The sequence below is a fragment of the Equus caballus genome, chromosome 11 (assembly GCF_041296265.1).
Source record: "Equus caballus isolate H_3958 breed thoroughbred chromosome 11, TB-T2T, whole genome shotgun sequence".
In the NCBI taxonomy this organism is placed as follows: domain Eukaryota; kingdom Metazoa; phylum Chordata; class Mammalia; order Perissodactyla; family Equidae; genus Equus; species Equus caballus.
In genome coordinates, this window is record NC_091694.1 from 36,953,984 (window position 1) to 37,095,238 (window position 141,255).

At 46.1% G+C, this 141,255-nt stretch overlaps 1 protein-coding gene and 3 long non-coding RNA genes across 9 annotated transcripts; 2 read left to right on the forward strand and 2 right to left on the reverse strand.

Moving 5' to 3' along the window:
• Positions 1-911: 911 nt before the first annotated feature.
• On the reverse strand, positions 912-53,182 carry HNF1B (HNF1 homeobox B). Of its 6 annotated transcripts, none has more exons than XM_014741701.3 (9): positions 52,191-53,182; positions 47,388-47,587; positions 42,169-42,355; positions 40,491-40,726; positions 21,514-21,674; positions 16,403-16,538; positions 12,510-12,704; positions 9,727-9,845; positions 912-1,864 (listed from the first exon to the last, which is right to left on the reverse strand). In XM_014741701.3, exons 1-9 carry the CDS (start codon positions 52,532-52,534, stop codon positions 1,844-1,846), a joined length of 1,599 nt encoding a protein of 532 aa, XP_014597187.1. In that variant the 5' UTR covers positions 52,535-53,182; the 3' UTR covers positions 912-1,843. The 6 variants fall into 6 exon arrangements, with proteins under 6 accessions (XP_014597187.1, XP_014597178.1, XP_001503921.1 ...); XM_014741692.3 differs by having other exon boundaries at positions 42,169-42,433; positions 52,191-52,953; XM_001503871.6 differs by having other exon boundaries at positions 16,403-16,535; positions 42,169-42,433; positions 52,191-52,925.
• Positions 52,812-57,216, forward strand: LOC138916277 (uncharacterized). The gene is made up of 2 exons (XR_011423312.1): positions 52,812-53,074; positions 53,681-57,216. It is a non-coding gene; the product is annotated as an uncharacterized lncRNA (long non-coding RNA).
• Positions 57,217-84,063: 26,847 nt separating this feature from the next.
• Positions 84,064-105,461, forward strand: LOC138916169 (uncharacterized). The gene is made up of 3 exons (XR_011423034.1): positions 84,064-84,172; positions 93,236-93,304; positions 105,279-105,461. It is a non-coding gene; the product is annotated as an uncharacterized lncRNA (long non-coding RNA).
• On the reverse strand, positions 88,728-104,883 carry LOC138916168 (uncharacterized). Its single transcript, XR_011423033.1, has 4 exons — positions 104,600-104,883; positions 91,099-94,876; positions 90,560-90,729; positions 88,728-90,122 (listed from the first exon to the last, which is right to left on the reverse strand). It is a non-coding gene; the product is annotated as an uncharacterized lncRNA (long non-coding RNA).
• Positions 105,462-141,255: the final 35,794 nt, after the last annotated feature.

Here is a 141,255-nt window from a genome sequence, read left to right on the forward strand (position 1 = left end):
TTGGTCTCTCTTGACACTTGCTTGACCTTGACCCCAACCGTTTTCAACCCAACCATAAGTTTTCTCTTGACCGCTTCAGCCCAAATTACATTGCCCGGGGCGGGGCGGGGAGCCAGGAACCAAAAGAGGTCAGTATCTGCATATCTATCCATCCCTGCCCTGGCAGCAGATACTCTGTGACTTTGTGGGACTCACTGAGAATTACATCTTCTACTACATGGGATTTTGAAAGCCTGTTGCTCGGGGGCCTGGTCAGCACAATTCCCTTGCTTACACTTCACCTGGGAAATGCTCTGTCTAGAAGTGAGAAACCACGTGTTGGCAGTTCTATGTTGTACAAAAGAGGAAACACAGAGGACAGGTCCATCCTTCTTCCTGGAGCCAACACTGGATTATTTGTGGCAAAGTTCCTGCTGTGGAGTGTCCAGGCTTTTGGCTTTTCACCTTTTGAACTATTTGTATTCATTAGCATCCCACCAGCGGGGGAATCCCGAGCAGGGCGACACCCACAAGAGCCCATTCTTCTGGCGATTAACAGCCCCGCAGAAAGGAGAAAAGACTGGAATTCATGCCTACAATGAGGTTAAAAAAGTTATCCATAGGATTTCCATTCTTCCTGCTTTTTATCTGGTCCTATGGCCATAGTCACCAAGAGTTGGCTTTGTCACTTTACTTCTGTGAGTTGCAGGGAAGAAAAAGGTGTTGGTTCCTGCTCTGGCCAGATCCCACAGAGGGACTCGTGGAGTCTGACTAGGGGAATCGACTCTTTACCTTAGCAGTAAAGCTGGCACAAAGACACTGGGACATGGCAGCAGTGAGTCCAGGGGAATAAGTGGAAAATTCCAGGGAGACCGGGGGCCAAGGGTTGGACCGTGGCAGGGCAGCGTCAGAGACAGAAATATGAGACTCTGGGCAGTGACAAAATAAATTGTTTTAATGGGAGGCTTTCTGAAAGAGCAACTTTTTCTTGTGCTATCAAACAGCCAGTTTCCCTGCCTTGGACTCTCTTGGGGGGTGCACTGGCTGAACCCCTAGCCCCACCGGAAGCTAGGATGTTACTCTGACACTATGTTCAGTCCCTCCAGGGATCTGGAAGTGTGTCTTAACATCAGGAAGTTGGAGTTCACTGGCAATCAGTCCAAAATATGCAGTCCCTGTGTGTGTCCAGGCCTGAGGGTAAGGGCTTCATTTCTGACTTAGGATATTTCTCCATGGGGAGAGAGAAAAGAGGCAAATCACGTGGAAAATTCAACTCTGACCTTTACAAAGAAAACTAATAGACACTTTAGTATTATATACAGGGCAGAGGGGAGAGGAAGTGGGGGGAAAATTGCACTTAATTACAGTAGTTTATAGTTTACACCCATTGGACAAATTTACTTCTTTAAAAGAATTCTCAAGATCAGTTAGGATGGGGGTGGGGGAGGGAGTTTGCTGATATTTACACTGTGTTTGGCTCAGTTCAATAGCACGTGTCCTCCTCTCCTCATTTCAGTAACAGATTCAAGTTTTCACATGTTTGTTCGACGAAGGAGCATAATGTAGACACTACAGCTTTCGCTCTTCCTCTTCCGTGGTTTCTTGTCTCCCATCTGCAGGATGGATGGGAATACTTTACATCTTGGGAGAGGCATCGAGACAATACTGCATAGAAGGGAAGCTGGGCTTTGGGCTGCGCCTCCCGAGAGCGGATTGTCCGAGGCGCCAGCAGGATGTCAGGTAAGCAGGGACCTCTTGTAGGTGATGTCAGGTCACTGGGTTTTTCCATGACAGCTGCCCAGAGGGTGATGGTGTGGAAAATAGGGTCCTTGTTGCTGTGCACAAAGTAAGTGATGTGCGGGCATCACCAGGCTTGGAGAGGACACTGCAAAGAGAAAAGAGAGAGAGCTCAGCTGTGTGCATTTGGCAGGGACATGGGCTACTAGTTTGGCTTCTCCAGGGGGAGCCGAGACCCAGCTCAGCTGGGGGGCTGGGGACCTAGCACCTGCTCAGGTCTGCAGTGTTGCTCATGAAGCATATTCGCATTAGCAATACCTGGGAGCTGGCTTTTCCTGCCGCTTCAGAACAGAGAAGCGAATTGCTACAGACCTTGAAATAGTCATAATTTGCCGACCTTTATCCTGAAGTTGGGCTGCTCTTTCTGTGCGTGTGGTGTTTATAAAGTGCTCAGGGAGGCTGCAACGGCAGCTGACGGGAGCTCTTGCCTCCTGTGGAAGTAAGGGTCTCTTCCTAAGACCTCTAAGAGGTGGGGTCCCCTAGACCACTGCTTCCCAAACTTCAATTGACCTATGAGTACCAGAGATCCTGTTAAAATGTAGATTCGGATTCGGTCGGCCTAAGAATCTGCATTTCTAGTCAGCTCCCAGGTTGTGCTGAAGCTGCTGATGGACTTGGAGCCTCAAGGCCACAAAGCACGTGAGAAACCACCACTTACTCAAATGCCGCCTCAGGGAACGCGCTTGGGAACTGCAAAGGGCTTTCTACAGCGGTGTTACTGTTAGGGCAAGACACTCAGAGGACAGGGGAGAAGATCCAAGGGCTGAAGGCCTCTGATGCCAGACTTGCAGGTGGGCCAAGGGCAGGAGACCCCAAAAGGGATGGAGAAACCCTGTGGGAGGAGCCCCACCACCCAGCCCAGAGAGACCTCCCCTTCCAGGGCGCGGGGCCTCGTTCATTTCAGTGTCGTGGAGCATTACTCTACTTTTCCTTCCAGGAGTATCTTTTTGATTCCCTCTGTCTCCTCCCTCCCTCCCTTTTACTTCTGCTGGCATCTCAGGAGAAGGTTCTGCCTTTTGGCTTAATGGCTTATTCTCTCAAGACTCCCCCTCAAGGACACACACACACACACACACACACACACACACAGACACCTACCACTGATACTAAAGCCCTATTATCCCATTACTATTTCCCAAGCATAACTCTATATAAGGTTCCCATTATGTCCATTTTACAGATTAGGGAAACAAGGCTCTAAGAGAGTCAGTGAATTGTCCAAGGTTTCAGAACTAGGAGTGTGTGGAGCCAGAGACTCAAACCAGCTCTGGGGACCTGCCAGCACACATTCTTTCCGTTATGCTCTTAGGTTAAGAGTCTTCTTCCAGCTTTGTACTCTTGGTCGTGTTCTCTCTCTGGGCCTCAGTTTCTCACCTGTAGGATGGAGGCTGTTGAGGGATTAGATGAGCTGATACATTACGCGGTTAGCATGGTGCCTGGCATTATTGTCCTGATGAACACTGGGACACAGCTGCCTCTGTCCCCGCCACCCTCCTGAGCACTCTTCAGAGTGGGATGCAGCTGTGCATTCGTGTGAGGAGACAGGCTTCTGGCCCTTTTAAATTTGTGAGTCCCGGTCAGGGTCCTCTGATACCCTTTGCCTCCTCTTCCTCCCTCCCCCCGCCCCCACTCTGGAGTCTCTTTACTTCCCACTATCAGCCTTTCTCCAATTTTCAGATTTCAGGTGGAAGAGAGAGAAAATGGCTTGTGACCTTGCAGGTTTCAATAGAAGAGCAAACAAGAAGGGCAGATAAGGAGACGCCAGCGGGATCCTATGACCTGTCATTAGGGATGGGCTTCCTAGCTATCAAATGTTTGCTCACATAATAAAATGGTGGCAGAGCCCTAAATGTTGTCAAAGGAACTAGAGTTATTTGCCCCCTCCAGAGTCTAAACACAAACATCTGATAAGGGGTGCACTGTGGCCCCTTAGAACCGAGGCCTGGTGCACCCAGCCACAGGGCCTCGCCCAGAGGATTCCTGCGTGACCACAGGGCCCTCCGTGTGGAAGGGGTGGTAGCTGTGGTGATTGCTAAGGACATCCTCATTCTAAGAGGATTTGTTACATAATGGTCATAGGGAACACTTATTGAGGTCCTCCTGTGTGCCAGGCCCATGCTAACTAAGGGCTTTACACACATGATTGCATCGAATTCTTATATCAGCCCTTTGAGGTAGGTAATTATCATTCATTTATTTAACATATTTTTGAGTGTCTTCTATGTGCTTAGCACTTCTTTAGGCACTGTGGATGTAGCTGCGAGCAAGACCCTGTCCACATCCTGACAGAGTTTATAATTTAGTGAGGGTTTTGAACAATAAATAAGTTTTAAAAAAAAGCATATATATATATATATATATATACACACACACACACACACACATACATATATAATACAATTTTAAGTAGAGATGAATAATCTAGAAAAATAAGCATGGTAAGAGGTTAGGGTGACTTGAGGGTAAAGGGAATCATTTAGGGAGGGGGATCGAGAGGTGATCCCCCACTCTTTGAAGTGGTGACATTTGAGTTGAATGAAGTGAGGGAGCAAGCATGCAAAGATGTGCAGTGAGGAGCGTTCCAGGCGGAAGACACCACAAATGCGGAAGTCCTGAAGTGGGATCACAGCAGCTCTAGTTCGGCTGAAGCCTAGCGCAAGAGGGAAGAGGGGAAGGCGTGAGAATGGTGGGGCCGGCAGTGGTCTGATCACCCGGCGCCTTGGACGTCTCCATTTCAGTTTGGTGAAATGCGGAGCTGTTGGAGAGTTTTGACAGGGGAGTGACATGATTGGTTTCCCTTTTTAAGAGATCACTCTGGCTGCCGAGTGCTGAACAGACCATATACCCACTGTAGTGGGGCAAGAGTGGAAGTGGGGGTGGGAAGGTAGGGGCCACTGCAGGAGATCAGTGAGAGGCGAGGGGCTGGACTGATGGGGTGGTGAGAAGCGGTCAGACTGAGGGTGCATTTTGAAGGACCCCTAGCAGAACTTATCGATGGGCTGGATGTGGGATATGGGGTGTGTAATGATCAAGGGTCCTCTCAGGTGTCTCGCCTGAATAACTGGCCCCATTTTTGGAAGTGGAGAAGCTCAAGGAGGAACCTATTTGGGTAGGGAGATATTGGGGCAAAATGAAGAGTTCCTGTTTAGGCAGGTTCAATTTGAGAGGCTTATCAGGTATATTAGACATGCACATGTACATGCCAAAGATGCACGGGATTTGCAAATGGCACCTTGTGACTGGGGAGAGGTCTGTACTGGAGACATAATTAGAGGATCCATTAGTGTGTACACTTGATCCAAAGCCATGGGATTGGAGGCGATCACCCAGGAGTGAGCACAGAAGAGAATGAGCCCCAGGGCCTCCAACAAGTAAATGTCGGGAAGATGAGTTGCTAGCTAAGGAAATGAGGAGTGGTCAGTGCCATGGGAGGAGAACGAGGATGGGGCAATGTCCTAAAATCCAGATGGAAAAGGGGAGGTGTGATCAGCTGTGTCAGAGAGAGAGATGGAAAAGCAACCATTGCATTTGGCAACATGGAGGTAGAGTGAGCGGGACAAGAAAGGTTTCAGTGGAGTGTGAGGACAAAAACCAGCCTGGAGAGGTCTCCAGAGAGAATTGGGGGTGAGGAAGTGGGAGTATAGATAACCCACTTCTATTATTATTAACTTAAGCTAGACTAATTATAGTTCTATTAATCAAAAGTAATGATTATAATTCCAATTTTACAGATGAGGAAACTGAGGCTAGAGAGATCATAAGTAACTTGCCAGGGTCTCACAACAGAAAAGCCTGTGCTCTTAAACACTATGTAAGATCACTTCTATCCTCTGAATGGGGCAACAGGGGGAAATAAATGAACTTTGCCATCTGAAATCCTCCTTCCCAAGCTCAAGGGACACTCAGGGGTGCCATCAGGGAGAGCCAAGATTGAGCCGGCTGCCATGGCCTGGATGTTTCCAGCCAAGAACTGAGCTGTGTTTTACGAGTCTCAGTGAATTTAGTTCTTTCAACCATCCCACAACAGAGGAATCATTATCTTCATATTACAGGTGAGGAAACTGAAGTTCAGAGAGGCTAAGACTTTTCCCTGAGGTCACACAGGGAGAAAGTGGTAGAACCCTGAGCCCAGGTCTGCCTAACTCCCAAGTCGGTGCTCTTAGTCATCAGACCACACCGCCTCTCCACCAGCGAAGAAGGCAGGGAGGAGGGGAGCAGCTGCAGGGGATTTATGACAAAGCCGCCCACCTCCTTCTTGTCAGCACCCTTGACTAGTGACCGCTCTAGGGGCCCTCTCCTGACCTCTCTATAAACTGGGAAGCGGAGCAGTGGGTAGAGAAGGTGTGGAAATAGCATCAGCTCACAGCCTGCCCACACTTGTTCTAACAGAGGTCAGTGCTAGTGGCACTCTGGTTTCCAGATTGGCAGGCTGTGTTCTGCAGGAGCTCAGGCACAGACCCACTCAGAGGGTAACCGGCCAGCTCCCAAGGTTGATGAGGGGGAGGCACTAGCTCTGGAAACGACAGACGGGAGTGGCTGCAGAAGGATTCCCAACCAGAAAGTCCCATCCTGGGGTCCCTGAAACCTGATCCACAAGCCCCTGGGGCATGTCTGTCTTGACAACCAGAAATGCTGGGATCAGACAGATACAAGTTCAAATCCTGGCTTTCGCCTGATTTAACCTTGGGTCATTTCTATGAGTGTTTAAACATGGATATTAGAAGGTGAGTGTTGTTTAATGAATTTGGAGAAGATCTAAGGCTGGAAATCCAAACCAGATTTGTCATCCGTGTGAACTTGGCCAGATCCCTCCCATCTCTGAACCTCAGTTTTTCGCTCTGTAAATCAGGCATAAAAATATCTACCTTGCTTGCAGGATGGGTGGGAGGGTTAGCCAGGAAAGATAAGATGGAAAAGCACCCTGGAGGGAACGCAGCTTGGCAAATGGGAGGCGCTCAAAACACGTTAGTTCTGAATTCATTCATTCATTCATTCCTATTTACTGACATCTACTATAGCCCAGGCATTTGGCTAGGCACCAAGGGCTTGGGTGCTTTGAGAGGCCGCTGAACTATTTGCTTTTTTCCTGGGAGGTGGGTGAGAGGATGGTTGTGTGTCAGCAGGAGAACGGGAAGCAGTGATCTGGAGCCCAGGCCCAAGAGGCGGGATGCCCTTCAGAATCAGCCCTAATCCTGAGCACTTTTATTGGCAGAACCTCCTTTGACCACGTGCAGACCAAGCACTGAGTTACAGATGGCAGGTGTCGATGGAAGGCGTCTCCTAAAGGATCACAGACAGAGAGGAGAAGGAACAGGGCGGGAGCTCCCACTTTGAGTCCTTGACTGTGCACCAGGCACTCTCTTAGGGACTTTGAATATCCTTTGCAATGGGGTTGGGATTTCCACCCCCACCCCTTCCTGTTTACAGATGAAGAAACTGAGTCTCAGAGCAGCAAATTAATTGTCCAAGGTCACGTAGCAGGGGTGAGGGAGCTGGGATTAGCTCAGGTCTGTTGGCTTTTCCTAGCACTCTACCATGCCTCGAAAGTGGCAAAGGCTCAGGATGGGTCCCTCTGACCCAGTCGTGCACGCTAATGGACCTGTTCAACGCGCATATCAGCATGGGAAAGATTCCAAGAAGCCCTGCCCTGTGGGGTTTTCGTTTAATCCAGTCGTTTTCCCAACACATTTGATCAAGGAATCCGCCTCTCCTCACACCCAGGTGCCCCTGATTCCCAGCAATGGCCTTGAAACTCCTTTTGGAAAATAATACTGTAAAACAAAGAAAAAGCAGAATTGCCACCAGGTCTCTTTCGGAACTCTCTTCTGACCCTATGCCTTCAGAACAGAGTTTGTAAAAATTTTCTTCCCCTTGGGCTCCTTCTGCCATCAGCAGGCAGCACCTTTGCCCTCATTTTACTTCATTCTGCCTCTCCCAGTTGGTAGGAAGAAAGTTTCCTAATGGGAATACAGTATCTGGGCTTAATTTTTACTCTTGTTCCTGACCGTTAAAGACCACAAGATCAGTGATTACATGGGTATTTTAAAGATGGGTGTTGGAAGGCACTGGAAATAGTCCAGGATTTAGAGTCAAAGACCAAAGTCTGGAGGTCCAGCTTTAGAATTTATCATCTGTGTGGCCTTGGGCAGGTCACTCTCCATCTCTGAGTCTCAGTTCATTTCTTTGTATTTCTCGGGAGGTTTCAATAAAAAGGAAATGATGAGATAATGTTCATGAGAAGAATAAACTGTAAAGTGCTACATGGAAATTTTTATCCATACTAAGCGTAATCATCATCCTCATCATCCCAGAAATGAATCTATCGGCAGACTCCTGAAATGTCCAGGGACTTGAGACAACTTCACAGTAGTTCTAGAGTGCCGTTCATGCAGCTTCAAGGTCGGCTGGCCACTCTGTCCAGTGGAGGGGAGCAGCCATCTGGGGGCCAGGGCAGCGTCTCAGAGAGCATCTTGAACTATTTTGATTAAGAGACCATTTCCTGAATTCAGAGGACTTGTTTCAACAAGCAAGCATCAAAGTCAACTTGGGAAAGACAGGAATAATTAATCACAGTCCTGTCTAGGGCTGGCCAAGCGGCAGATGGATTGATAAACCTTTCAAAGGGGAAGGTATTCCCAAGCGGGGCTGCTGCGCCTGGCTGCCCCCCTGATTGAGATTTGTGAGCACAGATAAATGTTTTCCCTCCTCACTACAAAGAATGGGAAATCGCACGGGAGTCGAAGGGCAGGGCAACCAGGGTGCCCTTTCATCTTCCATGGGGTGAGAGAAGAGGAGCAAAGCAGGTCCCACACACCTCTCCCTCTCCCCCAACTCCAGAGCCTGGCCACCTCGGTAGTGTGTGTGTGTGTGTGTCAGAGCCCAAGACGTGCCAGGCACCTAATCTACATGATCTCATCGAATCTTCAGAGCAAGTAGATGTTACAACTCTCACTTTAAAGATGAAGAAATGAAGGCTCAGGGAGGTCAAGGTCACCAAACAAGTGGCAAAACCAGGAAGAGAACCTGCCTGCTTCACAACGCTGCAGGAGTAGAGGAGAGGGGGGCAAAGGAAAGGACAGAGAACCCCAAGCCCATGAAAGACCTTGCTCGGAAGCACATGGCAGGGGGTGAGGTGTGACGAGGTGTGATTTGCAGGGCTCAGGTGGAAAAAAGACAATTAACAAGACCAAACTCTGCTGAGAGCCCCTGACATGAAGTTCAAGGTTGTCGCCTAGTTATCAAGTAATCAATAAAGGCCAAACAGTTCCCACGCTTCACGGACCCCAGCTGCTAAAAGGTCCTATTGTGTTATTCTGTGTGTCACCTGTGTTCAGACATCTTGTCCTGTTTTCTAACTTTTGGTGTCCCATTACAGTCCAGCTGTCCAAGCTCAGCCAGGAGCCTCGCCACTGGTCGTCTTTACTATTCCATCACCTCTGTGTCAAGGTGGGAATTAGTCATCAGCTGAAATGGTGACTAAGCCTCTGGATTCCCCACCTTCAGTGCAGTCAGAAGTTGATTCTAAGTTTCCCAATAAAACACCAAGTGAATGCAGGCCCCTGGAAAGGCCAGGCTGTCTACCGGGGAGTCCCCAAGGGTTGGTAGATTTGGGTCATCCTCTGAAGTTTACAGCGTTTTGGGTCCAGCATGGGTCCTGGACTGGGGTAATCAGCCTCAGGACCCCTGACTCACTACTCACTTTCTCCATTGATTAATTTGTGGAAAATCCTCAGGGGTTCCTCTTGTAAGGCATGAAACTCTGGGACGCTGGGGGAGCAACAAACCTCTTTAGCCTGTGGCCCATGTCCTTTGCCCTGTGACCTCAAGGATTCCTTTATCGAGGAACAGGGTGCCTCACAAGGACCAGACTTATGGCCGAGTCTACACTTGCCACATTCTCCGCACATCAATAGCCTTAGTCATTACCCTCCTCCCTCCTACTGGCATTACCTGTTTACTGGAAGACATGTTGGTGAGCGTACTGATGCTGCTGGTATCTGTGACTACCATCGCAGATGGAAACCGGGAGGTGTGGGAATACTGGGGGGGTTCCTGCTTGTGTGTGTACACTAGAAAGACAGAGTGAAGACAAAATCAAGGCAAGATGACACAGGCATACGCACAGCTACAAACCCCCCACCCACATCATAGCTCCTGTTTCCCTGGGCAGATAAAAGGGGATGGTGAGGGCTGACCCCTTGGCCTAGTGGTTAAATTTGGCACACTCCGCTTTGGTGGCCTGGGTTTGTGGGTTTGGACCCCGGGCACAGATCGACACCACTTGTCAGCCATGCTGTGTCAATGACCCACATAAAAAATTGAGGAAGACTTGCATGGACGTTAGATCAGAGCTAATCTCCCTCAAGCAAAAAAAAGAGGAAGATTGGCAACAGGTGTTAGCTCAGGGTGAATCTTCCTCAGCAAAAAAAAAAAAAAAAAAAAGCATGTTGATGGTTGCACTAATGTTTGGGAAGGTAGTGTGATGTGGTAAAAAGAATGACCATGTGTTTAAATTCTGGCTCCTTAATCAAGTTACTTAACCTCAGTTTTCTCACCTGTAAAATGGGAATGATATCTGCTGTAGGATTAGAAGAGATCATGTTTAAAGCGTTTTGTACCAAATAAATAAACAGCTCTGCACAGTGCCTAGTATGTAGTGGTGGACAGCACTTCTGTTCCCTTGACTTTCAATAAAGTGTTAGATGCCTGGGCATCAATAGGTAACCCTTAGGCATATGTGGTACTTCTGAGATTTTAAGTCAAAAAAAGTTTTAAATAGCTGGCAAATATGAATGAGCTGGCCAGCACATGCTTACCATTTCTGCCATCACTCAAGCACTGGGTCTCATGCTAGCGATTGTAGATTGATTAATAATTGTAATTAGACACAGGTATAATTAATTGTAGCATTCTGAGCTGTTCTGGTTTGCACTAAAATGACATCATAGCCTTATGACATCACAGAAATATGAAGGACAATGGACAAAGGGAGACTAGATTCAAACAGAACCTCCTGGAGTATGTGACTTGTTTTTTAGTTTTTTCCAGTACTTGTCCACCAAGTCTGGAACCTTTTGACTCATGTTATTTATCCATAAGATTCATATAAATTCTCGGTCACATGACCAAGGAATGAAAGCATGTGGATACTTGGTCTTGAGGGAGGGACCAGCCTGTTTGCACCAAGGAGTCCCTGGGGGGGAAGGGGGGTGAAGGTCACGGCCTGCTGCCTCAGCTTGCCCCTCCTGTGTAGGGAGGCTGGTTATTTCCTGGTCTGGGGCCCCGTGGGCCATCTCTTTGTAGCCAGCCAGCCCAGCTGGGCCTCAGCAGTCCACAAGTCTCTGGTGACCACTCTCTGACCGTCCCTCTCAGGCTTGGCCACTGAGGAAGGCTGCCCAGGTGAGGGGGCACATGGGGGGCATATTGTCAGGCCCCAGGAGGAAGGGAAGTGGAGCACATGTGGTCCCTGACTCTGCTACACGCTGTGGCAGATATTTTAGAAGCCACGAAAATGTGATTGGAATGTGAGATGGTGCTTAGAAACCAGCTCTGCAGGCCTGAGAGGGGATAGACAGAGCCCCAGGACAGAAGAAGGCTGAACTTGACTGTTCTCCCTCCTAGCCACAGCTCTGCCCGAGGCAGCCAGGAGAAACCAACATCCTCTTCTCCGTTCCTGCCTCCTCCTGTTAAGGCGTCCCTTAATAAGTAGTCATTAGCCTTTCTATACCTCTTTACCTTACCAGATACAGTTCATACCTATTTTTATCTCATCTCCATAATCACTCTACATGCACATTATTTCCATTTTATAGATGAAGAAATTGAGGCTCAGAGTGGCTAAGGAACTTACCAATGGCTACATAGCTGGTAAGTCTCAGAGCTAGGGTTTAAATCTAGGTCTGTCTGACTCCGAGACTATCATTCTATTCCAGAGACTTCTCTGGTGTTCCTGTAGGACCGTGCCTGAAGTGGGGAAGCCATTCTTTCCATGATTTCTCCCCAAACACGTAGGCCAGGGGCTATAGCCTGACATAGCCAGAAGACTGGGGGCCTGGGGCTCAGGATGGGGATCAGAGATATAGGGGCTGGGGGACAGATGGGCTGTAAGTGGCTGAAAGATAGACTGAAGGTAGGTGTAGAAATTGGACATGAGAAATAGTCTCTGTGTCGGGGGCAGAAACGCTAATATTCCTTATCCAGGATGACGTGCAGGTGGTATTTTCCAGCTTGAAATGTTCATGGTTCTTGATTAGAGATATTTGGGGTGTATAAATTGGAGGGCATGGGGACTCTAGAGGATTCTTCAATTTCAGAGAAGGCAAATAGGATGCAAATTATACACCAGCTCTGATTATTTGGTAATGGCTGCTTGGAATTTTGGACTGAAAAGGCTAAGTTGAGGAGTATTGGGCAAAGGTGCTGTGATTGACTGGTGGAAGGTGGCAGGGGGACTGTGGCATGTGCTCCATCTATATGCTACTCCAGCTTTCTCTGCAAACCCCCTTTCCATGTAGGCCATAACTGTCCTCTTCAAACCTTCCCTGGGGAATCTTGAGGGCAGAGCAGAGGCCTCGAAAAGGCACGGCACTGCACAACAGTTATGTGTGACAGATTGTCTTGGCTGATCAGAGGTAGGGAAAAGCATCCAAACCAATAAACTTCCAAGAAGAGAGGGAAGAGGTTGGCTGCCGAGGGCCCTTCGTGCTCCCTCCCTATCATGCCCGGGTCCTTACTGTGTGAATTCTGCAGCTGAGTCACTGCGGCCATGAAGGGCTGCTGTGCCATGTGGCTGCCCGGGCTCTGCTGCATGAGGGGCTGCTGGTGAGGGCTGTGCAGCGGCTGGGAGAACTGGACGGGCTGCAGGGCTGCCAGGCTGCCGGCCACACTGTTGATGACAGGGACGCTCTGTGCTTGGGAGGTGTTGAGGCCTGTGGGAGCAAGAGGGAAAGATCAGAGATGGCTTCAGGGATGAGGAGAGGTGAATGGATGGCAATGGTCATCGACTGAGCCTCTGCTGTGTGCCAGGCACTGGGCTGAGGCTGTTACGTAAGAGGTTGCACGGGAAGCAACTTTATAGACAAAGACACTGAAGCTCGGAGAGAATAAGTGGCTTGCTCAAGTTCCACAGTGAGTTGTGGATGGAAACAGGCTTTAAATAGATCTGACTGAGGCCTAAGAGTCTCCCAAGGTCATCCTGTGACCTCCTGAAACTTAGCTCCCTTGAGGTTGCCAAGGCCCTGGGAAAGGTGAGGCTGCTTGCCCCCTCCATCCATGCCTGACCATGAGAGAGGCTTGCCCGGTGTCCTCAGCGCAGGGTTAAAGGCGTCCACTCAAAAGTGCAGATTATTGCCTGGATCTGTCTGTCCAGCAGAGGGCAGGAGTGTGCAGGGACCCACATTCTGATAAAAAACCAAACCCCGCTCCACTCTCCTGGGAGTCTGAAGCCTGAAGACCCTCATCTAGCAGACTGTGCAAAGCCCCTGAGGGAGGTCAGGTGCTCATTCTCTTGACAGGAGCAGAGAGGGGAAAAAACACTGGCACTCAGCCAGTCCATGAAGTGGGCATATCTTATCTGGCAGCACGGGGCTTATGACATCAAAAGGACCAGGTATTGGAAGGAGGAAGTAGTAAGTTAAAGGTTGGCAGTTATAGTGGGTCTTGCTATCTTTCTGTTCTGGGGGTATGAGGGCCTCTGTGGATCTGTACTGTGTCTGTATCCTGAGGCCTCTTTAGAACTGGGGCCAGCACTGCAAAGATTAGGTCCCTGATACCCGCCCTCTCTCTGCTCCTTGGGTGGGACTCCGCAGAAGGCAGCGGAGGCAGGGTGGCAGTGGGGACAAGAGGTTCAGGGGGAAGACACCCCAGCCTCTTTCCTGGAGCCCCCAATATTCCTTTGCCTTTGTTGCTGGGAAGTGGCAGGGGGAGGATGAGATGAAGAAGGAAATCCAGAAAAAGGTCTCTTTTAGGCAAATGTAGAGGGGGCACCTAGAGAGCCTTTCCTGAAACGGAGAGGGTTTCATAAGCAGACCCAAGGGAGGTCCTTGATGGAGATAGCGCAATGTCCTCAACAATTGCCTACTTACAGCTTTAGCTGAGACCTTTATCAGAAACCAAAAAGGCAAGATCCCAGGGCAGAAGTGAAGGGAAAGAAGCCCCCTCCTGGGTGGGGTTGGGGGGCGGGGTCCTCTGATCACCCTCAGAATAGCACTATGACCAATTCCCCAGGGGCTCAGGGTTTCCCCAAGCCCATCTGAACCCTGATATCCTGTTTCCCTTTCCTACCTCCTACTTATGGTCTCAGTCTCCTAGGAAGCCTCGTGGATTTGCTATTTTCCCTGGAGCCCATTGAAATTGACCTTTTTGGGAAATCTCTGCCCAGAAAAGCAAATTATCCTGTCTAGAGTGGATGACATTTGAGGACATAGCTCTGAAACCTGCCTGCGCTTTAGAATCATCTAGGGGAGCTCTTTAGGAAATATACATTCCTAGGCCCCACCCAAGACTTAATGAGTCAGACCCTTTAGAGGTGAGGCCCAGGAATCTTATTTTCAACAGTCTGTGACCCTGGTGTGCCTCAATTCCAGGATCAAGAGCCACTGATGTCATTCTAGCTCCCATGGAGTGTGACTCTTGGCCTTTTCATCCATTTTCTGGGCACTGGTTCCTGCTTAAGAAGCATGTTATCCAGTCCAGTAGATGAGTAGAGAATGAGGAATTGGCATGGCCAAATAAGTTGTTATCACATTCTCCATGGGCGCCTGCAGTCCTGAGACAGGGCCCATGGACTTAACAGGACATGAGTCGGCTAAATGAAGATGCCTGCAACCAATTCTTCATCCTGGCCCTCCATAGGGTAGGACCACTGTGTCTCAGCCAAGCTTTCTGGTGATCTTCACCATTCTTCATGCTCCCCCTACTCCAAGTACACATACACGTGCATGCGCACGAACTTACACATGCACACACACAAACACACCCTTCTAAGGTCAATGTACACTCTGGTATTGACCATCTGCAGTAGGAGATTAAGATTATTGTGAGAAGGTAGAGAAATATGGGTGGAAGAAATTAGAAAGAACAAAATTGAAAAATATGGAATAGCCCCAGGGAAAATTTTAGTTCAGATAGTGCCCAAGACAATATACAACTGTGTGTGTCAGCCAAAGCTTGACGTGGGAAGAAAGAAGTTAAGTGGGACAGTTCGTGTGTCATTTTGGTTGTAGAAATAAAGAGGTGGGATATTTTACAAATGGGCCTTTTAATCAAATCTTCTAGAAGGCAAGCAAGCTGCTTTCAGGTATCCTATCTCATTCTCAAACGTTGGGATGACTATGGTTACCATATTCCTGGAGAGGGCCCAGTGAAAAGGCAGTAAATTTAAAATAACTTTTAATTTTGCGAATCCTCTAAAATTTTCTCCATTTCCATTTCCCTCTGCAAAAATAAGTGCGGATTGCATCAATTTCTGAACAGCTAGGGAGAGAGTGAGAGCCACACATACTCGTTCAGTAAACCTTTGTGCCTCTTATGGGCTTAGCCCTATTTTGCCCTCAAAGAGTGCCTAAGTCCTTCTTTTCAGAAGTGATCCAAATTGCTACCCTGGCTAGAGCTGATTTAGGGGGAGAGGGAGGAAGGAGAAGAAAAGGCAGGAACAAAACAAGGAGGCAGTCAACATGGGCACTCAATAGCAGGGAGGCCACGAGGACAATGGGCAATCCCAGCTTGAAAGAAAGATGAGCAACGTGCCACCCTTGGATCTCTCCCGAGACTTCCCAGGAATACTTTCTGGGGCCACAGTGAAGACTTGGCCTGAGCTGTCATGATGAAGCTCAAAATATGCCGAATACTCATCAACATTAAAACTTGGAGAGGGGCATCTACAGACACAGCCCATGCTAGTCTTCCCATGCCCAGAAATGGCCCATCTGTGACGAGGCACAGGCTCGCTGTGGAACACGGACCTCTTGGAGCTGGAAGGACCTGCTCCAGCTCCCCATCTTCAGGCATGGGCATACACAACTTAACTCTCCTTAAAGTTGTCATGACTCAGAGATGCTATGACAGTTTCCTTCAGAGTTCCCTCTTAGTGTGTTTTCACCACTGGCCAGGCAGGTCTCGTATAACCACACAAAACTCCCCCTTTAGAGGGAAGCCCATCATGTCTTGCTCCATCTTCACCAAAGAAACATTAGTGCAACCTCCTGGGAAATCTCCACATACTTAGGGATAGAAATTGAACTCTGGATGAAAGTGTAAGCTACAATATTCTACACGCTCATGCTTCATAGATTTACAAGGATGTCTCTACACAGTCATGTGACCGCCTCAGCAACCCATTTACAGATGAGGAAATTGAACCTCATGAAGGTTCAACGATTTGACCCAGGGTGCACAGTTGGTAAGCGGTGACCTAGATTCAACTCCACTCCACAATTTTCTCTTGTTTTTGGCTAAACCATCCAAATTTGTTGAGGAGAGAGATAAGGAACTAAAAAAGTTGAATCAAATCTACAACTGCTGGGTGAGTTTGAAGGGGGTCTTCTTTAGTCCTTTTTGTGTCATGTTGACTCACTTCCCATTCTTATCCTCCTTGCCCACAAGTTTACTGACCAAGAAGAGAGCTTACTTTGTGCAATGGCCATGACTCCAGAGAGGGGGGTCATGATGAGGTTTTGAGATTGCTGGGGATTATGGTGGGACAGGCTGTGGATATTCGTCAAGGTGCTGACGGGGGGCAAACCTCCTCCTGAGACTGAGATCTGCTGGAGAGAAAACACAAGAGCAGCATGAGCAGAATTGGGGACCACCAAGAGCAGTGTCCAAAATGACATGATTGAGCACCGCTAATTCACAGATTCATTCATTCATTCACTCAGTAACAATTATTAGGCACCTATGTGGGAAAGACACTGTTCTAGTTGGGGAGGATAGAGTAGGAAGTAAAACAGACAATAATCCCTTTCCTCATGGCGCTTCTCTTTGCTGACCATCTGAGTTACTTGCCTGCCTCAGAGGTTCCCTGCTCATGTGTATCATATGATTGTCGCTTGCTCACTTTGGAAGTACCCTCTGTTTTGCCCTGTGCCTTCTATATTATTGGTGCTAAGACAATTGATTGCTAAGAATATTAACGAAACAAATGCCCTGGGATTCCCCAGTGTGGCAGATTAGGGACCAGGCGGAAGCCCAGGGAAGCTCTCCAGCACTCCTCATGCATTAACTCTGCCATTCCCATCTCGCTGATGAAACTACTGCAGCTCAGAGTAGATATGTACATTGCTTGAGATCCCACAACTGAGCCAGCCCTGATGGCCTAGTGGTTAAAGTTCGGCGCTTTCACCACTTCGGTGGCCTGGGTTTGTTTCTTGGTTGTGGAACCATACCACCCATCTGTCAGTTGCCATGCTGTGGCAGCAGCTCACATAGAAGAACTAGAAAGACCTACAACTAAGATACACAACCACGCACTGGGGCTTTGGGGAGAAAAAAAGAGGAAGATTGGCAACAGATGTTAGCTCAGGGTGAACCTTTCCCTGAAAAAAAAAATCCCACAACTAATAAGTGGTACCTCTGGTATTGAAACCCATGTCTGTCCGACCCTAGAACTCAAGTTCTTACCTTTAATAGAGGACTTCTCCCCACTCCAACACTTATTACTGAGAGTTGGGGGAGATCAGCCATTATTGGGCTTCTCTGCTTTTTCCAAATCCCCACTATACACTAAATTTTTGTTGTGGTTGTTAAGGAGCTGATATCATAATGACGAAGCTACTAAATAAGCCTTGGGCCCCAGGTACCCCCATTCCGTTTCACCATTATATTTTAATGTCAGATTAGTAAGAGAATCCTTTTATTGAGGATTGAATTCTTTTATTTCTTCCTAATAGTGTTTTTTCCTTATGGATTTTCTTCATTTTTCTAAGTGTCTAATGGCATCATCAGCAGATTGTGCCGATAGGGTCTTGTCCTTGCTAGTCCTAATTTGTGTACCTGTCATATTGCATGGGTTAGAACTTTCTGAATAGTATTAAACAATAACAGCTGTAATAGATGTGCTTGCTTTGATTCTGATGTTATCAGAAATGCTTCCAGTGTTTCCCCATAAATCCAAAGCAACTATCAGTTTTACACACACACACTTACTTGTTTTCATGACAAAGTGGTTTACTATTTATAGTTTTTAAATAATTTTAAAAATTATTATTAAGAAAGCACATCTCCCTCATTCTGACCTAAGCCAGACCTTCCTGATGGCATCAGGGACCCTGAGAGGTACTTTAGGGTTAGGATACATGCTCTGGATGGCTGAGTAGTCCAGGTTCTCTTCTTCCATTTCTCATAACTCAGAGCTTCTCAGATTGTAGGTCTCACACCAGCACTCAGGTAAGACACTATCTCCCGCCCTGCCCTTCTGGTCAACCCCATAGCTTCCAAGGTTAATTTGAAAAAAAAAAAAAAAAGGAAAGAAAAAACCAAACAGGTTTGTTTGTGTTTTTAAAATGAGCATCAAGAAATGAGTTAGGGGTCACGTGACCAAGAAGGAATTCTGACCACATCAAACAAGAGGGAACCAGCCTGTTTGCCAGACTTGTTTTTCAAAATGTCAGAGTCATAAAAAAAAAAAAATCAGTAACCTGCCTTCAACTTCCCTTGGGTTATGTTGTCCTTTGGAGAAAGTCAAGAAGTGACAGTAATCTCTGCCATTTCAATGTTTGGTTTTAATGGTAAAGTAGAAACGTGGATGCCAATGATAAAAGCAATGTAAATGTGTACAGCTTCGGGTCGGTGAAATGCTTTCACCAACTGTCCTCAATAGATAATGACACAAATAGGGAGGGCATTATTAACATTGCCCCTATGTGACGGATTAAGAAACTGATCCTCAGAAGAGTTGAGAGACTAGCTCCATGCCACTTGACTAGTAAGTGAGGAAGACAGAATTCAAACCCAGTTTTGCTGGAGGTTAAATCTTATCCACTTACCATGTTTGGGTAACCTTGGTCAAGTTCCTTCTCACTCTAAAGTACAACCATTATTTTCTCTTTGCCTCCAGGACTGATGGGAGCCAGGGAGCTGCCAAGGATATCAGTCAGGATTCTGACATGATAATTTGGAGATCTTGACTTATGTGAATGCTGCCATTTGCAGGTCTTTCACTACGCTAAATGCTTTACGTGCCTGGAACCTATGAGGTTAGTATTATTATCCCTACTTTGAAGACAAGGAGACTGACGTTTAGAGAAGTTAAGAAATGTGCCCAGGTCGTAGAGTTGGCATTGAAAGTGGGCTATTTGTCTCCAAAGCCTGAGCTTTCCACCATTAGACCATACTGCTTGATACTGTGGAAGTATCCAGGACAAGCTTTTTTAAAAAACAAGGTTCAACACTCACAGTTTGCAACCCTAAACCTGGCCAGTTCTTTGTCAGTGTGTGCCATTTGGGCATGCGGTAGGGGACAGACAGAGAATGCAAAAGAAGGTTCAAATGGATCAGCATTATTTCTAAAACCAATCCCTGGGGGAAGATTTCAAATGCATGTCCTACTGAAAGTCAGCACACAGAGATTGTCATTCCTTACATGGCCTACCCAAAGAACAGCTGAGCCACAAGCAATCCTCACATCAACTCCATGACGCAGGCATTATTATCCCCTACTTTACAGATGAGGAAACTGAAATTAAGCAATGTCCATCCTATTTGCTGATAAATAACACAGTCCAAGACTTGGACACCCTGGTTCCCTTGCAGGAGTTATTTTTAACCATATTCCACTCTTGCCGTGGTGGACCAAGATCTGTGATGGACTTGTTATATATTAACTGAAAGCAGACTCTTGAATTTGGGCACCCAGTGATAGTGACATAACATATGAGCCAGGGTGTTGGACACTAGTGAAAAGCTGGTGCCTGCAAACGAGCTTCCAGGTGTTTGCTAACGTTGAGGTGTGCTGTCTTGGTCAATCATCAACCCAATAATATACCGCACGTTGGGGCACTGCCGAGCAGAACAGGAATAAAGAAGCATGTCTGCAGGCTGCCTTTGAAGCAGCCCTGGCCTGGGCGAGGCAGCTTGCGTCTTAGGAGGAAGGGCGGGAGGGCTCAAAGGGAAACCCCAAGGACCTTCAAGCAATAGGAGCGGAGACTTGGAGGGTTCCATTCACTGAGAAGTCAAGACCTCTTCCACCAGGCTCCTTTTTCCAGGGAAACCTGGGCAATCCTTAACTCCAACTGGTTTGGGTCTCAAAGTGACCCTTAAGACCTCATAAAGATTTGTCTGTGCCTCTCACAAGGTAGCTAACAGAAACTGTTCTTTACGAAGAAGCTTAAGGGATGAAGGGAGGGCAAGGGGGCTGCAAAATGCTTCCCACAGGGGCCTTCCATCTCAGTTTGAAGAGACCACTCCCAGGTCCCCTGAAACTAGAGTTCGCCGGGCCAGCACTCCCCTCAGAAACTACACTTTGTTTTTCCTCCAGGGAGCTAGGGACTCAATCACCTGTGACTCACCATTCCTGTGTTGTCTACACAGCACATACGTCACACAGCACACAAGGTCTAAAATGGCATCTGCCCCCTGCCCCCCGCCCCTCCCCCCTGGCCCCCATGGGCCTCTGGGTCAGACACCTTGAGGGAACGTGTGCGGCTCCACCTTGAGTGTGGAAGGCAGGAACTGTGGCTCCTCCAACCCCCACCCCAAAACGCAGAGCATGACCCAAAGAATCAAGTGTTCCATTCCCTCCCCTCACTAGTGTTGTGAGGCTTGTGTTCTCTCATAGGCCGCTCTCCCCGCACTTGTGTTGCTAGAGGGTTAGAACCTTGAAAAGTCACATTCAAATAGTCTATTCCTCACCAAGTGTGCTAAACTTACATCTGGGTGTGGGCTGTGGCTATGGATAGAGAAAACCTTATTTAAAGAGAACAACACTGACATTAACATAACAACAACATTGTCATTTATTGAATATTTACTGGCCCGAACACTGTGCTGAGTAAATCATGTGTGATCAGATTTGTTCTCCCCAAAACCCTATTGTTATACTCCCACTTTATAGAGGAGAAAAAAAGAGACCTAGCATAGTTCAGTAACCTGCCCAAGGCTACACAGCTATCAAGGGCTGGAGCTCGGATCTGAACCCCGGGCATTGTAACCTTAAAGTCAGTGTTTCTCACTCACGCTGTAAGCATCACCCCACCTGCCTGCCATTTTGTGCTGAGATCTGCACTGGCGTGCCATCCAATGTCCTTCAAAACCCCAGTTCAAGAATCCTGTCGCCACCTCTCGCCATCCACTAAATCCTGACTTAACTCCTTGCCAGCACCAGGGGTGGTGGCGCAGAGAAAGAGGGGGCTTGTTTCAAAGTGAGGCGCTCTCTGGGTTGAAAAACTGGCTTTGGAGGCCTTGGGGTGGGGGGGATGAATGAACATTTTATCAACACAAATGTCATTGGCAGCCCCAAAACAAACAGTGTCCCACCCGGCTTGCTCCTTTATGAGGCATTCAATCAATAAAATGAGAGCAGAGCTCTGTCAGATTTATTGGCTGGGTTCAAACCGAACACCTCTTCCACCCGCCAAAGGCTGGGCCACCAGTTCTACCTTTCCGTTCCGACTCTGGTCAGCCCCCATTTTCCCCTGTGGGGCTACAATGGTTCATTGTTTGAGGCAGGCCTTGTGAGAAGTCCTGTTTGTTTTGCCTCTTATCTTATCAGCTCCAGAGCTACAATGGCCCAGGTGTACTCACCATTTTACCATCAGGTGAGAGGAGATTGTGGCCCGGGTCCAGGCTGGCTGGGGAGACTTGCTGTAAAACCGACTGGCTGGTCACCATGGCGCTGTTGCCATGGTGACTGATTGTTGAGGAGGAAGTGACCTCATTGTTTCCCTGCTGGCTGTAGCGCACTCCTGCAAAACAGGGCAGACCCGACAGCGAACATTAGTGCCACCAGGGCTCTGGAACACTGACTCAGCTCCCCTTGTTTTCAAGGGTGGATGACAAGAAAGCAAAGTTGCCTTCTCCTCCCCTGTCCACCCAGGAGAAATATCGGCCGTCTTTCTCTAGGGTGAAAGTGGCACGGCCTCTCCTTGAATTCTGGAATGTCGGCTCCATGGGGGCAGGACGTTTTTGTCTGTCTTGTATTGTTCACTGCTGTATCCCCAGTGCCTTGGCACTTGGGAGCCACTCAATAAATATCTGTCAAATGAATGAATGAATGAATGAATGAATGGATTCTGCTCATTGCTTCAGCATAATTCTTTCAGGATTTAGGGGATGAGATTGGCTTTCTCTTCCTGGGAAGAACACTTTTTTTTAACTCTTCAGAAGTCTTCTAGAAATGTTTCCCTGGCATCTCCTGGCTATGTGGGGCTCTAAAGTATGAGATGACCCATTTTACAAAGAGGCACTTGCCTGGTGACCCTTTGTAAGAGCCACAGAAAAATGCATCAGTCTCGGGCTGGCCCCGTGGCCGAGTGGTTAAGTTCGCGCGTTCCGCTGCAGGCGGCCCAGTATTTCGTTAGTTCGAATCCTGGGCGCGGACATGGCACTGCTCATCAGACCACGCTGAGGCAGCGTCCCACATGCCACAACTAGAAGAACCCACAACGAAGAATACACAACTATGTACCGGGGGGCTTTGGGGAGAAAAAGGAAAAAATAAAATCTTTAAAAAAAAAAAAAAATGCATCAGTCTCTGTGTCCCACCATTTTGGCTGAGCCTAAGAGGCCAGGGGGACACAGGCAGAGCAGGACAGGGATGGGGCGGCAGCTAGGAGTCTTTGGCTCTGGAACTCACATTCCTTTGATGGGGTCCCATTTGGCTGACTTCCAGGGCACAGGGGAAGGCGGTCTGCCAGGAGGTGGGGCAGGCAGCACACACAGGCGGGATGTGGATGCTTAGTAAACCACTGCAGTTTGGTCTGCAACGAGGGGAGAACCAAGCATGTTTACAACCTCACTGCTCGGACCCTCCCTCCTGCTCAGGAACAAAACGGAGGTCTGTGCTCAGGAAAGGGAAAGTACTGGGCAGAGACCAGGCAACTGAAGGAAGCTGAAGTGGAGCAAAGAACCTGGGTCCAGTTGGCAGAGGCAGAGTCCTGCCTGATGTGCCCACGAAACAGCCAACGACAAGGTTGGAGGTAGCTGGGGGCAGCTTATCCTAAGCTCAAAGCTTAGAAAGATCGTGTTTTTGTTTTTCGCTTTGGATTTGACAAAAAGGTTTTGGGGACCCTGTTCCTACCTGCAAGGGAGGGAGACTGAAAGCTCTAGGCATGGAATCATTTGGAGAGGTAGGCCTGTTATCTGGCTGCACTTCTTTTGCGCTGTTTCCCAAGAAGAGCCATCACTGTATAAAGTATATTGATTCTGTTGCTCTGTGCCCCTCCACCCTGGTCCTGCCTCTTGCCCTCCCAATGGAGCCCCACCTTCCCGAGGAGGCTACAAAGCCCCGCCATGGGCCAGGTGAGCTGCTATAACCAGCAGCCTCCAATTCACTAAGACAAAGCTTGCTAGAGGGAGACCCAAGCCAGTTTTCCTTGGATCCTCTGAAGGATGTTACCCAGGGCTGACATGACCTAGAGCTTAATAGGACTGGGGAGAAAACAAACAAATGCCAAAGCCAGTTGAAACCTTCAAGAGCAACTTGTTTGACTATGAAGTGGCCTGATGCATGCTCTATGGGCTTCTCTGGTTGTTTGGTTTCCTCATCCTTTGATTCAAGGGGCTGCTAGTAAGTGTGGTATTGGCAGTGGGACAGCACTGGAATTTGGTAGTTATTGGTCCAGGGCACTACATTTTCGGGGGAAGAGGAGCCATGAAGTTAAAAGGAGGAAAGGCTTCCACATCTCCAAGCCAATACCCCCGACCAGTCCTGTCCATCTTCCTCTGTGCCTTTCTGCAGCCTGCTAGGCTCCAGGTCTCCTATTTACCAACCCCTACACCATCCCATTGGGTTAAATTAGGTCCTTTTTCTCCACTGACATTTGCCACTGGGTTCCCGGCAGGATGCTCCCAACAGCTCACAGTGTTGTTGAAGAGAAGAAGAAAGAGATCTGAACCTGGTGAGCTCAGAAGGTAGAGCTAGGTCCAGTGGAAAAGAGGGCAGTAGATGTCAAATCAATGAAGAATTTAAAAGAAATTAAAAGAAAGAATTTTCTAACAAGGAGAGAGAGTTGGAAGACTGTGGGCTCTGGAGCCAGACAAACTCAGGTTCAAATCCTGACTTTCTCTTAATTGATGTGTGATCTTAGGAAAATTACTTTTTCTCTCTGTGCCCTGGTTTCCCCTCATCAAATGGAGAGAATGCTTCCTTAATAGGGCCATTTTTGGATTAGAGATAACATCTATAAAGCTCCTAGCGTAATACCAAATAAATGGCAACTACGGTAGGGATGCTGGGAGGAGGGAGCTGGTGTAAAGTATGCAGACCAAGATATTTGCCCTAAGACTCTAAAATTCTAGGCAATTTAGGGCAGATTCTAAGTGCCAAATGGAATTACCTTTCTATGCAGAAGAGTTTCCAAAGAACCCATGTCTGGTGGAACCACTGATGCTTTACCCTGGAAGCAACTTGGGAAGCAGGCCTGGCCCTTGCCCTCTTGTTCTTTCCTTTTGGAGAAACTGGACTTCACCCTGTTTTTCTCCCGCTTTCTCTGACTCCCTGACCAGCTATTTACCTCCCCAAGATGCTCTGCTCCTGAGAGAGTGGTGATAACGCTGGGAGTCAGGTGTGTTTTCACCTCCCAGCCTGTCCCCATCATCGATTCAGTCTCAAGTCAAACAGACTCCGGTTTTAGCCTATTTAATTTGGCTGAAGGAAGAGGGCCAGCCCTAGGATGATCAAATATGGGTCATGGGGAGGCTTCTCCCCTACCACAGGCTACAGAATTATTTATTTAAAGATAATTAACTAAGGATATCCACAGAAAACAAAAGCCCTCTTTACAAGGGAGCCTGGCACGATAGAGTTGAGAGTCATTTGTTAGAATCCAGGCAGCATAGCCCAAGGCTGCTGTGGTTTTCAAACCTTATTTTCTCTCCCAGCAGAACTTCATTGCATGAGAAATAAAACAGTGGAGCTGCTCTGTTTAAAGACAAATGGGCCTAGACTTCTGCACATTCCTTTAAAGACCTCTGGCTGAGGGATGGAGTTCTGGCTGGGATTTAGGGGATCCGTGTTTGATCTCAGCTCTGCCCTCACCCGTATTGGGTGAGCTCCAGCTTCCTCCTCTCTAAGCCAGGGGAGGGGGCTGTTACCACTGCGGTGTGTGGTGGGAGCTAGGTGTGAGGCTGCTCATCAGCTCCAGAGTTCACCTGTAACCTTTCCCACTGATGCTCCTCTCGACAGGAATTTGGCAATCACTAGGGACCCTGAGAGGGTGGTGTAATCAGCCAGTCACCCTAAAGGGGAGTGTGGAGGTGGAGGGCGTATCACAAGGTACCTGCTGGCGATACATCGGAAATAGGTGTTCTTGTTAGAGGAAGGAGAGGCCAGGTCCTTGTGTATTTCACAAACTCAGAAGAGCGCTTGAATTGAGAATGAAAGTGGAGCAGACCCTGGAGCCAGGTGGCCTGGATTCAACTCCCATCTCTACCACGTAATCTCTGTGTGACCTTGGGGAAGTTATTTCACCTCCCTGAGCTTTGGTTTCTTTACTGTTGACAATATCCCCCTCTTATGTCATTGGGAAAAAGACTGAATGAGTTAATGGGTGTGAAAGTACCCAGACCACGTTTGGCACATAACAGTTGCTTGAGATACATCAGTTCCTCCTGTTTTGGGACTGTCTTTGTCTAAAAGACATTTTTAGGCTGAGTTCACAAAATTTTATTAAGCACTCGCATGTGCCGGGCACTGTGCTAGGGAACTTGTGTGAAGAAATGCAATGGCATCTTCCCTTATTCCTGCACCATTGCAAGCTCTGAAAATGAATATATGACAAGGGTTCTGGTTTAATGCTGAGTGGCCAAAGATGCCAGGTTAATGGCCACTGAGGTCCTGTAAGAGAAATGACAATGCCAGAAGGTGGCCATGCACCTTCCACTCACGTCCCCATCACTGGTCCTGTGAACCACAGCAAGTGTGTTCAGCAGCAAAAGCCATCCCCGCTGGAATCTAGAGCCATCCCTGAGGTCCTGGTGAGGAGGTGATCTATCTTCACCTGTTCCCAGGCCTCAGCATCATGGGCCTTGACCTATTTCTGAATTCCAGACAGCTTGTGGGACAGAGACCAATCATTTGGTTTCTATCCAATATGACTGGTCAGAAGTATTAAAACACGAAAGAAGCTTATGGTTCCAAGAAAGCAGCATCTCCACGCACTGCCTTCCTGTGCCAGCATCCATCTCCAGGGCTCTTCACACTGCTATAGCTTGGGATTTTTTTTCTAAAACAAAATCCTACCATGTCACTGCCCTGTTTGGAAACCTATGATGGTTCCTCACTGTTTTCTGGAAATGCTCCAATACTTAAGACTGGCAGAATTGGGCCTCTGTGACTCCAGTCTGCTTTATCTACATCATCTCTCACCACATCCCATACAGTCGTGTCAGAGCACCTGCCAGTCCTCACACAGGCCCTGCCATCTCCTGCCTCTGTGCCTTTGCTTATGCTGTTCTCTCTGCCTAGAAAACTCTTCCCTTTTTCTCCATGTCTTTAAGAGGGTTGAATGTCACCTCCTCTGTGAAGCTCTCCCTGATTCATCCTGGTGGTTAGCTGCTCCATCCTTTGTATTTTACATGCAGTAGAGACTCTTATAGCAGGAGTTGGTCATGCTGCCCTATAATGCTCTGAGGATTTGTTAACTTCTCTCTCTCATAAAGGAAGAGATGGCTTTCTACTCATTGTGCATCCTCAGAACCTAGTAGAATGCCTGAATTGTGAATATTTGTTGAATGAAGGAATGAGCCCTCAGCTGCTTTGAGCATCTGTCCCTCAGAACAACAGAACATCCCTTCTGGCAGAAAGAGAAAATACAGTCAGTTATGCAGTAATGTTTGTACTGAAAGTTCAGACTTGGTCCAATTCTATTGATATATTAGGGGATAATTTGACTGTAACATGAATTCCACATTTGAGGAATTCATAAATCTGCACCCCACGGAGTGGAGCCACACAGAAAAACACTACAACACACTTGTGCACACACATACCTCAAACATCTACCAGCTACCATCTACCGTCAGTTCACTGCATGTGCTATGAGCCACATCTGCCCACATCTGGAGTCATAACTTTCCTTCCGATTTCAGATAACCCCCTTCACCACTTCACAATAACACAAGATGCAGCCTTTCCAACACCCACTTTCATAGGCAAACTTCAGGACTTTTTCAAGGTAAAGCGCCACATTTATTGTCATACAGCATTCATGTATTTCCCTAACCATTTAACAGGTGTAAAACTCTGCTAATGTTTTTATTAGATTCTTATCTTTTTTAAAAGGTGTCATATACGAAGTTTTTTAGTATCGTGCCCTTAACCCCATTTTTTCCCATAAGCCCTGTGGGTTTTATTAGGTGATTTTGCAAAGCACAGTGGGTTTTATGATGCATATGTCAGATTCTATAGAACTGTGCACCTGCGTTCAAAGAGAGACACAAGTCCCATGCAGGAGGACCCCAGAGAAGAGCAGTGTAATTAACCATAGAGACTTTCAGAAACCTCTGCTTCAGGGCCTCAGAACTCCAGCTCATAGTGCCCTGGGTATCCAATCCCGCTCTCTAAGAGCTTCAAAACTGGCTGAGATACCAATTCCACAATTCCAGAAATCAACAGGGCCCCAGCATCTAGACTCTTCAAACTAATACTCTCTCTGTCTCTTGCTTTGACTCTCTGATGGGCTAGTCAACTTTGGAATTTCAACCTGGCATTTCTGTCCATAAAATGGGCATACAGATTTCCTTTCCTCAGAACCCAGAATGATGAATGAACAAAAACGAGGGTAGAGAAGCACTGGGTTTTCCCAGGAGAGAAAATGCTGGGCAAATAGAAGAGCAGTGTCAGCCCAGAAAGCATGAGCAGAATTGCTCTCTGAGTAAGAAGAGAAGAGGAAGGCGGGGCCTCCTGGGCAGAGAGAGGTTCAGCTTGCCCCCAAGTGGGCTTTGGCACAGAAGCTCGGAGGTCCCTTTCACTGGAGTCTCTCAGCTGCCCCCAGAATCTGGTGGGATGCCTTTCACCCTTGACATTTCAAGACCAATCTCCCATCCCTGATAATGCAGGAATGTTCCTCTGGCTGGTGGACCTCTGCCAGCATAAGTGAGCGTCCCAGCCACCGACAGAGTAAACATTACTCAACTGGCCTGGGCTCTGTCACACACATTCTTCCCCTGTGTTCCTAACCTCATGCAGAGCGCAGCCCAACCCAGTTGGGTCTGGAGACTGGGAATTTAAACTCAGGCAGGAGGGAGCAAGCAAAAGAGAAAGCTCTTCCAAAAGGAAAAAACTATGTCCATCAATTATGGGTTGACAGAGCTCTTTCCTATGAAGCCAAAACATAGGATTGGGGAGGGGTCTGGGAGGAATTAGGCCAGTCTTGATGGGCCCAGTACTGTGTCCTTAGAAATCCACTCCCCCTTTTTCCCAAAGAGGAATCATTTTCTTGGGGAGAGAGGTAGAGACACAAATGATTCAGTCTGGTGAACTTCTGAGACACTCATTTGAGATAAAAGAATGTGAACAATTCCCCAGCTTGAAACTGGGAACTCCAGAAATGAAAGCTTTCAAATGAGTGAGCATTGCTGCCTCAGTTTCTTCATTGGTAACATGGGACGCTTAGCAGTTTTTATTAATATTTCCTCCTCTCCGGGGATAAAGATTAATGTTTGCAAAGAGTTTAGGAGATTAAAAATCTGAAAACCTGGGAGGAAAAAGCTGATGCAAGATGAAAGCAATTTAAACATTGGGCTGGTTTCAATTCCAGATCCCTTTCTATCTGAGGTGGCTTAGTTAGGAGCCCAATTCATAAGAGGAGAAACACAGACAGGGCTGCAGGGACGGTAAACATTCTTGAACTCAAGGAGTAAAAGTTGAGTGACACTTAAGGGAAGCCCACAAACTGGTTTTCTTATAAAAATCAAAGCAACTGTAGCCAAGAAAAGAAAAAAAAGTCTTCCATCAAAAGCATCTTGGCTGAGAACAGAAACTAATGTGCATGGTGAACCTGAGAAAACCCCCACGTGGGGAGGTCGAAGGGCAACAGAAACTCCGACTGGCCTCCCCACAATGTCCACCTTGGCCACCACGCCTGGTCCTTACCAGAGAGCCGGGGTCTGCAGGCAAATGTCAGATGGTTTGCACTGAACACCTCAGCCTGGAGACTGCTTTGCAGGTGAGAGAAACCAGGCCGGCACTCGAGAACTTGAGAAGTCCTCACATAGGTGAGTGTTTCACAGTCTGCTTCTCAATGTGTCACGGCTGCTCATTTGACAGAGTGGAAAGCTGAGGTTCGAAGGGGAAGAGGTCATTTTCACTACCTCTTCCTAAGGGCGTCCCAGTAAGTCAGTGGTATTCCAAAGCACACTCTTCTCCCTCTTCCCCACAGGCCCCAAAGTGACTCCAGATATGTTGAGCTTCCCATCACGACACACTAATAGCTTGAAATGGTTTTGTTTGTTTGTTTACTTGTTTCTCGGCTGCATCCCTCACTGGAATGTAAGCCCAGTGAGGGCAGTCTGTCTTCTCCATTGCCTCCTCAGCACATTACACGGAGCCCAGCCCATGCTAGGCACTCAATAAGTGTTTGTTGAATGAGTAACTGATGAATAAAGGAGCTACACTTAACTCTGATCAAGGGCTCCACACTCACCTCACCTTTAGAGTATTGAGTTAAGTGGTAGAGAAGTGACAGCGGTATACTTTAATCCTCCAAATCTCCCAGCTTTTCCGAGGTTAGGGAGAGGCATACATTTTCAAGGAGGAATTGGGGAGAAAGAGAAGGAGAGGAAGAAAAAGAGAGATTAAAATATAATCTAAATGTGGAAATAGTATTGACACATTTGGGCAACTTCACGTTTGAAGGCACAAGATGGGTGAGCTGAGGGGTAAGGAGGATGCAGCAGGACTTCCTTTCCACACCTGAATCTTGGACGGTGCCTTATCTAGAGTAAAAAGGGCCAGTGGGACACCTTTGGGGAGCCCACCCATCCCCTACTTCTTGAGGCCTAAGCATAACACCCATTACCTAGGCTGCTGTAGGGGGATGGAATGGGTGCTTCCATTAGCACAGGCTGACCATTTCTATAGTTTGGGCTGCGAGTGGGAACCCCAAGTTTAGACTCACCAGGTTAGAATCCAGTTTTGGGCCCATTGGGTTGACTTTGGGGTAAGGAGGATCAATTAATGGAGATTCACTATGACAACATATGTAACTTAAATGCCTTTTTCTCAAAAGGAATCTTGGGTAAAACTAAGAAGGGTTAATGGTGAACATCCTTAGGCCTAAAGGCTATGGGGACAGACAGAGGCCTGTTGTAGTCTGGCTCCTGGGGTCTCTTTTCTGAGAGGCTGCTTTTGCAGTCAGGGATAATGTGGCTGCAACAAAGGCCCCTAGGCTTGGCTGACGAGGAGAATGATGATGCTCCTAGTGGGTCTGGGCAATGGGGAAGGCTATAAAGCCATCAACAGACTGAGCCATTGGGTGTCCACACAAAAGTAAGGTCCTATAAACAGACATCTGTATTGTGACTGAAGGGCTAATAAAATTGCCTTAGAAAAGAGAGGTTTTCCACTGTGACCTATTCATAAGCAGGACTCTACCAGGAAGTGATAGCCAGGGAGAAGATCCTTGAGGCCTGGCAAGTGTCAGAGCTGCCTCATTATGGGAGTTTGGCTGGCCAGACTCCAGCCTTTTCATCACTGAGGGCAGCTTCATCAGCATCATCATCAGCATCATCATCATCATCATCATCATCACCATCATCATGACAGATAGCCACTGATCACCTGGCAGGCTCATGGAGGCTGATCCCAGGGAGCCCCAGGTGTTGGGCCCTGAGACCTTGGAAGGTAGATGATTACTTGCTTCCATGGCAGAGGAGCACCAGTGAAGTGTCAGAGAGCACCCCCAGAGAACCGGTGGCTGCCTAGAGTTGAGCAGTTTCCTTTCTGTCTCCCAAGATGACTCTGATTTACACTAAGTCCAATCCCTTTTCTAGACCTCAATTCACTCAATAGAAATTCAGGAAGAGCAGTTCTTATTCTTTTCTTGCCCAAGGGATGCTGGTAAGAGATTATAAAAGGCACTAAATCTAGTAGGACATTAAACTAATAAGTAGAACTAAACTAAACTAGTAGACTAAACTAGTAAACTAAACTAATACGCTTAACCAGTAGAAGCTAAACTAGTAGAACATTAGGGAGAAAGAACAATAACATGTTCTTTGAAAACTTCCTGGTGGTATTTAATGTTGAGTTTGTTTTGTGAACTGTATACTTTAGTTAAGCAGTATTAATGGAGGTGGAACTGGATGACATTGTTCTAGAAAGGGGAAAATATGCTTTAAATCATAATATGTACATACGTTATGTACGACACTGATTCCATGCTCAGTTTAACTCTAAAACTGAATAACAGGCTTGTAAGACAGAGAATTTAGGCATTAAGCTTTTGGACAGGAAATCCTCTGTAATAGATGTCTTCATTCCACAGATATACAGAATGTCTACCACGTGGCAGGCACAGGGCTACGGACTGAAGACACAGCAGTGAAGAAAGCCAACTCAGGCTGAGATGTGGGTACAGCTCACCATCCTACCACTCGGAATACATACACAGGGAGCTAGACTTTCAGAGACTTCAAGAACTACCTTCTTCACAGTGAGAATAAAAGTTACTTGGTTTTTTTTTTCTTTGATAGGTAGGGATGCAAACCCTTACTTCACCTGGAGGTAGTATTCTCAAGAAGAGGAAGGAGAAGGCTGGTTTCTGTTTCCATTTGTAAAACACCCTGAGATAAATCAAGCACCTATTTTGTGCCCAGTGTGCAAAGTGATGGTACACAAACGGGTGATGTTGTTCAGAGGTTTTCCACCCTCGCTGAGCAAGAACTCATTGGATTTCATTGCCAACCCAACAGGTGCCGACCAGGAAGAGGCCCCCTGCAGTGAGGAGGGCCAGAAGGCATGGGCATGTAGGCTGCCACTCAAAGGCCTTGAAAGCGTTAACCTCCAGCAGTTATAGGTGTCTCGTTTATACCCATTATAAATCTGTTTATTGTGACTGGCCCCACCCAATCTGCTGGGGCTGTAAAGCTCTAATGGTCCCTAATAAAGGTGGAAGGCTTCTAACAGCACACAGTTCCTGAAATGCAGAAGGAACGAGGGAGAGGAGGAGGGAGAGCGACAGACGATGAGCTTCACAATAGAATATCACAATGGCAAACCTCCCTCTGCTCCTTCAAGCAGCCGAGTCCTGGGCCCCAAGACTTGACGCTATGCGCAATCTCCAAACGATAACCGTCAGAGCTGAAAGGTCCAACACCCTCATTTGCCAGAATCCCCAAGAAGTGAAGTGATTTGCCCAAGGTCACCTCTGCTCTTTAGTGACTCAGGGGAACCCTAGTCCAGGGCCCCTCACCCCACCCGCCTCATATTTCCTAGTTCAACAAGGGGCCGTCAGATGACCGTCAACCCCTTCAGAGTGCTCCTGCTCCATCTAGCCTGGTGATGTCCAGCCCTGACCGTACATCCAGATCTCTCAGGGAGTTTGTTGAAATTTCCATGACTGACTGCCCAACCCAAATTCTGATCTAAAAGCCATGAGTGGGGGAGCCATGGGTATTTCTGATGAACTTCTCAGATGCCTTTTACGTGGCCTGGGAAGGAGATTTGCGAATCACGCGTCTTGCCAATACTTGGGTTTCATTGTTTCTGATATCTCCAATAACAGGCGGGGTTCATGAAAGGGAAAACTCTTCCAGGGTGAAACTGCAAAACACACCCTCGTCAAGAACCCAGGGAGGTCCAAAGCTCTTCTTCTCTGTCAATGCCCTGAGGGTGCCTGAGTCACCCCAGTAACACCTCCCTTGTCAGGCACTGGGCTTGGTGCCGGTAGTGTTTTATCAGATTGAAGCCTCACAACAATCCTAAGGAGACAGATGTCACGATTTCTATTTTATAGATGAAGAAACTGAGGCTCAAAGAGGTCAAGCAACTTGTTTGAAGCCACAATGCCAGATAATGACAGAACCACAATTCAAGCCCAAGCCTGTTTTGGGTGCTACACCTTGCTACCCAGACACACCTGTCTGAGTGTCGTCCTGACAAGGGACTGCCGGTAGCCAGCTCTCCCCGGGAGATGTAGACTTCCCTTGGGAACATCATTAAATGCTAAAGATCTTCTGCATGGTGTTCCTCCAACTCGGGAAGGACACGTGCAGTACCCGTCCTGAGAAACTTGGTCTTGACTTCCTGAAAGCCCTGGAGAGACGGAGCCTCACTGGTCGACGCCCCAGTGACTGAACGCACACAGATGCCCTTTTGTGGGGTTGCGGAAGCCAGAGCAGAGGGTGATGGGAAGGCATCTTAAGCAGATGCACGCTCATAGGTTGAAGGAAGTGGCTTCCAGAAAATCAGCTCTCTGGAGAGTCTTTCTGTGCTCACTGCAGGGGTTGCATCCACTCTCCCTTGTACCCCTCTTTTGCCTGAAGTTTGGGGGAGCTGGCCTCCCAAGAACAAAGGCCATTAGGCTTCTCAGATTTGCCCTCTGCTAGGAAAGAACCACACCCCCTTTAATGGGCAGGTTCCCAGGGCTAATTACTAACAAGCGGGGTGCTCACGCCTCCTTTAATTAAAGGAGAAAATGCCCTATTAGGTGCAGAAGATTCAGGGTCATCTTATGAACCTGACCTCCTGCTATATGGTCAGGAGGCCCCCATTCTACACCACAATCCTTGGTGCTTCCCAGCTTTCTCTCACTGCTGAGTGTATTTGCACTAAATGCCTGTGGCACTGGATACAGCACTGGAAATGCCATGTGGATGTCACAGAGCTGTCCTTCCCGGAAGACTGTGAAACTGTGTCATATTCCATGTGCTACAAGAAGCCAGCCTGAGTCTGCTACAATCACCAAGATGAGTATCTAGTTGGAAATACTCAAATTCTCTAAAAATTTCTTGAAAGAAATCTCCAAAAGGGACAGAGGAAAGAGGGGGAAAAAAACAACAAAAAAAGGCTCTGCAAGGAATGGTAATAGCTACCACTTATGAGAGCCTGCTACGTCCAGGGTGTTTTTCATATATTATCTCATTTAATCCTTCTAGCAGCTGCATGAGTGGGTGTCCCCATTTTACACATTGAGAAACTGAGGCTCAGAGATCCCAGAGACTTGCCCAGGCTCACAAAGCTTATAAGTGGCCACGTTGAGATTGGAATTCAGGTCTGCCACCATTGCCCATGATTTTGTTGCTATACCCACTGAATTTATAAAAGCATTTCCTCAAAGAGTATCTTCAGTGTGTATTAAATGTCAGGGTTGTTGATGGTTGGGCATCTATGGTACAGCCTGGGCACTGGGCTTTTGCAAAGCTCCCCAGCTGATTCTAAAGTGTGGCAAGGTTTAGGAACCCTTGTCCTAGAGTGGGGGTCAGCAAACTGTGGCCCGCAGGCCAAAGCAGCCTGTTTTTGTATGACCCATGAGCTCAGAACGGTTTTTACATTTTTAAATGGTTGGAAAAAAAATCAAAAGAAGAATATTTTGTGATACGTGAAAATTACAGGAAATTCAAATTTCAGTCCCTTTAAATAAAGTTTTACTGGAAGACAGTGACGTTCATTCATTTACATATGGTCCTGGGCTGCTTTTACTCTACCAAGGCAGAGTTGAGTAGTTGTGAAAAGAGACAGTGTGGCCTGAAAGCCTAAACTATTTACTATCTGGCTCTTTACAGAAAAAGTTTGCCAATCCCTATACTAGGGTTCTTACGAACAGCTGGGATGATAACCACAATTGAATGTTCCATTTGACTTTATTTTTGGGCTATGTTTTATGTGTGTGTGTGTATATCTATCTGTCTATATCTATATCTATATATTTTTCTTTCCCTTCCTCATTTAATGCTAGCACTTCTTGAAAAGTGGGTAGAGGTATAAGGCCAGATCTTGTGCCCGCCCATCAAGCAGTTAGCTTCAAAGACCCTCCTGCAGATTTCTGCCTCTCTCTGCATCTTTGGTACTTAATTCTCTGCAAGTTCCTGTCAGTTCCCATCCAACCTTTAGCAAACAGATTCCAAGGGCACTTCTCCCATAACCTGCAGGTGGGGGCTCTGTGCTTGCGGGCAGCTTCCTTCCTCCTTGGAGCTGTCTGGAGGCAACAAGGAGTCCTTGAAGCCTCTAAGGGTCCTTCAGGAGGATTAGGCATGGCCAATAGGGCTGCTACAGTGATAGGACTCAGGTATCTCCTGGCCCCTTTGTGCAGAGGCCTGGAGCCCCACCAGCCCAGCAGCCAGGTTCCTTTGTATGCAGGCCAGGGTTGGTCCACTATCAGGGGGAGGTTGCCAGCAGAATGCTCTGAAGGCCGGGCTTCTTAATCTCATTAATATCCTGATTGTCTTCCCCAATCTAGTGGCAACTGATGGGGTGGTCCCCACAAGATAAAATGACCTTCAAATTCAACAGATAAAAGAGCCATCAGATAAAGTCCCTACGAAGAAGGAGGATGTTGGAGCCATGTCCGATATTGAACTCCAAGTCAATATATAAGTGTTTCCTAAAATAGCAGACATTTCAAGGCAGGATTTGTTTCTCTTGTTAATTGAAATAATCTGTTACTTAGGCCAATGAGACATATTTACTATGGGACCTTAGCTGTGGAGATGAATATTTTTACAGCTGCCCTCATAAACCCCCTCCCCTTGTCTGCTGCCCAGGGAGGGGGCGGAGCTCCAGAGGTGAGCCGAGGTGCCTGCACTGTCTCAGAAGCCCCATTAAGTTGTTAAGGCATTTAGTGCCCCAGACAGTGCCGACTGCAAGGGCAGTTCAAATCCCCACCCAGATGGGGATGGGACTGTGAAAGGGGGGGCTCTGATTTCTTCCCTGGGTGGGGCACAGAGTCCACCTTGGTCAGGGGCAACAGTTGGAGGGGGAAGCAGTAAACCAGCCAGACTGGGAGACTCCCACCCTCACCTCACCTCCTCGGCCATGTTCTCCCAAAGCCTCTTTGTCATTCAGAGGGGAGCAGGAAGAATGTGGGAGAAGAAGGGACTGTGAGGGGATTCTGTGTGTGTGTGTGTGTGTGTGTGTGTGTGTTGATTTTCATGCCTGAAAAGTTCTTAGCATCTGCATAAAGCAAAGAAAGATGGACAGTGTGTGACAGCTCAAAATGTGTCTCTGCCTCTCACTAACTAGATGAACTAGGGCAAATTACTTACATTCTAAGCATCTCACTCTCCTTAACTGTAAAATGGGGATGAGGACACAGATGGTTTCTAAGTACCAAGGTTGTTGTGAGGATTAAATGACATGATGCTTGTAGGTGCTCAGCCCAGGGCCTGGTATGCAGGAAGCGCTCAATCGACACTAGCTGTGATGGTTATTCACAGTTAGTCAATAAACCCTGCCACTGAGCACTTTGGAGATTTCCTTGGGTCCTGCAGATTTCAGTATCAGGGAAAACAACAGCAACCATCCAGATATCCTGGCCCAGAGTTTGGTTTGTCTAAGACCCAGAGTTAGATTCCTGCAGGTGACTTGGGAAGAGATGTGAAAGGGAATGAGGGGGAAACAGGAGGCAGGATTCTCTGGTTTCCAAGCTCTGATCTGACCATCAGGGTAATCAAGTCCACTAGGTTTGGAGAGAGAGAAATAGAGTTCCAAGGGGGCGAGGAGTAGGCAGTCACAGAAATAAATGTCTCCTCTTAGGCAACAAGGCTGTGGTTCAGGGGGTCTGAAGGTTATCCTGCAAGGGCTTCTCCCCTCTGTGCCTCACTTTCTTGCTGGGAGAATGAGCCCCCATCTCCATCTCCAAAGGTGATATGAGAGGGAGGAGATTATGCGTGGGGTGAATGAAGACCTTCTACCTTTCCCTTGCTGTTGCAAGGTGGCCAGGTGAGTTAGCTGGAGGTGGCCAGGTGAGTTTGCTGCAGACTGGAGCAAAGGGTACAGTGAGCAAGGCCACCACAGATGGTGCAGCCAGATCCCATGGCTTGGGCCAACTCTCGCCCAGCTTCCAACCCACGCCAACTTCCTCCTCCTCTTCCAGCCGATCAATACGAGCACCAGTCTCCAACCAGCCCTTTTCCTTGCCACTGCCCTGCTCTCTGACCTTTTGGGGGCCTTTCTCTTGATTCTACTCCAGAAAGGAGGTAGGGGCCATCACTCCGGGCCTTCTCAATGGCCTCAGAATGGGCTGTCACGGGGCCTATAACCAGGGACAGCTCCTGCTGGCGAGAGCTGGAATGGGGGGGTGCAGATAAAGGCCTTCCAGGCTGAAGATAAATGGCTGCCTGCAGCCTGCTACAGTAACTTCAGGCCCCCAAGAAGAGCAAACAAAGGGTGTCCCTGTGACACTCACTGGAAAGATGAAGGCCCATCAGCGGCAGCCAGGCCGGTTCAAAGCCCCAACTTAATTGTCAATTAAGCATGCATAAGGGAGACAAAGCCATGACAACCCTAGGCTGCATGCTGGTGTGCGATTGTAAAGCCGGGAGGGGCGACGCTGACAACAGCTGATTCTGCTGACGGTGTGCTTGTAGGGCACCTTGTAACCAATCAGCTGCTGACAGAGGCAAAGGGCTCCTCCTGCCACTCCTATTGTGCCGGACATTCCAGGACCAGGGTCACACTGTGGTCATCGTGGGCAAGTGGGCCACAAGGTGCTAAGTGTGGCTGGGAAGGACGGGGCTCAGAGAAGGATGCTCTCCTCTCCAGGAGGAGGGTTTGAGGAAAAGATTTGTCTCTGAGGTGCCTCCAGTCCTCCTGGCTCAGATGCTGGTGTTTGGAGGGGAGAGAGGGAATGGGGTGCAGGGTGAGGCGACTGGGGTGTCCTCTCCCCAGCTCAGCCTAAGGGGTTGCTAGTGCTGTCTCTGGAGGTTGGCTTCCCCTCGACCACCACAGAGCTCTTTTTGTCTTCTGCACCCAGTTATATTTTGGGCTTGGTTAGAGACCACACCTTGGTTGAAGGGACCATGATGGGACATGAACCATGAGGCTCTGCAGAGGCCTTCCCTGAGTGCTGGCCTCCAGCCTGCCATCTGCCCAGCCCCAGGTGTGTTCCCCAGGAGCCCTGTCACAGCTCAGGTGCTGCCTGCCCTGGCAGCCTGAGATGGCGGGGACGCAGGCACCGATCCTCGCATCCTGCACCCCAGGCACCAGCCAGCTTCCAGTCCCAGGGCCAGGACACATCTCACTGCCTCTCAGGAATAACGCCCCTGTGTGTGAAACTGAAAAGGAAATACGTTTCTGCTGCCCATCATTCTTTCTACTGCAGCTTATTTAGTTCTCTGTAATAATAAGAGTAATGATGATAGCAGTTATGGTTTATTGGGAAAGATGTTGCTTACATATTCTCTCATTTAATCCTCCCACGGACCCTGTTAGGTCGGTACTAGTCTCTATTTTACAGACAGGAAACTCAAACTCAGAGAAGTTACGTGAATTTGCCACGCTTCAGTTAAAGGAATTAACCTGGCTGGTTAGAACCAGGATTCAAAACTAAGTCCAGAGAATCCAGTCCCTGGGCGTGGACAAGGATGATCTTGATGAACCTCGAGTAAAATTAAGGTGGAGAGGAAGGCAGCCTCCGAAAATACAGAGTGTCCCATAATTCTTGCTCCATAAACAGCAGTCTCTCCCTAGAAAGACGCACGCAGCCCCCAGAGATAATCTTGATCTCTAGCTGGTCTGGGGACTCCACACCAGCACGATGTCTCCCCAACTAGATGATAAGCCCCCGAGGGCAGGGACGTGTGTCTCACTCATCACTAGCACAGTGCCGGGACTTGTTACACACTCAGTGCACGTCTGTGCTGCGGGAAAGTCCAGAGTGGGAATCAGCAGGCCTGAGTTCTAGCCCCTGTTCTGCTACCATCGCTCTGTGTAACTCTGGGCCTCAGTTTCCTTCTTTGAAGTCCCTCCCAGTTCTAATTTCCATGCTTTTTTAAAAGGCCAACATTTCTGGGGACCCCAGAGACTCCGCTTCCAGGGGGATGTGCCTTCTCAGACTGATGAGAGGGGTCTTGAGGCTGCCTTTCCCACCCACCCTGCCCATCTCTAGTACCTGCTCCTGTCCCTCCTGCCCCAGCTCTCTGTGTCTCCTGTCAGTTGACAGAATGCCTAAGCGAACGACCCCGTGGTGACCTCACCACAGCCCCAGCTTGTCAGAAAGCTGCTGGGCCTTTGTGTGGCCTGCAGGCTCCCTGACTTTGGTGTGGAGATCACAGGTCCCAGCACAATAGCCATTGTCTTCTCAATAATGCCCCTTGCCCCAACCACGCCCCCCGCAGCTCCCAGAGCCAGCTCTGTGGATCACTACCGGCGCAAGGGCTCCAGTCCTGCTCAGGGCCAGCCACATGTCGTTTGCCACCCGCCTCTGAACCCTGCTTCAAATTCCCAAATTTCCAACAAGGGGCTAAGTTACTCTGCAGTCAGGCCACTGTTGCTCTGGAGGCTTCTCTGTCTCTCAAGAGCAACTCAAACTTTCTCCTCGTGTGGCTGAGCCCTTCCCTTCTGAGAGCCAGATCTTGAGAAGCCCTCAGCCCCGGCCCAGCCTTCATGCTGGACTGAAGGCTTCATTCAGGCTCCCAGAGACCCTTGGAGAGGTCATGCTACGGGAGGGCACAGTGTGGAACAAATGCTTGGATACCGCCCAGCTGGTGGCTCTGAGTGGTCCCCCAACACTTAGGCCAGCTCCCGATCTCAGGTCTCTCCCAGCAGAAGGGCAACCAGCAGGTGAGGTGATGAACAGGTTTCAGAATCATCCCCCAGTTAGAAACAGTGCTTGGCTCTGCTTTTGCAAGCTCTTCCCCAGAGCAGGCAGGAGACCATGTCACACTCTGTCTACATGGGAACCAAGTGACCTCAATAAGCATGCCCATTCTGGGAAGCCAGCTTTCCTGGAAGAACTAAGTCCTGGGGCAGAAGTGCTCACCCCCAGCCTAAGCCTGATGCAGTGGTCAGCATATGGGGTGCTTTCCCACAGTGAAGATGGAGGATTCGGTGCTGACAAGCTCACACCGCACGGCAGAGGGTCTGGCACCCAGTAGCACACAGCAGGTACAACTGGTTTTGGCTAACTCATATCTGCAAAGATTTCAAATGACTGACTCCATCCCAACTTGGATGGAGAACAGAAGCCAACAAGCAGAGGCTGCCAAGAGAGGCCCCTGGGCTCCTCCTGCTGGAGCTGGACAGAGCCCTGGGTGGCACATGGATGGGGGTGGAGGAGGTGACCCCTCTGCCTGTAGTTTGGACCTATATACCAGTAAGGCAGGCATCTGGGTCTAATATGATGGTGGCACTGACCTGCTCACTGAGTCAGCAGACGCCCAGGGAGAAGAAAGAAGGACTAGAGAAGAAGGGGGCGAAGGGCTCCCTGAGGCCGAGCAAGGACTCAAAGGAAAACTGACCACAGCCACACATTTTCACGAGGATATTCTGGCAATGGGAGGAGGCCAGGCCTAGGACCAGCCCAAAGCATTTCCAACTCTGCAAAGTCTTGACCCAGATGAGACCCATGGGGAGAAGCAGAACGGTGGGGCTGCCGAGGCCATGGGGCCTGGGCCCTGCTTACCTGTCAGCTTGTTCGGAGGAGAGGTGCTGGGCTGGTGGTGAGGGGAGCCGTGGGAGAGCAGGGGGTTCAGGCTGTGAGTCTGGTTGGAGCTATAGGCGTCCATGGCCAGCTTCTGCCGGAACGCCTCCTCCTTCCTGCGGTTTGCAAACCAGTTGTAGACGCGGACCTCAGTGACCAGGTTGGAGCCCAGCCCATGGGCCTTGGAGGGGGAGACGCCTCGCTGCAAGCATTCTGCCCTGAGAACGGACGGAGGGAGACAGTGAGTGGGGGTGGCCAGCAGGAGGTTTGCTGATGTTTGGCCCCAAACACGCAATCGCACTGGTCTTGTTAGGAGTGCGAAGAGGCCAAGGATAGAGTGGGAGCCTGGGGAAGAGTCTCTCCTGAGAAAAGTCCCGCCCGTGGAGTCCCCTCATGCTGATGGCTGGAGTGGGGCCAAACACAGGTACAGAGCAAGCCCTGCTGCCCTAGGCTGCCGCTGCGGCTCCTGAGTAAAAGTCAGCAAGCCGAGGGCAGGAAACTCCAAGGGGCAGGTGCAGACTGGGCCTCCTGACATCTCCTTATGTTGCTATCCTTCCAACCCTACAAATGGCAAAGTCTGACCCTTCAAAGCACTCTCAAAAGACTTCTGGTCTTTCAGGGTTTGGACGCCCCGAAAGGGAACCAGAGAAACCAGATCCTTTATTGCCACAGTAGGAATCCCCTCCAAAGGGCAGGCTGGGTGAAGTAAAAGGAGGACATGTAGACGTGGCTGGTCTCTAGTTTTAGCATTGCTGAGGAAACCCCAATGCCAGGCGTGAGAGATATTCTTGGGCACCACTGGATGCTGGGGCGCTTCTCGTTAGCAGGCGGACAGAGCACAGCCTGAGGACTCTGTGACACGTACAGGCTGATCGTTTTGCCTCCCCTCTTCTTGCCTGACCTCCCTGGCCTCGTCCTTTCACTGCCAGAGCCAGCCCAGCCCAAGACAGAGAGAGAGCACACAGGTCTTGGCCCGAGCAAGGAGCAGAGTTTTTAGAAAGTCAATGTCGGAGTCAGGGAGGATGGGGCAGGAATGAAGCAAAAAGAGATCTCAAGGATTTCTAATAGTTTTCTTTAAAATTATACGTAGGGTTAAGATACAAAAAGAACTCTAATCAGTGCGGGCAGAGTGAACTGAACAGACCCAAGCAATTCTTATTCTCCTGCCAAGCTTTCTTTTGGACCAATGGGTGTACAGCAATTAGTTGAAGTCAGAGCCAGTCTGTGGCTAAGGGATGGTTTTATATAGAGGTTACACATGATTCAAACTCCACTGGCATCATATTTTAGGCCAGAGCTCTCCCGAGTGTCTCCCCTGGAATAATACAGTTCATGGGAGTGTCATTAAGAATTAGCCAGAAAAAAGACTCCATGGTCAACAACCGATTCAATGGAGCTAAGGCAGTTTCTTGACTGTAAGACTTCTCAGAGCTTTTCGTATATTAACATATGGCGTGACTCCCCAAGAGGAAGCACGCATATGATGTTTCTCAAACTTATTAGTGACTTGAAATTAGGGTTCTGTGGAACACACTTTGGGAAACCCTGCTTTAGTCACACTTATCTGGATAACCAGTGTCTCAATATCCCGGGACTGAGGGGATGGATCCTGGGTCCATATGCTTGCCCGCCTGCTCAAGTGAGCTTCTGGTGGTGTTACCTGTTGCATTCCTCCACTAAGGCCTCCCTCTCTTCCTTGCTGGGGTTCTTTTGCCGGTCGTAGGCCTGGTACAAGATTTGCTGGGACGCGGGCCCCCATTTGAACCGGTTGCGACGCATCTTCTTGTTGGTGGGCTCAGAGCAGGCGTCATCGGACTGCCCAGGCCCCTGGCTCTGTTGACTGAACTCTGGAAAGAGAAATAGCAGCTGATCCTGACTGCTTTTGTCTGTCATATTTCCAGAACTCTGGACTGTCTGGTTGAATTCTGAAAAGAGAAAGGAGTAGATTTGATAGGGTCTGTAGCCTTCACTCGGCAGACAGACAGACAGATAGACAGACAAAAATACCTTTATTCCTCTCCCCTAAGCTGTGTGATCTGCCGTTATTGCATGTGGAAGTGCAAAGGGGGGCCTTTCCTTTCTTTGAAGGAGCTCAGACGTAGCCAACCATTGTTTAAGGGCAATTTATTATTTTTTTTCATTGGCTCACTGGCCCTCAGACATGAAGCAAGGCTCTGACTCCTGAACTCTTGTATTTTGATGTCAAGGGGATGAGCTCAACCCCGTCTCCGGTCCAGAGGGAAAATGCTCTAAGGTACAATTTGTCCTTTGATAAAATATTCAGAGAATGAAAATAGCTCTCCCCACCCATACATGTAGATCTAGCCTAGTACCTGCATTATAATGTCGCGCTCTTAGAAAAAGCCCCAACGCAAAACCTTCTAACTACTGCTTCGAAATAGATATAACCAGAGCTTCGTACTGGGAAGAGAAGAAGCTCTTTAGACCTCAGACAATTTCAAAGACAGCGGTATGAGTGTGCGTGTGTGTCCAGAGGTCCCTTTATGAGGGAAACAGCCCAAGAGGGGAAGGCCTTACAGACTTGCGTACACATTGAAAGATGGCAAATGCAGAGGGCTGCAAACATAGGCCCTTACCAGGAATGGCATTTTTTTTTTTTTTTTCCAGAAAGATCAGCCCTGAGCCAACTACCGCCAATCCTCCTCTTTTTGCTGAAGAAGACTGGCCCTGAGCTAACATCTGTGCCCATATTCCTCTACTTTATATGTGGGACGCCTACCACAGCATGGCTTTTTGCCAAGTGGTGCCATGTCCGCACCCAGGATCCGAACCAGCGAACCCTGGGCCGTCGAGAAGTAGAACATTCGAACTTAACAACTTCACCACCAGGCCGGCCCCCAGGAATGGCATTTAACATGATGGAGAAGGATAAGTGCAGATGAAATGATGCTGTCTGTCTGGTCCAATTCCCAGGGCCAGGCACATAGTGACCCTTAATATATTCTTGTTGAATGAATGACAGAAAGACAGCAGCTCGCCCCCTGGGGATACCCGAGCCTATATGGTTTAAATGAGATTCGATATTCACTTGTGGAAGAAGAGAGCTTTGTTGTTCTCTTCCTCCTGTCTGCATGAAGCAGAGTTCATCAGGGTGATTAGTTCCATTTTACAGATGAATAAGCATAGAGGCCAAGCACCCTGCTGAGCAAGGACACACAACAGATTCATTTCCCAACTCCTGGTCACCCTGCTCTGGACCTTGATGTTTTTCTTTCTTGGTTCCTGGAATCACTCCTGCACGTCTCAGGGACAGCTTGGATCCCAAATCCTCAAGGTTCAAAGTCAGGCTACTATTTAATGTTTGAATCCCCTCTACACCCCTCTACCACGTGGTCTTGTCATCTATATACCTCCAGCAATGGGGAACTTACTACTGGTCTAGGGATCCATGTCCATTTTGGTCTGTCACAAGGAGCAGTGGGCCCCTAACCAGCCTAGACTTAGGACCCCAGCTGGGGTGGATCGGGCTTTGTTTAACCAGCTGCTGATTGGCCACGTTAACGAGCAGTCTCCCCGGTAGACAGACTGAACACAGCACAGGGTCCTTTGATTTGGGCCCCATCCACTTTGGATGATTCTCAGGCCATGAGGGCTCTGTTTTCACTGGTTCTCAACAATTCCTTTAGAACCTGAGAGAGTCTCTCCCAAATTTACCGGCAGGAAGGCACTGACTCAGTGAGCTAATGTAGGGCCCCAGCTAAGCTACTTACTTCCCCGCTCTCTCAGCTTTCCCATCTGTGGAATGGGACAGGGTGAGAACCTAAGGGGTACTAATTAATCTTTTAGAACATCTACCCCTAGTCAGGATGACGACCACAATGACCCAAATTCCTATGTGCTTTCACACCCCCTAAATTATTTGTTCTTCACAGGAGTAATCTAAGTGAGTTATGTCAGGGACAAGCAGAGGGGGAGAAAGGAGTTTCGTGTTCAGTGGGGGTCTGTCTCAGTGTCTTCCCTCCTCCCTGTGGCCCTGTGGCATCCCCATAAATAATAGCCAAAGCCAGTATGGATGATCCCAAGGACCTGGGCTCCATTTGAGGGTCTTTGTTTGTTGTGAACAGATATAATAACGTTTATTGAACCATTTCTATGGTGAGGTATTATACAAAGTCCCCTAACTGTCTCCATCCCATCTAATTCTCACAACCTCTCCATGTGAGAAGTTTTGTTATGTCCAATTTATAGATGGAGAAACTGAGGATCAGGCTGGTTGAGTGACTTGCCCAAAGTTGCATGGACTTGGGGCAGGAGCCAGAATGAGAGTGCAGCCTGTAGACACTAAGCCTCCTAACCAGCAGCCTATGCATCACCTCTTGCTAAAAACTCCACTCAATACACCCACAAAGCCTTCAACTCAGCCTTAGGTGGAGGTAACAAAACCGACTCCTGCAGTTTCGTTTGTGGCAGTTGTGAGACACACTCCCAGCTGCCCACAGTTTGGGGGGCTACCTCTGTGTCTTGGCTGCCTGGTGTTCAGAACCAGTGCGTGCCAGGATCACCTAGGCTGACTTGCCTTCAGGTGCTCAGAAACATCCAGGTTCTACCCACTTCAGGGTCTCGGCCCTAGCCTCTCTCAAGTTTTGAAGAATTAGACTGCCACATGTCCTCCAGCCACCACCAACTCTCCTCCACTTCCGTCCAGCTTAATGTTGGGGTTGGGGGAGACAGAAAATATTCCTTGCTCATAAAAATTAGCTTGGAGAAGTTGGGTTCAGCAGCCTCCTTATAGGCTCAAGAGCCAGCTTGGGCAAGGAGATTCTGTGCGTGTAGATGGGCCCATGAATATTACCATTTATTATTTTTAGTTTTTCAAGGAAATATGAAATCATGTGACATCTTTTCAAAATTCTCCCCCCCCCCCCCGCCGCCTTTCTTCTTCCACCCACTCCACTCACTTGTGTCCTTCTTTTATTTATCTCACTTCCTAATGTTTTCCCCTTGATTTTGTGTATGGTATTCATCCTTCAAGACTTGGCTCAAATGTCACCTCCTCTAGGAAGCCCTCTGTGATGTCTCCAGGCAATTTAGCAGTTCCCTGCTGCCCCTTGTGTATATCTTTATAACAGCCCTTAGCAAGTGGCGTCATCGCTCATTCAAACATCTCATCTTCCTCATTAGCTTGTAAGTCCCTGGAGAAAAGGAGCTGTGTATCCCACAGCCCAGCACTGGGCTTGGCTCCTATTAGGCACTTACATAGTATTTACAGAATGAAGGAATCTTTCTTAAGCTTTGTCTCATGTGACTTTCAAACAATAATAATAACAACAACAATAAGAAATCCTTTGCAGAAACTGTCACAAGCTTTTGTAAAATGTCCCTTCTCGAGCATCTTGAGAAACTTTCTAGGACTTCTGTCTCTTTAGAAGCTTCCAGTTGGCCTTTCCTGCCTCCTTCTCCTTTCAGGGGGAGCTCCCAGTGAATACACGGAGGTAGCTCAAGCTGGAGATGCCACATGGGGCTTGGACAGGGGTGCGGGCAGGTCCAAAGTGTTCTCTGGCCTTTGGAGACTGTGGCTCCTGAGAATTTTCTTGGACTTTCCAGGAATTACAGAGAGTTGCTTCATGTCAGAAACACAAATTCTTACAGACCTAGCCACCATGGATGACAGATCAACCTAGAGTTTGAAAAGGGCCTCCTCCCTATGCAGCAAAGAGCTCTCGCTTCTTCTAATCTATCCTTTAATGCTTCCAACAAAGGACCAAACAACCACAGCATAAGATGAATGCCTGGAACCTTCCTTTCCACCATGAAGGCCTTTCCAGCCCACAGACATTGAGACAATAAATGCTGAAACAATCACTTGAGCAGGGTGTGAGAGAAAACAAGAGTGATTTCAAAAAGTGGCCATCCAGTGAGAGGGAAAAAACCCAACCCAGAAAGTGGTGGAAACTAATATCTTGACAAGAACAGAGAAGGCCACGGCCCAGAGGATAGAGTGTGGGGAAGAGTGAAAACTCCTACAAAATTCTCCTAGGGAAAGGGCTAAATCGAAATAATTAAAGAATAATGTAAAGGTATACTTTCCTAAAAACAAAACAGTATGTTATTCATACTCTTGTCACTCAAATGCAGTTCAAACTTCCCTGGACTTCAAAACAAAAATCTCTCAGAATTATTGAGTGGAAGAGATCTTGGGCCAGAAAGGAAATTTGGGGATGGAAATGAGAATGAGGAGAATTGACTGGTCAGAGTTCCAAAGGCAGACAATTTCCCTGTGTCCTGCCGCAGCCAGAAGCAGCTTCCTCATTAGACAGGCTCACCAGCCTAGGTCCCAAAACTCTACCAATTTTTGTAAATGTAAGTAAGCACTTTTAATTGCTTCAGAACTCAGTTCTACTCCAGACCTTCCCAAATAACAGGATCAGGTTCTGAATAGATCTATGCATACAAACACCTTCTACTTTTTATACTCTTTACAGAGGGCAGGAAAATAACAGTAAAGTGATCAGTATTATTGACTGCTGTGAAATGTCTTTTTTGGAAACTCTGTTCTGTGGTCATGTATCAAGGGGAGCAGCTTGGCTTACTTTGGGGACGATATTCCACTGTTACCTACTTAGTTTCAGAGAGAAAGCTGTTGGGAGAAGGGACCAAAAAAATTCAAGGTACACTGCACCCACCGAAGGACTCGTCAAAGCAACCGGCTGGGTAGTAAGGGATCATGGGAGAAGAAAATGACATAAGCCAACCCATTGTACAGCAACCTGACTGCCAAATCCACCTTCTAGCTTCCCTATATTTGCCAAGTGCTATGCAGGCCTTCCTGATAAAGGAGAAACTGAGGCATCCCACAGGGGTCAGAATTAGGGCAAAGGTCGCTCCAGGTTGAGGCAGAGGCAGGATTAAAGCACTTACGTCGGAGGATCTCCCGTTGCTTTCGGACGTACCAGGTGTACAGGGCGGCCCGCTTCTGGGTCTTCATAGGGGTGCCCTTGTTGAGATGCTGGGAGAGATGTGACTGGTTCAGACCGGTGACATCGACCACCTCCCTCTGGGGGATGTTGTGTTGCTGCATGTAGCCCTTGATCATTTTCGCAGCCCTCCAAGGGTCCTCACTAGACAGATAAGCAGATGGTTAGGACGCTGGTGGAAGATGCCCGGGGAGAAATACTCTCTTTCTAGGGGTTTTACCTAAACTCTGTGCAGAACTCTGCTCCTCACCTATATCTCCGCCTGTCCAAGCTACATCCTTGGCAGAGATTTGAGAAACCATTATAGAACCTAAACGAAAGAGAAGATGAAAGCTCGTACATGGCACACTCCAACCCTCCCTTCCCAGATCAGGAGGGCCAAGATGAAGATTACTTCTCGTCTTCAGGAACGGGAAAGCACTACCAGCACTCTCTGTGGTTAAGCAGAAAGGAAAGTTCTTGTTTTATTTGGCTTTCCTTTATTTTCTTGGAATGTGAGGGACTTAAAAGGCAGGAGACCCACTGGAAAGTGGAGATGTCATTCACCTGGGGTGGGCTGGCTGATCCTACGAGGATAGGAGGTAGCCTCAGTTTCTAAATTCACCTAGACATCTCCCACATTATTTTCCTTCTGAATGGGTGTCTCACTTTTTTGTCTTATAAAATAGGGGCAAAACTTTTGTGTCCACCTCTTGAGAAGAAAGGAGGACTTCTTAGCTGAATGTTGAATGGTTTGCAGAGTTTCAGAAAAGTTTTAAGAAATACAGTGAAACGAGTTTTAAGAAATGCAAGGGAACTTCCTCCCTGGGATGGAAGAATCACTCCGCCGAGGCAGACAAGCACAGTTGAAAAAAAAAAAAAAACAAAAACTCCACAGCCCCGCCTCCCAAATAAAACCTAATGGGGATGAGTAATTTCAATTTCTGAATAAGATATTAAAGACCCCAAATGCCTCGTTTTTGCTCTATTCTTACATTTCTCCTCTGATATGATAAGAGTATCTGGAAGGCAATGTTTCTCATAAATTTCAAGTTTGGAATAAGAATATGGTTATACTTTTCATTCCTCTTAAACACAGGCATGCAAAGAGCTTTAGAACAATGCATTAGTGCTTTTGAATTTTATTTATTGAAAATGTTTTCAACTTTGCCAATATCTTTTCTTGCTTATTGAATAGGTGACTTAAAAACGGAGATATCCTTTAAAACAAGAAATTTAAAAAATAACGCACAGTACAGAATAGAAGTATTAAAGAAACAATACATCCACACAATGTATTTAATGCAGCTACATATTTAACTTAAAAACAGCCTCCTTTTACTGTATGTTGTTGTATATACTATTCTGATACAACACGAAAAAATGAAAGGAGAAATTAGTTTCAGATGAAAAAATAAAAAACAGTATAAAGCTGTGCCAAAACAGATACAGTGTTGCAAATGAAATAACCAACTTATTTCTAAATGGTATCTATAATATGTCAAATAAAATTAATTTTGTTTAATGGATTTAAAAATCTAGTAATTAAACTAAGATATTTTGTAAGCATTTGAATAATTCTGATTATTTTAGCAAATCTTTGATATTAAATTCATGAGAACACAGGCTTTGATAGAGATGTTTTTGAGAAACGTAAACTTTTTAGATGAATTGTATATAAGTTAACGAATTTCTCAAGTATTTATAAAGGTACTTCCAAGTAACACAACATTTTGAAGTAATGACAACAAAAAATGAGAAAACGCGCTACAGTTTCAAATATGGAGAACGCACCTCGACTAAGAGAAAAATAATGTAACATTTTGGACATACCCGTGCAAACATTAGCGGTCATTTAAAAACTTATTACTGGCGAATATTTCCACTGATATTTTCAGGGTGGAAAAACACTTTCGACAGATACGAACAATTGCTTCTAAAGTTAGAAAAAGTATTTGGATTTTCAATATACTTTTAACAGACTCTATTTTTGATTTGTTTCTTTACCTGTGTTCATTTGGTTTCTAAGAAACCTAGCAAAATAGCGTAATGTTCTTAGAGCGAAAGGTTCCGTGGAAAGAGTAAATTAGCTTACCAGCTGGGAAGGTTTAAAAAAAAAAAAAAAGCCCAGGAAAACCTTCTAACTGTAGCAAACCTTTAAGCCCGCATTGAAGGACTAGAGTTGGGGGTAAGATGGCGTAGGTACACCTTTCCAGCCCTCTGATCATAGAATTCACATGTATTCACCGGGAAAAGCCTGGAGAGCAGGTTGCGTTTCTTTATTTGAAAATACAGCTCGTGTTCAGGGGTCCCACCCGCGGTAAACACACGGATCGGGAGAAGCGCGCCGGGCCATTGTGCTCAGAGCGCAGGTGTCAAACGCCCGGCCGCGGCGCCCGCCTCTCGCCGGCCCAGCGCGCTCCTTCTCAAACAATGCCTTTGCTGCCCACGAGCAGAAAAGCCCTGGACCCCGCACAGGTCGCCACGCGGTGGGTGAGAAGCCGCCACTCTGGCTTCTTAGGAAGCAGCCAACTTTGCAAACGCCCCCCCCGCGCCAGCCTAGAGGCCGGCTCCTTCCTGGAGCCCGGGCCCGGGCAGCAGGCGCGCGGGCCCCATCTTCCTTTCTATTCTAGCCTTTCTGTTCCAGGACGCTGCAGAGCGTCCAGGCGCTCCCCAACGTGACTTTTCTTCTTTTCTTTCCGCCTTAGGGGAGCAGGGTGGGCAAAGGAGGGAGTGGGAGTGTCTGGCGCTCAGGAGCCGACTGTGCAGTGACCTGGGAACCGCTAGCAATTTCTTGAAAAATTACTTTAATAAAGTCCGACCACTCCCGAAGGTGGGGGAGGGAAGGCAGCACCCGCTTGGGCAAGCGAGAACAACCTCGGGGTCTGTCCCGCGTCCCCACCCCAGCGAGGGTCTCGGGCCCCCGATGCCTCCCTCCCCGCCCCGCTGGAGCTGGGGCTTAGCAGAGGGAAGAGGGCTGAGGTCCCGGACCCGGGCCGGGCCTGGCTCTGCGCCGGCCGGGCCTGCAGGTGTCGGCCGCCCCGGGGCTGCGCCGGCTGCTCGGGCGCCAGGGCTGCGGGCGGCGCGGGGGGCTTGGCTGGGAGCGCCCCGCAGCGCCGTGCGTGTGCGCTGGGAGCGGCGGGCAGCCCCGCGTCGGCGTTTTGATTTCCTTCCCCCTCTAAGCCGGATTTACAGCTTCACCAATGAATAACCCGCCTCTCTTTTCAACCTAATCACGACTCTTTGTGTATCTTTCTGTTGATGATTTATAGAAATAAATTAATAACACCCTAACTCCACGTGCTGCAGTTTATGTTACATCTCTGCGGCGTCCAGCCCCGCGCAGGGCTGGGTGCGGAGGGGCGCACTAGGTCGCCTGGGGTTTTCCAGACCATCCCAGAGCCCGGCTAGAAAGCGGGCTCTGTGGCCAGGAGGATGGGCCTAGGCCCCGCGAGCCCCCAGTGGCAGGCGGCGGGAGCTCGGTTAGTCTGCCAGGCCCTGGTCGACCTCCAGGCCGCCCCGCGCCCCGTCCTCTCCCTTCCGACCCCTCTCACCTTCCTGCGCCCTAACCTCGGCGGGGCAGAAACCGCCGCCACTGGGGAAACCGCGGGGGAAGAACCCCAAACCTACGTCTTGTAGCAAAATACTTTTGGGGGGAAAAACCTAGAAGTCCCCTTGATTGTCTCTGCTAGAGAGTAAGCCGCAGGCCCCCCAAAAAGCAAATTCAAAGGCAAGGTCATATCCCATCCCAAACGGCCGCTGCGGGCGCGCGACCGAGGCTGCCCGAGTCCCGGGGCGCGACTTCGGTCCTGGCCCTGCCTTGAAACCGCGGCGCTCAAGTGTCCGGGGCCACGCGGGGGGCTCGGTCCTAAAGCACAGCGGCCGGGAGCGTTGTGCGTGCGGTCTAGGGAAACCGCTGGGCTCCTTGGATAATTAGTAACCAGCTGTCAAAGCCCTAGGCCGGTTGGGGAGGCCCAGCGAACGATCCGGGACCGGTAGATAGCCAGTCAGCCAGCCTGCCTGAATTCCCCGGGGACGCCAGGGTGTAGGCGGCGAGATTGCGACCAAATCCGCCGCGAACTGGGGCGATTCGCCCCTGGCTTGCTTAGATCCTTGGTTTCTTTTGCCCCTTGCGGGTCTATCCTGACCTTACAACAAGCAAATATTTTCTTTTGCAAATCTCAACTGGCTTTGGAGATTCCGGGTAATCCAGGGGCGTTGCATGGGCGTTGCAGATGGGTATCCCCACCAGAGAACTCGCCCCCTAGACCCCCGCCCCGGGGGTCGCCTGTCCCTCTGCAAAGAACGGCGGGACGCTGTGCCCGAGGTTGGCCTGCGTTTTCCTGGGCCGGAGAGACGGCGCTTGGAAGAAATGCGTGGCATGGGGCTCGCGCGGGCCCGAGCCTCGTCTCCTGGGAAATCACCTCTGTTTCACTGCACCCACTCACACCTTCAGTCGCGTGGGCAAACCTCCCTGCAAAGGGCTCCGCAGCTCGGGGTCTCCCAGGCCGAGCCCCAGTCCGGCCGACAGGGCCCCTCGGGTCCGGGCGCTGGCCTGGGCAGGGGGAAGAGAAGCCTCAGGGCTCCGGCCGGCCGGTTGAGGGATTGGGAGGGGTCCAGGTGTTGGGAGAGAAGCGGAGCGCCCCCCGGGGGACTTCTCTGGTGGGAAACAGGCTTGGCAAGGGCGGTTCGGCGCGGTGTTGCTCAGGCACAAGGCCCTGGGCTCAAGGGGCTCGGGAGCGCGCTCCCCACCTCGGTGGGCGCCTACCTGAGCATCCGGTCCACCTCCGCCCGCTGCTCCGCCGCCTCCTCGGTGTTGAGCGCCTGCAGCTCCTTGAGGATGGGAGGGGTGTCATAGTCGTCCCCGTCCTCGGAGCCCTCGTCCCCGGACAAGCGGCCCTTGGCGTGGCCGTTCGTGAGAGTATGGAAGACAGGCTTGGTGTCGGGCTCGGCACCGCTCCCAGGGGACAGGGGCAGCGTCTCCAGCTTCACCCCAAAACTCGGAGACGGCAGCAACTCCTCCAAGGCCTGGACCAGCACCTCCTTGGTGACCCCGGAGCTCAGCAGGGCGCTCAGGAGTTCTTGCTGGAGCGACGTGAGCTTGGACACCATTTTCCAAGGACAGAAAAAGAAGGGGGTGAGGGGGTGGGAGGGTGAGAGAGAGGAGGGTGGAGGGGAGTTTCACAAGCGAACCTTAAGTCCAGGAACCCCCCCACCCTTCAGCCTCCAGACACCTGTTACTCCCCGGGGTCCCGGAGTCTCCTCCGAGAGGAGTCAGAAAACTTCTAACTTGCCATGATCGCCACCATTAGGCCATATAAGATATGCAAATTAGTGGGGAGGGCCGGCTTTCGGCAAGATGCAAATGCTGGTGGGGAGGGGGAAAACCGAGAGAGAGGGAGAGCAAGAGGGGCAGACGAGGAGAGCTAGAGACCCGGGCCGGGAGCGGGGCTTGCCAGGGTCCATTGTACTCACGCTGGGGGGCTGAAGACCTTCTTGTACTGGTTCTTTCTATCAGCCAAACTTTAGCTGACCTTTGGACTTGTTAAGCAAGTAGTTGGCAGCCTAGCGTGGAAGGCGCAGGGGCTTTTCCACCGGCTGCGGGTTCGGCTTTAGCCTGGAGAGAAGAAGAAACTGTGCTTCGGGGTTCAGGTGAGAGCTGGAGGAAGTTGGGGTGCTCTGGGGAGGAGATGGAGGAGGATGCGAAGCGTAGAGACCCTCCGAGGCGTCTCAACCGACGCAGCTGGTGGGCCGGGAGCCAGCCTGGAAGAGGAGAAACCGACCACTTGGGAAGGGACGCGGAGACCTGGGAGAAGTGGGAGGTGTTAGGCGGGGTGACCGTGGATTACTGGGACCCCATTTAGTTCTACCCGGGTTACCGCTCTGTGCTCACCAACCGGGTCTGGCGGTTTGGGTGTGCAGAACTGCCCGCCCTGAGAGCGTAGGCGAGCGGTAAGGAGGCCCACAGAACCCTTGGAAGGAGGCGCCGACTAATTTATGGCCAGGGAGTGTAGCCAAAGTTAGGTGCCCCAGCAGCGAGTGCAACAGCACCCAGCCTGGCCAAGCCAAAGCCGCGGGGAAGCTGGACGCCTAGCACGCTCGGGTTTAAACCCGGAATATCAAAGCGCCTCTGCTTTCGGGGCAAAAGTAGGATGGCGCGGCCTCCTTTCCAGCGGTGAAAGCAAGGCTTGGCCTGGAGCTGGATGGACAGCTGGAGCCGTTTGTCCTCCGGCCCACTGATTTCTGGTTTCTTCGCAGCTCCAGAACACGGCGGTCCCCGGGGCCAGGGACGGCGCTCTGCAGGCGCGAGGTCACGGCGGCAGTGGTGGGAGAAGGCGCGAGTGGACAAGGCGCCGACAAAGCTGCGGAAGGAAAGAAGTCTTTTTTCCACCCTGGCCTGGGCCGGAAAGGAAGCCGGGAACCGTTCAGCGCGATCGGAGTTTCACTCGCATCCTCCCCGGGCGCGGGGGAGGAAGGAGGCGAGAGGCGCGCTCAGACCTACAGGCTGGACCTGACTTGCAGACCAGGGGATGGGGCTTTTTAGGATCCACCGCTCGCAGACCCATAGCTCCTGGAGCAGAGGGCACCCTCTTCCCCTCTCTAGGCCTCAGTTTCCTCATCTGTAAAATACTGATACCTACAGTGCAGGGGAGGGGCATCGTATCCACGGAATGAGACCGCCTGTGAACTCCTTGGTGTGATAATAGCGTTCACAGTTTTCAGTCTCGGGAGGCAAGAAGTCAGTTCCCAGTAGTAAAATCTAACCCCTCTGGAGTTTTAGGGTTCTCAGAACGAGGCCCATCCAACACTGGGGTTGCAGGGACTGGGAGATTAGCGACAAAAATAAAAAATCAGCAGGGAATTTGCAAAGGCGTTTCTAAGCAAATTCTCCTATCTTTCCCACCTTTAAAAGATAATTAGAAGGAAGTTGGGGTTAGTTTCGGAAGGCAGGAATTTCAGCGTGGGGAGGAAGGGTCAGCACTCTCCTCTGCTTGGTTCAGGATCAAATCCTTGGGTGTATGAGGGCTGAAACTCCAGAGGTGATTGATCCAAGTCAGGCAGCTAAGGAGCTAGGCTGCCTCTTTTTTTTTTTTTTTTTTTTTTAAAGATTTTATTCTCTTTTTTCCTTTTTCTCCCCAAAGCCCCCCGGTACATAGTTGTATATTCTTCGTTGTGGGTCCTTCTGGTTGTGGCATGTGGGACGCTGCCTCAGCGTGGTTTGATGAGCAGTGCCATGTCCGCGCCCAGGATTTAAACCAAGAAAACACTGGGCCGCCTGCAGCGGGGCACACAAACTTAATCACTTGGCCACGGGGCCAGCCCCTAGGCTGCCTCTTTTAAGTACAGGGTCTGCTACAGATGCTTGGGCCACCTGTGCTGGAAGCAGAAAGAGGGGGAGTGGCTGTGTGCATGGAGCCCTGGGGGAGGTTTACAGTCTCTCAGTCTCTCCTTCCCTGAGAACTCGGGGTAATAAGTTCATGGAAATGAGGGTCCTTCATTTCCCCTTATTGTGTCTAGTTCGGTGTGACTATGGCTGGTCTTTGCCCCTCACAATCTGGCCCTCTGCGTACCCAGCTCCCCTCAACTGGGATAATGAAGTGTTTAGAGTAAATGTTCCTGGAGAACAATCTCTTCTTCTCTGTCTCTCGCTTGTTATCATGATAGAAGCAGTCAAGTGTAATGAAGATCATTTTCTGTGTTTCGCTGGGAAAACCCATTAAAAAACCAGCAATCACTTCCCTTTTAACAACAAAGCTTTGATTTGTAGTTCTAACTACTGTGTGCCCAGTAACTTTCAAGCTTCTTTATCTTTCAAAATTCAGGTGTCAGCAAACCCATTGTTCCCCCTACCCCAAACCAACTATATGAACGTACAGGAAGTTTAACAGAGTACAAGGAAACTTCTTATGAGTGTCCAGGTATGTCTTCCAGGTAATCTGGTTATGCATATCCAGCAACTTCCTGTAATCTTCCTGCCGGGATCTACCTTGTACAACCACCTGGGGTAATATGGGTGCTCACCAAGTAACTGTAGCTATAGATCTGTGAACAGATTCAATGCCTGCCCCAGCATATGGAAATTTAAAAAGTATAGTAAGTATCCTAGCAGATAGTCCTTCAGGACGTGGGGCATAAATGCTAATTAGATGAGCTATTTCATAAAAACCTTTGGTTAAACTTCCCCAGATAGAAGAAGCAAGCATACAGTTGAAATACTCTGTCTATGCTGCCCACAGGATAAAGTGGTGATGGACTGATACACAGCCCCATTTTAGAGATGGGAAAATAGGACATTTGAGGAGGTGGCTTGGAGTTGCTGGGGTAGGTTGATGGAAGGACTGAGATTGGAGCTCTGGACTTCTGAGCAGGGCTTAGGATCAAAGAGCAAGGCCTCCAGCTTTTACTGCTTTTGGAGATGGGAAGTTGAAAAGGGGGGTTCTGTGAAGGACAAGTGGAGGATCCAAAGCGGAGAATAGGGGGCAGACATCGGAGTGAAACAGACCTAAATTGGGTCTCACATCTGCTTAACCAGCTGTGTGACTTGGGTGCATTATATGATCTCTCTGATCCTCGGTTTCCTTAGGCAGAAAATGATAATAATACTCTGTGAAGATTCAATAAATTAGTAACTGCAGCTTCCTGGAATACGACAGGCTCTCACATGTTTAGAAAGAAGAAGCACCTTGTGAAAACATACAAAGAAATGAGGCAGCTGATCTCTTTGGACTCTTTTATTCCCAGCTTGTTTTTTTTAAGTTACTGAATTTGAAGACACCAATTTAGATTTTTCTGCTCAAACAGTGAATCTGCAGTTCAAATCCTAAGATGTTCTATGGGAAATGTAGTCTCTGGTGTAAGATAATTTAAAATCCAGTTGGCTCATCACTCTATGAAGGTTTTCCGAGTGCCATCTTGGAAATTTCACAGAACAGCAAATGCGGTTCCCGTGGAGTCCACCTCTCCTATAACTTGGCAGCATAGGTGATATTCCTTTTCCGTGCTTGTGCGCAGTCCTCCCCCTACTTTCCATGGTTAGCCTGCTTTGCTTACAGCAGGGAGAGCCTGGTCCTCTCCATCCTCTGCTGCTCTATTCTCCAAGGCTTTCCCCTTGATTCAGGAGAGTCTCTAGAAGGCTTCAAAATGAAATCATCTCTAGAGTAAAACAAAAATAGTGCCCTATCCTGGTCTGAAGAAGGTGGGGAGCCTTATTGTTAAAGAGCAGCATTGTAGCCTGGAGAACATTCTAGACTGCAGGATTAGGAGCCTGAGGTTCTAGCTCTGGATACAACACTCCTTTCTGGATGATTCTTCACCTTCCCAAAGGCTTTGGTGAGCACCTTCTATGGGCCTCTGATTCCACTTTTGAAAAATGACCATGTGGTCTGGATCACCACTTAAGTTCTCTAACTTTTTTATGACTTGAAATTCCTAAGTGGTCCTAAATTACCAGGGTGTCCATTTCCAGGCCTTTGGGCAGATGGTCCAGGAGCTCAGGCCAGACCTCTGTGTAGTGCTGGACATGGGACTTTTGAGTAGCTCATGAGAAAACACACCACGGACAGTAAGTTCTATGAGAGCAAGGACCATCTCACATCTTACTCTTCAATACCTGGAGAGGTGCCTGATACATAGCAGATGCTCAATAAAATGCTTGTTGAATAAATGAACAAGTGATCGTCTCTGGATGGTGCCATTAAGGATGATTTTTGTTTCCTTATTTATATTTCTCGATTTTCCCAGTTGTCAGGAATGAAGTTGTTGTTTAAAAATAAATATCTTGCCCAGATCCAAAAGAGTATATACTGTGTGATTCTGTTTATACAAAGTTAAAAAGCAGGAAAAACAAATCCATGGTGATAGAGGTTAAAATTGAGGTTGCTTTTGGGGATGTGTCCACAGGGATGGGCAATGAGGGAATTTTCTGGGGTGCTAGAAAGGTTCTATAATTTGATCAGGATGGTAGATACATCATCAGCCTACACATTTAGGATCATGCATATTGCTGTAAGTTATAACTTAATAAAAAGTAAATTAAATAAATAATTTCAAAGTGTAAAGTGTAAACAGTGAAAGTCACCTTCTTATTGTCCCCTGTTTACAGTTGATGTGTGGCCCTCCAGATTCTTCTTTATTCACCGTGTATAGTTTATCACCATTAAAACCTATAGATTGATATATTCCAGGGGTTGGCAAACTTTTTCTGTAAAGTGCCAAACAGTAAATATTTTAGGTTTTGTGTGCCGTACGGTCTCCCACAACTGTTCATCTCTGTCGTCCTAGGCAATACATAAATGAATATGTGTGGCTGTGTTCCAATAAAACTCTGTTTATAAAAACAATTGGCTGGCTGAAGTTGGCCCAGGGGTCACAGTTTGCCAGCCCCTGGATAAAGTACGCATGCAGCTAGGAATCCACACATCTGAAAAAGACGCGAGAGGCATCTCACTTCGCTGCTTCATCTCCCGGACGGACGAGGAAGCAGATTCAGGGCAGAGAAAGGACATTCCCGGGAGATGGAGCAGAGGGCACTAGGGAAACCTGGCTTTGGAGTCAAACAGACCAGCTGCTTCCTGGGGCATGTGTGTGGGTGTGGCTTTGGGCAAGTTAATTGCTTTGAGTTTTTAGATTATCACCATATGTAAATTGCGATAATAATGGAATTTATATGTCATCGGGTTATTGGAAGAATTAAATTAGATAACACAGAAAAACCCCTCGTCTGGGGGCTGGCACAAACAGGGATGAGTTTCAGATTAAGTGCTTTCTCAGTCAGAGCACATGGCTCACCGGCTCCCTCCCTCCCTCTCTTCCTTCTAAATGTACCACTTACAAAGTTCACTGACAAACACTACCAAGTGTCTCCTATGTGTGAAGCCCTTTGGGGAGAGCTGTGAGCTGTGAGCTAATAACAAAAGGATCCAGGAAGATCTCAGTCCGACCAACCCCAGCCCTTAGCCTTGTTTTTAGAAATCCCTTCCAGCTCTGTGCTTTTATTTCCCAAACATGCTGCTATCAGATGATCTTTGCCAGGAAAACGGCTAAGGGTAGAGGAGATTTCTCTCATTTTGGTTCAACAACCTACATCGTTCTGCTGGGTCATTTTTAGAAATAGGGTGTTCCCAGTAGCTTGTAAAAGATTAAATTAAAAACTAGCGACCTAGTATGATATTAAACTAATAAATACTACACCTAGCATGGAGAGCCTTCACTCCAGAGCAATCATCTATTCCTTCCACTACTACACCCATGGAAAGCGAGATTGGCAGCAGGCCCAGCACCCAGCAGGTGCTCCATAGACGTCTATTGAATAAACGATGTCGGCTAGGCTATGGTGTTTAGAACAAAAGAAAAGCAATAATCTTTGCTAAAGTTTCGTAGAATCTATTTTCAGACTAATACTCAAGGATTAGTGAGGTGGCCTTGCTACACCCTTCCCTTCCTTCCTGCTCGCAAACCTGTGAGGTAGGCAGTAGCTTCCCCACTTTAATGATGAGTAAACGGGGGCTCCAAGAGGGTAAGGATTGGCTCAAGGACCCACAAACGGTTAAGGGGTGGAACCTTGGACTTGAACTGCCTACCTCCCAGTCGCACGTTAAGTGCTTCACTTCCAGCTCCTTTGCATTTTCTGAGCCCTCTACCCATGCCAAAGGAAGGGGGCACAGAGAGGTACCCTGAACAGTCTCAGCACAGAGAGAAATCTCGTGATTGTGTGTGTGTGTGGGAGGGAAATCAAAGTCTTTCCTGTCTGAGGAGATCCCTGCCACATGCAGAACTACAATATTTGCTTAGTGTTTTAAGGTGTGCAGAGGCCTTCTCCTGTCATTTGATCCTCAGAACAGGCCTGCAAAGAAGGCAAGAAAGGAATTCCTATTCACATTTCACAGGTGAGGAAACGGAGTTCAGAGAGGAAAAATGACCCCTTGAAGCTGCCAGAACCACCATCTGTTGACCCAAGACTTCTGGATCTAGACTCTACTGTCCCCCCACAAAATCGTGTTTGTAGAATGAGAAGATTAGCACACGGTGCAGCCCGGGAACAGATACGAGACTTAGGAATAAGAAACTATAAGAGACTCCCATTTCTACTCCCAGTGCTATGGGCTGGAAAAGCTGAGAGGGTGCCAGGAAAGGCACTGGGTCTGGTCTGTGAGTCAGAAACCACTAGCCACCTGGTGGTAGCTTGTGCCTCCGCCACTACATCTCTGCTCCTCCCATCCTTGCGTTCCTAGTGGTGTAGAGCAGGACCAGGGTGGACCCTGCCCCTTGTCTGCACTTCACCCCCAGGCCTGGGAGCGGGGTCTGCGAGAGACAGTCCCTGCCCCCCTTTCCCTGCCAAACCATTCTGCCCATTGGCACCTTGCTAATTGCCACTTCTGCACCTTCTCACCTGCCAGTTTCGCCAGCTGGAAGGGCTCCTTCCAGCCAGACCTGATCCTGCAACTTCCCTGAAAACTTGGTTTAAAATTCATGAGCTTCAGGAAGCTTTCCTGATTAGTTCTGTCCCTTCTAATAATTCCTTGCTCCCCCCTCCCCCCGCCCTCTCTCCTGGCCCTGTGACCTTCTGGGATCAGCTAAGGACTCAACTCCCTTAGGAAGCCCTACCTAACCCCAGGTTAGTTCAGCGGTTCTCAACTGAGAGTGGTTTTGGCCCCTAGGTCCCATGGAGCCTCAGGGCAGGGCATGATGGTGGCCTGCCTTGACCCAAGCTGGCAGTGCTATGGAGCCTTAGGCAGGTGACTATACAAGGCTTTCATCCACCCCATCCTTGTGTGGAGGCCGCAATACCCTTGGGGGTTGCCGATTTGCCCAGGTTGGAGCAGTGGCCGTGGGAAGGGGAGATGCCTGGTTTGTGTCCCATGCCCTCAGCTTGGGTACAATGCATTGGTCCAGTGGCTGGTCAGAGGAGGAAACGGACAGGTGGTGGGCTGAATGCACATGTGCACACTGAGTCACAGAGTGGGGTCCCTGGACACCTACGAGGGTTTGCACTAACCTTGCCAGCGTCCCCATTTTCCAGAAAATATGACCTTAAGTAGCAAAGAAAAAATGGAGGAGAGAGAGAGAAAGAGACAGAGAGAGAGAATAGATCATAGAATAAATGAAAAAGCCTTATATTTCAGTGTCTTTAATGACACTTTTTTCCTGCTTTTTGAACAAGAGGCTCCACATTTCATTTTATACTGGGCCCCACAACTTACGTAGCTGGTCCTAATGTCTAGAGATATTTTTTATTGCCATGGCTGGGGGTCGTTACAGCAGTTAGTGGGTAGAGGCCAGGGATGCTGCTCTATGTCCTGTGATGCATGGGACAGCCCCTCCGAGCAGAGTTATCGAGAATGTCAATAGGGCTGAGGTTGATACACCCTGGGTTATTTGTCCCTCCTTTCTGCTTCTAGTATCCTCTCTGCTTATCTCTGTCCTAGCTTGTTGCCCATGTTGTTGAAATGACCTCACCACCTGTCTCGACCAGAAGCTTCCCAAAGGCAGGGCTGCATTTCTTAGTAAGCCTTGCGTCGGCAGGACCTAAGGCAGTGATGATACCCACTGGGTTCTCTTCACTCATTGACTGGACTGAGCGCAGGGCCCATGAACTCTCCTTATCGCCTTCTAACCCATTATTTCGTGTTTGTTGGAAGCACAAAACCACTTATAGCTATTCTAAGGCATTGCGTGATTGTATGTTTTATCTCCTCTAAATGGCTTATAAATCCCTAAAGCACAGGAAATAAACTTGCTAAATCTTCTGTGTTGCTGGATGGTGCTTAGAACCGTGCACTGCACGCAGCAGGCCCTCTGTCAGCACTTGCTTACCAGATTCTTTCACTCTCCGCTCATTCCATCTTTCCACATGCCCAAGGCCCAGAATACATTCATTTATTCATTCTGCAAACACTTATTAAGCATTTACTACAGGTGAAATGCTGGGGATTTAAAAATGTTAAAGATACAATTCCTACCCTCAAGGAGTTCAGTCGGCCGGAGAGTTAGAGAGAATTTGAACTCAGCATAATTAAGCATCACAGTTGCTGTGAAACTGACCTTCAGATGACTAATGATAAAAAAGAGAAGAGAGAAGATCCAGTGACCCCATTTTTAAACGGAATCGCCTCAAGTTGCGTCAGGTCTGACTTAGTCATCTGCCACACTTAGTCTCTTCCTCCTGCAAGTACCTGTCTGTGTGGGGGATTATTCCCGACACTGGAGAAGAGGCAGTGAAGGAAACAGGACGAAGGGCCCATCCTCATGGGGCTTTTGCTCCAGCGAGAGCGGGAGACAGACCAGCGACCTAGTAGATGCAGACTAGGTCAGACGACAGCATGCTGGGGAGAGAAATCAGAGAGCAGGGAAAGTGAAAGCCAGTGAGGGAGACACCATCGTAAGTGAGGGGTCCTCTTCAAATAAATGGCTTGGAGCTGAATGTCAAAGTCAGTGTGGCTTCTCAGAGTGACGGCACTTCTCCGGTGTCAAGGGTCAGCCCTCCACACAGCTTGGGCCCTATCTGTGCCCAGAAATCCCCCTGTGTGTAGGCCCAGGCATTGACTGTAACCATCAGTGAGTAGAACAAAGTGAGTTAAATTTGTAAGGGGTTTTTCTTTAAAGCAGTAATCTGTAAATGTTTTTCCCAATTACTCCTCTCATTTAAAAACAAAGTTTCAGCATCTCAATTTCATTATTTGTATTAATTAATTAATACACTGACGACATGTGCTACTGTACTAATATTTTATGCTCTCTATAAAGCAAACACAAAAATAAAAAGGCCAAGAGTGAACACAGATATAAAAATAAGACCCAATATTTTCATCTTGTACCCACAACACACCATCTTGTGTAGCCCACTTTGGGACTCCTGTTCTAATGTATGAAAATAGTAAATTTTATTTTTGGATAAGCACACACTTGTCTAGAGATCACCAGATATTTGTCTCTCAGGAATGTTTTAAGATTTGTAAAAAGGGGAAATTGATCAGAGGTATAGGGTGGGAGAAAGGAAGAAAAGAAAAGGGAGACAATGAGAAAAAGGGGTCAAATAAAATTTTAAAAAGATAGGAAGAGAGATAAAATGAAGGGAAAGAAGGAAGGAAAAAGAAAGAAGTTAAAAAAAAAAAGAAAGGGAGGAAGGGAGAGAGGAAGGGAGAGACAGAGACAGAGATAGAGACAGAGACAGAGACACAGAGAGAGAGAGAGATTGAAAGGCAGGCAGGCAAAGAGTAAAGAGAAAATGTCCCCCAGATGCCACTGGAAAGAGGCAACGTAGATGCTCTCTGCTGGCCTTTGCCCAGTCCTCACAGGGTTGTAAGAATGTTCTGTCACAGTCTGTAGGCTGGACCTTGGCCTCTTTCCACACGTTTGGAATCACCAGCAAATGAAGTGGATATTGTTTTCTGGTCCATCTCTCTTCCCCCGTGGTTAGTTGCCCTCGGGGGCCCTCACTTAGCAGTGGTGTCAGGAGTGATGCGGAGGCTGCCTTTTTCCCATCACTGTCCGCACACCTCATTAACTTCTCCTTGAAGCTGGAGATGACCAATATGGATCAGAAAAGCCGACAGGTTCTTCAGAGAGCAGAGGAATGCACAGTTTCCCCGAAGTTCCTGCCCCAGGAGTCCCGTCCTTTAGGATAGGGGAGACAGTCTTCTGGTTTACAGAGCCACCAGAAGAAAGTCATGTTCGAAGCTCTCAGAGAAGCTTGAACGCTTTTTTCTCTTTAGAGATTTGCTTTAAAAACAAAGGAATGCATCCAGGGGCTTCAATGTAGATCTAATCAAAGAATACAAAATAAAAGATTACAAAAATACTATTCAAAATTACACAAAATAAAAATTCAAGCAAAGTTTATTGAATGAAATATTCCTATTTCAAATTTGATCTAGCCTTGGGCCAGGAGGCATGCAATATTTGTTGAGCAAATGAATAAATGAATGGTAAATTTTCATAATAATCCTGTGATGATACAGGTGGGGAGTGTCTTCATGGAACTGAGGAGACTAAGACTCAACAAGTTAAATGCCCAAGGTCACGCAGTGAGTAAGCATTGGCAAGGGCCTGTCCTCCGCTGTCAAGCTGACCCCTGCCCTCAGGATTCACACCGCCCAACAGGTGGTCCTGGGGCCCAGGACAGCCCCACTGACCCTTAAGCCCACTGTTTTCACTATTGTCTTCCATTTCTCATTATTAAATATTTTTCTAATCTATGTGAACTTTCACTTTTTTAAAAAAAGACTTTTTTTTTTTAAAATTAGAAAACTAATTAACATTGCCATATAATCCAGCAATTCCACTTCTGGGTTTATACCCAAAGGAACTGAAAGCAGGGTCTTGAAGAGAGCTGCACACCCATGTTTATAGCAGCATTATTCACAACAGCCCAAAGGTGGAAGGCACTCAAGTGTCCATCAGTGGATGAATGGATAAGCGAAATGTGATATATCCATACAATGCAATATTATTCCGCCATAATGAGGAATGAAATTCTGAGACATGTTACAACATGGATGAACCTTGAGGACATTCTGCTAAGTGAAATAAGCCAGTCACAAAAAGACAAAAATACTATATGATTCCACTTATATGAGATACTGAGAACAGTCAAATTCATAGAAACAAAAAATAGAATGATGGCAGCCAGGGGCAGGGAGAAGTTGGGAGAGGGGGAGTGGGGAGTTACTGTTTAAGGTGTGTGGAGTTTCAGTGTTGCAAGAAGAAAAAGTTCTGGAGAAAGATGGTGATGATGTTCGCACAACGATGTGGATGTATTTAATACCACTGAAATGTATGTTTTAAAATGGTTAAGATGGGAAACTTTATGTTTGTTTTCCTACAATTAAAAAAACCCATAATAGATATTATAAAAACTTCAAACACTCAGAACTGTATAAAGTAAAAAGAGAGTCTCCTTTCTCACCTATTTACTACCTGCTTCCCAAGCCCCAACTGCCTCTCTTTCTCTAAACAATTGCTATTGTATATCTGTTTTCTTCACGTATGCTTACACAGATGTGTGTGTGTGTGTGACTTTTAAAAACCAAAACAGGATTCCTGATTCCTTCTCTTCCGTTGTAATCTCCCAAGAGGAGCCTGTAAGCGCATGGGCAGTGGGTATGAATTTTCATTCCACCCCTGCTGACTGAGACCATGGGCTACTGACCTAACCTCTCTAAATCTCAGTTTGCTCATCTGAAAATAGGCACACTGTAATTGTTGGCACTTAATGAAGAGTGACAGATGCTTGGCACATAGGAAACATATAGTAAGGGCTGTCTTTGGTTGTTCTTCTCTGGAAGTTTCTCCCATGACCTGGGCTCTGGGAGCAGTCAGGGCTCAAGGAAGTCTGCAGTGAAGGAGGTGAGGGAGGACCTTCTAGGAGGTGCTATAGTCATACTGGCAATGTGTGTATCATCTTTTCATAGAGGCTCTAGCTAAAAATAGGTTATTAAGAAGGCGCTATCTTTATCTTTCCAGCAACCAAGAGAAGCTGTTGCAATATAGATATCCTTTTCAAAATAGTAGGTCCCCAGAGTGAAAACTCACAATGTAAACTTTTAGGAAGAGGGGACAGAGCAGAGTCCAGAAAATATTTAGGATCCAGGGCAATAGATAGGTAAGTATCGGAAGATCCTGGGGTAGTGAAATGTGTGCAGCGCTTGGAGTCAAGAGACCTGAGTTTGAGTTCTGCCTTCCAGATGTGTATAACCTTGAGTCATGCATACAAGAAACTCTTTGAGCCTCAGTTTCCTCATCCAGAAAGTGGGCATCATATTACACGCAGCATTGCTGTGAGGATTGAAGTGAAGACTATGTAAAAGTACTTGAGGCTCTAAGCAGATGTAAATGACTATTACTGACTTTTTGTATCAACGGATTTGTGTCAGGGTCCTGCCACACAGGCCTATGCAATACTGGAATTTCTTTTTGTATTTTAAGAATGTAAATAACTTTCTTTTTTCATTCTTGGTAATATATAATCATTGTGAAAAATTAAAGGAAAAATGAGAGAGAGCAAGTTTCCTTAATCTCAAGTGCTATTGATACTTTTTAACCCTTAAAGATATCTCAATACATTAAGTGAAAGAAGGTTTGAGATATTTTTATATCTTGATTCCGTTTATGGCTTATGAATTACCACCCATTAAGTATTAGTAATGAGAACAAATAGCGAGACACTACATTAAGATCATATGATCTTTTGGGGCTTTTATAACCCTGAAATATTATCAACTATTTCTAAAGAGGCCTCATATATTTAAACTAGAATTGTGTACTAGTTAGGATCTAAGTTCCACATAGCTAAAAATGGAGACAAAATAGTGAAGATTAAATTAGATAATGCACAGTGACGTCACAGAGTGAGCCTTCAATAAATATTAGCTGCTGTTACTGTCAATAATAATACATTAAAGTTATTTTGTTCCCTGCTTCTGTCAAAGAACTTGCTTACTGATTACTACTGGGCAGTTGATCTGATTAACCCGTGATTACCTGAGATAAGTACAGTAGATGGTTTTAGGAACTAGGAGTCTGAGTAGAGCAGAAGTAAGGATGATTGTGTAAAGGCCCTTTGAAGGTCGTGAGTGGTGGGCGGTGATGGGGAGGTAGTCAGGCTGGGCAACGGGCCTGGGATTTCTAACCTGCGGTTATCCACTGTGGCTTCTTTGGTCTAAACTTTAACTCCTATTATTGAGATTTCATGTGACTTTCTCCCCATCTCCCTGTCCCAAGCTCCTTTAGTGCTACTGCCAGATTTGCTAATATGTGAGGAAATAGTACTTTATTTTCCCTCTCTGCCAATAACAGGAAACTTACTGCATGAAAACATCTTACAATTCCAGAGCAAAGATATTTTTTCCATTTAATTTAATTCGGAAGTCCTTCCTCTACCTCTATCAGATAAAGGGGTTTTGGAAATGTATACGCAACATTTGGGACAGAACAAGAGGCATATGGTTTTTTCATGTTTAAAAGTTATTTTTATTTTTATTTTTTGAGGAAGATGAGCCCTGAGCTAACTGCTGCCAATCCTCCTCTTTTTGCTGAGGAAGACTGGCCCCGAGCTAACATCCATGTCCATCTTTCTCTATTTAAAAGTTATTTTTTAAAAAACATTTGCTACCACAGAGAATTTCTCCTGTTTCATGGAAAAGCTGTTAAAATACATGCGCATACACACACACCTCCCAACTTTCAATGAATGGTATAAATAACAATTGTGACTTTAACCACAACAAAAATGTGTCACTTTTTAGGTGGTGTTTGAGGTTTCCCTTCTAAAAGCTATTTCGAGGAGCCAAGTTTTGGTTTTGGGTTTTCCTCCGACCACTGGTAACTGACTAAGGACTCCAGCCTGTTTACCCGAAGAGCTTTAGATATGGTTATTTGTGTGGCATTGTATCCCGGCCTTCAAATATTTGCCAGGAGGTTTGGTGGCAAATGTCTAGACCAGTGCAAACACTGCAGGCCCCAGAGAAATCCAAGAGGCTTAAAGGACCATTCAAGAACCTCTGCTCTGTCCTCTCGTCGCTACAAGGAAGCCCTCTGAATCTTTGTCAGCCTGGAGGAGCCTGTTGAAGAGACTTAGGTGTGTCCAAGTCAAGGAAAGGATCCTGACTTTACCACCACTGGTTTCATCCATCCTACCTCTATGAGAGGGACAGTGGAAAGCCATTGACCTAAGAGTCAGAAACGCTCAAGACCAGCCCTAGATCTGCTACTCACTTGCTGGGTCACGTCGGCAAGTTACTGGCCCTCTCTGGGCTCTGGTTTTCTCAGTTCTAACAGGAGGTGGTTGAGCAAAATGATCTCTAAGTTCCCTTTCTTTGATCCTGTCTTTTAAGTATCTCTTGGGTGTAGTCATTGGACCAGGCTGGCAGTGGAAGATATAAAGAAAAACAAGATACCTCTGTCTAATCCTTCAGCAAATCCTGTTGGATCTTCCTTCAGAATAAAGCCACAATCTGACCACTTCTTGGCGTCTCCATCAACATCCTCTCAGTCACACCAGTTCTCTTTTCTTTGGTTTGATCTGGCCCCTCTGCTGCTGGCCTTGCTCCCTACAGCCTATTCCCCACACAGCAGTCAGAGGGGTTTTGTTAAGTCAAAAGTCAGATCACGTCCTCCTCTGCTGAGAAGTACCCCAATGGCACCCATCTCACTCAGAGCAAAAGCCCTGCGTGAGGCCCTTGACTCCAGCCGCAGCGCCTCCTTGCTGTTGCTGGACACAGCAGACACATTCCCGCCCCCAGGCGCTGCCCTGAGGACGTGCTTCCCCAGATATCTGCACGGCCCGCTCTTCTCCTCCCTCAAGTCTTGACTAATTTTTCATCTTCTCCGTGAGGTGTTTCCTGTTCGCCTTGATGGGAATGGTAGCCCGGCCCCTCCTTGCTATCCTCTAGCCCCATGCCCTTGCTTCTTCCTTCTTCTTCAAAGCATTTAGCATCACCTGACAAGCTGTGTGTTGAACCAATTCATTCTGCTTATTGTCTGTTTCCTCAACGGGATGTAAGTCCCAGGCAGACAGGGTTCTTCTATCGAGGGGAGCGAGGGAGGTCTGATTCATTCACTGCTGTAACCCCAGCATCTAGAACACTGCCTGGCACTTAGTGGGTCTCAGTAAAATGTCTTTTGAGTGAATGAATGAATGAATGAAACTTCCCTGGCCCATGACAGGCATTTGCATTTCAGCCCTGCTAGGCCTCATCTTTTCCTGATCTGCAGAGCAGATGATTTGTGTCTCAGTCACATGGCCATTCTTCCGAGTCTGGTTCACTTATCACTGCCTCTTCCCCTGAGCTCAGCTCCTGCCTGAGAAGCTCTCCAAAGAGGCTCGTGGGGATGCGCTGCAGCCGTGGCAGCTTCTAACCTAATCCCACATTCTGTAAACTTCGTGAGGGCCATTTACTCAGGTGTCATGCTGACTCCTCCATAAGACACTGTCTTCACGTACAACACTCTCATTTTTAGGAGTCACCCAGCTGCTAAAGGTCAACCCTTCCACCTATTGAATGTTAAGTATTCAAATGTGCCAGACTGTATGGGAAATGTTCAGCCAGCAATGAAATGACAGTGAATCAGGGCAAGGGAGAAAGCCTATATTAATGCCCTTCCTTTTCCTCCTCTCTAAAGAGCCTCTGTTTCTGGGTTGAGGACAGGGCAGGAGCACAGGAGGAGAGGCAAGGCTATTCATTTTGTAATTTGCAAAAAAGGAGTCATTTATCAAGGTTTCTGCTTGAGGTATTTAATGGTAGAATTGGCATTGAAAATTTCTTTAGGGGTAATGTTGCTGATTAAAGATGGAGCATGCTCTCTCATTCTGTGAATGAGGAAACTACCACATGAAGAGGGGTCACGGTTTTCCAAGGACAACAGCAACCCAATCAATTCTACCCCTCATTTCCAAGGATAGTCATGTTCGCCTCCATCTACCTGAAGTGTCCCAGACAGTCTCTGGAGGGGTATGCCCACATGAAAGTTCCCCACCATTGAGAGAAAGAATAAGAAGTGAAACTCACCTATTACTCAAGTCTCCAGCAGTGTTGAATCGAGGTGAGGGCAGAGCTGGCAGAGCTGGGAAGTACTTTAGAAGTGGCATGGGTGTCCCAGCTGGAATGGTCCTTAGAGGTCATCTAGAGCAACCTTAGAGGTCATTTGCACATGGGGAAGCTGGGGTCTAGAGGATCACGACCCGGCCCTGGCCACATGGGGAGCTGGTGACTGGAGAGGAGCCAGAATCCTCCCGTCTCGAGTCTCCATGTGGAGTTATGTCCAGGGTCCTTGAATAACCTTGGTGACCTGTTGGTCTCATAGTTTCATTTTCCAGATGAGGAAACAGAGACCAGTAAGGCAGAAAGAGCAATGAGGCCAAGGAGGACTTAGGAGGCCGGAGAAGATATTTAAAATGGACTTTCATCCCTTCCAGTTCTCTTGGGGTTATTTAAGCAGGATTTTCAGTTCTTTTTGTCTTCCTTTCCTTCAGTGTCAGAGTAATTTATACAGCAATTTCGTCTAGTCCCTGTGGAAATGGTCTTGCGAACTTGAAAAACAAATGCCTAAATTCACTGAACCAAGTTAGCTTCTTGTACTGTCTCTTCTGTTCCATGCCAGTGTTTCTGTCCAGAAGTGAGCTCAGAGTAGGGAGAGGTACAGTGGACTCCCCCAGAACCATAGCTTAGCAATGAGAAAAGAGGGACGCCTAGAACAGTCTTCCCAAAGGGGACCAGCTCAAGGTCCTTGGCACACAGCAGGTGCTTAACAAACGATTGTCGGATTGCCTCGTTAGGTGCCACGCTGGAAAACTTGTAAGTTGTCAATTTCACAATTGACTAGTGGATGAGTTTATTGATCACCCAACTGCTCTATGTCCAGAATTATACTTGCAATTGTGCAATAGTCAAGAGACATATGTGTGTTTTTAGTCTTATCCTTGGGGGCCTTGAACTCTCATTGGGAAGTCAGTTCAATCAAATGTGACATATATTGAGCAAAATATAAGACAGTTCCCATATAAGAGCATATAACATTGATAGGATTACAGGAGTGGATTTAAAAACAATCTCTCTTCATCATCATGCCAACGTCATAGTCATGATGGTGATAATTATAGCTGCCTTTTTTTGAGCAGTTACTGGTTACTATAGTCACTATTGGGTACATACTAAGCACTCTACAGATCTTGTCCCACTTAACCTGCACAACAAACCTGCCGGGTTGATGCCCAAGGTCACATAGTATAGTGCAGAGCCAGAATTTGAACCCAGGTCCATCTTGTTCCAAAGCCCTGTTCTTAGTGTTGACACCTACAGCCCATACTCAGCCTTCTGCCCCACTCTTGGCCTCTGTGTGTCTGTGGTTTCTTTAAACATGACCCAAAGCTCTTTTAAACTCTCTTTCCTCATCCTCTGGCCACCATGTCTGATCCAGACCAGTGGTTCTCAAACGTACATCGTGGGGTCCAGATGAGTGAGAAAGAAAGGGGAACTGCTCATGACCTGTGGCCCATTTGCTTCCACCCCAGCTGGGAGTGAGGGTCACAAGTGAACCTTGTCCCCATGTTATCAGTCAGGTGGAAAAAGCTGAGAACCACTGTTCCCACTTTGCCTATGCCCTTCCTGTGTTCCTGTCTTCAACCTTGCTCTCCTGAAGTCTACCTTAAATGCTAGGGATCAAATCATCTCTACAGCTCGAGGGAGCCAAGTCTCCTTGATTTACCAGCAGTCTCCCAGGTTCCTCAGTAGCTCCCAGTTCCTGACCCAGGTGTTTTTCCCTAGTGGGGTTCAGACGTTGTGGGTGCCAAATCAGTGCTCCACCTGGTGGTTATGCCTTGGAATTGCAGTTCTCCTGTTCTGCAGTCCAGGGCCTAAGGACAACTGAGCCCCCAGCATGGTGCTGGGTTTCAATCCTGCTCCTCTCCTACTCCTATACTGGTTCAGAGAGTCTCCCAGTTTAATGTGGAAGGACATCAAGTTGACAGCCCGTTTGACCTCCTCAAATTACTACCGTGGCTTCTGGGTGCTTTGAAATTAAAATCACTCTGATAGACTACTACTGCTATTAATACCACTATTCATACCACCACCACTACCACCACTACTCATGCCACCACCACTACCACCACTATTCATGCCACCACCACTACCACCACTATTAATATCAGCACCACTACCACCGCTATTCATGCCACCACCACTACCACCACTATTCATGCCACCACCACTACCACCACTATTCATGCCACCACCACTACCACCACTGTTCACGCCACCACCACTACCACCACTATTCATGCCACCACCACTACCACCACTATTAATATCAGCACCACTACCACCGCTATTCATGCCACCACCACTACCACCACTATTCATGCCACCACCACTACCACCACTATTCATGCCACCACCACTACCACCACTGTTCACGCCACCACCACTACCACCACTATTAATACCACCAGCACTACCACAACTACTATCACTGTTGCTGCCGCTGCTACTGCTGCTCCCGAAGACTTGCTGGGTGCTGGGCTCACAGGAGTTTACTTATATTATCTCGTTTAACTCTCACAACAACTCTTGAAGTCGGAGGTATTATTTTCTCTATTTTACAGATAAGATAACTAAGTCTTGGAGAGTCCCAGGAGTTGTCTTGCTAGTAAGAGGGGAGTCAGGATATGAATCCAAATTGCCTGACATCAGAGCCCATGCACTTAACCACCCTGCTACGTGGCCTTCCAGTGGGAGGGGCTGACATCGGCTTTCGAGTCAGGGAGACCTGGCTTAGACTTCCCCCCTTGCTGGGTAACTGGACGAGTTAGTCTTATCTGTAAAATGTGGTTTCCACTTGTGTGTATAGGGTTCTTTTGAGGATTAAATGAGAGGCTGCATATGAAACACGGGACAGAGAAGCTGCACATAACCCGCCCGACTCCCAGGGAGCCTAACAGACCTTCTATCCTGCGACTCTCCTCCCACAGCCAACAACGGGTCCTCTGCAAACGTTTGTGGGGTGGCTCACTCTCTCCTCAGGCCGTGCAAACCACTTGTTACTCATTCGTTCATTTACTCATTTCTCACGCAATTATTGAGCACCCACTGAATGCCAGCTTAGTGCTTGGGCCCTGGGGGATGAGACAGTGGGGAAAGCAGCTAGGGGCTCTACCCTTGCAGAGTGTGCCCTGGTGGAATTTTCTGCGTGCAGACTCCAGGGTATGCAAAGAACAGCGTGGACAGGCAAGGCACGTAGCATCTAGTGAGTTTGGAAAGAGGTAAAACAAGGACGTCAATGACCAGGCACAATGAAGATTCAGATAAAGGTCTTAAGAGACTGGGGAATGGAGAGCCGAAGGGGAGAGAATGCTCATCAAAGGAAAGAGAAATTCCATTGGGTGGATGGATCGGGCCAAGCTCGTTTATGTCCCTGTGAAGGGAAAGGAAATGGCCAGAGGTAGCAGCCTGGAGGTGTGGGGGCTGGTAATGTTAGTAACGCAATTCAGCAATAAGCAGGGCTTGAAGCTCAGCCGGGCAAGTTTTTTAACCTCTTAAACCTCAGTTTTATCTTCTGTGAAATGGAAGAAAAACCAATAGTATCTACCATAGCATTAAGTCAGTTAATACAAGAGGAGCTCCCCAACTGCGTGTCTATGGTAAGCACTCAATTATATTAGTTATCAGCTTTCTTTTATGAGAAGGGCTAAGACAGTGCCAAGAACATGCTAACTACTCAGGATGCAGCTCTTACGCTTCCTTTTGTCCAGGGCCTGCCACAACCCCAGCTACCATACCCCTAACCTATAAGTCAAGTGGGTGTTTCATGAGTTTATGAATTTTTATGAGGTTCTATTTTTGCAATTTCATGTAATGCTCCAGTGCCATTGGACACGTCAGCTCCCGACCTTTCAGTCGGCGAGGCACTTCCCATAAGCAGAGCCATGAGAGCACACTGGTTTTCTCCTTGGCTGGGAGGTTGTTTGGTGCTCTCCCTCCCTCCTCCCCCATTTGAATAGTGATGTCATATTCCAACATCCTCTCACCTCTACTGAAAAAGACCTACCCATAACTCCCTCCTGGGTGCTCAGCCATCCCCCAGAGGGGAAATTGTGGTTTCAGCAAGGTGCAGGCATCATGAAACCGAGAGCGAACTGGCAGGGCCGAGAAGTTACTCAAAGGTAGGAGAGAGACAAAAACACCCACGTGTGTTTATTAAGCTCGAGTCAGGTTTTTTTTTAATTTTTAAGGCCTGCTGTTAAGACATCGGTATAACATTTAAGGAAATAGAAATAGAATAGAATAGAAATAGAATAAAGCACCCACCCGTTTTTCCCCCCAAATGCTACCCAACTATTTTCCTCTGTGACCGCTTTCAGTTTTCACACATATTTTTATGAAGTTATAATCATACTGTAGGTTTAATTCAGAGTCCTTCTCTTTCCTTTAGTGTTATTTCTGGAAGGCCTTTTCTACGTTGCTGCATCGTCTTCACGCTTATCATGGAAACTATTGCATCATGGCTCATTCCTGAGACTCGCTCCTCCAGGGTCTCGGTCCCAAGCAATCCCAGGGTTGAGTGGAATAGTCACAAAGCCTTCCATTCAAGCCTTGGTTCTGCCATTTGCTACCATGTGACCTTGATTCACTTGCTGCCTTGTACTCTGAGCCTCAGTTTCCACATCTGTGACAGAGCTGCTGTGAGGCTTAGAAGCATGTCAAGACCTGTCAGAGAATTTCTTCAACAAATGGCAGCTGTTAATAGAGATGTGCTGTTGTTTACCTTATTGTTGGGTAGTTCTAAACAACCCCACACTTGTTCTAAATAAGCGCACCACATCTTTCACAAATTTTCTTCTCCTTTTGACTTCTCTTTCGGGGAACAGTCCCAGGAATGGGATTATTTAGCCCAAGGGCGTAGATATTTTTGTGTGTTTTGATATGCAATGCCAGTTTGCCTTATAGAAAGCTGATACCAATTCACCTGGTTGTTGGCAACGTAACCTGTATTTGATCCAAAGCTAGCAGCCAAAGAAGGTGTGGGGACTGGCGACGTTAGTAATGCAATTCAGCAATAAGCAGGTTCTGTAGGAACCGAGATGCAGCCCTTAGTGGAATTTTGATGTTGGAAGCCAGGAATTTGTAAGACAGTGTGGAAGTAACAGAAATTAGCCTGAGCATAGTTACAGACCAACTAAAGGCAGATAGATACTCACTATCTGGGTGTTTGTTAAAGCATGTGATCCAGTAGGGCTCAAGTATTTGATATTAAAACATGACTCTTACTAAATTTGTTTCTGGTTTAAAGCCTAAAACAGGGGCCAGCCCCTTGGCTGAGTGATTAAGTTCATGCACTCCGCTTTGGCAGTCCAGGGTTTCGGAGGTTCGGTTCCTGGCCACGGACCTAACACCACTCATCAAGCCATGCTGAGGCGGCGTCCCACATGGGAGAAACGGAAAGACCTACAACTAGAATATATAACTATGTACTAGGGTTTGGGAAGAAGAAGAAGAAAAAAGCCTAAAACAGTCTTTCTGCTTAAGTCTTTCATTTGTGGCTAACTTTCTTCCTCTGAACACTGCATCTCTAGTTCTTTTCTTGGACAGTTTCTTAAACTGTTGAAAACAAGTTGCTCTACTCATCTATTCTTGATTTTTATAATACCCTGAAGCTACTGCTTTGCTGGTTTTCATATTCCACTTAGCCAAACAGTAAAGCTCAGTTCACAAGCGCTGTTCTCCCATTTAAAGGGTGTGGAGAGGAGTGCTATGATATTTTCGTTTACACTTCGTGGTTTATACCATCCATCTTCAGTGTGGCGGAGAGAGCACTGAGCTGAGGATTGCTTGATCTGGCTTCAGGGGCGGGTTCTCTCAGTACCTCACAGTGTAATTTGGGGCACATCACTTCCCCTCCCCCAAATTCTGATGCCCTCCTCCATGGAGACTCCTGCTGCGGAGTCCATGTTACTGGTGACTGACGGGAATATAGCCCTTGGGCCAGAGTCTCCTTAAATTATTTTTTCATTTTTAAGTGTTATGATTATCTGATTTCCCAAGTTCAAGGGTATGGTTTCCTTGGCTCTGCCCTGCCCATCATCCACCTCTACCGTTCTACAGCCCCAGTGGGAACTCCTGCAGGAGTCCACACCTTTGAGTTGAAGATGTTGAGCTAGATAATATTGAAGGTTTCCATCTAACTCTTATTTCCAAAAAAGATTCAGTGAATGTTGGAACTGATCCAGGAAAAACACTTGGGCATTGAAAAGTATTTAAACAATTGGGCATCGAAAAGTACCATATTTCTTAACAAGGGTTGGAGAGGATGTGGAGAAACAGGTACCCTCAGACATTGCTGGTGGGAATGTAAAGTGGTGCAGCCACTATGGAAAACAAGTATGGAGATTCCTCAAAAAGTTAAAAATAGAAATACCATATGATCTGGCTATTCCACTTGTGGGTATTTATCCAAAGAAGATGAAAACACTAATTCAAAAAGATATATGCACCCTTATATTCACTGCAGCATTATTCACCATAGCCAAGACTTGAAAACAACCTAACTGCCCATCAACAGATGAATGGATAAAGAAGATGTGCTATATATGGACAATGGAATACTACTCAGCCATAAAAAGATTAAATCTTGTCATTTGTGATAACAAGGATGGACTTTGAGGGTAGTATGTTAAGTAAAATAAGTCAGACAGAGAAAGTCGAATACAGCATGATTTCACTCATAAGTGGAAGATAAAAACAACAACAGCAAACAAACACATAGATATGAGAATAGATTGGTGGTTACCAGAGGGGAAGGGGTGAAGGGGCAAGGGTGAAAAGGGTAAAAGGGCACATTTATATGCTGACGAATGGAAACTAGACTTTTGGTGTTGAACACAACGTAGTCTATATAGAAGTTGAAATATAAAGATGTATACCTGAAACTTACATAATGTTATAAACCAACGTTACCTCAATAAAAAATGAATTTAAAACTCAAAAAAATATATAATTTCAAGTTAACCAGAAAAAAAAGAAAGAAAACCACAATATTTCTTCTCTTAAGCTTGATGATGATAATTGGAAACAAACCGAGTCCATCAGTAGAGGATAGCTAAGTAAATTGTAGCACATTCACAACATGAAATGCTTTCGTGGCCATTAAAAATGTGAGAGTTTGAAATAGCAAGGAAAAAGACAATGTTCAGTGATAAAATCAAGTATGATGTCAAGTAAGTAATGAAATAATGGCTGTGTATAGAAAAAAAACTGGAAGGAAATGTCCAAATTATCTATAATGCTTTTCTCTGGGTATTCAGGTTTTGGATAATTTTATTTTTTCAACTTTTCTATATTTTCCTAAATTTTATATAATTTATTTCTATTTTTTTATAATCAGAAAAAAATTTTTACTCCGGCTTTATAAAATTTTTGAAGCTGCTTTAATCTAACCAGAAATTAAATTGCCCAAGTTTAAAATTTTCTACTATTAGAAGGCAAGGAAAGAACAGTCAATTAGGACAGGAAAATAAATATGCGAATGAGAAAAATGGGCAAAATTTCCCCATTTCGACAAAAATAAAACTACTCAGCATGATATATGAAAGAGTTTTGAATTTGAGTCAGAGAATATGGGTTCAAATCCCAGTAGAATTCTGGCTGAATGGCCGTGGGCATAATTAATTAATATCTCTAACCCTCAGTTTCATCATTTATAAAACGTCCCTCTCAGGATTGTTGTAAGATCAAATGAAACAATGTCTGTGGAACTCTTCTGTAAATTGTTAACTGTTATATGGAAGGTTAATAACTGAGGATAAAAAGGAAAGGAGCCCTCTTTCCTTTCCTTTGTAAAGAAAATAGCAGTGTTTTTCAAACCAAGGGTCCTGACCCATTAATAGATCATAAAATCAATTTGTTGGTTCATGAACAGAATTTGCTTTTTTAAAAAAGAATATAATGGAAAATGCCAGAGTGTGTTGCAGAGTAACGTCATTTTTTGTGAAATATACATACCAGGCTATGATGTAAAACATGTTTCTTCCTGCCCTGAGGACCTAAGATGACTGGATAGATAGAGAGTCCGTCTTCTGCTTTCAGGTCAATACCCATGGGGAAACCAGCGCATGAGACACAACAGAATGGGCGTCTGGGGCTTCTGAGTCAGTTTCAGGAGGCGAGGGGAAGTTAAAGCGGGGGATGGTTTATCTACCGCATGGTATTATAATATTTACATTTGTATCATGTTCTGCCACTTTTAAATGTCTTAGCGTGCGGGATCCATCCTTCCTTCTTTCCAAAAAAAATATTTATTGGGCACCCAGTGTTATGGACTGAATCATGTCCTCTGCCTAAATTCGTATGTTGAAGCCTTAACCCCCAATAGGACTGTATTTGGAGATAGGGCCTTTAAAGAGATAATTAAGGCTAAATGAGGTCATAAGAATGGGGTCCTAATCCAATACCACTGGTGTCCTTATAAGAAGAGGAAAAGACACCACGGGTACGTTTACACAGAGAAAAGGCCTTGTGAAGACAGGGAGAAGGCGGCCATCAACAAGCCAAGGAGAGGCCTCAGGAGAAACTAAAGCTGCTGACACCTTGATCTTGGTCTTCCAGCCTCTGGAACTGTGAGAAAATGAATTTCTGTTGCTTAAGCCACTCCATCTGTGATATTTTGTTACAGAGGCCCTAGCAAACTATAGTATACCTCCTACGTGCCAGGTGTGGTCCTAGGTCCTGCGGGATCCAGAAAAGAAGAGATCAGGTCCCTGTCTTCCTGGAGACAGATATACAGATAACCACATAAATGCAATACGTTAACTGCAATAGAATGCTAAGTGCAGCTCAAGGTCCAGCGGGCTCAGAGGCAGCTGTCTCTAAGTCTTCCCCAGGGAGTCACGGGCAGCGTCCCAGAGGAGGAAATTCTAGAGGCTGTAAGGATAAACCTCATTCCTATTTTCTGACGCTGTTAATACCAGGTCTTAGATCAAAGCACAAGTCCCTGATCTGGATACCTGCATTTCTGATCTCTGATTCCTAATACATACCCTCTAAGTGCTGCTGTAGATGTATCTGTGACACTACACAGGAGCTGCAATGGTTTTAAAGAGACATGTGGAGGAGACCACCAAGAGGCTCTAATGGAGGGACACTCAGGGCTAATGTAGCTTGTTGACCAGCTTGTTGAACGTGGGGAAGGCACAGAAGTGGGAGAGACTGAGCTCACAGAGACGTGGATCTGACTTCTGCACAGAGAATTAATTCTTGTCCTCTCCATGCACAGTCCTCTGTAAGCCGTTGGAGATTTTTCTTCGTGAGTGATATAGCCCCCCTTGGAAGATCTGAGCTTTAGATGGCAAAGCCTGGGCTCTCTCCCAAAATCCTACTCCAAATCTTTATTCTCTATGTGAAGGGTCTGCCAGCTCTTTCTGTAAAGAGCAAGATGGTAAATAGTGTTGGCCTCGAGCACCATCTAGTCTGGCCAACTACTGGACTCTCCCATTGTGGTGCAAGAACGGCCACAGTTAATATGTAAACAAATGAATGTGGCTGTATACCAACCACATTATATTTGTGGACACTGAAATTTGAATTTCGTATAATTTTCACATCTTGAAATGTTATTTTTCTTTTGTGCATTTTTTTAACCATCCAAAAATGTACAAACCATTCTCAACTCACGGGATATACAAAACTGTGGGCTGTAGTTTGCCCGCCCCTGACTTTCATGGCTGCATACATTTTTCATGAAGTTGGTGCTTTTTTCCAGGGAATCCAGGGAATCCTAATAGCATCAAAGAGAAAGTTAAGGAAGATGAGTTTGCTTTACAGCTATTGAGCTTTCATAAATCAGTTCTGAAGTTCTCTATGACAATATGCCAAGGGGATTTTAATAAAAGAATTCATCTCTGTATTTGAATAAAAGCATTTAAAATATCCTAGGGGTATTTGCACGGTGACTTGGGGGCATCCCTTCCCCTCGTCGGGCCTTGGTTTTCCCATTTGTAAATGGGTGGGTTGATTTAGGTAACTGCTCAGTCCCTCCCTCTCTGAAATTACCCGTGTCTCTGAGAGTGGCCCCCGCCCCATGCTAGTGTCCAGGGTTGCTACAGCACTGCTGCGCTCTGCCTCTGACTGTGAATTGGAGCCTGTAGACTCTGTGGCGCTCCGCTCAGTCTCGCTGATGTGCCTTGTTAATCTTGAGGAAAGAAAGGATTAAATATACAGAATTGGAGAGCTGGGCCCTTCGCATCTTTCTTGACAACCAAATTTGGGTAGCCCCTTCAAGGAACTTCCTTCCTCATCTTTGTTCTCTTTCCCAGCCCATTTCAAAGAGCCATTTGGAGAACTCACTGTCAGATTTGGTGTGTCCCTTCTGCAGGGGAGCAGTACAGGCTCTGGGTACCCACGCAGCTCTGGGCTGGCCCAGGGGACCCCATCTCAGTTTCTTTTGCAGGAAGTGACTACAGTCTGAGGGCTCCAACATTGTTTATAGGCCACATTCATTACCAGTGAAAGAAAAATGCCCAGGGCAACGTAATTAAATGTAGATGAGATTATTACTGGAAAAAGTTCTTGTTTTTATTTTTTTCTTCTTTAAGAAAAAACCCAACAGGCTCAGGGAATCAGAGTAGCGTAGTGAAGGGGCTCTAACTCTAGAACAACACCAGCCATGGGTGTGAAAACTAATAGGCAGATGGCCAGCCCCTATCACCACAATTTCCCTGTCTTCCCAACACCGTATTAAGAATTCAGGCATTTGTAGCCTTTCTAGCACAGTTTCTCCGAGCAGGTGGGCTCAGAGGAACCAGAGAGGCCGAAGTCTGTGCCAATGTAATCTGATTAAATGACTTGGTCCAGCTATGGCCCCAACGCTGCAGCAGCATTTGGGGTGCATGAGAGGATGGGATTTCTGGGCTCATGAATGGGCCTGACTGAAGTAGGCTGCCTTGGTACAATTTTGCTTGAAGACTCAGAAAAAAAATATTGTTGGCATTAGTCGCTAGAGAAGGAAGTGACTGACCTGCAAGATAATACATTAAAGCTCATTTTCTGTAGTTAACCCAGGGAAATAGTTGGTTCTTCTTTTTCCCATGCACCTTGAATCTTATAGACAGACAGGTCTTCACCATGACCACACTGTATTTCTTGTCTGTATTATCCTGTAGCCTCTGAGCTCTGAGCTTTGAGTCTCAACTTTTTTAAAGTCTTTCTTAACCTTTTTTGTTCTTTTTCCAATTCATCCCTTCCCACCTCCATCGCTTGTGTACGTAGCACGGTATCTGCTTCCGTTAGACCTTTGCTAGTCAAAGTGTGGCCCATGGACCAGCACTGCCCATATCACCTGCGAACTTGCTAGAAATGCAGAACCTCAGGCCCACTCCAGACCTCTTCAATCAGGATCTGCTTTTAAAAAGCTCCCTGGGTGATTTGTGGCCCATTAAAGTCTGAGAAGTCCTGAATTAGAGAACGGGTGTTTGCTGAGAGTATAATGACATCATAAAGAAATTTGTGGAGGTGTCTGATATATAAGACAGAGTGAATGACATGGGCTTTCTGCTACAAATACACAAAAAATCTGGATTAACTAGGACAACAAATTTTTTTTTTCAAATACATTGTTGAGTTTGTAAGAAAAATAAAGAGAGGGATCCAAGGCTAGAGAAGTAAGTAAGTGCTGAGACCATGATGGCTGATGGGTCTCAGATTCAGAGAGAGGCTTTCGGTGCTGAAGGCTAAGTTTTCACTAGTCAATGAAGGCATAGATGAGAACCGAGGACAGGGAGGGGTGAGGAAGTGGGTGGATTCTAAGGATGAGCCTGTACAGGAAGAGGAACTGGAAAACTGCTCATCAGCCTAGGGAATTTACACGGAGCCTTAACACCCACCTGGGACTCTGGGTGGAAGAACAGACAACCATGAGAAATTGTAAACCAAAACCTAGGGCCCAGAAGAGGTATATGTGAAAATGCACAAAAGACAATCCCTGCTGAAGAGGAGCCCATGATAGAAAGTTACAAACTCTACTAGGAATGAAGCACCATGAGGGAGAGTCAATGGAGAAAATAAGCATTAGTGTCCACAAAACTGCAGATACTACAACATTCTGAAAGAGGTGATCAAATATGTGTGTTTAAAATATTTAAAGAGGCAAAAGGTCAAGAATGGGACACTAAAAAAGAATAAGTAAATCTGAAAAAGTGGAATTTTTAAAAATGAAAAACAGAGTCATTGAAACCTAAGACTCAATGGATTGGCTACACAATAGAATAACCACAAATGAAGAGAGGATTAGTGATATGGAATATGGATATAGGGAAGTCACCCAAAATGAAACACAGACAAGTAAAGAGAGAGATGTCATGGAAGGTTAGGAGACATGCAAGACAGAATGGAACGGTCCAACATATTTTTAATAGAGATTGTGAAAGAGAGTCTACAAAATATGTAGAAAAGGCAATATTTAAAGAGATCCTGGCTTTTAAAATGGAAAAAAGACATGAGTCCTCGGGTTAAACGTATCTATTGAGTCTCATGCAGGATAAATAAAAACAACTATACACTTAGATACGTCAGCATAATGAAGCTGCAAAAATAATACAGACCAAAACAAAACAAAGCAAAACACAAAACCCCAAAAACATTGAAAGCTACCAGAGATAAATAAAAACACATTTCCTATGCAGAAATGTTAGTTAGACTGAAATGAGACCTCTCATCAGCAACCAAAGGTGCCAGAACAGAGTGGAAATAGTCTTCAAAGTACAAAGGAAGAATAACCATCAACGTAGAAATTTATACCCAGTATTGTTCAAGAGAGATGGCAAAATAGTGATATTTTCAGGCAAAGACGGAGGGTTCATCTGCCACAAACCCTCACTGAAAGGAATACTAAAGGATGCATTTGAAGAAGCAGAGACTTGAGCCCAAATGGGAGAAGTGGTATTGCAAGAAACAATATGTACAAAAACAAAACAAAACATTTTTAAAAAGTATATATGTAAGTATATTGCTTTGTCTAAACAATCACTGGATATAAAATTTTTTAAAAAAGTAATTTTTGTGGGTTTAAAAATAAAATGAGAGGCCAGCCTGGTAGTGCAGTGGCTAAGTTCGAACGTTCTGCTTTGGCGGCCCTGGGTTCGCCAGTTCGGATCCCAGGTGTGGACCTATGCACTGCTTGTCAAGCCATGCTGTGGCAGGCGTCCCATATATAAAGGAGAGGAAGATGGGCACGGATGTTAGCTAAGGGCCAGTCTTCCTCAAAAAAAGAAAGAAAGAAAGAAACTAAAGTACTAAGACATAATAGGAATTTGGATAGAACAAGTAAAAGTGTTCTAAGGTTTTTATATTTGGATGGAAGAGGTTAGAGACATTAATCTTATAGTCATTAAGACAAGAATTTATGTTAAAATTTTAAGGATTCCCACTAAAAGAATGGAAATAAAATGTAAAACTTCAAAACCAAACAAAGAAAAATAAATAAAATACAGTCAATTTGGTAGAATGCAAAAAAAGAAAAAAAGAAAAGATAAAAAGAAAACAAACAAAATGGTAGAAATAAATTCACAAATATCAGTAATCACAGACTCTAAGTGGATGAGACAAAATTTCAGAACACATACTTGATGCCAGGCACTGTGCTATGCCCTGGGGATACCAAAATACTCAAACTACAGCTTCTGTCTTAGTGAAGCTCACAGTCTAGTGGTGAGGAGGGGATCGGGACAAACAAAGCAATAATAACAACAGATGAAGTGTTATAATAAAGGGGAACATAGAGTGCTATGGGGCTAAAAGGAGGGACACCTCACAGCCTGTGGGGAGAGGATTGGGGAAGGCTTTCTGAAGATAGTGACCTTTCAGCTGCATCCTGAAGCATAAGCAAGAAGGCAAAGGTGGTAGGAAGGGTGTACTAAGCAAAGGCAACAGCGTGTGCAAAGGCACAGAAGTGTGAGAGAACATGGCATGTTCTGGTCCAACCTTCTTTTGTTATGCATGAAGAACTGGAAGCCCAGAAAAGTTAAGGTACTGTCCCAAGGTCACCCGGCTGATTATTTGCAAAACCAGGATTTGTACCCAAGACTCTCATCTCCTTTTACATCCCCCTTTCTACTGTACCACGGTGCCTTAGGTTTGTAGCAGGAGGTTGGGTAACCGCATGCTGTTGAGACGAGACCCTAGCTGACTTTGAAAATGAGCTGCATCTGGGTGTGGGGGCTGGCTCTGTCTCTGGCTTATCCCGGACTGGAGCAGAGCCAGGAACTTGGCAGTTTCCAGGGCTGAGCAGCCCAGCTCACCCCAAGGAAGCCATGGCACCGATGCCCAGTTTAATCATTAATTCCAAGTTCACAGGGCTGGAGCTGGAATGCACAGGACCTGGGGAGCAGCCTGGGTCTCCAGGGAGCTAAGCAAAAGATGGCTCTTGAGATGAGAAGGGACCAAAGGTTAGAATGGGGTCCTTTGTCCCTGACTGGATCTATACTATGGGCTCCGAACTAAGGGCTCTTGCTGTTCCTCTCAATTTTGATGGAGTTCACCCATCATCTAGTTAGCTTGATTTCAGGATCCCTTTTCAGTGTTCACAGTATATTGTACTTTCCTCTGCCGCAGTCCTTACGCTGCATGCTAAGTCTTTACTCAACCATCTAATCCATTCGACTGTGACTTCATGGAGGGCAGGACCCAGTCTTCCATCCCAGCATCCTCATCACCAGGCACCGTCTGGCATGTGGTAGGTGCTCCTTAAATGTGTGCTGACTGGTTGAATAAAAGAGACCCTAACTCTGCTTAAAGGTGTTCCAAAGCGCATCTTTTTTTTTTTTTTTTTTTAAATTAAAAGAAATGGAGAGTGATTTTGCTGAAAAAGTTCATCAGAGGTTCACAAACATCTCTTGAGATACTCTGTGGTATCTTAAAATATCACAGAGCCAAGATGAGGTCCACTGGTCTAAAAGAGATGCAATGTTCTTAAGGAGTTGAGTCTTCTCCCCTTTATCCCTTGGTGTTTGGATGACTGTAGCGCATATTTAATGTTGCTTTGGCATTCTTGGGAGAGGGGTGCTATTCGAGCAGGAGGCGACATTTTATTGAGGAAACGAAAGCCCTGTGGAGGGCAAATTCCACCAGCATAATAAAGATAACTGCTTCTTATAATTTCTGAATGCTGCAGCCTGCAGTTGGAAAGACTGTGCTAGCAGTAGCATTTCCAAGCCCTGAGAATGCAACTTGAAAGGGACTTCTGGATTCCACAGAAGAATACTTCTTCTGGAAGGTGAGGTGCAGGTGGGGGTAAAATTTCTGTGTCTTTCCAGTGAACCTGATTTTCCTGATCTGTAAGTAGAGGCAGTCATCTCTTTTTCACAAGGCACTTGTCAGGATTAAACGGGACGATGGCATAAAGTCCTTGGTACCTAGAAGACGCTGAATCACAGTGCAAGTATCTTCTCTCTCTCTCTGAAGTAAGAATCCCGAACCTATATAGAACCAGGGATGTGGAAATAAATTCTGCTCTTAGAGGCCACGCGAGCAGTGTCCAGCGATTCAGCAGCCCAGTCTGGAACGGAAAGGATCACTCTGTGAACTCCTGGCTTAAAGTGTAAACATTTGCCTATAGTGTTGCTATAACCAGCACCAGAGGATGCTGGGAGAAGAAACTTCCTTTGCAGGAACAGTCGCTCTCCTGGAAAAGCCAGCTTGCCTGGTTGGAGTTGAGCCAGAAAGGCTGACTCTTACCCTAGCAAATTCTCTATCACTCCAAGGTCCTGGATACTCTGGGAAAAGTGGCCAATGTCAGGGTGCCGCCTGCTGTACCAGCCTCTGGGTTCTTGTTCATTTGCTGGTTGGTGGCATAGAATACAACCATTTGCATTCACCTCTTTCCACCACCTGCAGGTTCTCAGAGTTCTGTAAATTCTTTAAAATTCTAGCACTCGGTGTTTGTTACATCAGGAGATAAGTTAGTTCAGGAAAGACCCTGGGCTTCGACTCCTCCAGCTTCCTGTCTGCCCTCAGTCCCACTCTGATCTAGAGCAAATCACCTTTGCGAGGAACTGGAAGACACTGCATTGCTAGGATCACCTGATTTCTTTCCCCTTCGCCTTTCCAGTTCTCTCCCCTGCCCCAGAGAACTGAGATGAAATGGGAAGTAAATTGCCAAGGGAGAGCCTCTCCTGGGGCAAATTTCCTGTCTTTGCTTCTGGGCATGGAGACCCCGCGTAGGGAGCCAGTTGCAGAGCACTCTCCCAGAACCAGCTCTGGGCTGACAGGTGCAGGCAGCATCCACTCTTCCATGGGGGGAGGGGGGAGAGGAGGGGTTTAAAAAGAGGAGGAGGAGGAAGAAAGACTGTAGGAGACCCCAAGGGCTGCCCCTATTCCTCCACCCCGCCCCAACCCGAAACTGTCAGTCTCCACTAAGTCTCAGACAGAGACAGATTGAGAGTGTGAGAGAGAGAGGAGAAGTGGGGGTGGGGAGAAAGAGACGGAGGGGGGAAATCAAAGAAAATTGCAAAAGTCAATGGCCTGGAACAAGAGGCAGCCTCAGCAACTGAGTGTGACTTTGATTCCCCTATCATAACCCTGAATTAAAAATTCAGGCAATTATCTGCATGGCTTCCTTCTGATTAGAACGAGCCGGAGCCTCATTAATGCATCAGCACAGAGGAAAGCCATTAGGTTCTGTGAAATGGAATGTTTCTCTGAGAACAGGTTCCGCTTGAAGTAGAATACCCAGCAAAAAGAAATTTCACACATTTTTGAGCTCAGAGTCACAGGACGGCAGCCCGCTTCAGGGCTGCAGACCCCGCCACAGCCGTCCCCTCTCCGCCGGCTCTGGGTGAAAGCCACCTTTGTTTCTCAGCCTCTCTCTGGCACCTCCATCCCCAGAGTTGTGTGGAGGGCAGGTAGGGGAGTTGAGCGGCCAGAGGGGACTTCCTGGCTGCTCCCTTTGCTTGGTCCTAAGACACTGAGTTGGCCTGGATGCCGGGTCTCAAAGTCCTTGAGCCATGAGGAGCGCCGGAACTTTCTGGGAATTCACTGCCCTCCTTTTCTAGAAGAACTAGAAGCAAGCTTGTCAGGACAGTGAAGGTCGGAGATGCCAGAAAAATCAAAGTATCTGCATGTCCCCAAGAGTCTTGATACTTTCCTGATCTGTGTGGTGACTTGGGCATCCCAAAGTGGCCCACGCAGGATCTGGTGAAGCTGAGCCAACCTCGGGGGCTTGTTGCTTAGGAGAGGGTGACGGGTCGGAGGTAAGGAGGGAACCCTTTATTCGTCCCTTATTCTGTAAGTTCAGAGCTTTTAGAAATGCAGATCTCCTGTCCAGGCCCTAAGTGGGTGAACATGCCTACAATACCTGGCATTCGGAATCCCTCATGCATCCCGCTTTGGGGTTTCCAGGGTGCAGCTATCTTCTTCAAATGGCTGTGTATCGCTTCCAGGGGAGCTCAAGAGCAGTTTTCCAAACAATTACCCTTGCGGCCCTAATAAGTTCATCTCTTGGGAGAATTGGGCTGGACTCAGAAGTATCATCTAGATTTTCTTCAAGCCAGTGGGTGGGACTTGGGATCCCCGTTTCTGACAACTCAACAGCCTTCTAACACAGGGATTCTGGGGATACCAAACATTTATCCTTGGGCTAAATCACGTAAATAAGCTCTCTAGGAGAAAAGCCAATCTTACATGACGAGAACTGAAAAAGAAATGTTTTTGTAAAAAGAGAACTAGTTACAGTCAATAGGATGCCAACCAGGAAAACGTTATCCTTCAAACTGTTTGAGTAAGCCACGTTCTCCTCCTGGCACACCTGTTAACTATTCAGTGTTAAGAAGCAGGGCCAAGTGTCTGTGCAAAGCTGCAAACACAGCCAGACGGTCATCAGGATAATGGAGTCAACGTATAACTGATATAATTTGTACCAACAGCGCCCCCTACTGTACATCGGCAAAACTAGGCAACCAGTGGAAATTCAGGTTTTCAAAATGTTTTCAAGTCACATCCCACGTTGGAAGGGTACATTCCTGGTCACCAGGGAGTTTTTATGAAGCATGTTTTCAATACTGCAGACAGTTTTATGGGTGAAGGCTCCTAGAGTTTACTTCACCCTCCAACACAAACAAGATGCTTGGTGATTCAACCATGTTCTTTGTGGGTTCTGAGTGTCTCGTCTTTCTAACACTTTGCTCTCACTGCACCAACACTCAACAAAGTCAAACACAGTTGAGAATTACTTGTGACCACAGATGACCCCGTGTAAAGGGCTGACCTAAAGGCACCCAGTCTTGGGGGGTAGAGGGGTGGAGGTTATCTTTCTGGGCTCAGCAGCTGGTATGACAGTGAAAGGATCTGGCCAAAGGTCAGGAATGTAGGCCTTCGAGTGAGGAAGCCAGTCCACCAGCTCCACAGCAGAGGCCTCTTTTGCCATTGGAAATGATTGAACCTCACCCTTAGTACCATCCGCTGTAGTTCTCAATATTTTAAACACAGACTCTCTTCCCAGTCAGATCATTCCTTTCTTCCCAAGATAACTCAGTTCCTACTTTCATAACTTGTTATTCATTCCACAATTTATTTTTTTACTGAGGAAGATTGGCCCTGAGTTAACATCTGTTGCCAATCTTCCTCTTTTTGCTTGAGGAAGATTTGCCCTGAGGTAACATCTGTGCCAGTCTTCCTCTATTTTGTATGTGAGTCATGGCACACAGCATGAACGCCAGTGAGAGGTGTCGGTCCCACCCGGGAGCTGAACCCAGGCTGCTGAAGCTGAGTGCACCAAACTTAACCACTAGGCCACAGGGCTGGCCCCCAACACATTTTTTTTTTTTTTAACAACGATTACATGCTAGACATTTTTCTAGGAGCAGCAGTCATCTCACTGAACAGGAAACAGAAGAAGTCTCTGCTTTCACGGAGCACACATTCTCTTTGGGGATACAGATGATTATAGAAAGACAAATGAGTGTGTCAGCACTGTACGTGCTGTGAATAAACAAAGCTGGGTGAGGGAGCCAAGGAGGCTACTTATCCAGGTGCTCTCTCTGAAAAGCACACTGGAAAACCTTGTGCTCCACTCTGGCAGTCTATCTTCTTTCTCCCCTTCAAAACCGGAGTTGCCTCTTCCATAAAACCTCCCTAATTCACTTTCCCCTCCATGGATGTGCCCTTCAGCTCATCTCTGCTCAAGCTTCTTCATTCTTGGAAAGACATATGGTCACACCTTTGATTACAGTCCCCTGGAGAACACGGGTCCTGTCTTCTGTCTCTTTGGTTTGCTACCAGAGCAGCGGGATGCGGGAGGTGGGGAGGAAGCCAGCATGTCTAGTCTGTGCTAGAAACATTAACACGTGAGTTCTTCTAGTCCTCAGAACTCCTGCAGACTCTGTCCTATTGTCCCCATTTTATAAACAGTGGAAGTGAGGCTGAATTTCTCTGCGGGCACACACCTGCCCAGTGGTAGAACTGGGATTTGAACCCTGATCTGTTCAGCATCGTCGTCTGAACTCTTCCCACTCCCGAGCATAGAGTGAGTGTTCGTGAAGTGTTGTCAGCGAGTAATGAGGACCGGGAAGGGATGAATCTGTTTCTCATGCAAAAGAAGTGATTAAACTCCCTCCTCCTGTCTGCTGGATTATAAATCCTTCCTTAGCTGCTAACCGGGTGACCACTTCCCCTTCCTGCGCCTCATAACCCTACTCTGTAAACTGAGGTTGGACCGGTTGATCTCCCAGGTCTTTTCCCGCTCTGACATTCTAAGGAATATAATCTTCTGTAAGGGATGGGGGAGGGTGGAGTGCGGGGAAAAGTCAGCTGACATCACCGCATCAAATCTGATTTTTTATTAAGAGACAGATAACAGAACCCAACAGTTGGTTCACTCAATTAAAACTCAACATGTCCTGAATACCTGCTATTTGCCAGACCCCGGTGTGTGCTGAGGATACAGAAATAAACTTTTAAAACATTGTCCTCACTCTGTAATTCGTAAAGGAAGAGACAAATATGACGAGAAATTATTACAATAATAATAGTGGTTAACATTTTACATGGCACTCACTCTTTGCCGGAAACTGTTCTGATGAACTCATTTTAATCTTCCCAACCTTCTGTAAGGTAGATGCTATTATTATTCTTACTTTGCAAGTGAGTAAACCGAGGCACAAAGAGGTATGTACGTGAAAGCGGTGTTGAGAACGTGAATAATGCATGAAGTGTTTGTTTACAGGGCCTGAGATGTAGGAATAGTGAGAGGCAGATGTTGGAAGGGAGGTAATATTACACAATGTTAACTGGTGGTTTTGTTCCCCTGATATTTCTGTTACTGCTTGCCTGACCCCTGTGCCATTTAGGATTAGCCACACACATCTAGTTGGAGGGAAGGGATTTTCTGTAAAGAGCAGAGAAGGCTTTAGGGTTTTGAAACTCAAAATCCGTGCCTGTGAAATAACTCAGGACCTAGAACAAACGGGGTGAGTTGGAGCCAGTTTTCCTGCCCCCAGGGAAGGGGAGAGTGGGAGGGGGAAAGAGGTGTGCATACCCCTCCCCCTCAAGAAATGGAGCACTAGACCGTGCCCCCCATTTGAGCTAGACGTCCAGTGAGTTCCGGGGATCAGACCGCAGAGCAGGAACGGCCGGTGTGCGTGTGAGATGCGCTGACATGGCCCCGCCCAGCAGCTCCCCGGGCACTGACACAGTGAGAGAGCAAGGTACCCTGCCTCGCCTTTGAGAGCAGTTGCAAGCACAAGAGTTCTTAGCCCTGCCGAGTTTCCCTCCGGCCAGCACTGTGCACACAGCAGAATGAATGTCTGTTTTCCTAGAAGTGTGGAAGTAAAAAGAAGGTCATTGGCCCTGACGAGTCTTCTAGAATGGGAAGAAGGAAAAATGCTGCCTGGGGGGAAATGATGCCCCAGGACCAGAATGGGGAGGGGATGTCCCATGGCTGTAGCAAACAGGCAGTGGGGTCTAGAGGCCAGATAGAAGCTCTGGAGTGCAGGGCCCGAGTCTGCTCTGTTCCCGGCTCCATCCTGTGGGCCTGGGTCAGGTAAGAGGTGATACATCAGTATTTATTAAATGAATGACCCTGGGTGAGCTGCCTCTGGAATCAGGCTCTTCATTGGGTTTCAAACCTCACCTCTGCCTCGTGGTAGCTATGTAATCCTTGGGTAAGTCTCTTCCTTGCTCCGAGCCTCATGTGTCAAATGAGGATACAAAGAGTGTAGATCGGTACTGATCTGAGATAAAAAGCGAGAATGGGCATAAAGCTCTTCGTGTCTGGCACAGCACAAGTGTTCGATAAGTATTTCCCTCAGTATTAGTAATGCCACTGTCCCCACCCTTGCCCTGCACCTTAGCACTACGTTAAACTCCCCCCCACCCCCACCCCCCGAGAGCTTACACACAATCTTGAAGAAAAGATGAGGACTCCAGGACCGGCTAGATCAAGTCCCCTCCCCGGCCCCCCAATGCAATAGAGACTTCTAACAGAAATCAAGCTAAGCACTTAAAAAAGAAAAGTTACTTTTCTTGCCCAATGGATTTTTTAGGTTGGTGTTCAAACTCAGGAAGAGCGCAAACCTGTGAAAATTGGGCATCCCCTGGAGACACTTGCTAGCAGTTGAAATCAAACAGCCTTCTCCCTTGTAGGCAGGTGTACTCACAGGCAACTTACCTCTCACCTTACTCGACCTTCCAGAAAAGCACAGTCCTCTGGTCGAGTTACCATTTGCAAGTGCTGCTAATAGAACTCAACTTCAAGGCACGGAGGACGAATCTCAGAAACCGAACTCTGTCCTTCCCTCTTCCTTCCACTTCCTCCTTCCCAGAGAGCTCTGGGTTTTCCTGAGGAAATTCAGTAAGAAGGTTTTATTTCTTGTTAAGATATGCTCTCCTAAAGGTGAGTAGTAAATATTATCATTAATTTTTTTATTTAAAAAAACCATCTGGATTTATCTGGCATCCCACTTATCTAAATGCCAATAGGTGACCACCTGTCCTATTTACCCAGGATGGTCCCCGTTTTATTACTGCAAGCCCCATATGGCAGGAAAACCCTCCGTCCCAGACAAAAGAAAATGCCCAAAATGTGCTGGGCAAACCCTAAATGCTAATGACAAATCAAGTAGACTTGTCAGCCCAAGGGAGTGTTTGGAGGGTTTTTTTTTTTTGAAGGGCAAGGAAACGTACTCATTTGAAAACAGGAGAACTCACCTCCTGGGTGGAGAAACAACACTGATTCTCTTTGGGGCATTTTCTGTTCTTCTTGGCGCTGGCAAGCCTAGCCCTGAAGACCCTGCAGAGGGAGAGGCAGCCCTCGCCGGAAACACTTGATTTGAAAATGAGGAAATGAGGGGGGCAGAGAGAAGACTGTTTCCAATAGGGCCACTGGACAAACCCTTGTCTTGGCATCCTTCCCATAATCCCTCACTTTTGGTCAGGCTCTGGGCCCCCCAACAAATCCCAGCCAGTGCAGAGGGCAGTTTCCTTGTCTCCGAGTCACCCTCAAGTCTGTCTGCCTGTGCAGAGCCCTGAAGTTTGTCCCCCACAGAGGAACAGCCCAGGCATGGAAGTTCCCCTCAGGACACAGAGTGGCTTCCCGAAGCCTCTCCGAGCATCCCTCTCCCTCAAACCAAGTGTCTTTTGTTGTGTTTATGGTGTGCTCAAACCTCACGGAATTGGTCCACTGCGTGCTGATCGAGTTTCTGGTGACAGAGAATGTGGCACAGCTTGTTTCTGCACCTTGTGGTGAACGTGAGGGCCCATCAGGACTGTGGACATTTGGCCTTGAGGTTGGTCTCCTGAGGCTGCAGTGCTCCCTCCACAGGTCATCGTCTCTCATGAGACTGCAGTCAAGATGTTGGCTGGGCTGTGGTCTTCTGAAGGCTTGACTGGGGCCAGAGGGTCTGCCTTCAAGATGGCTCATCACATGGCTGTTGGCAGGAGGCCTCAGTTCCTCACCCCGAGGACCTCTCCATGGGGCTGCTAGAGTGTCTTCCTGACATGATAGTTGTCTTCCCTGAAATGAGGGATCCAAAGGAGAGAGAGGCCAGAGGGAAGCCACGTGCCTTTTAAGACCCAATTACCCACCATCATTTCCTCCATATTCCATCTGTTAGAAGAAAGTCGCTAAGTCCAGCCTGCACTTCAGGAGAGGGGAATTGGGAGGGAAGAGTATCAAGAGATTTGTGGACGTATTTTAAAACCACAGTTTCCCAAAACATTAAGCGGCTGGACCATGGGTGAATTTCCACAAAGGTTGGTTCTGGTAGTGACATAGTAGAAAAACTATGGGCTTTGAGTCAAATCTGAGTTTGAAACCAGGTTTGCTCCTTTTCAGTTTGTGGAATCTGGGGCAAAACGATCATCTCTAAACCTTAGTTTCTTCATCTGCAAAATGAAGACAACAAGAGTAATTCTTTCAGAGTTATTGTAATAATTGGGTGAGATGACGGTCCCAGGGCTAGATCTAAATTGTATATGGCCTGATGCTTTTAAAATTTGACAGGGCCCTCTTTAAGAAAAAAGAATGCAAAATTACAATTTTAAGCTAGGTACAAAATGAGCATTTATTTAGAATTAGAAATAAAAAATAACACATTTTAAAAGCTGACAAATACCACACATATCACAAAATCCAAAAAAATGACGTTTAAAAAATTAACTACTTAACATAACTCTTTAAAATGCCTTCTTTCCTATATCTTGATTGCATACCTTTTAGTCACTCCTCAACATGACAAAGATTTTGTAATATTTTCCGTAGTCAGAAGAGAAAGATAATTCAGTCTTTCCTTAGCATGGTTGATTGAAATTTGGTTTTTGTTATTACGAGCTTATTATTCAGCTTCACAACTCACTGTTCATAATGTCAGGTACTTTTTAAGGGTTGTTGTCAAATCTGGAAAACCTCTATCAGGTTTCTTTTATATATGAGCTCAGGGCATTTCAAGTGCACTCATTACCCAGGGCCGTTGGAGGGGTCTGCATAAGGGAGGGGCTCGAAGCTTCGGCGTCCCTGTAAACATTCCCCTGGAAACAGGTATGTGTGTAGCAAGGAGTCTGGCATGTACCAGGTGCTCAGGAACTGGGAGATGCAGGTAGACAACCTCATCTTCCTGCTCCATGTCCCCGGCAAAATCAAGGAATTCTCATCCTTGATTTCATCTTCCTCCCTCTCCAGTAGCCCCTCCAGGGCCCCTCGGAAGGCAGGGACAAAAACACACTTCTTGTTATGATGGAGCGGAAAGAACACTGGACTCAGAATGAAAAGACCTGGGTTTTGAGTCCTAGCTTTGTCACCTGTCAGCTGTGTGACCTTGGCAAATTACCCCTCCTCTCTTTGTTTTAGTTTCCTCATCTCTGAGATGGGCATAGCTATGCCAGCCTCGTGGGTTGCTGTAGAGATTAACAGAATGAAGTAAGTAAAAGGACTTGGTAAATTGCAAAGCAATTTTACTAACATAAAGTGTTTTTATTTTGGTGCCTGGAAGTTACTGAGAAATAAGTCTGGACGCCATCCAATGTCTATGAGCATCTTAAGTTGTTTGTTCTCTGTGGCCTAAAGGAATTGGAAATTCAAATTGGACTTTAATCAAATTTGGCATAAAGACCAGGACAGCAAAATCATCCAGTCTTTCCACAAAAAGATATTGAGTTCCAGCTATTGCTGTAATTTGTGCTAGAGCTGGGGATTCAAAGATAGACAAGACACAATCCTGGTCCTTCAGGTATGTAGGGCTGGTAGATGGAACCCCAGACCAACATCTGGAGGGTGGGTTCGGCTCCTAAGCCTGCTAAGTTTACACCCTTGGCCCCCCTGCGCCTCAGTGTCTCCTTCTGCCAAGGGGCATGGCTAACTGCCAGGGAGGGGTGTGTCTACCAATGAGCGAAAGCCTGCAGATCTTGGAGAATACTCTGACGAGTGCGTGCAGAGCCATCGGAGTGTTGCGTGGAGTCCGTCTGAGACTGGCTGTTCTCCTTGGGGAATTTTCAGGAAGCTTTGAAGTGCCGCCAGGACAAGGGAGGCTGCCCCATCCTGGAGGTGCGCTCACTTGTAATTTACTCCTCCACGTGGGCTCTGGAGCTCCAGGCACATAAATACATCACCCACTCAGCCCCACCCAATGGAAAAGAAGACTGACAGGAAGGGGGCTGGAGGGGAGGAATCACTAAATTAAGAAGGTCCCTGGGAGTGATTGACCTACAGACACGACTGAGTCCCCCGAGTTTCTCTCCTTAAAGCATAAATATTTCCAACTACGATCACAGACTCCCTCATCATAAAATCAATGAAACCACAAGGGAAAATGACCTCCCGCTTGACTGCACCAGAGATATCTCAAATGCAGTCGTTTCCCCTCCCTCAGAAGCAACGGTGCTGGGCCTCAGGATTTGAATTCCAGGCACCGCTGCTGGGAATTTGAGGCTAAGAGGAAATCAGGTGGGTTGAGCGCCTGCCTGTCTTGTTTTACCTGCTAAATTTTGTGATGGCTTTTGGGCAGCCCCTGCTAGAGCATGAGACTTTTTCCTGCAGTCAGACCTGGGTTCTTGCTCCAGCTCCTCTAATTACTGGCTGGGTGTCTTTGGGCAAAGTAGCATCTTTCCATCCCAGTTTCCTCATCTAGTCAAAGGAGGATGATAATGCCAGGTCCCCCTGTCCTACAGGGAGGTGACAAGATCAAGAGATCTGTGTGCAAATGCTTTGTACACCAAAAAGCTCTTGATAAATAACAGGTTTTATTATTAAAAGATAAAAGTACCGATCCTGCTAATGTACCCGTTAGAACTCCTTACACTGTGACGGAGAACCTGACTCAAACTGGTTTACACAACACGAAGGTATTTTGACTTATGTGATTGAAAAGGGCTGATTCAGGTGAGAACTAGATTCAAAAATGTCACCAAGGGTCAGCTCCTCCACAGTGACTGCAAGTCTCACATCTTAACAAGATGCCATCCAGAGGAAGGGAGGTCCTCTTTCCAGTAACTTCTGTTGAAGAGATGGAGAGAGAGGAGTGAGGAACTCTTCTTTTTCCAGACTAGGACATGTATCAAATTTCACTGGCTCTCTTTACAAGGTCAGGGGAGAAGATATGCTGATTGGTTGAAGAGAATCAAGGCAGTTCCTTAGATCTGGGGGCAGGATCAAGATGCCAATCAAACCACACTTAGAGGAGTTACTTTATCAGAAGAAAAGTGAACTGCTGAGCTGCAGAAACAACATCTATCCGGTGCAGCCCACCCTCTTTAACAGCCCAATATCCACATGAACCGATATCCCCGTAAATACACCTTCAAAGATACCCACTCTCTACATAAACACAGTCAAACTCTTTTCCCAAAAGAGACAAGCCACAGTTTCATCCAGTCTGGTTCTCTGGGTGTCGCACAGTCCTCATATATGGAGCTACTAAGGTCCTGTGTGGTCCAGTTGGACTAAATGGTAAATTTAATCACCACTGATGCACTCACTAAATAGTAAAGGAGAGAGAACGAGGTAAGTGCAGTAAAAACTCTCATTTGGAAAATGAAAGAACAGGAAACAACTCTCAGTGGTCACCGGTCCATAGCCTGTGTCATATTCTACCAGAAATAACGTGGATGTCCTGCCCTGGCAGCCAGTGGACATCTTCCCCACCTCTGCCCTCTGGAAGGCTCCCCTTTGCCCTCTGTGGCCCCGGCTTCTTTCTTTGGAAAAATCCAGTGGATTGTCCTTCCTGAACCATGTGACATGCGAACTGAGAAGGATGCCTCTTCTGGGGACTGCATTATTTTAGCAGCTCTCTTTCTTCCTGCCGATGTGAGTTTAGGGGCCTGGAAATTGTTATCACAGACCACTGTGGGCCAGGTTTCAGGTTTCTTCGGCAAAATGATGCCCTTAAAAAGTTAATGGGATTCTGGGTTACTTGCTTCTGGCTAACGCCGTGGATAGTAACGAGAGTCAGAGACCTCACCATGCCAGTCTTTGGAACTCGAACCTGCCTGGGAATAGCTATGGTCTAGCAATAGGCTGGGTGCTCTGGCCGTCACTTCAGCCCTCAGTTAATGCTTCTACCTTGGCCTCTACTTGAGAATAATCTAAAGCAACAGGCTACAAAACTACTCCTTCCTCACGATAACAACAAAAATATCAGGAGTCACATTTACAGATTTCTTGCTATAGGGCAGGCTCTGCTCCAAAGGCCTTATGTGTATGAACTCGCTTCATCCTCACAGCAACCCTATGAGGCAGAAACTGTTATCCTCCCTCTTTTGCAAAAACCAGCCATGAGCAGTAAAGAACTTGCAGGGATTCAAATCCAGGCAGCCTGGCTTCAGGGTCGTGGTGGAGCTCTAACCACTGTCCGAAGCCGCCTCTTCCCAAGGGGAGTGTTGACTTCTTTGTTCAAGATGTAACAGGAGAGGCTTGGGAAGGGTCTCTCCCAGGCCTTAATCTTATTTCCTGCTTCGTTCCCATGTTCCCACCTTTCTTCTGCTAACTCTGGTTTGAGGGTAGAGAGTTGATCTTTCCTTGGACTCCCAGACAGCACGCCATCGGAAAAAGGCAACTCTTAGCCAATCTGTATTTTCTTCCCTCTCTTACTTTTGAGTGGGCCAGATTCAGTTTAACCTTATCTCTTTCTTGGAAGACTTTGCTGAAGAAGTTATCAGCACACTCCAAAATTTGAAATTTTCTTACAGTATCCTTTAACGCTAAAGCCTCAGGGAGAACACAGTCTGAATCTCAAGGCTTAGTGGCCACAGGTGAACCAGCTGTTTACTCGAATGTAAAAAAGAATTATTAAATTCTCCTATCAATTCTTTCCCTTCACCCAAAGGTCTCTGCTTAGCCTTGCAACATCCCACGTCTGGATTAGACTCTGTATCAGTTAGGAATCCCTTGGTTGCAACTCAAACTAACTTAAGCAGAAAAGAAATGTATCGGAAAGCTACTGGGGCTCAGAGAATTGACGGGAGACTGGGGATCACGGTTGGGAAACCTCAACAGTGGTCCCACTGGAGGAGATACTTGGTCACTGCTGGCCTGGCTGGGATGGTGCTGCAGCTAATCCTGGCTTACCTGCTCTCTGCTCAAGATTGCAGTCCCAGGGAAGGAACCAAGGAAGGCTTGGTCAGGCTTGAGTCACCTGCCCACCTCGTGGCTAGGAGTAGGTAGGACCCACCCGATTATGCTTTTTGCAGAGGAGATAATTTCAGTAAAGGAAACCAGGGTGCTGTTATGGAGAAGTTGATGCAGAGTCGTTCAAATCCAACAAACTCGCCTTCCACCTGGCAACACTGCCCATATGGCTCTGTAGTTGTTATTCTAATTCACTCATGGTAGTTGGACCAAAATGAGACCAAGCTGGACAGAGGTGTAAGGAAATCAAACAGCAGTTAGGGGAATGTCAGACCATGAGTATTCCTAACCCACACTTGTCCTTTGATGTCATCTTCAGGGAGAAAATTCTACGCTGGATCTGATTTAAGTGGTAAGACTTAGGCTCTTAGAGGGTTAAAATGTAACAAAACAGAATTTTGCTTTAACTGATGTTAGTTTTGTTTGTTTATCAGCTGTTTGTATCTAAGGGGCAAATACAAATGCATTTAGCTGTCGGCGTACGACTGTTCTCAGAAGCTGGTGATTCACTCCCTTACGCATTCGCTCATTAACAAATCACTTAATGAATATTTATCGAGCAGTTTCTTAGTCCTGGGCACTGTCTAGGAGCTAAGGAGATACCAACATGGATGACATATCTCGGTCCTCAGAGGCTTCATATCCACGTGGTGACAGAAATATAAGAAACACTTTGGTCACTTGGAAGGAAAGGTTCAATGTGAGGGCTCTGAAGTCAGACACAGAAAAGTGCAGTGTTGGGTTTAAATCCTGGCCTTGTGACCTTGGGCGAGTTATTAAGCTCTCCAAACCTCAGTTTTCTCATCTCCGTAATGGGGATAATAATAGTTCTTAGTTCACAGGGTTGTTATTCTTCTCAAGTTGATTAATAGCTTCAGGGTAATCCAATCAAAATCCCAGCATGTTCTTTTTTTTTACTTTTTATGAAGATTATGATAGTTTACAACCTTGTGAAATTTCAGTTGTACATTATTGTCTTTCAGTCGTGTTGTAGGTGCACCACTTCACCCTTTGTGCCCACCCCCACCCCCCCTTTCCCCTGGTAGCCACTAGTCTGTTCTCTTTGTCCATGTGTTTAACTTCCACCTATGAGTGGAGTCATACAGAGTTCGTCTTTCTCTATCTGGCTTATTTCACTTAACATAATACCCTCAAGGACCATCCATGTTGTTGTGAATGGGACGATTTTATCCTTTTTTATGGCTGAGTAGTATTCCATTGTATATATACATATACCATGTCTTCTTCATCCAATCATCCGTTGATGGGCACTTGGGTTGCTTCCACGTCTTGGCTATTGTAAATAATCAGCATGTTCTTTTTTTTAATGGAAGTTGATAAGCAGAGTCTTAAATATATATGGAAATATATAAATATATTAAATATATATGGAAATATAAATATATATATATGAGCCTAAAATATATATGGAAATACAAAGGGCCAAGAACAGCCAAAGCAATCTCGAAGAACAGAGCAGGAAGGACCACACTACCATATAACACGCCTTATTGTAAAGTTACAGTAACTCAGACAGTGTGTTATTTTGGCCCAATGATAGACAAATAGACTGACAGAATAGTCTAGAAATAGACTGAAATGGATAGGTCACTTAATTTATTAATTTATGATAAAGATAATATTGCAGAGCAGTGGGGAAAGGATTTTTTTGGTAACAATGTTTGTTCTTTTGTGTCTTAGTTATTTCACTTAGCATAATGTCTTCAAAGTTCATCCATGTTGTAGCATGTAATGTGTCAGAATTTCATTCCTTTCTTAAGACTGAATAAGAGTCCATTGTACGTGTACACCATTTTTTATTTATCCATTTGGGTTGTTTCCACCTTTTGGTTATTGTGAATAATGCTGATTTAAACTCTGGTGTACAAATATCTGTTCAAGGGGCCGGCCCCATAGCTGAGTGGTTAAGTTCTCGCACTCCGCTGCGGTGGCCCAGGGTTTCGCTAGTTCGAATCCTGGGTGCGGACAGGGCACCTCTCGTCAGGCCACATTGAGACAGCATCCCACATGCCACAACTAGAAGGACCCACAACTAGAATATACAACTATGTACTGGGGGGATTTGGGGAGATAAAGCAGAAAAAAAAAAAAAAGATTGGCAACAGTTGTTAGTTCAGGTGCCAATCTTATAAAAAAATCTGTTCAAGTTTCTGCTTTCATTCTTTTGAGTAAACACTCAGAAGGAGAAGTGCTGGATCATATGCTAATTCCACGTTTAATTTCTGCTCGAGGAACTGCCTTCCATTTTCCACATTTTACATTGCCGTCAGTATAGCACAAAGTTGCCAATTTCTCCGTAGCCTTGCCCACGCTTATTTTCTAGCTTTTTGTTTGTTTCTTTTTTGTTTTTGATAACGGCCATCCTAGTGGGTGTGACCCAGTTTTTAAAATTTACTTTTTGTACTGCTAAATGAGTGTTTCACTTTGGCTCATCATAGTCACTGGTCATTATTGATGCTATGAAATTTAACATTTAATATTTAATGGGTTCTTGTCATATAATAGGCACTGAACTGAGTTCTTTAATTCTTCATCTTATTTAATCCCCTTTATCTTATGTAAACAATAATTTTTTTGGCAAACTTTTAATTGAAATATAACATACATACAGGAAAGTGTACAGATTGATGAATTTTCACAAAGTGAATACACCTAAGTACCAATAGAAAACAATGATAACTCATATCTTGACTTTAAACCTGTAGAGTAGTTTTGCCTGTTTTTGAATGCTATATAAATGGAGTCATAGGATATAAAATCTTTTGTGGGGGCCAACCCGGTGGTGTAGTGTTTAAGTTTGCGTGCTCCACTTCGGCGGCTGGGGTTTGCGGGTTCCCATCCCAGGCTTGAACCTACACACGGCTCAACAAGCCACACTGTGGTGGTGTCCCACAAACAAAAAATAGAGGACAATTGGCACAGATGTTAGCTCAGGCACAATCTTCCTCAATCGAAAAGAGGAAGATTGGTAACAGATGTTATCTCAGGGCCAATCTTCCTTACCAAACCTCCCCCCCCCATCTTTTGTGTATTGCTTATTTTACTAAGTATATGTTTATGAGGTTCATTCATGTTTTCACATGCAACGATAGTTCATTTATTCTCATTGCTAAATAGTATTCCATTTTATGACTATACCATAATTTACTTACCCATTCTACTGTTGAGGAATATTTTGGTAGTTTCCTATTTTAGCCCATTACTAGTAGTTCTGCTGTGAGCATTCTTTTGGTAAACATCTTTTGATGAACATGTGTACACAACTCTGTTGGGTGTTTACCCAGGAGTGGAATTGCTGTCATAGGATATTCATATGCTTAGCTTTAATGGCTACTTTCAAAGGGGCTGATAAATACACACACTCACCACACAATATGAGTCCTAGAAGCTCCAAATACATGCCCACGTTTGGTATTGTTTCTCTTTCATATTAGCCATTTTGGTGAATGCTCTGGTCTGACTGTTTATGTCCTCCCAAAGTTCATATGTTGAAACCTAATCCCCAATAAGATGGTATTTAGAGGTGAGGTGTTTAGGAGGTAATTCGGTCATGAGGGAGGAGCCCTCATGAATGGGATTAGTGCCCTCATAAAAGAGACCTGGGAGAGCTCCCGCACCCCTTCTTATAATGTGAGGACACAGCTAGAAGGCACAGTCTATGAACCACAAAGTGGGTCTTCACCAGCCACCAAATCTGTACCCAGACTGTGGGATTTCCAGCCTCCAGGACTGGGAGAAATAAATTTCTGTTGTTTATAAGCCTGCCAGTCTACAGTGTTTTGCTATAGCAGCCCAAACGAACTAAGACAGTAAATGAGTACTGGTGTTGCATTGTGCTTTCCATTTGCATTTATCTGATGAATAGTGAAATGAGCACTATTTTCAAAGGCTTATTGGCCACTTGGATATCTTCTTTTGTATAGTGTCTGTTCAAGCCTTTCGCTCATTTTTCTATTGGGTTGTCTTCCTCTTTTCTTTTTAAATGTGAAAGTTCTTTATATATTCTAAAAATGAGTCCTTTGTGAATGATATATTGCAAATATCTTTTCTCACTTGGCTTTTCACTCTCTTAACAGTGTCTTCCGATGAACAGAAGTTTTAAATTTTAATATGGCCCAATTTGTACTTTTATTTTAATGATTAAAACTTTTTGTGTCCCGTTTAAGTATCTGCCATCCTCCAAGATCATGAAGACATTTTAAGTTTTATTCTTGAGTATTTATTAGTTTTTCTCTTACATTTAGGTTTATAAGGCATCTGAGTAAATTTTTATGTATTATATGAGGTAGGGATTTGAGGTTCTTCTTTTTCTGTTTTTTTTTTTTTTTTTAACTGAGGAAGATTTGCCCTGAGCTAACATCTGTGCCAATCTTCCTCTCTTTGTATGTGAGCCGTGGCGACAGCATGGCCACTGACAGACGAGTGATGCATGTCTGCGCCCGGGAAACAAACCCGGGCTGCCAAAGTGGAGCACACTGAACTCAACCACTAGGCCACCGAGGTTGGCCCTTGAGATTCATTTTTTTTTTCTGTATGGATAACCAACTGGAAATGAATAAGATCGTGAATTTGGCCTAGTCCAAACACTAACTCTTTTCTGAAATATTCCCACGGAATCTTAGTTAGAATTAACTAATTATTTAAATTAATTTGATAAATATTTTTTGCACATTGAGCATTTGCTAATTTAGCTTGGTTGGTAGGAAAGGCTTCTCTGAGAGCTGACATTTGAGCTCAGGCCTGATTAATGCAGTGCCGCCAGCCACATGTGGAGCTGGGGAAGAAAATTCCAGGAGGAGGAAACAAGTAGGTAGATAAAAGTTTGATATGCTCAAGGAACAAGAAGAAGGCCAGTACGGCTGAAGTACAATGCTCAAGAGGATGGGAAACACGCAATAATTCCTTCGAATGTGCGATCAAAGGAAAGAACCAGACTGGTGTCCCCAGGAGACAAGGAGCAACGCCCACGAGGTTCTGAGCCAAGTTTGTCAACCCAGAATTCTCTCTATCAAGAGTGAGGGCAGAATAAAGACATTTCAGGCTTACTGGAAATCAGAAATTTTACCTATAAAGCAACTTTTCTTAGGATTTTACAAGGCAACCTCCTACAACGTGAGGACATGAAGGGGGAGATAGGAGCCCACCCAGGAAGACAGTGACATGAAGCCACGCGGCGGCCGCAGAGCATCGTCACTGGCCAGCCGCCTCAGCCTGCAGCAGGTTTGGAAGATGTTTCTGAGTGTTTTTAGCTTCTGCTTGCACTCCATCCAATCGCTTTCCCCTATGTTGCTTGAGTAAACTTGGTAACGTTTTAGATGACCTTCCCCCTCAGTTTAAAATCCTTCGAGGCTCCTCATACGTTTCAGAATAAAATCCGACTTTCAGTGTGGTGTAAAAGGCCCTCTGTTATTCACCCCTGGCCCTCTCTCACCCCTCTGGATGGCCACTCACACCTTCGGCTCCAATCACTGATCTTTTCACAGACTTCTTAAAGCTGTTTGCCACGTCGGAGCCTTTGTATCTGCTGCTCTCTCTGAAGGAAACCCTTCTTCCCCTGGGAGATTCTTCCTTGCTTTCCAAACCTCCTTATCTCACGAAAGACTTCCCTGACCAACTTGTGCTGCCCACCACTGGTGCAAGGCCCCGTGGTCGTACCCCATAATTTCTCTGTAAATCACCCCAACTACCAATCTGTCTCTCCTTAATCTTTATCTATCTGTTCTCCTCACTAGGTTGTAATCTCCTTGAGCATAAGGACTGCATTCTCATCCCTCTAGAAGTTTCTATCATGGCTTCTCTGTGGTCAGGCTCTTAGGTCAAAATCTCGCTGCATCACTTGCTATGTTATCTTGGGAACTCTGAGTCTCAGTTTCCTCCCTTGTAAAAAGATGTGGTATTTTCATCTGCAGCACCTGGCACATAGAAGGTGTTCAGCAAGGTGTGTGGAATGAATCCATGCTGAGGGGCAGATGCCCAGGCAACAATCTCTCAGCGGGAGAGTAAGGATGAGTCATTTCAGTCAGTCTTGATTCCTCCCCTCCCCTCCCGAGGAGGACTGCTCAACTTCCCCTCTAGGGCTGTTATGCCTTAAGGGTTATGAGGAAAATGCAAAAAATACAGGCTCTTTTCCTTTTCATGTTTATCCATGCGGTGACGTAAGGAATTCAGGATCTCTCAGAGAGCAAAAATTTCCAAAACACGTCATTGTCTGACAGTTCCTATGAGGCTGCCTAAACACGGTTTTACTTTAGGACCCAAGCTTTCCTGGCTGTGGATGCGTCAGTTAGGAACTGCTGGGAGGACGCAAAAGGATCATGTACCCATTTTGCGGAAGGAAAACCTCACGATCTTCTCTAAACGCCTCAGAGAACAAGACCTCACATAACTTGTCAGCAACTCACCAAGAAGAGGTCCCAGCCCCCCCCCCCAGTGTCCCCTCTCCAGCAGCTGAATGAATATTCTCTTTTTGTTCCTGTGGTGGAGGCAGCATCTCCATGGGGCTTCTCTACTTTGAATGAGTTTCTAGAAGCAACAAAGAGAGTTGGCCCTTCTCAATGTGTTCACAAGAGTCAGAGCAGAGTCAAGCAGAGCGGATTGTGAACTGGGCCATGAAGGTTCATAGCAGCGTTATGCATAATAGCCCCAAAGTGGAAACAACCCCAATGTCCATCAACTGATGAATGGATAAATAAAAAGTAGTATATCCATATAGAGGACTACTATTCAGCAGGAAAAGGGATGAAGTACGGATACACACTACACCATGGATGAACCTTGAGGACATTCTGCTAAGTGAAAGAAGCCAGACACAAAAGACCACTTATTATATGATTCCAGATTAAAAAAAAAAAAAAAAGAGCTAGAAGGAATAGGGTAAGGCCACATTCAAGCCATTGTCAAAGAAAGCAAGAGTTTGCTGGAGTGTTCCAGAACTTTGCTTGATTACATAGGAGATGTGATCAGGGTAGGGACAGCCACAATGACACGGGCAAGCCAGGGAGTAGAGAGTTAACCGTTAATGGCTTTTGGACCCTGAAGACCTTGTCACACTGTAGTTGTTGTGGTTGTGTCGTAATAATTGCTGGCATGTTTCACTTTGCTTCAAGTCTTTTGGTCCCTTCAAGCATGCCACCAGAAATTCTAGTATTTGAAAAAGCTGAGAGTCACTGGATTATCTACTTCTTCCTTCAAGTGCCCTCTGATTACGATTGCCAGGTAAAATACAGGACACCCAGTTAAATTTGAATTTCAGATAAACAACAAGTAATTTAGTATAAGTGTGTCCCGTGCAATATTTGTTTATCTGAAATTCAAGTTTAACTGGGAGTCTTCTATTCTTAGATGCTAAATCTGGCAGCCCTGCCTCGGATTGCCTTCTTGTCATTGGAACGTGGCAGATGCAGCCCCACTTCAGGGCTGATGTTCTGTGATGCGCACCATCTACTGGGTACACGAACAGGGAAGGAACCAAGAAATGTCCTGAAGAAATAACCTGAAAATGGCAATGCAAGAGAGCTGGAAAGAAACAACTATGATTTACTTTTAAACATTCTTTAAAAATTTTTGACTTACCTCTTTAGATGTGGTGTCTGTGATCAGATCAACAGCTTAGCGTGTCCAGCGTATATCTGAAATCCCTTGTAAGTCACCAGTGTTCAAACGGCCACCCTCTCCTGGCTGAGTCCTTGGGCTCCTCCATTAGCACATAAATGCGAATACCCAGCCTTGTCCTTGATCTACTGTGGTTCCTAGCGGTTCTTAGTGATCGTTTTACAATAAGCACGTGGCATCCAGCAAGACCCATCAAGTACAATAAATCTCAGACTGGTGCAACTTTATTAAACCCAACCGGGCCTGTAGGGAGACACAAGGAAGCCAGTATTTCCTGTTTACTATTTCACTCAGGTGGGTATAGAGTTAAGTGCCTAAGGGAATTGGCACCGTCCAAGGGCCGCTGGCTGCACAGAGGAATCACCTGGATGTTTTCAAAAACTACCAACGTTTGCGCCTGCCTCCTCCTCCTCCCCTCTGTTCCCCTTCTCCTTCTGTCTAAAACATGTGAGTTTATAAATTTACATGGTAACTTTCAAGGAGTGCGTTCCGCAATGCTGAAGACTTACTAAGAGACGGGCATGGAAATCAAGTTTCACTTTAGAGCTTGAGGTATTTCAGGGACAAAAGCTCTCATCCTCAGCACAGCCACTGAGGCCCATAGGCTCGTTGTTTTACCTTTTATTTTTTTGTTTTACAGACAAAGCGGAAAGGCCGAGGAGCTTCTCTGTCTCCAGTTCAGTTTCTGGGGTTCTGTGATTTCACCATGAATACGCATTACGAAATGGAATAGAAACTCCGTTTGCAATGTAGCCCAGGATAAAAAACCTAGAGCTCAATTTGGTTTTTGAATAGGTTTTTAGAATAAACTGGTGAGAAGGAGTTTGGGGATGGAAATTTATTTTCAAATACCCTCCAAACTGACAAGGTGTCTCCATAAGAGTAACTGGAATAATATGAAAAATAGTACCTGCGATTTATGGAAGGTCTCTTATTTGCCAAACACGGGTTAGGATGCTTTCCACACATTATCTTTTTTAACTCTCAATGCAACCCAGCCAGCTGGGGCTACATCTCCATGTTATACACGAGGAAACAGAGGCTCAGAATTTGTATTTCCTAAGATGACTCAGCTGGTAAGCAGCAGGGCTGTTTTTCACACCCAGCTTTGTCTGACTGCAAATCCTTTGCTCTTCCTACTCTGATATTCTGCCAAGACTGTAATGCACACTCCTGCAGATTTCTTTCTCCTCCAAGCTCATGCTTGTGATGGAGAGCTCTCTGCCAAATCCCTCACATGTCGGTGACACTCAGTTTCCAGCCACAGTCACCCAGTAGTTTGAGGTACTTGAAACCAGATTAAAAAAACATTCACTTCCTTCTGACTGGCTCAAAAAGTCAAAAAGCAGTTTTCATTTTTTACGGCACTTACCTTCCAGTAGCTAAGTCCCCTTGGGAGTCTTATTGGGCTTTGGTGATGATATTAAGGCTATCTCTAAGGATCTATGGAGCTCTCCTTGGAAGGAGGAACAAGGAAACAACCGTTTATGAAAGGAATAGTAGCGATATACCAACCCAGAAACTGTGTTTCAAAATCAATGCATTCCTTGTGCTTCAAGGCCCCTCATGCTGAAATAATGTCATGCCCTCTGGGAAACCTTTTGTGACCTGCCTCTGCCCCGGGTCCGTGAACTGCTCGCTCCAGGCTCCCACTACCTTTTGCACCTGCCTCTGTTCCTGTTCTCAGCACACGGTATCAGAAGCGGTGGGCTGAGGGGTGTGCGTGCATACACATCCCCTTCTCTAGACTGTGAGCTCCCTCAGCAGAGCAGAGCTGGTCTACACTGGCTCAAGCTTCCTCAATGAGTTTGTGGGCATCCGAGAAGAAGAGGTCCCAGGGCACACGGAGTGGGCGGTGGGCTGGAAGCAGACACCTTTGCAGGGCTTTGCTTGGGTACTCAGGATTGCATGGCTTAGTCACTAGGGAGGGCTTTGAAAGTCTTTATGGTGTCGTGGTATGGGAAATCTTGTCCATGTCACAGACTGTGGTTTTTCTGAGCCTTAGATTTTTCTGAACACCTTTAGCCTCTCCTCTGTAACCCCATAGCTGTCATGGGACTTAACACGCTCATTCTTTCATTCAACGAGTACCTCTTGAGAGCCTATCAGCGGCTAGGCACCCTGCTGGGTGCTGGGGATACAATGGTGAACAAAACTGTCGTGGCTCCTGCCCCCACGGAGCTTACAGACGAGGGGAAAGGCTTGCAATCACCTGGATCAAGTTGTCTTCCCCGGTACACCGGGAGCTTCTTGAAGGTACAGATTAGGTTGCACTGACTTTTTAACATTTTCACTTTATTTTATTTTTTAGTTTATTATGTGATTCACACACCATAAAATGCACCCTTTTAAAGTAGACCATTCAGTGGCTTTAGTATATTCACAAGGTTGTGAAGCCATCACCACTAACTAATTCCAGAACATTTTCACCAGCCCCCCAAAAAAACCCGTACCCGTTAGCAGTCACTCACCATTCTCCCCCACCCCCGTCCCTTGCAACCATGAATCTACTTTCTGTTCCGTGGCGGTGTCTTCTTTAGACATTTCACGTAAATGGAATCATGTGATATGTAGTCTTTTGTATCTGGCTTCTTTCACTTAACATAATATTTCCAAGGCTCCTCCACACTGTAGCATGTCTCAGTGCTTCATTCCTTATTATGGCCAATAATATTGCATTATATGAACATACCACTTTTTGTTTAAGCCGTCCTCAGTTGCTGGATGGTTATATTCACTTTTGTCTTTGGTATCTCAGTGTCTTCCTTGCTCCTTCTTACCCTCTCTTCTCCAATCCACCTTTTCTCCCTCCTTCCTGCTTTTCTCTCTCAGATGCTTACGATTCCACACTTACCCATGTCATGGGCACCGTAATTAAACATCTGATAAAGATTCTAGTCTGAGGTAAATTGAAAGGCATCATTTAAAATTTTTTTAAATAAATGCTTTATTTTAAAGTAGTTTTAGATTTATAGAAAAGCTGCAAAGATAGTTCAGAATTCCTGTATACCCATTGCCCAGTTTCCTCTATCGTTAACAGCTTACACGCTATGGTACGTTTGTTCCAACTAAGGAACTGGCATTGTTAATTACCATTAACTCATCTCTATACTTTATTCAGATTTCACTAGTTTTTCTCTACTGGCCATTTCCTGCTCCAGGATCCCATCCAGGGCGCCACATTGCATTTAATCTCCCTGTCTCCTTAGGCTTCTCTGATCTGTGACGGTTTCTCAGGCTTCCCTTATTTTCGAGGACTGTCACAGTTCTGAGGGGTACTGATCAGGTTCTCGGTAGAATGTCCCTCAGTTGGGGTTCTTTTGCTGTTCTTCTCATGGTTAGACTGGGGGTATGGGTTTTCGGGGGATGATCACAGAGGCGAATAAAGGCATCATTTTTAAACTGCTGTGAGGAGGCCTGGAACTAAGAAGTGAGACCAAATCTGCCAGGATTATTCCGAAGAATCAGAGAAACTTTACTTTTGAGACCTCTAAATGGTAGAAGTGGTGTATGGAAGGAGTCTCTGGGCTTTTTTCCAAAGAGAGTTGTATGTTGCCTGTCCTCACAGTGGTGAAGAAATGTCTTTATCTGACATATAAACACAACTTGACATTTGTTCTTTCTCTCCCCACTGGCTCCACAGTGTGACCTTGGGTGAACCAAGCCCTCTTTCTTGGTGTCTCTAGAATAAAGAAGTTGGAACCAACGGTCTCCAAGGCCTCTTCCCACTGTGATAGCTTATGCTCTAAGAGATGATCCCTAAGTCCCTTTAACATCTAGCAAATTCCAAAGTTTGGCTCCCCTTTCTTCCATATCAGTCCCCAGCTGTTGCATTTAGGTGACGTATACCCCCAGAGAATATACCCATCCCAATCGCCTTTTTAAAACCTTCCTGCAGACAAACACACTAAAAAAACAAGCCCTAGACCTTTGCCATGTGGATCTCTACTTTGAGGAGCCCCGTGCACATTCCAGAGCAGCAGTGCCCAGAGAGGACCCCTGTCTTGGCCGTCCCGGCTCCCCTGCTGACACAGCACAAGGGCCCGAGGGATGAGGGTCACAGGCACATCCACACACCACACCACGCTGGAGACTCTTTCACCCCGTGGGGCTGTTTTGGTTCAGCAGCTCCTGTGGCTCCAATAAGTTAATCACTGATGACAAGAGATTAATTTATAACTTGACAGCAGACAAGATAGTTCTGGCTCCGGTGGGGTGGCGCTGAACTGTGGCACGGAGCCTTGTTCAGAAGACGCCTGGTCTGCAGCTTGGTGTAAAGGCTGAGAGCTTCAGATCCACATTGGTTCCTAGAGGCCTCTGGGTCCAAAGAGAGGGAAAATGTGCCAGGACCCTCCCTTCCTCTCTACAGCATATTTGCTGGTCTTAGAAATCCTGTCCAGGCAACAACTGGGCTCCTTAGAAAAGTTCTGTTTGAAAAGTCCAGTTAGGAGGGAGCGTTGGTCTGTCAACCCAGCTGAGGCCTGTTGACCAAACTGTGTGGGAGCGGAGGAGAGGAAGGGATGAGTAAGGAGAGAGGAGGCAATGGAAAATGTGGAAGGATGGATGGACGCCCGGGGTGTGGGGAGAGGTGTGAGAGATGGTTCCAACAGCCTGAAGCACCCAGCTTGTGGGTTGCCCCCCATTGAAGGCAGGTCTTTGGGGATCTGCCCTCCCGTTCCACATGCATCCCCCCGTCATTCCACATGCATCCCCCCGTCATTCCACATGCATCCCCCCGTCATTCCACATGCATCCCCCCGTCATTCCACATGCATCCCCCCGTCATTCCACATGCATCCCCCCGTCATTCCACATGCATCCCCCCGTCATTCCACATGCATCCCCCCGTCATTCCACATGCATCCCCCCCGTCATTCCCAATCTTAGCACCCCATCATGGGCCCAAAAAAGACAGAAGCGAATCATGATATGCAGGCCCTTTTGGGGCCTGACCCTCATGCTCCAGACATTGCTTTTACATCAAGTAAAATGACCCTTTCCTGCCACATTGGATGCACATGGCTGTAGATGTTGGCTGTGGATGCTGCCACTTTGCCAGCTTTGACAATCTCTTATTTCTAGACAGGACAGTTTGGAATTCTTAAGTCAAGCCTATTTATCAGGGAGGCCCTGGCCATAATGCTGTGTTGGCACTGGGCTCAGAAGGCTATTCCATGAGGCCACAGCCTCACTGGGGAGAGAAGACAAAAACAAGAACGAAAAATAGGAATGAGGCCTGCAACAAAAACGGGGGTGCAGAGAGACTCCTCTGTGGGTTGCTGAAACGTGGGCTTCCTACTCAGAAGGGTTCTGGTTTCCAGTTGAATTGTGGGTGATATACACTCGATTTTCTACCAGGGGACTGATTCTCATCATTTTGATTCAATCCCACTGCCCTTCCTCCATTAGTGCACCCCATGCAGTATCCTGTCTCCTGTTTTTGTCCATGCTGTTCCTTCAACCCAGAATGCCCTTCTCTCCTTTCTTCACATGACTCACTTTTGTCAAGACCCGGCTGAGGCGTCATTTCCACCAGAAAGCCTTCTATGAACCTCCGGGATGGACCTCGGCCTCCTTCTCTTCGGTATCGAAGGTTCCTTACATCTATTGCGACAATATCTGTGGGTTCTCAGCCCTGAGAGGAGGTTTAGCATCACCTGGGGGCCCGTGTTAAAAAATACAAATCCTAGAGGCCTGAATCTCTTGGGTGAGGCTCCGGAAGCTGAGTTTTTATTAGTCTCCATGTGTATTTCAGATGCCATGCCAGAGTTGCGTAGGCCTTTTCTAGTCTATGTCCCTTGGACCTGAGCACAGGGTTTAGGTCATGGGGACCACATGTCACTGTACCTAAACAGCCCCCTAGCCTGGCAGGAAGTGGTGCAGAAGTGTAAGACCCATGTCCTTGAATGCACGCCATTTCCATCCATTCATAGCTCCTGCTTCGAGCCCCAGACACTGTGCTGGAGATTCGAGAGCCAGCCCCCCACAGTCACCCTCACCCAGCTTACAGTCCAGCCGGGGAGGCAGAGGCGAATCAGCTCACCTGCACGCGTCTTATCGCCAAGTGCAACATGAACGTTATAAAGGAAAAACGAAGCTGCTCTGAGAACCTGTGAAAGGACTCTGGTGTAGCTGGGAGGTCAGGGAAGTCCGAGCTGAGCCCTAAGCGAGCAATCGTGAAGGATAGGGAGAAGTGGGGAGCACTCTCTTACTGGGTTCTTCTCAGAGCTGTGCTCTTCTGGAAGCCAGTTGGGAGGCACTGAGGCTATAAACCCCTCCAGACACCAAAATGGTCTCCAAGAGGATCTTCTCCTCACCCTTGCCCCACAGCCCCGCCTTCACGTCCGCGTTTCCGCTGTCTCCTCTTGCCCTGAGCCTGTGGGAGATGCTGTGTTTGTAAGCCGCAAAGAGACCTATTTCTCCACCCTGGGGGCTTCCTGCTAGCATATACGGTGCCTTTACTGAATAACAAAAAGGTGCACCTCCCTGTGAACTGACATAACCTCACACTGGGCACACAGCTTGGCTAGTAGAGCGCAGGCTGGATTTAAGCCACCCCCTCCAACTTCCCTTCTCCCTCATCAGCTGAACACCCTTGTGCAGTGGACAACTTGGACACCCTTCTGTGGTGGCCCTGCTGCAGTCTCGAGGAGAATGTTCTGGCTTCTTAGCTGTCTCTCATAGCTGGAAGATTCCTTTATCCTAGAAAGAGATAATTACGTCTTCTATGGGCATAAACCTGTTTGGACATTTAGAGAGGAATTTATATGTATTTTCTGGAGGACTGGGTGTTTTTCTTATCTAAATTGAAAAGAGGATTCTTTTAAATATGATCCAAGAGAGTTCTTTCATGTGGTAATTCACACACACTGGCTGATAAGCCCCAGACTTGGCATAAGGTTCAAAGCAGAAACTGTTCAGATGAGGCACGGGGATGCTTTTTGATCTGATTTGCTTTTAGACGCTGGCATTGGGATAACTTTGGCTTCTGAGTGGCAGTGGGCCTGAAAACCTGGTAAAGCAAGATCTTTTTAAAGAAAGTCTGAACTACGTAGAATGGGTGGAGGAGTCCTTGTTACATTTGGAAGCTGGAGAAAGATGCATTTTCTGGTGGAAGATAATTCTCATCACACGCTAGCTGAGCCAGATGGGCCCTTGAGAGGCACCTCATCCAGATCCTTCCTTTTACCAATGGGGAAACTGAGGCTCAGAGAGAGAAAGTGGATTGACTTAGGTCATACAGTGAGTGGCAGAGCCAGGTGGACACCTGACAGGTGCTTTCTTCCACACCAGACCTTGCTGATGGCCACCAGTGTGCAGTATGAACATGGTATGAGCTAAGTGGGGGACTGTGTGCATGGGGAAGGTGAGAAGGCAAGACGCAGGCCCTGAAGACACGGTGTCTCACCAAGTCTAGTGTGGCCCTCCTCTTTCAGATATGGGAAGCTGCTTTTCCTACTTAAGAGGGGTTAGGGATAAGCGTCATCTGCAGGAGACGACAGTAGGAGTAGAGTGGGAACTGCAAATGGTAGAAGGGGAAGACGGAAGTTCAGTTTACAACACCGGAGAATACACAAGTGAACCACAGGCCATGTCACTGCTTCAAGGTGATTGTAATAATCGGTTTGGGGTGGGGGAGGGTTGGGTGTCAAAGTGACATCCTACCTTGGGTACTATATCTTTCCATGTCTGACATTTGTGCTAACACTCTCAGTTGTGAGTATAAGATGAGCTGATGGGTGCCTGGCACCCAGTGCGCGCTCAGTAAATGGGAGCATCTCTCAATAGAGATCCTGCTAAGGAAAGGGGCAGAGAAAGGAGACTAGACATGTGTTTTCTCCTTCAATCCCCTCAACAGTGCTTTCAGGAGGTCTGACTCTCCCCATCTCACAGATGAGGAAAGAGAGAGGATGAGTTTCCTGCCCAAAGTCGTACAGCTTGAAAGCCGTGAACCCTGGCTCTTCTCGTTCTGTACCATTTCCACCAGGCCAGGCTAGCTTCTCTTAGACTCAGTAATTTCCATCAGCTTCAGGTGACAATTCCTTTCCTTGCCTCAAGGGCCTGCTCTCCCTCCCCAGAGGACATGTAGCAGACATGATCCCTGAATGCACATGCACTTGAGTAGGGGTGTGGCACCCCGTGCAAAAGCTCTGACTTTGGGAGACAAGTGTGTTGGCGGCTCTAGTATTTGGGAATGTTGGAAATGGGAGTCCCTTTCCCAAAGATGCAAGATCAGGGGACATTGTGGGACACACCCAAGTTCATTTGCTTTTCACTCTAAGACCAACGTGTTTTCCATAGCCCCAAGCTCCATCATCCCGCCAGGACCCTGTTCTGATCCTAACTCAGAAAGTCAGCATGGGCGTTTCCGGCTGAGGCTGCTCCTACTTGGTTCCAAGAAATCTGGGGTCCCCTTTCCTTCTCTTGCCTCATGGTGACTGCTTCTGGTGACGAGGCAGAGACAGCTTCCAAACAAGATCTTCATCATTTCTTTTGTGAAACTGTCCTACAGATTAGGCAACTGTGTTTTTCATCAATATTCATTTCCCTAGTGAATTTCAACAAGATATAACTCTAAAAAATAAAATTCAATTTCCATTCCCTGGGGGTGTACGTGAATACGGAAAGACAGATTCACAAGGTGAGCTTTTCTAACTCTGAAGGGCACGTGCAGGAGTCCTGATCAGGCTGGGAGTGAGGCGACCTGCATTTTGCTCCTGGTTCCTTCCTGCTGCCTGTGTGATCTTGGGCAAGTTGTTTAACCTCTCTGGGCCTACATACTTGCTAAGGACTCTTTCAGTGCAAATATTTTATGGTTATAAATGCAGAGACAATCCTCTCAATAACACAGTTCTTTTGTAGTGCTGAGTTTGACACATTCACCATGGCAAATGATGCCTGATGAGTTTAGAATTTTCTCTTGTTTGGAACAGGGACAAGGATTTAAAACAAAGATTCGAGTTCTTCCTAACTGTGGCCCTAAATCTATGGGTTTGGTAGATCAATGAGACTATAGGGCCATAAGCATTTACGCTGCAAAAATATTTCCCATTCATTTAAAATAAAATCCTAGATGTGAAGTGGTGTTTCCAAACTCCACTGAGTTGCAACCTCAGAAACAGAGAGAAGGACCATGTGGTCCAACTCCTTGGTTTACAGGTGTGGAGGCCCGGAGTCAAGGAAGAAAGTGCCCCAGGACTCCTGGAGAATTTGAGATGGAACTGGAGCCAGAACCTGGCTGCCATCATGCCCAGTCTAGTGTCTGTGTCCTCTCTGTGTGAATAAAAGCTGATTTGTAGGGCAAAGGATTATAAAAATTATACCATCATCTTAAGAGCAACTTTAATACATGTAAATAGAGGCCCAAAGATTTTTATTTATATTTTTCAGTTTAACACACTTCAAAACCGTACACGTCTTTAAACACCACTATGGACATTTGATTTGCATTTCCTGAAGCCACCCCAGTGAGCAACTCTGAAATAAATTAAAAAGAATGGTCAAGGCTGAATGCACACCGACGTTTCCATGTGCTCAACTCAGCAGATTCAGGTCTGACCCCTACAGAGCGTGGACTCTGGACTGGCACTGACATTCTCTACGCTCAGTGACCATTTCACACAATGAATGCATCTGTGTAATTGTGCTTAGCTGTCCCAAGATTAACTCCATGTTTGCATGAAGATCAAAATGCTTACTTTAAAAAGTTTGGTTTTCTTCCATTTCTGTCTTATCTGGGGACGTATTCGTGCTTGGAATTTCCTGGGCTTTTCTTTTTTAAATCTCTTGGAGGGAAAGAGAATGTGAGGGCAGAGTAGGGGTGGGCTGCCTTACTTTTTATTGTTCTTTTTTGGGAAACAATTGGCAATCATTCTTCACTGTTTTGATGTCCCCTTGTCAAAGGCAACTCAGCACATTGGGATTTTAAAATGGGAAATAGCATTCTTGCTGCTCCTACCCTTAAATCCTATGCTAGTTAGAACGTGATCTAGAATTCTGCTTTATTAAAAATTTTTCTATTGGGTTATAATTTACAAACAGTAAAGAGAACCCAACTGAAGTATACGACTTGATAAAACTTTCATATATGCGTATACTTCTGCTTTGCTTATGTCTTCAGTTTTTATTTAACACCGTTTGGTAATGAAATACCTGTTCTGGGTTTTTCCAAGGACAGCCGCATCCGGGTGGGGAGAAGGCCAACATTCAGGGTGCTGGAAGGGTGGTGGCGTGATTCAAGTCAATCGGATTTACTTTCTACCGGTTCGCCTCACTCGCACATGAGTCACAAGTTCTGGGAGAAACATTGGAAGGCACACTGTGCTTTCACTCACAATGGGGATCAGTAGGGAAAAGTGAGACATCTGTATGGGATGGGGTGTTTCCACTTAATCATTACCACTGCCGACATCAATGAGAACCAAGCAGTGCGTATCGTGGGCACGGGCACCTGCAACGAGCGGAAAGGAGGCCAGGCTCTTAGTAAGCGTTGTGATGAAGTTGGGGACAGACAGAATACAAAAGTGAGAGGGGAAAGCAGTGTGGCTCCTATTTCAGCTTCAGTGTACGATTGTTTTTTGTGGTTGGAGGGTCCAAACTGCTCTGGCTATTTCAAAACAATGTCAGGAGAGGAGCAGTCATGTTTTCCAGCGCCTCAGCCGGGGCCCAGGACACGAGGCAGCCTTGAGAACAAATATGTCCTTTCCTGAAATAGGAAGCCAACTATTTACTTTCGCAAGTCATGCTATAAAAGGGCTTTATGAGTTGAGTTTCAGCTCCTGAGCTTTGGACTGACCCCTCGATCTGTCTCAAAATGCTCCTTCCAGAGGATCCTGGCCCAAACAACAACTTAAATCCAGTAGAACCTCTTCCGTATACAAATTGAACCAGCCCAGGCAGGCACCCTCAAGAGAGCTTCCGAACAAAGATGGCAACGATAACATTGCATCCTCAACGAGCATCACAACCTGGTTCCAAAATGCATTTTGTAAAGTTGAAAAAAATGTTTTAAAAATAAAATTCACTTTTAAATCCTACAATTATTCATTTTAATCACTTCCTTGCATACCCTCAACTCTCTCTCCCCCTTCACTTTATCCCTCCTTTGATAAAACCACCACTCTGGTTTAATCTAACACTCTGCTCACTTAGCGCCTGAGCCCATGTAGCTGAAGGAGGTTTGAGAAAAGCACACAACCACGCTGGCTGCTCTCACTTTAAATTCATGACCTCAGACCTCAAGTGGTTCCTTAGGGCTACCAGGCAATTGTATCACACATCCCTCGTTAATATAGATTGGCATTTTCCACTCAACCAATATTTGTTGAATAAACGGATTGAACAAATGCATTTTACTTAGGATCCCACTGATGCTACGGTTCTGCTTGTCCAAGTTTAAAAGTTTATTTTAAAAACAGTTTTTTAACATAATCACTGGCCTTGGACGCGGAAGATTCACATTCCAGTCCTAGCACGGCCACTCATTAGCTGGGAGATCCTATGTGAGCCACGCTACCTCTTTGTGAGTCAGTCTCCTCTATAAAATGAAGCGGCTAGGCCAGGAACACCAGCAGGCCGAGAGTCTCTCTAGATGTTGGTGGCATGACTGATGCGAGGTGGCTTCCTTCTGAAGTTCACGGGTCCATGATTCTTCCTTGAGCCAAGCAAGCCCACAGCTGGGGGTTAATGAGGAGCGAGAAGGAAGGTCATGGACATTTAAAGGATACCGAGAGAAACACTTGCAGGAGGACCCCTTCTCCTCTTTATTGGTCTCTGATTTGAGAGGTTTCCGATCCTGCAGCTAGAAAGAGATCCCAAAGTAGTCAAACCTGTCACACTAAAAGTGAACAGTGGCTTTGGTTCTGAGCCAACTTCAGAGGGAGTGTGGCGGAAAGATGACATTGGACTGAGATTTGGGGACCTGGGCTCTAACCCAACTCTGTCACTGATCATCAGTGCATCCCTCCTCTCAGGCCTCAGTTTGCTCATCTGCATACTGAGTGCATTTGAGATCACTAAGCTTTTATCTGGCTTCCACCATTTCCCAGCACTGGTGGCATCTTTGGGTCCTTTTTCCCTTGCCTGGCCTGTTTCAGATCAGAACTGTCACAGTATCGGCAAGTTTATGGCTTAACAATGCCTGAAACATGCTTTGCAAATAACTGGAGAAGGCATTGGGAAGATCGTGTGGAAACACCAAGGGCTTGAACAAAAGCAGGACTTTGGAATTGAAGGAGGAATGGAAAGGTGTTGACAGTAGAAACACCTGCCCTTGAGTTTAACACCAGCTGGGCAGGTGACCACACATTGGGGGACACCTGCTGGTACCAGGAATACTGTATGGTACTCTCCCGCAGTGTGTGGTATTGTTGGTAGTTTGGGTGCCACCTGGGGAAATCATTAAAAATAAATCAAAATCTCTAGTGAGAAAATCAGTTTCAGTTTTCTTTCAATCTTTCTGATTCCTTCAAGGGATCTGTTGTTAGGATGTTTTAATAACTCTCAAATCTTTGCTAATATATCCCTTCTTCCTTGCCAACACTCTCCTCCTGGCCCCCACTTTTTATTTTATTTTTTTGCTTGAAGAAGATTAGCCCTGGGCTCACATCTGTGGCAATCTTCCTCCACTTTGTATGTGGGTCGCTGCCACAGTGTGGCTGATGAGTGCTGTAGGTCCACACCCAGGATCTGAATCCGGGAACATGGGTGGCTGAAGCGGAGTGTGCTGAACTTAACCCCTGTGCCACGGGCTCCCCCCGCCCCTGACTTTTTATTAAACAGAGAGAAAACGGGGCTCAAGCCTAGAAGCGTTGCCAGTCTAGAATTTGATGATATTGTTTTGTTTCATTGCATTTATTTTTGTGGTTACTTTCCATCAATGACAAGTGATATTATTTTTTCCCTTTAGAGTAGTTAAAAATTTATCTTAAAATACATGTATTTAAGTTAAAAAAGTGAGCTGATCTCTATAAAAATGTTAAGTAACAGTGTGTGTTTTACATAGATATGACAATATAGGGCAGAGGGTTCCTGGAGTTTGGGATACACTGGTGGGCAGCATTGCCAACATGAACTGGCACCGTTCAGATGGAGGAAGTTTCTCTGGACACCACAATAGTGCTTGTAAAGCCATTGAGATCTCCTGGGTCTGATACCTCTGGATAACTCAGCTTGAGGTCTTTTTTATTTTCTTTTTAAATAAATATTTACCTTTTCCTGATCACTATTGTATAAAACTTGGAAATACAGACAAACATGCAAAATAAAAGGAGAAAATATAGAAAAATATATAGAATAAAATGAAAAATCACTCATTGTCTCACCACTCAGTATAACCACTCCTAATACATTAGTAAATTTTTCTTCCTCTGTACACCAACATAGCTATTATTATGTATATTTTATTTTTGTAGTGTTTTATTTCCTTAACATTATAGCATAAGCACGTCCCACATCATTCAAAACTCTTTACGAACATTATTCTAAATGGCTGTGAGATATTTAACATAGAGAAGCCCCATAATGGATATAACCGTTTCCCAATTGTTGGCTATCTGGGTTGTTTCCAGTTTTGTCCACAAAAATGTTGTGACGACTATCTTTATGCACATTGCTTTTCTGCATTTCGGATGATTTCCTTACAGTAATTCCAGAAGTGGCATTCACAAGTGAGAAGATGTTTAGGGCTTTTGGAATACACGTTGCCAGACTTTTTCCAAAGGATGGGACCTGAGGGTACTCAGATGTGACCCCACATGATGGGACACATTCTGGTTGTGTATGCAAGGCGGGGTTGTTTCTGGAAAGAGCTCAGACTCTGCCCCTTGGGGTACTTTACCCAACTTCACCACCGCCTGCTGGTGCGGGGGCCGGTCACTCCCCAGGAATCCAGGAGCGAGCGTTGATGTGTAGGCCTGTGAATGCTCATATTTCAACTGCAAAGGTACAGACGTCATTGACTTCACTTTATGTGATTCTCCTTTCACGTACAAGGATCAACAAAAGTTTTCTGGAAAATTACTTGCCACAACAGCCAAAATGCGTTTTTGTAACTGAGGTAGGAAAGGTTTGAATAAACATCGATGACTTTAGGGAGGGGATGCAAAAGGTGCTCTCAGCGCTGGGTGCCCATCATGCACCTGCCAGGAGCTGTGCCGAGAGCCACGTGCTTAGCATCTCATTGAATCCTCCAAACAGCTTTTCCCAAAGCATATTACACAGAACACTGGCTGCGCAGGAAGCTACTGTGTGTTCCTTGCAAAAAGGATTCAGTTGTTTGGAAAAGGCTGTGTTAGTCAAAGTTAAACAACTCTTTCACGGTTTCTCAGAGCTTGATTAGTCTAATGCTATTTGAGAATCTCCAAGACAGGATGTGATAGTCAGCATTTGCCAAACTCTCTTGACAATGAAACCCTTTCCCATCTTGTGGGATTGCTGTTCCAAAGACCTCACTTTGAGAATCACTGCTGACGACAACCTCGCAAGGTAATGTTTACAATTTACAAATGAGAAAACTGAGGCTCAGGTAAGTGGATCAGGGTTGCACAGCTAGTAATTTGTGGACTCAGGGTTTGAACCCAGAGCCACCTGACTCTGCGCCTGTGCTCTGTTCCACTATCCTGTGCTGTCTTCTGTGGGCCAGGAATGGGGGCTCTGAGCAGAGTGCCTCTTACCCGAGTGCTGGGAGCATGAAACTAGAGGGTGAATATTACATCAGATCAGAACTCGAGGGAGAATCCCATACTGAGTGCAGTGATCGCGGAGACTGGGCCATTGGAAACCCATGCAGGGCTAGTAAACCAAGGAAGTGAGGAACCCAGAAAGCTGAGATGAAGCAGTGGAAGGCGAGCGGGATGACTTCTGGGGGCCAAGTATGAACACATCATGGAGTGCCTTCTTATGGACTCAGCTGATTTACGAGGGAGCAGGATTCATCTACTGTGCCCAAGGTAAGATGCAGAGAGACAAAGGAACAATATTCTATGGTGGGCCACCCAGAAGTTTCTCTCTTATTACCCAGGAACTTCTGACTGTGTTATTTGCTTCACAATATGCTTACTGTATATGTGATATACAGTAAGGAGAAAAGGGGGGCATGGACAAGTTGGGGATGGGATATTCGGAGCTGACATTTTCGATAGGGATGGCCAGGGAGCCTTTACTGAGAAGGGGCTTTTAAATGCCCACAACAGCCCTTTGAGCAGGGAGGGCATCCCACATTGGTTACCCACCTAGTAAATGCCAGGAATTGCAAATTTATATATCCCATATAAATATTTTCCTTTCCAACTTACGGATGAGTAAAGTGAGACTCAGAGAAGCCAAGCAATTTCTCCTAGATCACACAGCCAGATTATGGAAGACCCAGCGTTAGAAACCGTGTCTAACATTGGAAAGCCGATGTTCTCGCTGCAGTTGCACACTCTCTTCCTGAAACAGTTAGCCAGGCCAGGCACCACGCACCCCACCTACAGGAAAGGAAACAGAGGCCCCAAGAGCCGAAGGGACCTGCAGAACTGGGACTGGAATTAACGTCACCTAATGCCCACTCCAAGGTCCTTTCCATTTCAGTATACTGTCTCGGGGTAATGTGCGCAGGTGCTGTTCTTTGTGCTTCCCTGGGGTACAGCAAGACTGAGGGCTTGTCAAGAACTCCTTTGCACATGAGATTACAGAAGCTGACTGAACGAGCAGAGGGGACAGTGACGACGTAACTCAGTATGAGGTTTGCACTGCACTGCTATCTCGAACAGCTGGAAGGAGACGGACAGTATTCCACCCCTTGTGGTCAAAGGACAGGCCAGAGGTCAGCAACGTGGACATGGCCTGGGAGCTTGTTAGAGGTGCAGACTCTTGGGCCCCACCCCAGACCTACTGGATCAGAATCTGTGTCATCACATTGGAGTGGAGGGCCTCCTCCCGGCATCTCGTAGGTAGAGGCCGGGGATGCTGTTAAACGTCCCACACGCATAGGACAGTCTCCATCACAGGGAATTATCCTGCCCCACACGTCAGTAGTGTCAAGGCTGTGAAATGAGAACTAGAGGGAATCTTATAAAGGTGGGTGAGATCATGGCGCTGCTCTGCTCACAACCCTCCCAAGGCCCCTTCTTCCTCAGAGTCCTCGCACCTTCCCTTTCTCTGCCTTTTTAACAGCTTTATGGAGATAGAATTCACATACCATAAAATCCATCCTTTTCAGTGTACAATCCAATGGCTTCTAGTGATCAGTTGTGTATCCGTTGCCACCATCCATTTTAGAAATTTTCATTAGTCCTCGCAGAACACCCATACCCTGTAGCCATCGCTCTAAGGCTCCACATCTGACCAACCACCTCGGGATGTGGTTCTTCCTCCTGAATGTGCGCCATCCTCCATCTCTGGAAACCACCTCACCACTTCTTGCCTGGACGGCCACAGAGCCTCCTCGCTGGCATCCTCTCCGCGGGTCACCCTCAGCTGCACGTCAGAGTCACAGGGAGAAGGTGTGTCAACACCCCAAAGCCCAGGCCACGTCACAGACCACGTACCGCGGCCTCTCTGGAGGGATACCCAGGCAGCCGCCTTTGTACAGCTCCCAGGTGATCAATAGACAGCTGGGCGCGAGAGCCATGGCCCCCCTTCCTTCTAATCCTTGCGTCACACGGGCACCTGAGTGCTTTTTCTAAAGCAAATCTGATCGTGTTCAGATCTCTTCTTGAAACCCCTCTCTGCTCCCTGTGGCCCTCATGATGAAATCTGAACTCCCCAGGATGTGCCCAGGTTTCTGGGACCTCCGGCTACGTGCCTCCCCGTCTTGCCTCCTCTCCCTCCCTGGCTCTTGGCGCATGCCCACCGAGCCACACACACTTTCCTCCATGAGCCCGCTTGCCACACCTCCATGCCTCTTCTTGCATGCCTCTCCCAGCTTTTCACCCTCCTCTGGGAAGTCTTCCCTGACTACTCTCTGTGGGTGCTGGCTGGGATCCTCCCCCACAGAGCTGAGCAAGCCTCTCTTGGTCCCTTACCACACTGACTGCAACGTGGTGCTTCCTGGCCTCTCCTCTGCGCATCCTCAAGGCCAGGGCTGGTACGTTATTCATCTTTGTATCCTCAACCTGTAGCTGCCTGACACACAGTAGGTGACTTTTATTTGTTTGTTTTGGTGGGTGGGGGTGGGTGATGAATGAAGGAGCGAAGGACTGACTGAATGAATGCCTACCGGTCTATGTAAGGACAGGGATGGGTTTGGCAGCCGTACCAAGTGCCCAGCTATACTCCTGAGTCACAGCAGTAACCCCGGGGCAGCCAGCAGGCCCTGCTCACCATCCCCTGCCCAGACTAGGACCCACACCACGGCCACATCCGACTGCATTGCCCCAGTCTCAGGCTGTTTCTCTAGCCAGGGCCCTGGTGCCATCAGGTGTCGGCAGGAAAGCGGGGACTGGGTGGGACAGACCTTCTGCAGCTAAAGGCGAAGTGCCCCAACCCAGAGATAAATCACATAAATCCACTTTCAAAAGGCCCGAGGCGGGTGGAACGTCCCTTGTCCCTTCTTCAGCCATAAATCTCCAGGCTTGGGCAGGTAATTGCCCTCCTCTCGAAGAAGCTATAAAGAGCAGGGCACATCGACAGCTGGCAAAGAGCAGAGACTGTAAACGTCCCTCTGGGAGGGGCGGGACGACACTCCTCTGCCTGCTGAGCTTTCCTCTCCCTCCCGCCTGGCATGGGCTGCGCTGTCTCTGGGGAAACTGCTGGAGGCTGCGGGGCTGGGGGCTCGACTACTTGTGCTGGAGGCCCCCGTGGAGCATCTGCCCTATCAACGACCGGCTGCTTTCTGCTGCTCAGCTGATGCTGATGCTGCTTTACTTCCTGTGAATGAGAGGAGCACTGTAGAGGGAGTCCGGCTCTGCTGTCAGACTGTGGGTGACTCACCGCCCCTCTCGGGTTCTGGGTTTCCCTTGAGGCAAAGGGGGAGTGGGGAGGACTGGAGGATCCTGAAGGCTGCTTTTCATGCTAATATCACAATCACATGAGAGCAAGGCTGTGCCCGGTGTTCCCCTGGTCTGAATTATCAGGATGACCAGAGTTGGGAAGACCAAACACAGCGAAAAATAACAAACTTGAAAAGAATGCCTTTTTTGCATTTTGCCTTTTTTCTATATCTGGCCTCTACAAGCTCATGGTAACAGCAGTGTGCAGGGAACAGCCCTGGAGAAAGGCGACTCCAAGGGCTGAGTTCAATTCCAGTTCTGCCCCCGACCAGCAGTGTCATCCCGGCCAAGTCATCCCTTCCCTGCAGGCCTCAGTTTGCTCATCTGTAAAACGGGGATATTTCCTACCTCCACAGTTCCTTCAGCAAACACTAGCTGAGAGCCTGCCACACTCCTGGCCTGGTGCTGGGGGAGACAGAAAGGATGACGAGACATGACGCTCGTTCTCAGGAGAGGCTGGGAGGAAGACGGCCAAGTGAACAGGCAATTGTAACAAGGTGGTGGTGATCGGACAAGGACCATGATGAAAACGATGATAACAGCCGGCGTTCATTTAGGCTTGTTAGAGCTTGGCTCTCTCTGCGAGGGCCTGATCATGTCCTTCAGTCCTGTAACAACCCTGTGAGCTGAGCACTGCATATGTCCCCACCTCACAGGTGCTCGGGGCAGGGGGCCCAGAGGAAGACATGTATGTGTGTGTCCCCTGAGACATGAGGCGTGTGTAGGAGCTCGTCAGGCAGCGCCTGGAGGGCTGAGAGGGAGCTGACAGCCTGAACAAAGGCCTGCGGACACAGGGAGCCCGGTGGCAGGAGCCCACGTGGCGGCTGGGGCGGGGAGGGGCCCGGCAGGTGACAGAGAGGTGGAGGAGCAGCCATGGAGGGTCCTGTAAGCCGTGAAATGGGTGAAGGAGGAGCCATGGCAGCAGCTTGGAGAATGAGTTGAGCCAGGTGAGGAGAGAGTTAGAAGGCCTGCAGACCAGCTGGGACACAGTGCCCTCCTGGAGACTGCTGTGGTTTCAGGAAGGGGTGAGAGCCCGTGCTTAGGGCCTGGAGGTCAGAGGGGACTGATGGCCAGAGCTGGTGACTGTGGGCCGTGGCGGCGGAGGGCGATCAAAGCCAATGAGACTGTGTATCCAGGTGGCCTCCAGAAACGGAAGGGCCCTAGAGCTGTCCCACGTTCTAGCGTCAGCCCCCGGTGCCTCCATCTCGTTCCCAGAGTGACCGTCTATCCGCCCGCCATCACAGCTGTCAACACGCGGTGAGTGACCCAGAGGTGGAGACAGAGGCCTTCCTGGCCCAGCACGGACCCCTCAGAAGGAAGACGACCAGAGGCCAGGCCCGAGGAGGAAGTTCCACAGCTTCACAGGAAAAAAATACCTTATGGACACGTTTAATGGAAAAAAACTCTTTTCTTCCTCTTACAGCTTATATTCGTTTCCTGAAATATCTTCAACATATTAAGTCTCACGGGGAATTTACACCCCCACCCCCACCACTTTATATTTTGAGAGAGTAACAATAATCTAGGTATAAAATCTGTGCATTAGACAGTTCATACATATTTAACAATTAGATGAATAAATTAATCTGCCTTTGTTAATTCAATTTGGTAGACTGTTTTTAACAATCACAAAGGGTCGTGGCACTGTGCTGGACTCTATTTGGACATAACAGAGCATTCAATAAGCAGATATTGAGCAACTAACACACACAGGAAGCGAAGGTGGGACCGAGGGGAAGGGGGCAGACCTCTGCCCTCAGGAGGGGCAGTGAGCCATACAAATTGCCTTGATCTTCCTAAGCCTTAGTTTTTTCAACCGTACAATGGGACAATAATATCTGCTTCAGAAAACTGTTGGGAAGAGTAGAGATAATCTATGTAAAGTGGTTAAGAGAGTGCCTTCAGTTGTGGCTCCTCTGGTCTAATCGGGTCCTCGCCCATGAGGAGTGAGCAGGTCTTGGTCTCCTGTGGTTATAGACCAGGAAACAGCTCAGAGAGGGAGGTGGGTGGGGTAGTGCAACGAGCATGGGTTTGTAAGTAGACCTATGTGGGCTCAGGTCCTGGCTCTGCAACTTACTAGCTGTCTGATCTTAGGCAAGTTACTTAATGCCTCTGAGCCTCACTTTCTTCATCTGTAAAGTGGAAATAACACCACACGTTTCAGAGGGCTGCTGAGAAGATGAAATTAGACAACGCAGCTGAGGTGTCTAGCACACAGCTTCGGCACATAATAGGTTCATAACGGTGAAGGTTGGCTGGAGAGGGTACTTCCTCGCCCAAAGCCTCACGGCTCGAGTCAAAGCCAGCTCTGCCTCACCTCAAAGTCCATGCTCTCCCACTATTTCACCCTGTGGACAGGAGGAAGGACTTGTTGAGAGGGCTGGACAGTAGCAGAATGGCTTCCGGGAGAGCTTCAGTCATTTACAAGTAGCCCACTTGTTCTCCCTTGCCCACTTCCAAGTTTTGTTTTAATTAAACATTTCTTTATCCCGGATATTTAATGGACAAAGGAGATGGCACTTTTTTCTCAGCTGTCCACTGTCCTTTCCCTAGTCTCAGCATAGGATGCTGTCCTGGGCCAGCGTGGCCCCTGGTGGGGATGGGATTTGCAGCGGTGGCCATGTTAATGGTCTCCTGGACCTTGGCTCAGCTGGGAGGGGCCCTATTTTTCCTGCTCCAGGAGAGCAGGAGACACAGCATCAGGTGTCAGGACATTGTCTTAACTGGGAGGATAATACACCAAATGTAGCAGCCTCTGTTGATGACCAGGGCTCAGGCCTGCCATAGTCCTCCTCTCCCCCTTGCCCTTCACCTGCTGTCAAAGCAGCAGCAACTCTTCCCGGCTCCAAGTCTGGGGCTTATCGCTTATTAGCTTATTTTTCTCTTGTCATATTTAGAGGAGTTAAGACGTAATTGTAATCAGCTCAACTGTTTTGTCTTACCCAGGAAAACAAGTTTAACACGTGCAAACATTTTTTCTTGCCAGGACTTGCTAACTAGTTTTCATTGATCCAGGATATATTTTAACCTAAGACATACTCTCTGAACCTTGAATGTTGCTTCTTTCCAAGAAAATTAAAACAAACTTTCTTCAGAAAAGTTCCTAAGACAAAGGCAAATATTGTCTTCCTTTGTTCTCTTTTCAGCCCCCAAGTTAGGTCATCACAAACATAACTTTAAGAAAGATCCCACACAGAGAGATCCGAGTAGAAATGTCCAACAGACAGTTGAAAATATAGGACTTGAGGGTTCAGGGCTAGAAATGTAGACTTGGGAAGGGGTGGGGGAAGCTGTCTTGGCTGGCTTTCCTCCAGGAGCTGGTTCTGAGAAAAGGATTTGAATGCAAATAGCTTATTTGGGAAGTGATCCAGGGAAACATTGGCAAAGTGGAGGGCAAGGAGGGAGACGGGGAAGGGAAAGCCTCCCATAAACGGTGCATTTTCCAGCCAGCTGCTGCTCCAGGCAACTGAGCTGAACCCCAATAAGGAACTCTTGCCTCTGAATTCAATATCTCTACCCAGCGACTTCTCTCTTTTCTCCCACAAAATATTTGTGACCAGACCCTTTGCTTAAATCCCACATTTCTCTGGCTCTTTCCCCAGCTTCTCCTCCTTCTATCCTGACTCAAGGAATGGGTGCCCCCTTCTCTGAACAAATGCCTCCACTTCACCTCTCGATCTACTCCTTTCCCACCTCCTCCAGAATCCGGCTCCACCACTGGTCCCCTTCCACCCTCCAGCTCCCTTTCCACCAGCTCTTCCCTCTGTGTCCCTAGCCTTCCCAGAACTCCTTGGATGTCCTTTCCTCTCTTCTCCCTCCCGTGCACTGAGTCTCAGATGCTTTTCTCAGAGGAGAGGACTTCAAGCTTCTGTTACATGTCTACCCATCCTTGTTTTAGACACAATTCGTTCATAATTCACTTCTAACAAATTCTCATCTCTAAAACCGAGGACAAGAATAGGTACATAACCGAGTAGTGGTAAGGATTAGAGGTTAAGTAATAAACTGCCTAGCACAGAGTCTGGCACCCAGTACATGGTAGCAACTAATACTGTCACCAAGCTTAATTACTAGGGTTTGCAACCCACAGTTGATCAAAAACAGAAAATTACAAGAAAGAGCGCTGCTAGAGACCAGAAGTGACAGCTGACAACTTGACATTGAGGAGGGAGACCGAACAATCCCCAAAAGCAGACACAGAACTCAGAGAGTAGCCATGTGGCATCATTGTACAGAATTACAAGAAGTCTGGGTGACTTAGGAGCCCCGAGACCTCCCAGTCGTTTGGACTGTTGCAGGCTGGGGCGTTCTGAAGGAGAACAATGGCATTTAGTAAGAAGAGTTAGTTCTTCAACCTGCAAAACATTTTTTTCCTCTTGAATAGAAAGTGTTTGTTCTAAATGTCAATACTAAATGTTTAGTAATAATTAGCTGCATCTGAGATTCTCAAGCAAAAGGTAGTGTCCAGCCCTCTCAGGTCAAGGAACCAAGAGACGAACAAGCCTTGTCTGGTTCTGAACCTTCTGGCTACTGAACCTTCTGTTACAAAGCCCAATGGTTGAAGAAGTCTGCGACTATCATGAGGACAGAGGAGCAGTGGGACAGACAGACTAGGAAGCCCACACACAGTCCTGTGGGAATGTAAGAATGTAGTACGTGAGCAAGGAGGCATGTCAACCCGGGGAAAGGATGGGTCGATGATTAAATCAGTGGTGCAGAGACGACTGGCTGACTGCTTGGAAAGGCAGAAGGTTACATCTCTGCCTCACGTCACACATCCAAATAAAACTCTAACGTCTGCTAAAGAGTTCCAAGTAAATCAACAAACAACTGCGAAGGCAACGTCCAACAATAGAGAATTGGTTAAATTATGGTATATTGATACTACGGGCTACTATCTAGCATTAAAGTCACGCTTTAGAAGAGCATTTAGTGCTTAGTTTATTAAGTAAAATAGCAGGCTACATAAACATGTATAGGTTCAGATCACAATTTTGTAGACCAACTCCCCACAGTATATATGGAAGAGCGCTCACATGCACACACACACATATTTGGAGTGTGAGTTCACACGTATAGTGTGTATGCATACTCACATATACACATATCATGAAAACAAGTCTGAAATGCAACATATCAAAATGATAGCGATTATCTCAAGTCATTTCTACTTACATGTAATTATAGTTTTGTTTTTTGACAAAAACTATCGACTACGAGTGTCAACTTCTGGAAGCTGACACCAAGCACAGGCTGTACTTCTCCGGAGAGGAAGTCTGCTGGCCGGCGTGGGAAGCTGCTCCTGTGTTCCACAAGACCGTCCAGAGGTGGCCCAGCTCATCTTCTTTCCATTTCCAGGGAAAAATTAAGTTCATGGTTAGCGTTTTCTCAATTCAAATTTTTCTCCTATAAAATTTTCTTAAACATTTGATGCCTGCAGTTACTCTGATGCATTAGAATCTAAGATGAGACTCTATCAGATTTAGTCCTGATTATATATTTAACTATCTGAAGTTTAATGCATCACCATTTCAGTAGGCACTGCTTCTCAAAAGGATGAAGACCACAACAGCCTGGGTCTCTGTTTTTCACAGGTTCTCCAGGTGATTCTGAAACACGCCAGCTCGAGACCCGCTGTGGTTGTGTGTTCTCCAGCAGTAGGTCGCGAGCTTTGCTGTGATTTGAATCACTTGTGCAGATTTTAAACCTCCCCATGGCAAAATTGCACCTCAGACCACTAAACCGAGAAGCTGTATCTTTTAAAGTTCCCCGGGTGATTGCAGTGTGCAGCCAGGTTTGAGAGCCAGAATTCTAACGGGAGCAGCCTGATAGCAGGCGCTGTGGCTCCTGAGACACAAACACAGCTTTGGTAAAGGACCAGAATCTGAGTAATTTTGTGTTCTCTGTCTCCATCTGCTGGTCATTCCACTACATTGCTATAAGGTACCTAAACAGTTTGAGAATGTGCTTAAGACATGCAGCTTCATGCACTTTTAAGAACGTTTGCCAAAGAGAACCAAAAAGAGTTGAAATTTGTAGGTAATAAAAATAGCAACCAAATGGTTTAAGGGTTATAAATGCTTTAGGATAATGCATCTAGGATTTTTTCTGTGCTTAGTTAATAAAGAGCAGCCAACAAATGTTAGTTATTACTATTACAGTTAGGCATAAAATACCCCCCATCTTTTGAGGACTAGTGAGTCATTCTGAATGAATGGCTTTCATCCACTTAGAAAATATATTTAGTGCTACTATACCTGGCACTCTGTCGGCTATGAGCACCCAAAGGTAAACAGACATGGTCTGTACAGTGAGAAAAAGAGAGATTGTGTGTGAGAAAGAGAGATTTTTAAAAATTATTATTATTGTTTAGTAAAGTGTTATTTTAACACAGTAAAATAGACTTTTGGGGGAGCACATTGTTCTCTGGGTTTTGTGATGTGCAGATTTATGTAATCACCACAATCGGGATTGCAAACAGCTTCCTCATCCCCAATCCTGCGTGCCTGTAGTGGGACGCTTCCCCCACCCCAGCAACCACTGATCGTTTCTCTTTCCTATAGTTTTGCCTTTCCCATAATGTCATGTAAATGGAATCATGCGGTATGTAACATTTGAGAGTGGCTTCCTTCACTCAGCAGAAGTTTCTTCCTCCTGCTTGCTTTAGGTTTGTTTTTCTCGTTTCTTAAGTTTGAAATTTAGATTATTGATTTAAGATCTTTATTCTTTTCTAAAGTAAGTACCAAATACTACAAATTTCCATCAAAACTCTGCTTTAGCTGCACCTACATATTTTGATATGTTGCATGTTCATTTTTATTCAGTTTAAAATATTTTCTAATTTCTAATTGTTTAATATTCTTTAAGACTTCTCCTTTCACCCAGGGATTACTTAGAAGTATGTTATTAAATTTCCAAGTATTTAGAGATTTTTCAGTTATTGGTCTCTGGTTCAAGTCCATCATGGTCGGAGATCATACTTTGTGTGATTTCAATTCTTTTACATTTGTTGAGATTTGTCTTATGATCCAGAATATGGTCTGTTTGTTCTGTTGGTTATGGAGAAAGGAGTGAGTGTTGAAGTCTCCAACTATAATTGCTGATTCACCATTTCTCCTTTCAGGTCTATCAGGTTTTGCTTCATGTATTTTGAAGCTCTGTTGTTAGGCACATAGCCATTTTGGACTGTTAGGTTTTCTTTGTGAATTGACCCCGTCATCATTATGCAATTTCTCTCTTTAGCTCTGGTAAATTTCCTTGCTCTGAAGTCTACCTTGTCTGCTATTAGTACAGCTACTCCAGCTTTCTTTTGATTAGTATTTGCATGGTACATTTTTCTTTTTTGTCTTTTTATTTTTATCCTATACTATTTATTTAAAATGAGTTTCTAATAAGTAGCATATAGTTGGATCTTTTTTAAACACATTATGACAATCTCTGTCTTTTATTTAGCATATTTAGACCTTTTGAATTTAATGTAATTGCTGATATGTTTGGATTTAGCTCTACTATTTTATTTATTTTCTATTTGTTCCCTATGTTTTTCATTCCTGTTTTCCCTTTCCTGTCTTCTTTTGGATTGACTATTTTTTGGTATTCCATCTTAATCTGTCTTTTGAGTTTTTTACTATACCTTTTTGTGCACTTTTTTATGTGATTGCTCTAGGGATTACAAAAAACTTACTTTTCATCGTCTGTTTAGGGTTAATATTGTATCTCTTCACATGAAATGCAGAAATCTTACTACCATGTAGGTCCCTTCACTCTTCCTCTTTATGTTGTAATTTTCATATGTGTCACATCTACAGTCACTGAAAACCCCATCAGACAATGTTATAAGTTTTGCTTTCACTGATTATACACTGTAAAGAGCTTCAAATGAGAAAAATAGGCTATTTATTTACCTAAATATTTCACATTTCTGTTGCTCTTCTTTCATTCCCAAAGTTTCAAATTTCCCTCTGGTGTCGGAGTTCAATTAACAAAATGTTATCACATGTAAGAGGTCAAATAAGTAGAGAGCTTCTCTGGGGGCTCTTTCTGCCTGCATCTGGTTTGCAGGCCCAGGTTGCCGTCTGCTTGGAGTCTGGACCAGGAGGAACTGGAGGGGAAAATGGAGAACTTACTGCCAGTTTGGTGCTCTGAGCTCTGCTTCCCTTCCCTGGTCTTCCTGTTACTCCTTTCCTTTCCGAGGTAGCTGCTTCACCCATTTAGTCTGGCTCTCTAGCTGCATTCAGCGGGAGAGACAGGGTGGGGTAAGACTGGAAGGAGAGTGAGAGAAGCGTTTTTATTTAACAAACAGGGGCGTGTATTTACAAAGGCTGAAAAATGCTCCCGTAGGGCACACTAACTTCAGGAGAAATTCTCTTCCCCCACAGTATGGTGGCTAAAAGCCGGATTGCTTAGTTCGAATTTTTGCATTCACTTTTCCAGATGAAATTTAGAACCGTTTTGTCATTTATAAAATCTTGTTTTGATTTTGATGGAAATTTAGTTAAATTTACAGATTTAGAGAGAAGTGGTCTTAGAATATTCAGTCCTTCTATCTAGAACATGGTAGATTTTCTCTCTTTTTTTTATGTCTTCTTTTATGACCTTTGAAAAATTTGTTATTTTTTCCCAAAATCTTTCATAGGCTTTGGTATATTCCTAGGTATTTTGTTTGTTTGTTATTATTGTGAATAGGATCTTTTAAATTTTTTATTTGTTTATTTAATTGAGGTAACATTGGTTTATAACAGTATATAAATTTCCAGTGTACATCATTGTATTTTGACCTCTGTGTAGACTACATCATGTTCACCACCCAAAGACTGATTACCATCCATCACCATACACATGTGCCCAGTAGCCCCTTTTCCTTCCTCCCTCCGCTTCTGATAACCACCAATCTAATCTCTATATCTATGAGTTTGTTTATTGTTGTTTTTATCTTCTATTTATGAGTGAGATCATATGGTATTTGACTTTCTCTGTCTGACTTATTTCACTTAGCATGATACCCTGGAGATCCATCCATGTTGTTGCAAATGGCAAGATTTCATCTTTTTTTACAGCTTAGTATTCCATTGTGTAAATACACCACATCGTCTTTATCCATTCATCCCTTGATGGGCACTTAGGTTGTTTCCAAGTCATGGCTATTGTGAATAATGCTGCAATGAATATAGGGGTGCATATATCTTTACACATTCATGTTTTCATGTACTTTGGATAAATACCCAGCAGTGGAATAACTGGATCATATGATAGTTCTATTCTTAATTTTCTGAGGAAGTTCTGTACTGTTTTCCATAGTGGCTGCACCAGTTTGCACTCGCACCAGCAGTGTATGAGGGTTCCCTTCTCTCCACATCCTCTCCAACACTTGTTATTTCTTGTCTTGTTAATTATAGCCATTCTGACAGGTGTAAGGTGGTATCTCATTGTAGTTTTGATTTGCATTTCTCCAATAATTAATGAGGTTGAACATCTTTTCATGTGCCTGTTGGCCATCTGTATATCTTCTTTGGAAAAATGTCTGCTCAGATCTTTTCCCCTTTTTTTTTTTTAAAGATTTCATTTTTTCCTTTTTCTCCCCAAAGCCCCCCGGTACATAGTTGTGTATTCTTCGTTGTGGGTTCTTTTAGTTGTGGCATGTGGGACGCTGCCTCAGCGTGGTTTGATGAGCAGTGCCATGTCCGCGCCCAGGATTCGAACTAACGAAACACTGGGCCGCCTGCAGCGGAGCGCGCGAACCTAACCACTCGGCCACGGGGCCAGCCCCTCTTTTGCCCGTTTTTTAATTGGGTTGTTTGTTGTTTTGTTGTTGAGATGTATGAGTTCTGTATGTATTTTGGGTATTAACTCCTTATCAGTTACATGATGTGCAAATATCTTTTCCCAATTTTTAGGATGTCTTTTCGTTTCGTTGATGGTTTCCTTAGCTGTGCAGAAGCTTTTTAGTTGGATGTAGTCTCATTTGTTAATTTTTTCCCTTGCCTGGTTGGACATGGTATTCGAAAATATGCTGCTAAAACTGATGTCAAAGAGCGTACTGCTGATGTTTTCTTTTAGAACTTTTATGGTTTCAGGACTTACATTCAAGTCTTTAATACATTTTGAGTTAATTTTTGTGTATAGTGTGAGATAATGGTCTACTTTCATTCTTTTGCACGTGGCTGTCCAGTTTTCCCAACACCATTTATTGAAGGGACTTTCCTTTCTCTGTTGTATATTCTTGGCTCCCTTGTCAAAAATTAGCTGTCCATAGCTGTGTGAGTTTATTTCTGGGTTCTCAATTCTGTTCCATCAATCTTTGTGTCTGTTTTTGTGCCAGTACCATGCTGTTTTGATTACTATAGCTTTGTAGTATATTTTGAAGTTAGGGATTATGGTGCCTCCAGCTTTGTTCGTTTTTCTCAGGAATCCTTTGGCTATTCGAGGTCTTTTGTTGTTCCACATAAATTTAAGGATTCTTTGTTCTATTTCTGTGAAAAATGTTGTTGGAATTTTGATAGGGATTGCATTGAATCTGTAGATTGCTTTAGGAAGTCTGGACATTTTAACTATGTTAATTCTTCCAATCCAAGAGCATGGAATATCTTTCCATTTCTTTGTGTCTCCTTCAATTTCTTTCAAGAATGTTTTATAGTTTTCAGTGTACAGATCTTTCACCTCTTTAGTTAAATTTACTCCTAGGTATTTTATACTTTTTGTTGCAATTATAAATGGGATTGTATTCTTAATTTCTCTTTCTGCTACTCTGTTGTTAGTGTATAGAAATGCAACTGATTTTTGTATGTTGATTTTGTATCTTGCAACTTTACCATGTTCATTTATGATTTCTAAAAGTTTTTTGTGGATTCTTTAGGGTTTTCTATACATAAAATCATGTCATCTTCAAATAGAGACAATCTCACTTCCTCCTTTCCAGTTCGAGTCCCTTTTATTTCTTTTTCTTGCCTGATGGCTCTGGCTAGGACTTCTGATAGTATGTTAAATAAGAGTGGTAAAAGTGGGCATCCTTGTCTGGTTCCTGTTCTTAAAGGGATAGCTTTCACTTTTTCTCAGTTGAGGATGATATTAGCTGTGAGTTTGTCATATGTGACCTTTATCATGTTGAGGTACTTTCCTTCTATGCCCATTTTATTCAGAGTTTCTGTCGTAAATGGATGTTGTATCTCAACAAATGCTTTCTCTGCATCTATTGAGATGATCATGTGATTTTTATTCTTCATTTTGTTAATGTGGTGTATCATGTTGATTGATTTGCAGATGTTGAACCATCTCTGCATCCCTGGAATAAATCGTTCTTGATCATGGTGTGTAATCTTTTTAATGTATTGTTGTGTTCAATTTACTAGTATTTTGTTGAGGATTTTTGCATCGATGTTTATCAGTGATATTGGCCTGTAATTTTCTTTTTTTGTGTTGTCCTTGTCTGGTTTTGGTATTAGGATAATGTTGGCCTCATAGAATGAGTTAGGAAGCTCCCCCTCCTCTTCAAATTTTTGGAATAGTTTGAGAAGGATAGATACTAAATCTTCTTTGAATGTTTGGTAGAATTTACCAGCGAAGCTGTCTGGTCCTGGACTTTTATTTTTTGGGAAGTTTTTGATTACTGTTTCAATCTCCTTACTGGTGATTGGTCTATTCAAATTCCCTATTTCCTATTGACAGTTTTGGAAGCTTGCATGATCCTAAAAATTTATCCATTTCTTCTACATCATCCAATTTGTTGGCTTATATCTTTTCCTAGTATTCTCTTATAATCTTTTTGTATTTCTGAGGAGTCCATTGTAATTTCTCCTCTTTCATTTCTAATTTTGTTTATTTGAGCCTTCTCTCTTTTTTTCTTGGTGATTCTAGCTAAAGGTTTGTTGATTTTGTTTATCTTTTCAAAGAATCAGCTCTTAGTTTCATTGATTTTTTTCTATCTTTTTTTAGTTTCTATTTCATTTATTTCTGCTCTGATTTTTAATATTTCCTTCCTTCTACTGATTTTGGACTTCGCTCTTTTTATTAAGACTTGCTTTGTGGCCTAATATGTGATCTGTCCTGGAGAATGTTCCATGTGCATTTAAAAAGAATGTGTATTCTGCAGTTTTTAGATGGAATGTTCTGTATATATCTACTAAGTCCATCTGGTCTTATGTATCATTTAAGGCCAACCTTTCCTTATTGATCTTCTGTTTGGATGATCCAGCCGATGACATAAGTGGAGTGTTAAAGTTCCCTAGTATTATTGTGTTTCTGTCTATTTCTGCTTTTATGTTTGTTAATAACTACTTTATATATTTAGGTGCTCCTATTTTGGGTGCATAGATATTTACAAGTGTTATATCCTCTTGTTGGATGGTTGCCTTTATCACTGTGCAGTGCCCTTTTTTGTTTTATTACAGTTTTTGTTGTAAATTCAACTTTATCTGACATAAGTATTGTTACCCCAGCTTTCTTTTCATTGCCATTTGCATGGAGTATATTTTTCCATCCATCCCTTCACTTTCAGTTTGTGAAGTATGTCTTTAGGTCTGAAGTATGTCTCTTGTATGCAGCATATATATGGGTCTTGTTTTTTTTAATCCAATCAGCCACTCTGTGTCTTTTGATTGGAACATTCAGTCCATTGACATTTAAAGTAGTTATTGATAAATATGTACTTATTGCCATTTTGTTACTTTTTCTGGGTGTTTTACTATTTCTTCACTGTTGCTTTCTTCTTCTCTTGCTCTCTTCCATTGTGGTTTGATGGCTTTCTCTAGTATTATGTTTGGGTTCCTTTCTTTTAATTTTTTTGTGTATTTATTTTAGGTTTTTGGTTTGTGATTACCATGAGCTTCATATATAACAACCTACGTAAATAGCAATCTATATTAAGTTGATAGTCTCTTTAAGTTTGACCTCTTGCTAAAAGCTCCACTCTTTTACTCCCCTCCTTCCACGTTTTATGTTTTTGATATCCTATTTAACCTCTTTTTGTGTGTGTGTGTATCCATTAACCTCTTGTCTTAGAAATAGGATAATTTCAGTAATTTTGTCTTTTGACCTTCATATTAGTTTCACAGGTGGTTGATCTGCTAACTTTACTGTATGTTTGCCTTTACCAGTGATTTTTATTATTATTTTGATAATTTTCTTATTCCTATTTGTGGTTTTTTCTTTTCTACTTAAATAAGTCCCTTTGGCTGATTTCTTGGTGATAAACTCCTTTAGTTCTTGCTTATCTGGAAAACTCTTTATCTCTTCTTCTGTTCTGAATGATAACCTTGTCAGGTAGAGTATTCTTGGCTGTAGGTTTTTTCCTTTCAGCACTTTAAATATATCCTGCTGCTCCCTTCTAGCCTGTAAGGTTTCTCAGGAGAAGTCAGCTGATCGCCTTATGGAATTTCCTTTATATGCAGCTTGTTGCCTTTCTCTTGCCACTTTTAGGATTCTTTGTCTATGATTTTGACATTTTAATGTGTCATGGTGTGGGCCTCTTTGGGTTCAACTTCTTTCGTGCTCTCTATGCTCCCTATACCTGGATATCTGTTTCCTTCCTTAGGTTAGGAAAGTTTTCAGCTCTCATGTCTTAAAATAAATTCTCTGCCCTCTTGTCTCTCTCTTCTCCTTCTGAGACACCTATAATACAGATGTTAGTGCACTTGATATTGTCTCAGAGGTCGCTTAAACTATCCTCATTCTTTTTAATTCTTTTTTCCTTTTTCTGTTCAGCTTGGGTCTTTGGTCTAATCTTTTGTACAGCTTGCTGATCTGTTCTATTGCATCATTTCCTCTGCTATTTATTCCCTCTAGTGAATTTTTATTTCCATTATTGTATTCTTCAGTTCTGATTAGCTCTTTTTAAAAAAAAAATTTTTTTTTTTGAGGAACATTAGCCCTGAGCTGACATCTGCTGAAAATCCTCCTTTTTTAGCTGAGGAAGACTGACCCTGAGCTAACATCGGTGCCCATCTACCTCAACTTTATATGTGGGACGCCTTCCACAGTATGGCCTGACAAGCAGTGCGTAGGTCTGCACCTGGGATCCCACCTGGCGAACCCCAGGCCACCAAAGTGGAACGTGCAAACTTAACTGCTGCATCACCAGGCCAGCCCCTGATTGGTTCTTTTTTATATTTTCCAATTCTTTGTTGCGGTTCTCACTGTAGTCATCTATTCTTCTCCCAGGATCAGTGAGCATCCTTATGACTATGAGTTTGTACTCTTTTATCAGGTAAAGTGTTTATCTCTGTCTTGTTTAGTTCTGAGGATTTGTCCTGTTTCCTTTTGTGGAACATATTCTTTTGTCTCCTCATTTTGCCTATTTCTCTGTGCTTATATGTATGTTTTAGGTAGATCAGCTACGTCTACCATTTTGGAGAAGTGGCCTTGTGTAAGAGAAGCCTTATGAAGCCCAGCAATGTGCTTCCCTCTTGTCATCAGTTCCAAATGTTCCAGGAGTGTCCCATGTGGGCTACATGTGTCCTTCTGTTGTGGCAGGGTTGCTCTTACTGCAGGTGAATGGGAACGCTAGGCTGTCCCCCTGGCTGGCTAGTTGTAAGGCTCAGCTGCATGTGGCTTCTATGGTCCCTTCAGTCACTTTATTGGGCAGGGGGAGCCCCAGCACAGTTGTCTGCAAGGTCTAATAGCACATTCCTGGGGCAGTTTTTCTGTTAAGTGAATAGGCCCTCAGCATGGCTGGTTGCTAGGCTCAGGGGCTTACAATTGCTGTAGGCCTCTGGCCTGCAAGGCTGCTGTCAACTCTCTCAGGAGTGTAGCTAGGTGGGGCCAGATCCAGGCGTGGCAGCACACAGTTGTTTCAGGCATTGGCAGGTGGGGCAGATCCCCTATATGGTTTAAGATTCCTCCTGTTCATGAAGTGCTGTGGCTATAATGTGCCTTTTTTCCTCTCCAGAAAGCTATTTCTGCCTCTTCCACATCAGTCAGCACTGTCCCTGGGGTTGTGGGGTTCTTTTTATCCAGTTTCAGGTTCTCTCTCAGGGGTAATTATTCCAAGGGTAGCTGTAAATTTGTTGTGTGTGTGGGAGGAGGTGAGTTCAGAGTTCTCCTGTGCCACCATCTTCCCAGCAATCCTAGGATCTTCTTTTAACATAAAAAATCAAATTGATTATTGCTGATTTATGGAACAGCTACTGATTTTGGCATAAATTTACTTTGTAACCAGCTACCTTACAGGATTTTATTGGTTCTGTTATTTTCCAAGTTGATTTTCTTCAAATAGTGATTTGTGAATTCAGTCTCTCAGACTGGTGTTTCATGAATAATGATAATTGGGAACATTTCTTTGACAAAACTTTTTGAAAAATTCTATTTTTGGGTTATTTAATCATATTGGCCATTAAATCTTGTATAATATTAGGTAATGGTGGTAACAGTCTTGCTTCTCTTGGTTCTGACTTTTTTAGGAAAGTCATCGTTGACATAGATTTATTTTATGATGTTAATGAAGTATCTTTTTAAACATTCTTTATCTTTTAACAAGAATTTTGACTAGAAAAGGACATTGAATTTTATCAAATGCTCTTTGAGCATCCATAAAAATGACCATTTGAACTTTCTTATTTGACCTATTAATGTGATAACATTTTGTTAATAGAACTTCTCATTCAAAAAGAGCGTGCATTCCTACAGTAAATCCTAGTTGGTCATGGAATAGATTGCAGAGCAATAATTCTCAAGGAAGAGCTTTTGCAAATGACACAAACTCTTCCTAGGTTTTTGTTTGTTTTGCTGAGGAAGATTCGCCCTGAGCTAACATCTGTGCCAATCTTCCTCTATTTCGTATGTGGGTCACTGCCACAGCATGGCTGCTGAGCGGTGTACGTCTGCACTCATGATCTGAACCTGTGAATTTGGGCCACTGAAGCAGAGTGTGCCAAACTTAACTACTAGGCCACAGGGCCGGCCTCAAGCTGTTCCTGTTTTAAATAATGTCCCCAGAGAGGTTGCACCACCACTACCTCCCTCCTGCCCCCATTAGTCCAGTGAGCTACTGCTACCCATGGCAGTATTGCAGTCCTTGGGTGCGTTGGACAGAAAAGGCATATGAATGCTCAGTATCTGAGACTTTGGCCCAACCCTAACATAAGACCTTGTCCCCTGGAGCTGAGGCTCCCTTTAGTTTACTTTAGTTTAGACCTGAGAACTCCAGGTCTGTACTAGAAGCAGACAGATGCTCCTTCCACAAGATCCCACAGCCATGATCTTACTCTGGGGAGCAGACGGAGATGTTCAGGCCTAAGGAGGATACTGAAGAAAAGTGTAACAAGGGCACCATCTATTATCGAGCACCTGCTCTGTGCCAGCTCTGGGCCAGATGCTTTACTCGTATTATGTGACCTCCTGAAAGCCTATGAGGCACTGTTATCCCCATTTTACAGATAAGAGGTCAAGTAACTTGCCCAAGGACATAGTTATTACATAGCAGAGTTGTCCTTTAAAAACCAGGTGTAATTCTGAAGGCTGTGTAAACTGGATCTGTAATTTCTGAAGACTGGCTCTCAGGGATGGGTCACGAGGCAGGGGTTACTACTCCCCTGTTAAGTGTGTGGCTTCTCACACTTCTAGTCCTTTCTTTTACCTTTGAGGGACCTGTGGGGGCAAGATGGAGGGCAGTTTCTGGCAGGCTACAGAGGTCCTGGGGCAGCACCTCTCCCACACCGCTGGATCCTGGTTCCGGAGGCTTCCAGGCTGACATCTCACCTGAAAGTGCAGTCAGGGGAATCCAGCTGTTTGTCATCACGAAAGCTCATGGTATGTTACAGTGTTTCTGCCTAGCGCTCTCAAAATCAGGGAAAAGAAATATCTGACATTTATTGAGTACCAGATGGTGTTCTAAGAACTTTCCAGGTACTAACGAATTCAATCCTTGTAACATCCTTATGAGGTAGGCACTATTATCCCCATTTTACAGATGAGAAAACTAAGGCACAAGAGAGGTTAAGTAACACTCACAGACAGAGCAGCAGAGCCAGGATTTAAGCCGAGGCTCTTAACCACGGCACTGTATTAACGAAGTGAAGGCTGAATGAGCCAGTCACTAGAACTCACTTAGCTCTATTTTGGGAAGACGGTGAGGTTCTGCCTCTGGTCTGGGTTCTTGCGCAAATACCAAAATTAAGGAAGCTTTTGCCCCGTGTTCTATGGGAGGTTTCTGTCTGCCCTGTAGTCACCCTAGGACACCTGCTTTACCATTAGCTAATACCAAAGGGAGGTTACAAACATGTGTCTTCCCGAGTTCTAGAGGTGCGTAGGAATTAGTGGGTTTCTTTTAGTGGTCACGGGAAAGGTTCAAAGAGGAAAATAAGCCGTGTTTCAAAATGCTGTCAGTTTCATGAACAAAGGCTCGGCCATCTGTGCCTGATCGACCTCTCCTCCTTTTCTTTTTCAAATGTCATCAAGTTCAGAATCTGGCATCTTGAATTAGAATTCTGAATCAAAGCCGGACTTTCTACTGTTTCCGCAGGAGCGAGAGTTCTAACTCTTGATTGTCTGTGTGGCTTCCTCTCACGATGACAGCTTTACTGAGGCACCAGCCCAGGGGTCTGAGAGGGGCTCCCGCCCCTACCATACACCCACAACGTCGCAGTGAGAAGGCAGTCAGCACCCCATCAGGACAGAAGCCTGTACCCTGACTTGCGGACTTTCTGCTGGAATTTCTAGCAGAGTTTACCCTTGGTCTTTCCCTGCATATGAACATTAACACCGGCTTTCAGAGACCTGGACACCTATACAGAGGCAAAAGGTTTAAAAAGAAAAAATTAGATTTTATTTGAGATAAGCAAAGGATATGAATAAATCATCAAATGAAACCATTTGAAGTCATTTCACAAATACTTTAAGAAACCCACCAGTAAAAGCCCAAAGAACCAGTAATAACCTGCGTATGCCACATTTTTACTTTTATGCAAAAGACAAGTAAACAAGCTGCTATCAAGGATGTATTCCTTCAGGAGAAGGAAGTTCCAAGATTCATTGTAGGGTCAGCACAGCCGCACTCAGTCCCCGGGCCTCTTTAACAATTTGTGGCCCGAATCATCTCCAAAGAAAAGTGAGTTTCAAGAATGTTCTATGTGGGCATTTTTACGATGCCCGTAGTCTAATTCTTAGGAAACTGGTACTCTACCAATGGAAAACTGAGCCCTGTTATCTGAGCACTGTTCCCAGTCTCTGCCTAGACAGCATCTTCTGAGCAACCAACACTGAACTACAGGGAAAAGGGCAACGTAAAGGCAGAGGAGAAAAACTGAGGACATATGCCCTCAAATTATACATTTTAAGCCAAATAACAATAGTTAAATAATACGTCACCCATACCCATTCTGTATATCTTGATTCTTATTTATCCCACATCAAATATGAGTCAAATAATTTTAATAGATGCTTTTACTAAGTTCCTAAATGAAATCAATTCCAATAAATTGTCAGTGCTCAAGAGATGAATGCAAAATTTCAATGTAAATAATCCTTCAGTGACAAATTCCTTTATAACTGCTTGGATATTACCAAAATATAATTTAAAAACCTCTCTGTGTAACCACCTAAGTTAAATAATTCTTTTTTAAGGCACAAACTCGAAGGTAACAAAACAACCATAAATTTGGCATTTGGGACCACACTCTCCTAAAGGGCATCAGGAAATTTAGATAGAGGCTGATGTTC

Excerpts from the sequence above, each read along its gene's own strand:
- HNF1B (XM_014741692.3), bottom strand. The coding sequence starts at position 52,534 with ATGGTGTCCAAGCTCACGTCGCTCCAGCAAGAACTCCTGAGCGCCCTG. Across the intron at positions 42,434-47,387 it reads GCAACGGGAGATCCTCCGAC|AATTCAACCAGACAGTCCAG; the intron begins GTAAGTGCTTTA and ends TTCTCTTTTCAG. Across the intron at positions 12,705-16,402 it reads AGTCATGGCCATTGCACAAA|GCCTCAACACCTCCCAAGCA; the intron begins GTAAGCTCTCTT and ends TTGCTCCCACAG.